Source organism: Paroedura picta, chromosome 8, assembly GCF_049243985.1.
Source record: "Paroedura picta isolate Pp20150507F chromosome 8, Ppicta_v3.0, whole genome shotgun sequence".
NCBI lineage: Eukaryota > Metazoa > Chordata > Lepidosauria > Squamata > Gekkonidae > Paroedura > Paroedura picta.
The window spans coordinates 59,965,410-60,083,553 of NC_135376.1; the positions used below are offsets into that span (position 1 = coordinate 59,965,410).

The window sequence follows — 118,144 nt, forward strand, 5'->3', positions numbered from 1 at the left end:
TTAGCAGCACCCTGGCTGGCCACCCTGATAAAAGCTTCAACTGTGCAGTTCCAAACTATTACATTGCTGCTCTTTTTGAATTGAGAGCAATAGGTGCCCTAGGTGTTTGAAATGGCACAAAACTGGCTTTTAAACTGGCCTTCAAACAACGTGGGTGAACCACCACAAGCCCATTCTCAGGGAGGGGCAGTTTAGAAAAGTAATTAATAAATAACAATAAGGGATGCCAATCACATTCTTTGCAAAAATCTCCACATCTCTGATTGAGACAAAAGCAAACAAAAAACATTTACTTCATGTTGGGAGAGGGTACCTATGGCCTATATCACCACTTTGTTATTTTCAACATGGTTCTTCATTATTAGCATCTGATTTCAAAGCATCTTGAAGTGTACTTGTATACATACATACACACAGCAATATATATGGATGGATGGATGTGATGGGAACGCATGGATCACACACTGTTTTTAGAGTGAAGCACTCATTTAGACTGTGTATCTTCCCACAGTGAATTATGAACTGGAGCACCAGCCATTTAAACAAGAGCCTCATTTTCTCATCTGAATTTGCTGAGATTCTGTGAGATTCACCTCATTTGCCTGGATGCATACAGGCAGTGGATCAAATCTCTCAGTTTACCTGATAGACTGATTTATCTTTAAATCCAGCAGCCAGTCATGAGAATGAAATGGGAAGTTTGTATTTTACTTAGCACCTAAAATGGGAAAAGAAACTAGATTTCCATCTGCAGTTGTTGTGTCTTTGTAAAAATATTACAAAACAGAACAAATCTGCAAATGAAAAGAGGATGGTAAATAACTAGTTTAAAGGTAAAGGTATCCCCTGTGCAAGCACCGAGTCATATCTGACCCTTGGGGTGACGCCCTGTAGCATTTTCAGGGCAGACTCAATACTGGGTGGTTTGCCAGTGCCTTCCCCAGTCATTACCGTTTACACCCCCCCCCCCAGCAGGCTGGGTACTCATTTTACTGACCTCGGAAGGATGGAAGGCTGAGTCAACCTTGAGCCGGCTGCTGGGATTGAACTCCCAGCCTCATGGGCAGAGCTTCAGACTGCATGTCTGCTGCCTTACCACTCTGTGCCACAAGAGGCTCTTTAAATAACTAGTTTAGGATGACACATAACCAGTTCTACTATATCATTTCTCCCATTAGACTATAATAATAATTAAGATTATTTTGGTGTGATGGACAGCCAGAACTGTAGGATTATCCTCTTGTATTCTAAGTGTGATGGGTCTCTGGTTTCACCCTAATGCTGGCAAGATGGTTTTAGACCCATCTTGTATAGTTTCCTTTATTAATTTAAAAGAAATTTATAATCTTCAGGGGCATGAAATGATCTAGAAACAGCAACCCAAAATTAGATGATTAATTTTGTGATAAGTATTGCAAGTCTAAAACCTCAATCATTTTAATCTGTACATATACTGTTTAAATGGTAATGACTGGGGAAAGCACTGGCAAACCACCCCATATTGAGTCTTCCATGAAAACGCTGGAGGGCGTCATCCCAAGGGTCAGACATGACTTGGTGCTTGCACAGGGGATACCTTTACCTTTACCTTTATACTGTTTAAATAGTAGGGATCTGCAGTCCAATGTTAACCACAAAACTCAAGCAGAAAATGGTCCATTCTCTTATAAGGTTGTATTGCACAAATCTCTCCCCCCCACACCCCGCAAAAAAACAATCATAAGCAAGGAAGGCTTTTACTCCTTGGTTTTAGGGTCCTTTAGTTTGAGAAAGACATTGGGAATCAAGAGACTGAGTCAGCCGGGAGGAGTTTTGGATCCCATCTTTATTGCTGCCAAACACTTTTGGGGGGAGGGGAGAAGGTCATGTAAAAGTTCTGCCTCTGCACTGTCATCTTTCCCACTTCTCTTCAGTCTCCCAAGCATTAGCTCTGTAACACTACCTGATGTTTGGAGATGGAAATGCCCATGTGTTTAGGTCTGTGAGCAGCAGTGTTGATTGTCTATAAAACTGGGAACATTCGCTCTTATCTATCAGAAATTTGGCAGATATGATTCCTCCCCCCCCAATGAGGGTTACACTCTCCCAAGAATTTTATACCAAATGGATGGGGGGAGGGGGGGAGCGATAGCCAAAATATGTTTTCTATTGAAACCAGTAAATGAGCACAGGTAGCATAATCAAGAAAGTCAATTACAGAAGAGGTACTCTGACTCTGAAGAAAGTAAACTTAAAATGAATATGAATAACAATTTGGTGCATGTCTACTCTAAATAGGTATAGGAGACTGGAGCAATGAAATCAAGTTACCAGTGATGCAGCCATCTGCTTTTCCAACCGGATTAATCTGGCTACCTCATTACAAAACTGGTAATGGGATATCCATTATTTACCAAAACTGGTAAAGGGATATCCATTATTTCAGGTACTTGCTCTACAGAAACTATAGAACTATGAGAAGCACCATGGGTGCAATCCCTGTAATGACTTCAGGATGCTTTGGGCTGATCCTGCATTGAGCAGGGGGTTGGACTAGGTAGCCTGTATAGCCTCTTCCAACTCTATGATTCTGTGATTCTGTGATTCTGTGATTCTGTGACCAGCACTTGCTTGTGATCATGTTGTTAGGTGGCAAAGAATAGGATCTTTAAGAAGGCAGTAACTAAAGCCTCTCAGGCTCTTCAGTTCAATGTCTTTTAAGCCCAGACAAAGTGTTGTTAACACCGATGTTCCACAATAATCCCCAAGTCTGACTTGTTACTGACTTTTTGTTATCGGGAGGTGTTTTGCTCATTAGGCATCCATCATCATGAAGGCTGTTTCCAAGACCACATTATTATCAGGGCCTTATCTGTGAACTCTGAAATGGCCTAACAGGTTTAGTCTCCAGACCTTTGAAAGACAGAACCAAGTGCAAATAAATAAGAATTCAACAGAGGAAATAATTTCTTTCCACAACAATGCGGTGCATGCCTGTAGTAAATTAAGAATTTTGTTACTTGAGCACATTGTAAACACTACATATTAGCTGAGAAACTTCTTAAGGCCCCATGACAGGCTAGCTGGTCAAGGTTAACTTTGTTGCTTATATGCTTGGAAGAAAAACTGCCAATATGGGCTATGGCCCGTAAAACCTCTTGCCACATTAAACCAGTTTGTCACATAGTCACAGGAATTACAGAACTGTAAAAGCTTGAATTTACAACGCTGATGTTTGTTTTGGAATTGGGATTATTATTTTAAAATTTACCACTGCATTTGAAATTTCAGAGTGAATGCTGAAGAGTTATTAATTTATTTTTTAACCTATTGTGCACACACAGTTTATTGCATGTTTTCTGAGCAGTAAGCCTTTAATCATGGCTTCAGATTCTGTGCTTGCCTTATGCACCATTCTTTTTCATGCAGTGCATTTATACTGCATCTACAAGCATAACCCCACACACTTTTCTAAATCTATGCGGGAAAATCACTTATGACATGTGGGGGTTGGCATCAAATGTTGCTGTTCTTTAATTTACACAATTGCCCTATCACTGCTGTGCAGTAGTGTACAGAATAAGGTGACCACATTTTAACATTGGTAAAGCGGGACACCATTGACCGGGGGGGGTCTTGATTTAAAATTTGGTCTATATGGAGCAACAAATATTTTCATAGAACGCAAAAATAGTATTGTAATATATTTTTTTTATTTCAGAATAAGTACAATTTGCCAGGTGCCCCCAGATGTCCTTCCAAAAGTCGGACAATCTGGTCACCTTAGTCCAGCAAGCACTTTCCATTTAAATCCTGTGGTTCAGTTTTTGTGAATGCATTTTAGTGTCACTTCATTGAATGAAAGAGAACACAAAGGAACCAGGCAAAGGGAAAAGACCCAGCGTTGAAACTGACAAGACTATGCTAAGCTTCTAGAGACTGCCAAAATAGTACACCCCCCCCCCCAATTTGTTCACTAAAACATTGAAGATAAAAACGTTTTTAAAGCTTTAGGCCTCCTATCCCAGTCTCTCCCTCTCCCTTTTTATATCTCATGTCAGTTTAATTCCATACTGACAACTCCCCCTCCCTTTATTTTGTTTGCATATATCATCGCCCTTTAGCTGAATATTCGAAGAAGCAGAGATCTTTCCGTGTTGATGAGAAAAACTGGATTAAAATTATACTAAGTGAGACGAACTCAGCAATAAATGTGAAAGTAGCTAAGTGGGCAATTTTAAATGAAAATCTTTCTGTTATGGAATCTGTAATGAAAACTTTAGTTTTATGCTTTGCCATTTGTATGTCGATAAATGTATAATATGTATAATAGGCCTGGAATTTCAGGTTATTACCCAGGTAACAGAGATCAGTCCCCCTTGGACAAAAGGGCTACTTGGGAGGGGGGGACTCTCTGCCTTTGGATCCCATGGAGGTGCAGGGATGCCAGGTTGCAGGTGCAAAACAAAGAGAAATGCTGTGTGGTAGTAATTGCTGATAACAATAAACATCCAGTAATTCATAAACTTGTCACAATTTCTTCCTTCAATGATAATATCTAATTGAAAGCAAAATTTGCTTGAAGAACTGAAAACCTTTCAGTTTGTACGTTCTTCAGTTCAGTTCAAAATCAATCAAAAACAGTAGTATGTTACAATCAAACATGAAGACATTGGCTGGCAAAGAACTTACAGGGGGTTTCTCAATTACGGCCTCTATGTCAGCTTTTCTCAACTTTTTACCCTTTGAGAAACCCCTGAAACATTATTCAGACTTGGAGAAACCCCAGAAGTGGTATTTCCAGGTCCCAGCTGGAGCCTGGCATCCCTGACACTATTCAGGGATGCCAGCCTCCAGGTGGGATCAGGAAAATCCCCAGGATGAGAGCTCCCCTCCAGACCGTAGAGAGAGTTAACACACTCGTTTTAATTGTTTTACTTTTGTTGATATGGTTCTTATGTTTGCAACAATAAACTTATTTACTTACTAACAGATTTTGTGCACTGTATTGGATTATAAACATGGTCCTTGAATTTGTTTGTGGAAAATCTACTTACGTAAAAATTATTTGTGAAAAAAGTCTGAGATAGGCTTTACAGGCACCTACTTGGGCCCTAGTACCTGGCTAGTAGGAAGAAGACATGTTGTACGGGCCAGAAAAAATACAATACATTCACACTCACATTATAAAAAAATACATTTCTCTCACTAGACAGGAATTTGAGGAAGAGCCAAGATAATTTTATTATTCTTGGCTCTTGTGATAGTCTATTGCTGGCTGTTTTTAGATGGCAAGTTAGCTGAACATCAAACTTCAGGAAAGAGCAGTTTTATACATCATACTATTGCTATGCTGTTCAAATAACAATCTGAATATACCCTTCATGTGGTGCCGTACATAATTCTGCCAGGATTTTTTTAAATTCAAGGCCCACCATGTGAACAACATTATTGCCTTAAGCCATCAAAGATATTTTCCCACACATGAATTGCACAGTGCTTATTTTCAAATGGTTTTCATTATTACAGCAATCATTTGCCTCTAGAGAAGATGTTTGTAGAAGACACTGCAGATTTGCTATGGAACAATTCTGCATAACAATCCTAAAAACAAAACAAAAAAACTAAATTCAAGTTTCTGTTCTGTGGACTTAGTCAAGTGCTCCCTGATCACTGTTGTGAGGATCTAACTAGATGTCTAGATATGTAGTTATATGTAAGTTGGCTTGTCAGGTTCTCCTAGGAACCAGTGGGAAACCAATCGTTCCAGAGACATGTTGCCAGCAATGTGCTGATGTAGCTGGCGATGTGCTGAAGTCACTCCCTGTGTGCCTGGAGGTGGTGTCGGTGCATTGTTGGGGGACACTGGGGATGAACTGGCATTTAGGTAAAATTCTATGATTTAGTTTTCCCAGAGTGTCTCCAGCATCCCCTAGAAACATGCTGGCACCATCTCTAGGCACACAGGGTGTGACATCACCACATCACCAGGGTTGTCAGACTAAGCACATCGCTGCCATCATCAGCACATCACTGGCATCAGAATATTGAGATACTACTGACATTCCTGCCCCTAGTTTCCAGTCATTTTCCCTAAGCTAGCTAGCAGGAGTGGTTTAAGGATTTGCGGGACCCATAACACCAATGCCAGTTTAAGGATTCATTGGGCCCTAGTAGAGTACAAATTTGGTGGTGGCAGCCAGACTGGGGGGAAGAGGGACCCCCCTCAGTAGAAGGGGGTATCACCCCAGGTGTCCGTAAAGAGGGGAAAGGGGGGAGGAGAGAAGCTGCTCCATGGGGGGAGGCTTAGTGTCGGGCCCTTGGAAGCATGGGGCCTGTGGCACATGCTAACAGTGATAAACCAGCCCTGCTAGCTAGCTGAATGATGATGACAAGTGATACAGGATGACCACCACCAGCCTCGGTTTAGCAAGCCTACCAGGAAGAAGAAGAGTTGGTTTTTATACACTGCTTTTCACTATGCAAAGGTGTCCCAAAGCCACTTACGATCAACTATCCTTCCTTTCCCCAGAACAAACCACTCAGGTTGGGCTGAGAGAGATCTGACAGAATTGCTCTGCAATTATAACTCTAACAGAACTGTGACTAAGGTCACTCAGCTGACTGCATGTGAAGGACTGGGGAATCAAACTCGGCTCCAGCTTAGAGGCGTTGCTCATAACCACTGACTGCACCAAGCTGGTTCAAATAGCAGATTAACTGCTGCAGATGTCTGATTAGCTCCTTATTCTCTTGTTATTCTTCAAAGAAAGCAGTTCTCAAGAACAGTATTCCCCAGATCCTCTGGTGACTTAATCACCAGTTGTCAGGCCCAGGCAGGCAACAGTAACCCTTCTCTGATCTCTCACTGTTTGCTCTCACTCCCAGGACACTACAGATCAAGAATGCATCCGTGGATGTTGATGAAATAGGAAAGGATGCTGAGGGAGCTTCAGCCAATCAGAAGTGTCATGACACTCACTGTGGTATTCTCAGTCGGCATCAGCACGGATGCTACCAGTCGCCATTTGTTCTAGGAAGAGGCAAACCAAGCTGGTGTACTGAAGTTTAGTGTAGGAGGGGGTCAAGGGAGACTGGCTACTGTGTGCAAAAGTTGCTGTCTTGGAAGGGGAACACAAGGAAGATAGTTAAGAAGATAAAAAGTCCACAGGATTACCTGATTTTACTCTGGTCTCCAAATCTCAGGAAAGAATTAGCCCCATATTATAAAAGAAAACACAGGGAAGAGGAACTGGTGGGGAAAAGAGAGGAAGAAGAGGAACTGGTATTCCTAAGAGGGAAAGGATATAACCTCCCAGTAGCTCGTACTTCTGGCCAGTCTTCTTCTCTTTGTTTCTGCAGTTTTATTTTTTTATTATTATTATTTTTTAGTTCTGCACCAGTGCCCAGAAACCAAGTAAAGTCAGTAAGCATTTTTTGGTACAGGAAGAATTTGATCATAGTGGCAGAATGGCTACTGTTTCCTGGACCAGCTGTAAGCAACCATGCTTAATGTGCCTCCTAGTAGTCTACTCTGAAGGTCAAATAACATGTGACAAGCAGTGCATATCCATTGGATTCCAGTGGCCCTTTTGCCAAAGTAAGATTCAACTAAAAGTAAGGTTGGACTCACAAAAGTACATCTTGGAAAATGTTTTTGGTCTTTAGGGGACCACTGGATTCAAATTTTATCCTAAGCAGAGTTATTCCACCTTGGCAAATCAGTTCAATGAATTGAGAGAAGTGTAACTGTACCCTGCAAGTGGCTTATAAAAGGAGAGCGGCGTGCTTCTTTCCTCATACATCCTTTCACGCAAATTGCCCTCTTATACAAGCATTTACAATTGTTTTATGAAACCATGTTTAAAATATTTGTGAATGTACCCTGCCCTCTTGTGGCATGATATCTGGAAAATATCATTATGCACTCAGCTTTAAAACAAATGGCATTAGGGAATGAATTCTTCTTGTGCATGCAGGAGGCAGCCAGCAGATACATCCAACTTCCATTCCTTCCTTCTAATGAAACATATCTTCTCAATCTTGGGAGAATCAATTATTGGTTTTCATCACTGGTTATAGCAAAAAGAGATAAAGGTAGTACCACAGTTAAGGATAGGGATGCCAGTCCCCAGGTGGGATCTGAAGCTGCCCTAAAATTATAGCTCATCCCCAAGCAACAGAGATCAGTTCCCCTAGAGAAAATAGCTGCTTTGGAGGATGGACTTTCTAGCATTATACCTTGCTGTAGTCCCTCCCTGCCCCAATCCACCCACTCCCACCTCCTCCCCCCAAATCTCCTGGTATTTCCCAACCCAAAGCTGGCGACTCTGTTTAGGGGCCCAAACTCACAGCAATTCCCAGAATGCAGTTTGCTGATCAGTGTTCGACACTCCCTCTCCTGAGATTTTCTGTTGCTCTGCAACAGGTGGGAGGATGACAGAAGGTCTGTGTAAGTGTTTCTTCCTCATGATGAGAGCCAAAGGAAGGCAGCTTCCTTCTGTAACTCATCCCATAAGGAAGAAGAATCTCTTCCACCATGGCGGTGTGACGGGATAAGAAGCAATGACACGACCGCCGGAGTCCCCATGCAGCCTTTCAGTTGGACAGTGATCAGACAAGCAGCAGCGGCAGCATTCTTTCCTCTCCACATGCCTTGTTGGCTTTCTTTTTCTTTCCCACCTTGCGCCAAACTGATTGTGATCTTCAGTGGCCTCGCGAAGTGATAGCATCATCCTTACTCTGAAACCTGCATGCCTGAACTTACTAGTTCCCTTCCTGATCATGGTGCGCACTGCAGAGCATTCATTTTAATAGGAAGGCTCAGTAATAAGCACTGTGGGCGCTGTTTTATCGGTGACGATTACAGAAATCTCTATAATTAATCAAACAATGAAACACCACTTGTATATCCTAATTAGTAACTGCCACAACCTCTGGTTCACCGTTTAGAAACAATTTCTTGGTACCCCCAGCTGCTTCTATTCAGGCACAAACTAGGCATTCAGCCTTGGATTCTACACAATCTATTTTAGTTATTTGTTTACTTCATTGTCCCTTGCCTTTCCCCACAACTGAGACCAAAGTGACTTACATCATTCTCCTTTCCTCCTCTGTGTTCTCACAACAAACCTTGGAGGCAGATTGGACAAAGAGGACATGACTGTCCCAAAGTCACCCAGCAAGCTTCCATGGTAGGGATTTAAACCTGGGTCTCTGAGATCCCAGTCTCTGATCACTCACTATACCATAACATACTACCTCCCATGGCAAACTACTCATGTTACAAAGGATGCTTTGAAGACTATGAAAGGGAAAGCAGTTCCTTTTTTCGTTGTTTTCCACTGTTCTAGCATCAGTTCTTGGGATTCCTGTGGAATCAAGGGCAAAAAGTGCATAAGAAGATCCCTGGTGAATAGACTGCAAAGGTCCATCTAATCTAGCATTCTGTTTCCAAGTGGGCAGCTAGATTTTCTAGGACATGCTCAAAGAAATACCCCACTGTTTGATACTGAAGGAGTCTCAAAGCAGCTGACAGCCACCTTCCTTTCCTCTCCCCACAACAGAACCCTGTGAGGTAGGTGAGAGTGCTCTGAGAGAAATATGACTGGGCCAAGGTCACCCAACTGGCTGCATGTGGAAGAGTGGGGAACCAAATCCAATTCTCCAAATTAGAGTCGACCATTCTTAACCACTACACCAAGCTGGCAACACTGTTGCCCTTGAACTAAAATTCAGAAGTCAAACTGCCTATTCCATTTAGCCAAAAAGCTTATTTTTGATTTATACTTATATTTGAATTTGGAGGATACCTAAAGAAACAATACCATTTGATGACTTTATGTTGAGAACAATCGTAGGAGGTACTAGCTTCAAAGCCCGTTCATAAGAACGGGCTGTGAAAGGTCCTCCCTGCGAGCTTCCCGGTGGCTTTCCAGGCCGCCAGGAAGCGCTGAGGGCTAGGGGGGTGGGAGTGGGGGAGAGGAAGCACTTCCGGGGGCCTGGCAAGGACACCTGGTGCGTCTGCAAGGCCCTGGGTATACTTGGCAGGCCCCCAGGAAGCGCCCCCTCTCCCCCACACCCCCCTGTGGCCGGATGACTTTTGGAGGGCCTGGCAAGAATCTGTGAGGCCCCGGGCGTGGTTACCAGGCCTTTGAAAAGCACTCCCTGGCCCCCACCCCCATGGCTGGATGGCTTCCTGGAGCCCTGGAAAGCACTCCTGGGGGCTATGTGTGGCCCTGGGTGTGCTTTCCAGGCCTGGAAATTGGGGCTTCCCGGGGGCCTGGATGGGCCCTATTCCAACTCGGGCAGGGAGGGCAGGAGCTGTAGGGGCAGGGCCAATCAGTGTGCAGCTGGCTGCACCCTGACTGGCCCTGGAGAGGCCAGACCGTTCGTCCCGCAAGGCTGTTTCACAATTATTAAGAGGCACCAAATGGATAAGATGTAATGTTTGAAATTGGAATAACTACTTTGTTAAGATAAATATGTTCTCTTCTGTACTTAGGAAATTGTTGACAAGCATGTACTAATTGTATGCTTTTATATTTAGGAAAAACAACCACTGATGAAAATGCCACTTTGAAAATGGTTCAAATCTGGAAGCCATTTTGGTTGTTTTATGACGATTAAAAGAAGAGATACGACATTTCTATTTTTATTTATTGTTAAATTGTTTAATTGTTAATTATAGCCCAGGGAAGGTTCTTTCTTCTGCTACCATTTAGCCATCAAGCTTAATAACCACTGATAGCCCTAGCTTCCATTAATATTCTAGTCCTGCTTTGAATCAGTTAATGCTAGCTGTTGGCATCACATATTCTGAAAACAGTTCTGTAATGTTATTTGCCATGAACATACAATGCACTGATTTTACACAGTGACTCCTAGTTCTACTATCCATACGGAAACTTAGTGTTGTATATAGTCCAGTGAAGTATATAGTCCAGAGATATCTGAGTTCAGATCCATCACTACTCACTGGATGTCTTCTTTTCTACAGAGGAAAAATCTGTTTTTCATTTCACATACTATCATGAGACTAACCTGGATTTGTCCCTGAGTCTAGGGTACCAAATCAGGCTCCCAAACGTTCTTGTGACTCATACATTTGCAAACACATCTGCTGCAACCAAACTTCCTATTTTAATAGATTCCAATGGGTAGCCGTGTTGGTCTGAAGTAGCATAATAAAATCAGAATCCAGTAGCACCTTTAAGACCAACAAAGATTTATTCAAGGCGTGAGCTTTCAAGTGCTTGCTTTTATTTTCCTATTTTAAGGAAGGCATTTGAAATATCTTTGATGACACTCAAATGTAATGTGTAGTGATCTTCCATTTTACAGTTTTCAAAAAGCAATCCTAATTTTAAAACTCACGTCACATCCACGGCATATTCTATTTAAAGGGATGAAGTGTGATCAGAGAGCAGATGTTCCCATGGTTCTTCTGAGAAAAGTGCAGACGCACAGGGAGAACTTGTCTTGACTTGGCTGGGGAAATTGTTCTGTATGATGGAGCTTTGTGATGTCTCCAGTAGTATGTGCTTCACAGTTTACCATGGCAACTGCTACTTTGGTAACAAGATGCAAGCTGCGTATTTATTGTGCATAAGCTTTCATCCATTTCTTTATGCCTGCAATAGCTAACCAACAGGTAACTAACATAGGCAAAGTAGAAAAATCAGTGAAGGAGCCTTAGGAAACAACAAAATATGCTTGTGTGGTCTCTGTTTTGTTTGCCAAGTGTAGACACTTGGTGGGAGCTATCATAAAGGGATCCAGTTTTCCTACCAAAAAGATGGAACTCGAAAACCAAATTGAATTGGAAATGCATTTTAAATTAGAGAAATGGCATTTATTATTTAGCCATGGCCAATGAATTCCCTTTCAAAGCTGTTCTATCAAGGCATCCCATTAAAGCACAAGTGAGTTCCCTCTACTCTTGTTTAATTAGGTTCATTTCCTGTCCCTTTGCTTGCACATCTAACCAGCAACTACCACTATCGGGTGCAAAGATTACTCAATAATTACAAGGCATCTACAACTGTTATGCCACAGCATTAAGATATCTGGAAACAAATGCTAAAGAAAAGCAAATATTTAACATTGTTCATCCCAAGTGTGTTCATGTTTGCTAAATTGAGGAATACATTTCTGTAGACACGAACAGATCTGTAGGTTTTTAAAATAATACACAATCATTCGGAGGGAGGAGATTCTTTTTTTAAAGGGCTGCCTACCTACCATTGCAAAAGACCATTGTCTGAGAGGGAGGGGAAGGGACCAGGAAGGAGGTTGGGGAAGCACAAGGTAAGGGAGGAGAGGCCAGGGAAGGGTGGAGGGAAGGAGTCTGTGTCTGCACGTGTGTGCGTGTATCTGTGTCTATGACACAGGACCAAGGAGTCCCAGAGTAGGTATGTGTTCCACATACCCTATGATAGTCAGAATCTCACTAGTTTTATTGTTCTATAGAGAAAACAATGTACATTTTCCAAACAGACATTACTAGTGGTGTGGTGGTTGTTTAAAGCAGTGGTCCCCAATCTTTTTATCACCGGGGACCGTCAACGCTTGACAATTTTACTGAGGCCCGGGGGGGGGTAGTCTTTTGCTGAGGGATGTCATCGCCGCCTCCTGACTCCTGAGCTCTGCTTGCTTTCCCGCCGGTGCCCCTGACTTCCTGCTGCCCGCTGGGGGATGCTGCCAGCAGCAGCTGCGCAGTGCCATGCCAAGGGGGAGCCCCAGCCATGGCAGCCACTGGAGAGCACCAAAGGTGAGCCGCTGGCAGAGTGGCAGGGCAGCCCACGAGGCAGCAGCTGGGGAGGAGGACGAGGAGGACCACTGGTTTAAAGGACAAAGCAGGGAGTGAATTAAAATCTCCTCTTTCTTAATTCAGATCAGACATCCTTCTGCAGCTGTTATTTATAGATTTTTAAAACACTAGAGAACTGATCACTGATCTCTGATCTCTGATGCCCTGCTTTATTTGCCTCTAACTTTACAAATCCTAGGTGCCAGGATGCCGGGGCACATACATATCTCCCTGTGACTTTCAGCATTTTCATCCATCATTTATTGTCAGTTCCTCTTGGTAACACTCAGTAGAAGTACAAAGTTTATTTAGGTGATGGATAGAGATTAACTTTTTGTTGTGAAGACAATAGAATTACCCCATAATTTATCCACTACAGCAGGGGTAGTCAACCTGTGGTCCTCCAGATGTTCATGGGGATTGGGGCTCATGGGGATTGTAGTCCATGAACATCTGGAGGACCACAGGTTGACTACCCCTGCACTACAGCACTAAGGTTGCCAGTTCTATTTTGGGAAATACCTGGAGACTTTGAGGGTGGAGACGGAAGTGGGCAGGGCCTCAGTGGAGTATAATGCTATGGAGTCCACCACCCAAACAGCCATTTTCTCCAGGAGTGCTGATCTCTTTAGACTGGAGATGAGCTGTAAAACTGGAGGATGCTTTCTGGGGACACAGCACTTTTGTTAAGTGTTTGAATAAGAACAAATTTTGCAGATGTTAGCAGTAGGTGTTGCAGTAGCAATACTGAAAAAGTATGGTTATTAAAATATAAAACCCAGAAGGCCAGAAAATAGTGGCTCCTGAAGGCAAAGGAAATTTGTCAACGAAGTTTCTAGGCAGTGCTTTAAACTCTGGTTAGAAGGGTTTTATTTTAGATAGAGGGAAAAGTGGGCAATGCTGCCCTCAAGTGGCTCGCAGAGGAGGTAAGTAAGTTATCCGATAATGTTAGACTCAAGTGGATGGTCGTGTTGGTCTGAAGCGGCACGACCAACATAGAGTCGTTCAACTCTTTTAGCCACATTCCTTACAATTCTTTTTTCTTTTTAATCCATTTTATTTGGGACAACGTGACTGTAATGTGATGTTAGGAATATGAAATGTAATTTTGAATTTAACTTTCTGGTATCAGGACAAGATGTTGTTGTTGTTGTTAGATGTGAAGTCGTGTCCGACCCATGGACAAAGATCCTCCAGGCCTTCCTGTCCTCTACCATTCCCCGGAGTCCATTTAAGTTTGCACCTACTGCTCAAGTGACTCCATCTAGCCACCTCATTCTCTGTCGTCCCCTTCTTCTTTTGCCCTCGATCGCTCCCAGCATTAGGCTCTTCTCCAAGGAGTCCTTCCTTCTCATGAGGTGGCCAAAGTATTTGAGTTTCATCTTCAGGATCTGGTCTTCTAAGGAGCACTCAGGGCTGATCTCCTCTAGGACTGACCGGTTTGTTCGCCTTGCAGTCCAAGGGACTCGCAAGAGTCTTCTCCAGCACCAGAGTTCAAAAGCCTCAATTCTTTGACGCTCGGCCTTCCTTATGGTCCCACTTTCACAGCCATACATTGCAACTGGGAATACCATAGCCTTGACTAAATGCATTTCGGTTGACAGGGGGATGTGTCTGCTTTTTAGGATGCTGTCTAGATTTGCCATAGCTTTCATCCCCAGGAGCAAGCGTCTTTTAATTTCTTTGCTGCAGTCCCCATCTGCAGTGATCTTGGAGCCCAGGAAAATAAAATCTGTCACTGTCTCCATTTCTTCACCGTCTATTTGCCAGGAATTGAGAGGGCCAGATGCCATGATCTTCGTTTTCTTGATGTTGAGTTTCAAGCCAACTTCTGCACTCTCCTCCTTCACCCGCATCAACAGGCTCTTTAGTTCCTCTTCACTTTCTGCCATTAGAGTGGTATCATCTGCATATCTGAGGTTGTTGATATTTCTCCCTGCAATCTTGATCCCAATTTGTGACTCATCTAACCCCGCCTTTCTCATGCAATGCTCTGCATACAAGTTAAATAGGCAAAGTGACAGTATACATCATTGCCGAACTTCTTTCTCAATTTTGAACCAATCAGTGATTCCATGCCCGGTTCTCACTGTTGCTTCTTAAGCTGCTTATAGGTTTCTCAAGAGACAAATAAGATGCTCTGGTATTCCCAGCTCTTTAAGAACTTGCCACAATTTGTTGTGCTCCACACAATCAAAGGCCTTAGCATAGTCAATGAAGCAGAAGCAGATGTTCTTCTGGAACTCTCTAGCTTTCTCCATGATCCAGCATATGTTGGCCATTTGATCGCTAGTTCCTCTGCCTCTTTGAAATCCTGCCTGTATTTTTTACAGAATGTTACTTCCATAAGGAGTACTATTCACAATGTATGATTGTTTCACTAAGACCATATATGAGGGTTCAGACTCAACCATCTCTTCTGTCAGAGACTGGGGTTTGAATTAAGCCCACAAGGAGCCTGAATTGCATTTGAGAGCTGAGGCAGCTGTGGTTTCACCGTCTTCATGAGAAATGTGACCGTGTTTGGACCAGAGAATCTCATATTTTTCCTTTCCCACCAGACCTCCTAAACTCTCTCTCAATACCTCCCCTCCTCTTTTTCTCTCTTCCTTCTTAACTCCCCCAACTGTTCTTGGAATTCTCTCCCTTGCTGTATTTTTAATACATTACAATTCACTTTGGCTCCACTGCACAAATTTATTCATTTAAAATTATATCACATGGAGCAAATTGGCTTACAAGTCATAGTTAAAACTTTACCAGTTAAAACCATAGAATAAAATGGCAGATACTCCCCTTAACATCTAAAAAATCCTATAAAGTGGGGCCTACAGTGGAAAAGACAAGGGCGCTGGTTAATGCCAGATGGGCCACCTTAAGTAAATTGGGAAGCAGCCAGTAGGTGGTAGCCTGAGGTCTGTAGGGACATATGCAAGAAGATAATTCTTTACATTTGGCTGGGTCCTGGGCTGTGAAGCTTCTAACCAAGAACTTGAATGGGACTCAGAGACAAGTAGCTACCAGTGTACTTTGTTAAGAAAATGCTACAAAACATTCTTTATATGATTGTATAAGAATGTTTTTATCATGGTTCTTTGTGTGGCGGCTGGAGTGACTGATGCAAACACATGCTGCATTGTGTACAGCAAAAAGAATCTTTTAGAGCTGTGAATACAATTGCATCAAGTTTTGAGAACAAATCATCCATGTGTCCTAGCACACATGCACTCTGAACTCTGCAGGAATATAAACTTTATGAAATCTTATTTACCATTCCAGTAAGACTTCAGTGCTTGAATAAGTCCAATACATTTGCAGCACTTTATCCATTTGCCCCCAAGATATTGTGATTGGTGGGAGAGGTGAAGGGATGGATGGAACAGGCATTTGCCTCATGCTCTGTACAAACATCAGTGAAGAAACAGAGGAGCCTTAACGTACTCGTTCCATACTGGAAGCAAGACTACATAATTCAGAATTACAAAAAAAATAAAAATTTAATAAAGAGAATGTGAATGATAGGCAATCCAATTACTTTGGGGGGGGGACTGTCTGAAGGAAATTTGCTCAGGTCTATTTCTACTGTTCAGGTTCATCTATTTTCATCTGTGTCTTTTTTCTAGGCAATAGTTTATTACTTCTTAATATTAGGATCTACCATTGTGGCTTTCTCTTGCAGTTTCTTCTTATCGTATCCACAGAGAACAACAAGGGCCCTTATATTTTCACAAAACAATCCAGCACCACATAGAAGCTCCTTGTTTTTCAAGTTCAGATCTTGCACACTGCAGGTGCCCACTGATTTCTGGCAGCTTCAACTCAGCAGTCTATTAAACCCCAACCAAGATAACTGGAGGATGAGTCATTCCAAGCACTGTTGTGTTGATACAGCACAGAGACAAGACTGCTGGGAGGGTGCAATGATTCCATGGAAAATTAATGTCTGAAAAGCAGGCATAGAAGGGGCAATAGGACCTAGACACCATTAAAATTAGCAGTCGCCATCAGCCCAAGGAAGGGAAAGTTTGTCCCTGGAGCCATATTGTTCTGCACTGACTGCAAACCCCGTTGTGCATGTATATATCTCCATACTACTTTGCTAGAGTTGTCTCTCTCTGCCTTCTTTGCCTGCTTCATTCTGTATGATGTGGAACAAATCTGGTTTGCAGAAACTGAAATGAAATTAGGTGCCCTGGTGGGTGACAAGCACCAGGAGATGGACAGGGGCAGTGTGATCTGATTAATTCTCCTAGCCATCTGGCTAGTTTTCAAAAATCTACCAACAAGGATTCTTGCCCCTTATGTAGAACATCTACATAAGGGGCAAGAATCCTTGTCCCCTGCCACTCCCCCCTCTCAGAAGCACACACACAAACTCCACCCCCCCCCCCCACACACACACACACACACTCACTCACCACTCCATTTCCCTCCTTACTTTTGGAGGTTCTGGGAGCTACATATGGGACAACCTCCACAGGCAGCACCTCCATGGCTGGCCCAGCCTCTGTGGGTGCCGCCTCTGCAGCTTGGCTGGCCTGTGCCACTGCAGCTGGCCTCTGTGTCTGGGGCCTGCACTTAGGCCTGCTTGCCACTGCCACTTCCGCCAGTCTTCCGAGGCTACTCTCCGGAGTGTGGGAGTGGCCTCGGAAGACCAGCTGCAGTGGTCGCGGTGCCAGAGCAACAAACGGGCCTCGTTTCCATTATAGGGGCCACGCCAGTAGATGTTCCACATCAATAATATCAATCATGATATCCTTCCAGATCACCTTTTAGAACTGGGAAATCCTGCCTCACTGATTTAAATGACACTAGAGCAAACAAAATTCAAGCAAGCCAGTAAATTATGAATCCTTACCAGCTGCCTTGGTGAATGCTGCTTCCTCCACATATTTTAAAAAACTCAAATTACTGTGTCAATGCTTGATTCAGGAATAACAGTGTAGGCAAAAAGCAAAGCCATCACAAATTTGATGGTTTGATCACTGATGTCCTTTTTCTGTTTCTGTGCAATGCTCAGGATCAGACCCTAGATCAACGGTTTCTTAGCTGGAGCAATCTCAAGCAGAGGCAAACTGGAATAGAAAAATGACCCTAGAAAATGGTGTGTGTGGAAGAAAGGGACAACCTGCTTGCCTCATCCTGTGGCCCTGCCCACTCTAAGGGGAAGGAAGAAGCGATCAACGTGCCCAAGACTGCCTCACTCTCACAGTAGTAGGGGAGGAGCCTGTGGTTGAACATTCTCATATTCCATCATGGTCCACCAGGAAGTCACTCAGAGAAGAAAAGAGAGATCAAATGTAAGGCTGCTCAGTATGGGCTTCTTTAAAAGGATCTAACAAATCAACTTCCCCCCCCCCCCAATCCAAATATATTTGTGTGTATACAGAAACAAATGCCACCACTGGGCACTTCATGTACCGGTTGCAGTAGACTCTTGACTGTGGAAACTCATGCAACAGGGAATGTAATCCACAACATCTTGGGAAACTGATGTTTTCTGGCCTCTGTTTACAATAACACCTTTCCTCCTTCCCCACCCCCATTGCTGACCTTCTGCTGTTTTTACCTTTGGGTAGAAATCTTCTGGCTGCTGACTCTGATACTTCATGTGTTTGGTAATGACTCCGGTTCAAAAAAGCTTATACTACAATAAACATGCAAGTCTTCAAGGCATCAGAAGAGCCTTTGTCATTTTGACTGCCAGAATCTAACAAGGCAGACTAATCCCCCAGATTTGTCTTCCTCTTTAAAGTGCAACAAGAATTCACTCAGATGGATTAATGCAGGGACTCATTTGCAGATTGACACTATTTCCTTCTAAATAATAAATACGGGCTTATTCTTTGTCCGCATACTTCAGCAGTTTACACAAGAGAACTGTTAGACAGCAGCAGCAGCAGCAGCAGCCTCGAGGTTTGGAAACTTAGGGCCATTCCGCACTCGTCCAAAATAGCACAATGGTTACAAATTGAAATCGCTACTGTTTTGCTGTTATGCACAACGTCGTTGACAATCTGCAAGACCCCTGAAACCGATCCGCAAAAAGCGCTTTGTTGTAGAACTTTCAGGGAAATCACAAAAAGTGGATTCAACCTCCGGAAAGCGCTACACTCTTGCAACCAATCTGCAACACTAGCGGGAAAGTTCTGTGGGTAAACCCCCTTCATTCATTATGAATTCTAGCGCCTTGCTTCTTTTTGCAAATTTAAACTTTGCCAACCATGTTGTCCTAACAAGGCTTGAAAATCTCTCTAGTTTAGGCTTAAGTCTACCTCTAGATAATCACATTGTTTCTGGATGCTGTTTGGTAGATACAGTGATTTTTTTTCCCTTTTAGAATTGTTTTGTTGTAGTTGATATCTCAAAAGCATTCATATAGGGAGATGCCTCTCTCTTTCTCTAGGCTGGACCTGCATTGTATGTGATCTTCTGGGTAATATGAGACAGACCAGACACAAGCTACAAGTCATTGCACTGTCAATCAATGTCTGGCCCAGACAGCACAGCATACAGTAAATACGCCCAGGTAACAAGCGTTCTGTAAGCTTTCTCTAAGCCAAGTATTTGGCTTGACTTATGGGATTTGGCTTTTAGGCTGCTTGATGCTTCCCTAGCTCTCTCAGCCCAATCCTTCCTGTTTTTAAGCATCTAACTAGAACTACAGTGCTCAGGACTGAACTCTAGTTAGACTTTCTGAAGTTCCCACCCACACCAGCATATTGCCAACTGTTTCTCAATCCCTAGAGTTCAACATTTATGATCCCAAAATACAATTTCTTCCACAAAGTTCCTGTGGCTTCAAACACAGAACCGAATAAACCATTCTGAAAATTTCTATTTATTGGCACAAGCTGGTGAGAGTAGCTCATATAGTAAAACCTCCATACCACTTTACAGGTCCAAAGCTGGTAGAAGTTATTCTCCTGTAAAGGAGAGGAAAGGCGCTACTAATTCAATTTTACAATTCTTTTTACTGAAGAACATTCTCCATGATGTACACTAGGTGGCAGCACAACATAAGCTGCTCCCCTATCAAGTGTTTTTAAAGGATTAGAGAAAAGTCCTCCCTCTAAAGAATGCCACAGTGACATTACACACATCGCCTACCCAATCCGCATGAGGTATCCAAATTGCTTTCCAGTGAACACTATAACATCTCCTTATATACAGCAGTGCCTCTGGCTTAGTTTGGAAACTCGACTGATTCTTGGCAGGATCACAAATCCAAAGCTGAAGCAACTTCTTTGTTAATGCTGAAGTTATTAAATTTAATAACAGTAGGCCTCAACACTGGGGTCAACAAGCAGCAATGTCTTTTTTCCTAAATAAATATAAAAGTTTGTTTGCCTTGATGAAAAACTTATTTTGTTTGCTTGCGTTAAGTAGTTTCATCTCCCAAACATCTAAGAGTCATGTGTTTCAAGCAGAGAGTTTTCCAGAAAACACATTCCCCGTTCATTTCTGAAAAAAACAACAGAGGCTAAAGGATGTTTTGAAATCCACCCTTTCCTTAGTAACATTGGCTTTTTCTTGCTGTAACCGACCAAAGATCAGTGGAACTAAAAGATAAGGCATTATTATTTTGCATTTTTTGAAGCTTGAGCTGTACTCTGGCAACAACTCAAACTCTTGATGCAAAACGTTTTCATATCTTAAACCAAAGTGCTCTGCCAAGATAGCCACAGGCAGTTTGGATGATAATGCTTCAAAAAGTATCTTGTATTTACTTTACTAGGTTCTATCCAAACCAGATTATTACTGTCTATAGATTACTTCTGTCTCATTGCACTTGATAGCATTAGGGTGAAAGAACAAAGGGATGTGGGAACAAGATGATCTTTGACTACAAGTCTAGTCCTCGGCCATTATCACAGGCAATGCAAGGATGTCTTTGCAAGGCCTTGCTGGTAGGACAAACCCATACACCAATTTTGCTTTGTTAAGAAGCAAAATCTTGTAAGGCTTGGGCACAGCTTTCTCGTTAGAAGTACCTGCTGCCCAAGAATTCCAAAATTCAGGAAGTTCTGACCCCCTGAATACAGTAAAAATGTGGCTAAGGAAATAAAGGTTCAGAATTTCTATATGAGATGAACAATTTCCAGCTGCAAAAGGACTATATACTGAGAAGACAAATAGTGTTTGAAGTCAGAGATAAATAACAGTCTCGGGCTCTATCAATAGAGACATCACATTAAAATTGCAAAGATTTCATAGTCTCACTGTATACCACATTGGTCTGACCACACCTAGAGCACTGTGTGCAGTTCTGGAGGCCTCACTTCAAAAAAGGATGTGGGCATAATTGAGAGGGTGCAGAGGAGAGCAATGAGGTTGATCTGGAGGCTGAGGATCAAGCCCTATGAGGAAAGGCTTAGGGACTTGAGAATGTTCCAACCAGGGAAGAGGAGATTGAGAGGGGACATGATTGCTGTTTTTAAGTATTTGAAAGGTTGTTACTTGGAGGAGGCCAAGTATTGATTCCTGTTGACAGCAGAGGATAGACCCTGCAATCATTTTTTTAAACTACATGTAGAACTGTACTGGCTAGTTCAGCAGTGGAATCGGCTGCATAAGGAGGTGGTGAGATCCCCCTCACTAGCGGTCTTTAAGCTACAGCTGGACAGATACCTACCCTGGATCCTGCATTGCAGCTCTATGATTCTATTGAATTATATTTATTCTATTCTAAACCTTTTCTACCCAGAGTTTTAAAACTGTTGGGATTCTCTCTCCACGAACCATATGGACATTTAAGGGAACCTTCTTTTAATAGGTTGATCAGTTCAAGTAACTAACTGCTGGCTAAGCAACATATAAGGAACAGGAGATGGACTATCAAGTCACACTAGAGAAAGTTAGGATTGTGGGATCTTGCTTAAGCTGTGTTCATGTGTTCCTGTCAAAAAGATCCTGTCTCAAGTAGATGGCTAATTTAGCCCATCTTTCCAATTAAATTAAACACCAAAAATATCACACATGTAAAACTTTCTAGTAATATTGTCAATCAGTAAAACAGCAGCAAGTAGCAGCCTTTTGCCAAGTCAGTCAAACAACAGTACTGAGAAGGCTGAACAGTTCTTGTTGGAAAGTTCTTCTCAGTCAAAGCTCCACCTATTTCTAGTTACCACATAAAAGATACTCTCACAAGGAGGTGGAGCTAATGACTTCAGTAGCACTCACAGGGGCACTCATGAAGAATTGTTCAGATGTTAACATTCAAGGAAACTCAAACAGATACCTTCCCAGAAGTAATCAAGTACTATCCATGGACATTTGTTTCTACACTGTCTAATGCCTCAGGAACAAAGCTAGACATGTCTCTGGGTGCCTGCTTTCTTCATACCTTCCTCTGTTCTCTGCTATTGAAATAACATTTGGTCACATATGGGGCTATCAGTGATCTATGAGGGTTATGCAAGTATTTATAAACACTTTGCTAGGATGTTGTGCTTTAAAAGTTTTGTTTTTAAGTCTAACTTATGTGTGCGTGTTTTGTCTGAGATTCCAGAAAAAACAAACCCTGCAGGCCTGTGAACTTCTCAGCAAAGGAGTAAGGTACAGTGTGTAACAGAAGTAGCCATCTGAATTTTTAAAAATTGACACTGTGAGAGAGAGCACATCAGGATTTCTGAGATTTGTCCACTGCGGGGGGAAATAAACAGCAGCGGATCCTCATTTTCTTCCTAGTCATCTCTCTAAGCACTAAAATGATACAAGTAGAGAACATTTAGAAGGACTTCCTCTCACTAGAACATCGAAATAGGCCTCCTTATCCTCATCTTCTCCCTGCCCGTGTCTGGTCACCTATCCAAACAGTACAGCTCTTACTCGACTCCCACTTGACAGACCAGGCCTGCCTCTTGCACTTCTCTCCTTCAGGCAGTGTGAATGGCAGCAGTCACTCAGTAGAAGATTCTAGATTACTGGACTGTTTCTTCCCTCATAGGGAAAGGTAGATTGAGACACAGGCATGCTTTAAGTAGGAGGTAGATTCCAACATTTAGAATAAGCATAGTTTTCAGTAATCTACCATGGCCTTGCAAAAGTGGCACTGGTGAAGAAAACGAATGGTCCTTAATATTTATTTTCCCTATTCTATGCATTTATTTGCATAAGAAAATCTTATGCTGCATACTTTAAGGGGGTTTCCCTCATGAGAATGAAGGCAGGGAATATGGATGAGGGACATAAACATTTAGATGGGGTCCCTTCCTTAGGGGGGCCTAATATCCTCTAGTACTGAGGATGCCACTCGGGGGGGCTTTGATAGTGGGGTTTCGATTATTAGGACTATACAGAGAGGAGTCTGTTAACAGGCGTTTTGACTGCACACTGCTGGCTTACAGGAGAGGCAAGATTTGAAATAAATACAGTCAACTTATAGTGACATCCAAAGCAGTGCCACACCCTTCTCATTCCATTAATGTCAGCGAACTTAGAAGGGGATCTAAGAAATTCTGCTTGGCAGGGCACTCTTAAACGGGTACCTTAAGTTTCAAAAATAGGACAAACGTTACCCACAACATTACCCATGGCCACCTGATTGCAGCAGCAGAGGTGCTGAGGCCACAGAAGACAGTGGAAGGCCAATAGAAGAAGGTGCACAGGGCATGCTGGGACTGCTAAGGGGAACTACATGTCTGGCGTGACTGTGTAACCCTGGGAGGGGAGGAGTCAGGGAAGCCATGGCCTGCGTGCCCTTGTAGGGATCACATGCTTGGCACCCAGTCTCTTTTCTCGGGAACAGGCTCAGGAAGCTTCCCACCCACCCTTTATTGGGTTGTTAGGATTTTGTTATGTTCCTATGTATTTAGCATGATGGATTGTTATTGCAGTTGTTATATGTATTGGTTTTGCTGGTTTTCTTTGTCACCGCTGGTGGTTTTGCAAATGGGGAGGGTCCTTTTGGGGGCAGTCCAAGTTTTTGTACCAGACTTGCTATCATGGGGGCTTCCATAAGAGGCTATGTGAATTTGACCTTTTCTCTGAACGTGTCCTGGAAGAAAGTACAATGGCTACCTGGGCTATGTGTTGAAAGCATCCAATGAAGAATCTTTTTACCATTTCTGCATTACCACTCTCCATTACCTACTTTGATTTCTACCCTACTGCATGATTGAAACTCCCCTATATTACTGTACAGAGAACATGAGGGCATGAAAACTATATTGATTGGTGATAACTATCTAGTCACACCATGTTACCACAGAGGCACCAAATATTTCTAAAGTGGGAGTTAGAACTAAGCCCTGATCTACTATTCATATATTTAAAGTGGGCTTGATCTTGGCTTCACATGTGGAAGCTGCAGCCACAGTGTCCTTACATGGGAATCTGTTTCCTAAACAACTGATACTGCTGGTTGAAAGTGATGGGACTACTCTATAAGTGACAAGAGCATCAGACCAGTTTGTTGCAATGGGGCAAAGTATCCATCACCTGCTGACAATGATGCCAAAGATAAAGGAGAGCTACAAATATATGAGGGAGCCTCTTGTGGCGCAGAGTGGTAAGGCAGCAGACATGCAGTCTGAAAGTTCTGCCCATGAGGCTGGGGGTTCAATCCCAGCAGCCAGCTCAAGGTTGACTCAGCCTTCCATCCTTCCGAGGTCGGTAAAATGAGTACCCAGTTTGCTGGGGGGTAAATGGTAATGACTGGGGAAGGCACTGGCAAACCACCCCGTATTGAGTCTGCCATGAAAACGCTAGAGGGCATCACCCGAAAGGTCAGACATGACTAGGTGCTTGCACAGGGGATACCTTTACCTTTACCTTACAAATACATGACCAGTTTTGGCCCAGGTCCTATGTTTCCATATTGCAGAGCAAGCAATTCAAGGCAAGCAATCGGTACTTCTACAGGAGTGGAAGATTGTCTCCTAATCTGAAGAAACAAGACACAACTTTGTGGAAGTGTTATCAAAAGGATATAGTGCTTTCCTTGAGTAAATCCATTTTGCGATATAATTCCATACCCTTCATACCCTTGTCCTATCTGACTTGACCTGCACATCTGTACACACATTTTCTGAGCAAGAAAAAGCATCATTTTATTGTTAATGTGCACTGTGACGGAGCCCCCTAAAGCCACACAAGGCTAGAGTGCTACTAAATCCCTTTGCACTGGAAGAACAGAGATGCACTGGAATAGCAGATTTACACAGGCATGTTTCAATACCAGAATATACCAGTGCTGGAGAGCTGACATTGCAGCAGTAGGTAAAACACTCCTACTGGATGGTCAGTGCTAGATCTTTCCTCTCCTCATGTAACATTAGGGCACATGATTCTAACCAGCCTTGCAGCCAGTCACAGCAGACAACAGCTCGATTAAGATTCACACATATTGTATGCATGTGTAGCTGGAATTACATCACTCTTGTATTCATGGCCTGCGCTTAGAGAACACAAGTTATAGTTTTGGCAATGGGAACTCGGACAGAAGGCATATGGCACAAAAAAGCAGCTCTTCACATTTTAAAAAATAGCCAGAGAAGACAACAAAACAGATTCATAGCAAAAAAAAAATCATTTCAGAACACATACAGGTGCCCCAACACAAACATACACACCCCAACTTCATTGGCGCAACTGGGCTTGCAAGGACTAGGCTCTTGTGAAAGGATCCTATACAAGAAGAGGTCATGTTCAAAGTTCCCCCCAAACAGTGGTGAAGGGAGAACAGTCCCCTTCCTTGGTGGCATGTTTCCTTTCCCAGTGCAAAGTCAAGTTATCCAGTTGGATGAGGCCTTTCTGCCTCTCATCCATCACAAGCCTTTTCTCATTTTTATTCATTCACTAACCTACAATAAACTAGTCACAGGGATTACTGATGGACCTGCACACACACACACACCTACTCTGAGGTAAATTTTCCCTTCAAAATAATAAAGTTGTTCCCTCACAGATTGAGCATGATTTCTTTATTATAAAACAGTGGCTGTCCCACCCTGTTATTGACAGAACTTTTGACTTTACTCAGCCATGGAACTCTCTGAAGTGTAAAAAGCCCTCTTTACTTCAACCTTTGTCAGAATGACACTGAGACATTGTTAAAAATAACAAATATAAGTTTTTATTTTACATAGAAGGAAAGGGTTGTTGGAATGAAGAATCAACGTTTGACATACAAATCAGTTATAATATTGTGAGAACTTCTTTGTTGCAGGCTATTGAAAGGTTTTTTTTCTTAGATGTTGAGATTTCTTTACAACTGAGAAGGTTTTGGCTTCTGTTTTTTCAAAACACATCTGTTTTACTTTCGTCTTTGAGTTTCCTGAACTCTCCTAGCTTCTACAAGGCAGGTACCCTTCTGCTATTATCCCCAATGTCCTCTTCCTAGAAGTATCAATAGCCCTCTGACTTCTGAGAACTCTGAAACAAGGTTTCTCTTCTCACACAAGATAAGGAAATCCTCACACCAGATTTACCCCCTTTCAACTAGGCAAGAATCCACCTTCTTCCCCTCTACTTTGGCCTAAATTGGGAATATCACCTCACCAAATACTCTCTTCCAAATATCTGTCCCAGTCCTCCAGCCACTGTGTATATCTGCTTTCAGTGTTAGTAAATAAATCTTCTTAACAAGATTTCTCCTCACAGCAGATAGGTCTTCCTTAGATGCCAGGGTAGCCAATGCCCCTGGAAGCATGTTCCAAATAAATAACTTATGTTTGCAAGAGCGGGAATGTAATATTGTTTAATCTATTTTGTTTTCCTGGATTGCATTTGTGTATGCCAATAAAGGTTTTCTGAGTATGAGTCATGTTCTCCAGCATGCAGCTACTATATCTTCCCTCTCAGCTGTTGCTGGCCAATGAGAGTACTTGGAGCTTCCTGTTGCTCATACCATCTCTCTTAGACCCATTATGCATGGCAGCAGCCATGTGTTCTTGTGGGGGAGGAATCCCCCAGAGTATGTGGGCTGTCCTGGCATAGCGCAGGCATGCACACAACGCCAGGGCTGGAAAGCCCGACATGCTGCCTGGAGGGGGGGAGGGGGAGAATGGGGGGAGTGGGGGGAATAGGGCCCCCACCACACAATGGTGGGGAGCAGCATGCCACTCTCCCACCAAGGTGGGGTGTGAGAGGACTCCCTGGTCAGCTCCACAGCTCCGTGGAGCCAATAGGGGCATTCAGTGTCCCTCCAACACTGTAGGTTGAGGGAAGGGCCGGGCTGAAAGGCCCGGCTCTTCTGCTTATGCATGGGGCTAGCTTGACCCAGCCCCCTCTGGCACCTGTTCCCTTGTTGCAGGTCGTCCAGGGTGCTGTGCCAGGCCAGGGCTGGAATGCTGGCAGTGGGGTGCATAATCAGGCTGCCCTGCTTCCACCATCCCGGATTTCCGGCCCCATGCATAATGGGTCTTAGTGAGGCATTTTAACCCTTCACTTACTTGTTGCAGTTACTTCAGCACTTGTAACCTTACTGTTTTAGTGCTGCCCACATAGCAATTGTTACCTATTTAACATCCTTGTGCTTCTCTTGTCTCCCCACAGTCATTCAGGCAGACAAAGATATTTCCCATCCATGGTGTCATGCAGCTCATAAGATCAGAGAGGTTATTTGAACTCTGGATATAATTTCTGGATGTATTGCTGGTTGAGATGTTGCAGATTCATCACAGTCTCTTGTACTGTGTGTACACAAGGGGATATAAAGGGGTTCATGCCATGTAATCCTGAGATTTCTTCCATCACCACATGCTGTGTGATACTTTCTACACTTGGCACATAAGGTGATATCAACTTGAGAGTTGCTTAAGGGTGGGTGGCAACAGGGTTCTGGTGTTGCTATGTCAGTTCTCTTTTTCTGCTACTATTATGCTTTTGATTCTGCTAGGAATGGCATACGCTCTGCCAGAATGACTGCAATCTCAACAGGACTACAGGATGTTGTGACAGACAGGTGGCTGTCCTGCCTCTGAGAGTTAAAACAGCCATTAAGCTGTTTTGACACGAGCCTATGGGAATGCTGCTCAGCATCCCAACTCCTTCCAGAAAATGAAGACTGAAAGGGGGAATTGTTTTAGCAAGGGAGCAGATAATTTTGTCTGTAGATCTGCCTGGTTGTGTGGCAAAGTGGTTTAACTACCTCTGGGAGGGGACAGAGTTGTGAGGCCTTCCTCTGGTGATGAGTAGACATGTTAACTACACATAACCCCTACATAAACTTTCTTTGCTGCTTTATTAAGTCTTCTGTTTCAGTGATCTCTTTACTCTTCATGCTCAGTACAAAACTTACCTCACAGCAACAACCCAAAGCCTTCATGCTTCCTACCAGAAAAACAACATGTAACAAGGAAAAGATTTATAAACAAATCAAGCAGGTAGGGAACCTCCTCAGAGAGCCAGGACTAGTCTCCTCAGTTTCAAAGAAGGGCTTGTATGTGATATCCCTTTCAGTTATTTTTTAAATGTTCAGATATATTGTCCATTATAGCAATAAACCAATCAGGAATGTGTAGCTATTTCTACATGAAATATTATGTACTCTAAGTCAGCGGTCTCCAACCCCTGGGCTGGGGACTAGTACCGGTCCATAGATCAGTCGATACCGGGCCATGGCTCCTCCTCGTCCTCCTTCCCGGTTGCTGCCTCGGGGGCTGCCCTGCCACTCTGCCGCCATCTCACCTTGGGTGCTCTCCAGCGGCCGCCATGGCTGGGGCTCCCCCTCGGCATGACACCGCGCAGCTGCTGCTGGCAGTGCCCCCCCAGCGGGCGGCAGGAAGTCAGGGGCGCCGGCAGGAAAGCAAGTGGAGCAGGGGCTCAGGCAGTGGTGGCAATGTCCCTCGGCAAAAGACTACACCCCCTGGGCCTCAGTAAGATTGTCAAGCATTGAACGGTCCCCGGTGATGAAAAGGTTGGGGACCACTGCTCTAAGTGTTTTTGTAGCCTTGCAATCCTGTGAAAGATATTGATAAAAGCTGCAATTAAATAAACTGAAACCAAAATCAGGATTTTTCTGTCTTCATCTATGTTATCCTACATTTATCCTGATCTTCCTTGTGTTAGTCTGATAACCTTGCACTACATCTCTGCCCTGTCTTCCACTTAATATTTAAGTATGTCATTCCTAGTACTTGGGGTCTACTGAAGCACAGCAACCCACTAAACAAGTCATATCAGTTTCCTTTTACTGTACTGAGTTACATAGTCAAGGCAAAATTATGAAGGAAGAAATTCTGTATCAAAAGATGCTGAATTAAAACAAGCAAAAAACACCCAGACTTCTGGATTTAAATCAATTAATTTTAATGATTAAAAAGCTATTTTGAATAGTTTCAAAAGAATGCAATGCATATCTTAAAAATGAGAATGAATGTGCATTTAGATGGCTAGAGCTGACTGCTGTGTTGAAGTTGCTTAAGAGATTATACTTCATAATCATAACCAGAGAATGTAAGTCTGCTTCATACCATTTGTACACTGTTCTTTTGTGGTGAGGGAAAAAATTGCAACTGAGTTTCATAACTCTGGAGCTTTGTGTTGTTTCTGTGGGAAGTAAGGAAAGCATCGGACATTCTTGACCACCGAGTGAGTAAAATGTAATTACTTGCACCGGAAAACATAATTTTTAAAGGGTTCCCACCCTGTCTAAGCACTGTACTTGTGTGGTGGCACTGAAGAGATCAAGGCTTCTTCCATAAAAAGGCTTCATCACAAAGAACTTGAGCAAGTTTTGCATTGAATGGCCGATAAAAATCTTTCAGGATTTCTTTTGTAAGAGGTAACATAGGGCCTAGATTGCGATCCTCGGGCCTTCTTGTGTTTGATGCAGGACTCTTGGTAATTAGAGCTTCTTGTTTTTCACTTAGGGTACCTGTAGTAAACAACCCCAAAATATGCATGTATGATTTTCTTTACGCATTTTCTTAAACATTTCCCAGTTAAAGAACAAAAAATGCCCTAGACTGCTTGTGCTTTCTACAGTGCATTTGAGCAATGCGTGTTTTCTTATTTCTTTAGGATATCTGAAGCCGATGCCTTGTCTTGGGCGACTTCTCTGTTTCACTGAACAGGCAAGATGTAGTGTAAGAGCACTACTTTAAATGGAAGGTAGGAAGAGTGGAGTTTATATTACAAGTTGTAGTGTCCAAAGAGACCTTAAAAGAAAGTGCATGCATCAAGAAAATCTCATGCAACTGTTCTGCCCAAGGTTATCTTCCTCACTATTTAAATGACTTTCAGGTACTTAAAAATTAATTGCATTTAAAGACACACAAAGACAAGCAGCTTCTTGTGTATCAATTAGTGGGGGCAAGCAGCATCAATCTTCAGGACTTGACTGTTCTCGGAAAATAAACTCAGCAGCATAGACTAATGCTGAAATACATTCTTAATGCAACTTCCTTATACTTGCATTTTTTGGTAGGCTTGCAGTAGGATCACCTGATTTCACTTAGCAAGCACAGAGGACAGAGGCATGCGAACTGACACCAATCTATTTTTGGTGGAAAACCTCAAGAACATTATACTTTTTGGGGTGACCTTCCTCAAGACTGAAACATTCACCTTTATTGGAGCAGCTCAATTTGTTCTGTGCTTGCTAGCCAATTCACAGAAAGCTGCTCTCTATACAGACATTACTAAATCATATAGTAAATATTATGTACACGGTAGCTAGTGACAATCACATGGTGTAATGTAATGTAATTAAACAGACATCTCTGTCACTCCTTACAGCACGTGTACATTTTTATTACACATGCCTCCAAGTCATATTTTATTTACTTATTTAAAACATTCATTAGCTGTCCTTCTGCTTTGCAGAACTCAAGACAGCTTACTGTATAAATAAAAAATATATTAAAAGCACAATAAAAATTTCTGCAGGAAACTCATATGTGAAGTCTTCCTATGCTAGTGTGAAGAGGTGAATTAAAATAAAATCCAAAAAGAATATTCCTTTGATTAAAGGAGGATATCAATCTAGATTTAAATAGTATATAGTGCAATCGAGTTTCAAAATTCTAAATTAGTGGGCTTAGTTTCCAGTTAAATAAAAGCTCAGCAAATAATAGAGCTAGCCAGTAGACATGATATCCCAGAAAACTAGCTCATATCTCATTTACAAAGCCCACCAATTCATATATATTTTTAAACTTGACCAGTACATAGGTACTAAAAATGACATGCTAATGTTCAGAGGCAGAATAATATGACTTCCACTTCTCCCCAAAAGCACTTGAGGGATTACTCCTTTATTACTGCTGTCTGCCTCCATGCAGATAAGCTAAGGCCTGGAATTGCCAACATCTCCAAAGGAAAAGGGGGAGTTTTATAAAATATATAACAATTTTCATGCAATTGGCAATAATATTCTCAACCTTGAATGATCAGAAAAAGTGCTCACCTAGATCCAAAAACCGGAACACCATGTGCATAGTATACTTCACGTTGGATGCATGGTCTTCCAAACGGAGAACTAGCATTTGATCTTTATTAAAAACAGTGAGCCAGTCCAGGAGAAAAACAACATACAGACCAACCTGAAGTCGTACCTACAAGAATAAAAGCAAAATGGAATCACATTTTAAAAAAATAAATGTATTCCAGCTCTTACAATCTCAGAGGTTCTTAAAACTGTGGGGCAAGTCCAAAAGGGGGTCATGTTTCTCTCACAGGTGGATCATGAGAACAGTATGGAATTACACTGCGATTTAAAATGAGTGCAAGTGAGCCTGAGAGAAGAGTCTCTTCCACAGCAGATATAAGGATAATAATGTAAGGAACAGCACAACTGAATACCTATTTGTTATACTTAACACAAGATGCCAATTGTGAATTCCCCATGAGAAGTATATTCAGAACCACTTCAGAAGCCTAATGGATTAGACCCGTAGGGGGATTTAGAGGATCCTATCTTTTCTCTGTGCTGCTTTTCCAACCCAAAATGGCCTAGAGGTATAAGCAGTCACTGTACATGTCTTCCAAGGGGGCAACATCCCCATGGGCCATTTCTGGTTGGGAAAATGCCACGGGGGAAGATAAGGAGTCCCTTCTCTTTCCCACACAGCAGTCTCATTCCAAACTAAATCCATTCAGTGCTTCTGAATTGTGGAGAATTTGCAGCTGCAAGATGGCTGCAAGATCCCATACCAATCATGCAGTGGACAGTGAAGTCAAATTTGGTGCTTAGTATGCTCATAGACAAAACCTTAGATAAAATGGCCCTTTTGAGGTATGAACTTCTTATTTCAGTGACCATAGCAACAATACTGGCTATTACGTGAGTTCAGCCCAGTTAGTTTAATTACTTTTTGTTCTGACCTGCATGGCTGACCATTTCATTTATTAAATGGTAGAAGAACCTACAGGAGCTTCTTCAGATATGTGAGGAGCAAAAGGTAATGAGGCAACAGGCCTGCTGTTGGGTGAAAATAGAGAGACTCTGACAGAGCACAGAGAGAAAACAGAAAGGTCCAGTACATATCTTGCCTCTATTCTTCCCCAGAAGTATATGGACATGTCTAGGGATGGTAATAGGCAAAGTATAGTGTCTAGGTGGTGGATTTAAAGAGACAGAGAGGTTGTTGAAAGGCATCTGTCTGCACTGGATGAGTGTGCCTCTGAGAGGGCTCAAAGAACTTTCTGGAAAACATGTAGAACCTTTGTCTAGCATCTTTAGGACTTCTTGAAGAACTGGAGATATGCCAGAAAACTGGAGGAGACTGAATGTTATCCCAATCTTCAAAAAAGAGATGAGCCAGGAAACTACGGGCCATTGAGTCTGACCTCAGTTGCAGGGAAGATAATGGAGCAGATTTTAAAGGAGGTAATTTGCAATCATCTGAAAGACAATTTGTTGATCCAGGGAAGTCAGCACAAATTTGTCTCCAACAGGTCCTGCCAGGTCAACCTGGTTTCCTTCTTTGACCAAGTGACAGAAACTCAGCTGGTTACCTTAACTTCAGTAACGCTTCTGACAAAGTTCCCCATGATTAGCATCATGGGGAACTTTGTCAGAAGCATTACTGAAATTAAGGTAACCAACTGATGGGTAAACTGGAGGTCTGTAGACTGGATTTTCAGATGACTAGGTGGCTAGGAAATTGATTAGAAAACCACAACCAAAGAGCAGATTTCAATGGTATTTCATCAGAGGGAGGTGAGAAGTGGAATACCACAAGGCTTGGTACTGGGTATGGTACTTTTCAACATTTTTATCAATGACCAGGAGAAGGGGGTGGAGGGACCTCATTAAATTTGCAGATGACACCAGATTGGGAGGATAGTGAACACCCAGAAGATAGAGAGGGGGTTCAATGAAATCTGAACTTGCTGGAAAAGTGGACAAATGAGAACAAGATGCAAATCAATAAGAAGTGCAGAGTTCTACATCTGGGCCACAGAAATGAGAAGCATGCATACTGGATGGGAGATACACTTCTGTGTGTGAATGAGATCTTGGCGTACTTGTGGACTGTAAGCTAAATATGAGCAGACAGTGTGAAGCAGTGGTAAAGAAGGCAAATCCAGTTTTGGGTTGTATCAACAGAAGCATCACATCAAAATCACAAGAGACATCACAGCAAGGGGCAGTATATAAGTTGTATGAATGAATGAATGAATGAATGAATGAATGAATGAATGAATGAATGAATGAATGAATGAATGAATGAATGAATGAATGAATGAATGAATATCACAGTCCAACTGTATATCGCACTGGTCAGACTGCACCTGGAATACTGTGTGCAGTTCTGAAAGCCTCCATTCAAAAACCATGTGGACAAAATTGGGAGAGTTCAGAGGAGAATGAAAAGATGACCTGAGGCTTGTAGACCAGGCCCTATTAGGAAATGCTGAGGGACTTGGGAATGTCCAGCCTGGAGAAGAGGAGGTTGAGAGGGGATATGATTGTTGTCCAAGTATTTGACAGGTTGTTAGAGGAGGCCAGGAGAAAGGTTCCTGTTTGCAGCAGACGAATGGGTTTAAACTACACGTAGAATGGTACTGGCTAGATATCAGGGGGAAAATTTCAGTCAGAGTAGTTCATCAGTTGAATCAGCTGCCTAAGAAGCTGGTGGGGTGGTCTTGAAGCAGTGGCTGGACACTTACTATGGATGCTTCAGATTGATCCAGGAGGTTGGACTAGATTGAACAGGAGGTTGGACTAGATGCCTGTATGGCCCCTTCCAACTCTCTGGTTCTATGATTCTATAGCCCTGTTGTCACTGAGGTAGCAAAGCTCACTCCTAATCCTCACCACTTCACTTGGACGGATACTACTTTATACAAAAACAAAGAACCTTGCAAACAGCAGCTGCATTTGGGGGACAAGGCTTATCCTTCTACCTCACATGCAAGTGTTTTTACATGCAGAGATTTCTGAATGGCATTTAATCATATGATGCCCATCCATGTGCAGTCTGGAGTGCTATGACCCAGGAAAATCTCAGTGATGAGGTTCATGTTTGCTTTTATAAGCTTCCTGGATGTTTCCGCACACTGGGAAAAACTGGCCTATGCATCAGGCTGAATCTAAACCACAGCATACTCACAGGCATGGCATTGTTGAGGGTGTTGTTGTACACACAAGCTCTCAGGGAATAATCCACCAGGCAATTTTCAAACAGCTGTAGTGACTCAGCCACTTTTTCATGGAAGTCCTCTACAGATTTGTTAGCACTTGCAAAGTAGAGATAATCCGAATACAGTCTGTAAAATGAATAGCACAGGACCAAGTGAACTGTGATTTCAATCAAGCCATGTGTCACCATAAAAAAACATAATATAAAGATAATAAACTGACAGATACTTTTCTGGGAAATAAACAAAATGTATAGAAGAGGCCCATTTACAAAAACAAACAAACCTTTATGTCATCAGTTTTTGCTTTGCTGTTCTCTAGCAGAATCTCTGGTAAAAGAGATGATCTAGAGACTATCAGACAAGTGGGGGATGAAAGGCAGCTCAAGCAGAACTCCGTGCAGAGAAGTGAAGAGCAACTGTTAAGCTGGTCCACGCTGCCTTCCTAGCAAAGAAGCCACAACAGACTTTCACTAGAGGACTCAATTTTCAAATATCTCCTTCCTCCTTTCTCATTGCTACCAGAGTTTATTTGAATAGACTGATTTTTGTCCCTGAAATTGCCATAGGATTCTAGTGTGATACTGCACAGCTGAAATAACCATTGCAAAATCCTCCTCTTGTGGTATATCTTTACAACTCCTTATACTGTTTAAATGAGGTGGAAAAATAACAATGGATGGACAATTAGTAGGTGGGGGGAAGGAGCACTCTTCCTTCATCTAGCCAACTTCTACTACATAGAACATATATGACGAATCAGCACAATGCCACGTTATCAATGTGCACACAATGCGATTGACTGATTGATTGATGTTGAACACATCTTCTGGCATGCCTGAGAAAATGGAAATTGTTATCTATGTGATGTCCGTCCACCCTGCACCCTCCGAGCCCGCCAGAAGAGACAGGAAGGCAGCTAATAGTGGAGGTGGTGGCGGGAGCATGGGAGGCCACAGTAGCAGAGGCCAAAGCTGTGCCACTGGTGGTAGGGGCCCAAAAGAGACAGCTGTGGGGTGGGCAGCTGAGGTGGCAGAGGACCACAGAAGATGGCAGGTGGTAGCAGCAGTGCAAGCAGCACTCTGTACCATGCAGTGCCGGCCCATTCCCTCTCACAGCCCTCCTGGCACAAGAGGGAAGGAGCGGAAAGGGAGGGGAAGTGGGGGGAGGAAGGAGTCTGCATGGGTGTCTGGTTGTCTGAGAGACAGCGAGGAGGAAGCAGGGAAGAGGTGAGGGAAGCCTTCAAGATAGGGTGAAGAAGCAGACGCAAGGAACAGGAGCCCTGGAGCAGGTATATATTTCCACATAACCTGTGAGAATCTGATTGTTACTAATTTTTTCTATCTATCTATCTATCTATCTATCTGTCTGTCTGTCTGTCTAAATTATAACTGTCCTATCTTGTGAGACTGGACATTTTAAACACCACTGTCCTCTTGTGCCCTTAAAATTAACCATCATAGTTTCCCCCTTCTATTCACCCTCTAGTGCTCCATTTGTCTGTCACATTTGCATTTTGCTCATCTTCCAAAGAGCTGAGGACAACATACATGGTTCTCCTTCCATTTTACTCTTACAGCACTGAGGTGAGATAGGCTCGGGTACGACATTGATTGGCCAAGGTCACCCAGTAAGCTCCATCAATCAGTGAGCATTTAAACCTGTGACCCAGGCAAAAACAGATCCATAAAATGCAAGCTCATGCAGCCTTGATTTATTTCAGAGCCATGTAGAGAAAGGACTTGATTTTGCTAATTGAAAGTGGGTTCCCTGCTTTGTTATTAGTTATTAATCATTTTAAAGGGAAAAAATGTGTATTTTTAAAGTACACATATTTTTGCTATTTAAAAAGCTAATAGAGTAGGGAACCAATACTGATTATTAAAACTGAGCCAAGTTCGAAGGGTTAAACCTCTTATTTGTTCCCAACACAGGGCGAATACAAATTGAGGTTGCCTGAGCCTGTAATTTCATTTTATAGACATGATGTCTGTCACATCTTTTTGTATCTGTAACCTGACATTACATTATACTAACTCTGTGTCAACATACTGTTTTCTCCTGCAAATTCTCCTTCCATCTCAATTTAACATGTCCTGCTCAATGAAAAATTACCATTCTATCCACATTGGTCTTTCTATTGCATTTGACATAATCAGCTGCCTCTCTTTGATCTCCTCAGTTTCTTAATATTTCATAATTCATTCTGCAGCGAAACTGTATGGTCAAGGGTTATATGCACAGAGACCTATTTTATTGTAAAAAGATGTGTGTGTTAATGCACATGTCAGAAAATGGAGGAAAAGTGTTTGCCAGCAGATATAGTCAATGAATTTGCAATGAATGGCTCTATTCAGCTCACATCCATGCACTCATTTTATGATCATGTTTCAGAGTTCCTGAAATTGTCCATTCTACTCCAACAAAACAGCTCTTGCCAAAGCTGAGAAGAAATTTCACCTGGTCAAATGCAATCCTTTCTTTTGATTCTCAGTTTCTTCATCAATTAATTTACAGACACTGCCGAAGCTTGGTTCTTTCGTTCTGTGTCCTGCTCTTTCTCCTTCGTCTTTTTGGTAACTCATCATTCTTGTTTTTGTTCCCTTTAATCAATTAATTAAAAATATTTCCTCTACCTTACCCTGAAGACTCAAGGCAGCTAACAAACAACAAAAGCTGCAAGGACACGTAAACATCATAAGCATCCAACAACAAACTAAAAGTCAATTGATACACATTGTTAAAGTCAGCACACACAGCTAAAATACAGCCAAGCCTGGGGAAAAAATATTTCACCATCCACTCAAATGCCCTCTGGAATCGTCCTTCCACAGAGAATGTCTCTATCCTCACTGTTATCAACAGACTATCCTAGATAAGGATACCCAAGGAGAAGGCTGTCTGAGAAATCTAACTGGAACACAAGAGAATACAGGAGGTGCAGTTTGAGATGAAATTTTCCACTGCCTTATTAAAAGGCTCAGTGTTTGGTCTCATACTTCATTTCTTCCATATTGTCCTTTTCAGCACATTCACATAGCTTCTGTTACATGGATACCCTGATCTCAAACCCATCCTATTTTTCAAGCTATGTACCCATTGAACTTTCAAAGAAAACCATTTTTGTTATCTCTCCCAGCTTCTCTTTACTTGCTGCCTGGTAACCCTCTATCCCACTCCTACTACATATTTGAGTGTTCATTATCTCCCCCTCCCTCCATGCTTGTCTTATTTGTGTCGTGCAAACTGTAAGATCTGTCAGCCTAAGGCCTAACAAATTATTAATGACACTAAATAAATGTTAACAAGGAGCTGTGCCAATTGTATTTGCCAATCTGTAGGAATGTTGCATGTTTGCACCCTATTGTAGCAACCCTTGATTCAAGAACAAGACCCTCACAGAGAAATTGTGAACATTAACCTTTGCATAAATTGCACATGAAGACGATCAAAAACATTATATGTTAATAGAATCCTGCGGCCAAAAGGAATATGCGTATTCAGCTCCCATGCACTTCATGCTCCACTTTCTTGGTGGCCTCACAAAGCTCCACTGATAAATTACTACTTCTGATTCTCCTGTTCTCCTGATTTCCCTATTTTGTGCCCATTAAAAGTGAAAAAGCCCTGTACCTGTGCTCCTTGGGTCACATCAGAATCACTCTTTCATGTCTCCTTTCTCTGTCTTTTTTTCTTCCTAATAAAATCAGAGTTCAGTAGCACCTTTAAGACCAACAAAGATTTATTCAGGGCATGAGCTTTCGAATGCAAGTACTCTTCGTCAAATGAAAAATTCGAAAGCTCACACCCTGAATAAATCTTTGTTGGTCTGGACTCTGATTTTATTGGGCTACTTCAGACCAAAATGGCTACCCATTTGAATCTATTCTTTTCTTCCTATGCATTAGCTTATCTCTTCCTTCAGTTCCTGATCTCTACCTGTTTCAAAGCCTGCTTTCCATCTCTTTCCCCTTCCCTTTAGCATCCACTTCCTCAGTCCAAATGTTTACACTTCAGGTCTTCCTGTCTCCCACCCTCTTACCCTTAGATTTCTAGTCCCCCTGCTCTCCTTACCCTTCCTCCTAGGCCTGATCTTGCTGCAAAATCATATATCTCTCTAGGGTCTGTAAAGCTCTAGCTTTGTATACATAGCATGGATGAATGCTTAGAACACATAACCATAGCTATTTAATTTAGCTTCCTAATGCTTTCTTTTAAGGAAAAAATCATAAACAAAGTTATAAATCATATGATTATGGAAGTTTTATGCTCTTTCATCCAGTGGAACACCAACTGTTATTTCGAGGGGTATACCAAACACAAGAACAAATTAAAGGAGAAGAGAATGTAACAGTGTCTTCTTTTCAGTCTTAAAAAAATTTTTTTTTAATTTAACAAAATTATTTTTGTTATATATAAAGCATTTACAAAAAAGAAGAAATGAAAAACCAGCTAGCAAAGCAACTATTGTTACATAATAGAAACATAATGTAGTACTATCTTAAGAAACAGTATGGTCAATCCCCATCACATTATCAATTATACTTGGTCCTAACCTAAAAATTAATACTAGCTATCTTTCTTAAGGAAGCCCAAGTAATAACACCATTGTTCATCGTACTCTTCAAGTGGTTTCTTATTAATCATGTTAGTAAGTCTTGCCATTTTTGCTAGGTCTGCTAATGTGTCTAGCCATAGAGAAGTAGTTGGAGTTTCCAGCTCTTTCCAGTGTTTTGCCCACACCAACCGCGCAGTCGTAGTTGCATGAAAGAAGATGATTCTGGAAGAACTCGGTAAAATGCTTGGATGAAAGCTTAACAACATAGATTCAGGATTAAGTGGGAACCGCATTTTCAATATTTCTTGTAACACCATATGTATTTTGGCCCAGTAAGTTTTCGCTTTTTCACAATCCCATCATATATGATAAAAAGAACCAGTTTCTTTATTACATTTCCAGCATTTATTATCAAACCCTGCTAAAATTTTTGCAATAACCTTTGGGGTGATATACCACCTATAGAACATCTTGTACCAATTTTCCCTTAAAATCTGACTGTTAGTTTGTTTAGGAATTTTGGACCATACTCATTCCCATTCTTCCATGGCAATAGTAAAGTCTAGGGTGTAAACTGCACAGAGCTTTTATTCCAACCCCAGATCGATTTAGTCCCTGCCCTCTACACAGAATGCGATTTCCGTTTGGATTTTGGGCAATTTAAAATTTCCTTCTGCAGCAAGAAGGATTGATCCGGTGTGACCCTACCTTTATTGTGTGATATCTCAGACTGCTTTTAATCCTCAATATCCATTGGGAAAGAAAGCTCTGTGGTAGAGAACCTCTGGTAGGCTACACCAGGTCATGTGACACACTTGCCTTAAAGGAGAAGCCCCTAATTTCTCTCAATTTCTGTCGGTCCTGGATTTTTCCTCCCTCCTCTGCCTTTTTCAATCTTCTCCCCCACCCCCTCCAAGAAAAGAAAGAGTCTCCCTGCTTGGCTCCTCTCCCCCCCCCCCCTTCAAGAAAAGAAAGAAAGAGGTTTGGCTTCCTCCCCCCTTCTGAATTACCCTAACCACGTGCAGAAGACTTTCCTGTTTCAATGGAGAGGGGGGGTCGGAGAGGAAGAATCGAATTCAAAGCGATCTGAATTCAACAGGATTGACAATGGAATAAAGAAAGTAAGTGCAGACTCTGCCTAGGTTTTACATCCATTTGATCATGCAGTTTTTGACTTGTTCTGACTCAGTTTCATATTTCAGAAGTAGTTTGTAGATCTGGCCTTGCAGGTGTGGTTTGTTAAGCAGTAAAATTATTCTCGAAGTCGCTTAAAGATGTGTTCATGTCCACTTGTTCATCAAAGTCTGTTTTTAATCTGGATTAATCTTTTCAGTCTTAAGTTTTTCTCTTTCCACATGCCACATTTTCATAGCAGCATAGATGTGAGACCAACCAAAGATCTGAGACAAATGCTTCTTACTTACCACAGTAGCTTACTTATCACTGGCAGTCTTCAAGCAAAGGTTGGATACACACTTTTCTTGGATGCTTTAGGATGCTTTGGGCTGATCCTGCGTTGAGCAGGGGGTTGGACTAGATGGCCTGTATGGCCCCTTCCAACTCTATGATTCTATGATTCTAGCTCTGTAAGGCATGGCAGAAGAATGCAGCACATAAACAGCTGGATATCTAATGTGGGTAAACAAGGAAATTTGCCACTCCCAGCTTATATTTCACTGATAATAAACAGGCACTGAATATTTGGCAGCACTTAATGTTACTGCCTTAGGCAGTTGCCTGTTTTACTGTGTATGAAATACTTGACAGTGAAACTGGAAGATATGAGAAAACAGGAAGGCTAAAGCCAGCCATTACACTAAATCCAGTACTTTGCAACACTCCTACACGAACATATTTATTTACATGCAACTCACTAAGTCTTGGAAAGCATCAAGGAAGATAAAGTGAGCTGGGTAAGAGAAGTGTATCTTGACAGTTCAACAGTGTGGGCAGAAGGAGGCTGGGAAACTGAGCAAGGATGTTTATTTCATCTGTATGCTTCTCCAATTTAACCATGCTTTCCTAATTATAGGCAGCTTAAGGCTTCCCCCTATGCAAAGAACCTTTTAAAAATATATAACTCTTTATCAAAATATATTCTACAAAACAGAAGGGCAAAGAAAAATAAAATGCATAAGAGCCCATTCTGATCTGGTTCATGCAAACAATGAGCGCCACAGACTTACCCGTGCCGCTTTTTGGCGGTGTGGGGGGTAGGAGTGGGAAGCAGCATCGGAGATGGCTGCAGTGCGGGGGGGGGGGGCCTGGCAGTGCCACAGCTCCCATGGTGCGTCAGAAGAGGCGGGGCTGGAAAGTCCATTTAGGATGCCTGCCTGGTCCCTTCCCGCCTCTTCCCCGAAACATGGGCAAGCAACCCACCCGCCCCCCCTGTTTTTTATTTGGGTTTTGGTTAATGTTATATTTTGTCACAGCAGAATGTGCACAAGAGTATGAGCCTATCTTGATGGAAGCTGGTATGCGATCGGCATCCCAGCGGGGAGTGGGGCCTCCGTAAAGGGGGGGGGGTGGTAACAAGATGCATGCAGACTCAATGGGTAAGGCCTGTGAGCTCGTTTCATGACCAGATGGCTCTGGAGGTAACCGAAGATGTTTGCGCCCTTTGGCCCTCCACAGGGGTCATCTCCCTAGCTTTAGGTTTACCCAAGGAGGAGACCTATAGCCCAGCGAGGTATTTGATGGGCTCTTTCTTTGGGTGATGCGAGTCACGCAGTCAGCAGACTGCTAGTTTTAGGCTCATACCCTTGCTGCCCCAACCCTATGCGTTTGGTTGTGTGTTAATAAAGCTGTGGCCATTTATGCCAATGAATTGTGTCGTGTCTTCCTTTTTCAAACTAACCCCCTACCTCCCAATGTTTGCAGGCCCTAAGTTTTTCGGTACTGGACGAGCTAATACCAGCATTCTGTGATGTAGCTAGAGACTAATGGAGAACTAATGTAAGGCAAACCCAGTACCTATTCCAATCAGGAAGAATTGCTGGGTTCTGTTTGTTTACAAGGCATTTTTTTCTTTCCTGTTTTAAATGCCCAGTTTTAAGTACAACTGATTTCATTAATTCTTGTGAGGGCATGCAGTCATAACATGAATACAGCTAATCAGAGATATCTGTGGCTGTGGGCATGTTCAGAGTTTCCACATGCTAGAACTTTCACACTCCCCAGAATCAAGAGCATTTCAGACACTGCATGTCTTTGGGCATCCATACTGAAGACAGTTGGAAGGTCCACTGGAATGGGAACACAGTGGAATGCTTCAGAAGTCCTACATCAAGGGATTCTTAAAAGACAAATGCCTAATGAAAAATCCTCCTAATTGGCTCTCTTTCTGGGAAGTCTACATAATTAGTATAGTATTTTATCATCTTTTTGTGTTTGCTTTGAGGGACATCTGTACAAAATCTATGCTGATGAGTATTTCAGCTGCTATTGCTACTTATTACTAACTTTATACTATTATACCTTACCATAATCCATTTGAATTAACTACGATGCACCTGACTACATGTTCACCAAAGAGAATACAGACGAAACAGAATCCTGGCATAAAATAGAGGAATTGCTTTTATTTGACATACTTTTTTGCCCCAGTTGTGCTGGCTTAAAGTCTTGATACTTTATATTAACCCTAAATTAGCAATATCTGAATAGAATGCCTTTCAGTAGGACCATTAATTATTAAGTTCAGTGCATTAATGTTAAGGAAATGATGGTACCTGATAATCTTATTACCTCTGCTCTTCTTGTCATGGTACAGAACTGCATTTTCCACAGAGAAGAAGCAGACAGCTCTAGGCTATGGCATATAGCCTTCAAAAAACAAAGGGTTGTATGCATGGTGGAAAGAGAATGGTCCCTTTCACAAAGGTTGTTTGCCCTGGCTTGCATTCTACTGGGAAGTAGTTTTATTTCTAGTATCCCCGTGTTGTGTTTTTGTGTACCTCTTAGGTTTCCCCCATCTTTTCTGTGCTCTTCCCCAAGCCTACTGTTCTGTAAAAGACTGCTACGAAACTGAATAGCTGCCATATGGGATGGAATGTTTGGACTTTCCCGTTTCTGAAATATGAGCACCATTTTCCCTACCACCCTCCTCAGCAGCAACTTTGCCCTACCAACTTTGCCCTTCCTTTTAAAAATAAGCAATTGACTTACCATTATAATATTCTAATTATCTACCAGTTTCTCTAAACTTCCAGCTTTCTTTGTTTTAAAAAAGGCCTGTGAAGGGGCTACTCATTCATTTAAAAAAAAAGAGTTGGGGATTCAAAAAGTGTCACCATAAGTTGAATTTGATTTGACAGCATGTAACACACACTAGATAGATCATTATTATATTACAACACTAACAATATTTCAAATGCCAATGTAAAAACTCTGGAAAACCTCTCACACCATGATGATAAGGAGATGAATCTATAGGGGTTTTGGGGAAACCTACCATGTTGGGAAATCTAAGGGGAACCAATCCAGGTAGAACTTGCCATGTGGAAGCCTAATTTCTACTATACTACATCAGCCATGGCAGCAGGAACAAGGAAGCTATACAAGAACATGAATGAATATACATACAGTCATTGCAGCATAACAAGCTCCTATTGTGATAGGATGCCTGTCTTCATGTGTAGAGATCCACATGTGGATATTCCTGAGCCAAAGAATTATCATTTTCTGGAGATATTTGTATCTCTAAGGTACGTCCAGGATGTTTCATGATACCCAAATTGGGCCTTGAGAAATCCTGGAAATATTCAGGATTAACCGGGAATATCAGGAATGAGCATTTGCAGTCTCTCAGGACTGTGTCCCCCACCCCTTTTATTTCATTTCCCCTCAGTGTACTCACATCTCCTGGGACTAATGTTAGCTTTCCTGGCTTCTTTATGTATGATTCTGTGAGTTTCAAGTGCTTTTATTGTTGTTGGGTTTTTTTTAAGTTTGTTCTTTGCTGTACTTTGTTTGTGTCAGGTTCTCAGAGTTATTTTCTGTGGCCATCTGAATTTTACATGGGGATTCTTGTGGTTGACGAAGATTCAAATTCTCAGGTTTTACACTGATTAGACTCGTCAATGGGGGGTTTCCCATGGTTTACATTTTTTAGGGGGGGTTCCTCTCCACAGGAAACATTGGATGATGACTAGGGGGAATTTGTTCAGGGTCCCATGGAACTGGACGCCCTGGCCTGATTGATTTCCAGATCATTTTTAGAAGGAAGCCACTTAATCTAGCTGTCTTGTATACAATTACCATCCGTCAACATTTGGAGACCACAAAATGTATTTATCAAGTCAGCAGTGCATTGCCTGATACATAGGATAGCAAGAGGTGACTGGGATAGATTGGGAGCTCAATTGTTGACATGCACTCCATAACAGAACAAAATTCTAAAAAGAAAAACATTCACACCAAGGACGTATGTTTATCTCTTTCTCCCACAAGGTGGTGTTTTTAAAAATAAAACAACCTATTAAGAAGTCTTGACTTCTATATATGGAGAGGAAAATGCAGGAATTTGACAAGGAAATTATGAAAATTCTACAACACAATATGTAGTTGAAAAAAATACTGTTAAATAAGTGGAGAATCTGCAAGGTCTTACCAGGAGGATGTCCTTTCATTTCCCATGTATTTCGTTCTTCACAATATTCCCTCTGTTGATATCATCTCTCATTTCCTAGATTCCTTCTCTCCTTCCTACTCACCAGCCATCTTTTCTGTTATCTGCTCCCCAGTCTTTCTTATTCACTTAATTTATACTCTCCCTTTCCCCACAAAGGGGACCTAAAGCTGGTTCTCATTCTCCTCTTCTCCATCTTATCCTCATAACAACCCGACATAGGCTGGGACAGAATGAATGACCCAGTGTCACCCAGCGTGCTCTATTGACAGAGTGGAGATCTCAGTCTCCCAGAAACCAGACACTCTAAACACGACATCACATTGGTTCCCATCTTTCCCTCCTTCCCTCTCCCTGGGAAAAAAATCTGGACAAACTACAGAATTTGTGTAACAGTAACTTACTCAAGTGAGGTAGGTGGTGGCTATAGCTGGGCTTGGTTAAGTCATACAAGTTGTACAGAGTTTGTCACTGGCCACAAGCAAGGGGTGTAGTATCAGCTTACAGCCACTATCACACCTGGTGAGTTATGCTAATTGCATTGCATACAGGGCAGGGGTGAGGGGAAAGAGGGCTGTACAAATGAAATTGTAGGGCTGATGAGCACTTTTGAAAAGTAAACCATGCTGACAAATGTCATGACATGTGTCTTTGACTGTCCAGAAATAGTTTTGCTAACCTTTCTACAGGATCCCGAAGCATCACTATCAGCTTTGCATTTGGCTGGAAGGCATGAATAAAGTCCTGTATTAAAAATGGAGGCTCTCCATCTGTACTGTTGTCATAGAAGAAAATCCAAGCATTGTTGTCCCACATTGTTGAAGCACTGGCCTCTCCTAGAATGACAAAAGCCACACGTTATCCTTTGTTCCAGAAGGCTGGATCTGTGAATTCTTATAAAGACTACAGAACCAGAATATTATATGCCATATGCTATATGACTTCATGATAGTTTGGGACTTTTTGTGTATGTGCTACCACTAAACTGCAACTGACACTGTTTATCTTAATGTGTTTTATACAAGGACACTGCAGTCTTAATTCTGTGAATGTAAAACACACCGTTCTCATTCCATTGGTTTTAGATTCCTGCCCCCCCCCCCTCCTTGAATTTCTGTAAAGAATTTCTACATTTTTAAATACTGTAACGGCACCAAATTGCAATCATTTTTATTATTATCTATTTTGTACATGAAATGTTGGAAGAGTCACTCACTACCTTACTATCTCTTTACCGCTTATGGAATTTATATTTAATAGTCTATAAAAAGAGGAAAGGTTAATGGTGGATTAATACTATCAACTTCTCCAATTCTCTACCCAGTCAAATCACTTGTAGAGGATAAATGCTGTTTATACTGTTGTGCAGCTAATCTACTTGTGTGTCCAGGTGGGAAATCAGATTCCAAGATACACAGATGAGCAGAGGGTACATTCATGCACTATGTTCCCTTCATTAGCTTATTAGAGGTGTGACTGTCCACTATTTATTTTGCCATAGCTTTTGTTTGGCAGTCAGGTCTTTTCAAGTAAGATTAATTTTGCTCCTTGCTAGCTCCCCCATGATGGAAATACTTTAGCTATGGCAGTACTTTTCTGACTAGTTGTAGCATCTTCCTTTTGACATCAAAATTTTCATTTGATCTTTGACAGGATGAAGCTGCATTCAACCCATAATAAATTAACCACTGTTACATGTAGATCAAGTTACAACAGCACAGTCCAACATACAGCAATTTTTCATATAAGCTAAAAGCACATAACATATGATTAAACTGTCTACTTTCATTAGTAGATGGATGTATAATGTCCTTATCCCAAGATTAATGGAATAAAATCATGTTGTGCTTTCATAAAACATTCTGTGGAATTTATCATAATAATGATCATAAAATAAATAAACCCTGTTTGGAGTGCCTGGAGCCATAAACATACTGTCTTTGGTAGAGCTTCTGAAAGCATCCGTTGCTCCCCCTCACAAAACATAATTATAACCCAATAAAGATTTGATTCAGAGATGTTTTTGATTGGAAAATTACATTGCCTGATACAGTTACAGGAATGTTTATAGTTTTAATTATATCTTCCCTTTTTAATCATCTGAAGTTTAATAACATGACTCCCTTAGAGAATCTCAGATTTTCATATATCCTAAAGATGCTCTCTTGACTAAACTGACTTTTTCACAAGGTAATAAAAAAGTTTTCTATAATGAGCATATTAATCCAGATTTTTTTTCTCCTGGAAACCTGATGAAAAGGAGCTAATGTAAATATTTCCAATCGGAAAAGTCTGCGTCCCTGAAAAACTATGACAGGAGGCATCTAGTGAAAAAAAGCATATCACCAATTAAAAATAGTGCTTTCCCTGAAGAAGTCACATCAACTATAAAACATACCATACCTGTACTTTCAAGTGTCCTTGTTACTAAAAACTCAGATATATATTTGCTCAAATTATTAGCTGCCTCTCCATATATCTGCTTGAAATGATCCACAATAGAAATCACAACAACAGTAAAATCAAGCAAGCAATACTGAAAACATCTATAAAACACCTTAACACCAAAGCACAGCACTGGAGACTGTCTTCTCTATTTATCAATATAAAGAGAGCATAGCAAGAAGCATGAAAGATCATAAATTGGGACCCACTAAACTAAAGTGCCTGTGCACACAAAGGAAGGCTGGGTCACCATAAAACCTAAGGTGCTGGTTGAACATATGTTTGGACAGCATTTTACGAATGAGGTGCCACTAGTGGAAAATTCCTATCCCACTTCCCAAAGATAAACAGCTCAGGGACTGAAGTGACAGTCTTAATTGTTGGGTATATTTATATGGGAGAAGACAGTTCTTCAAGTTCCCTGGCCCCTTAGCGCTTCAAAACTCAGTACTCTTAATTGGAACTGAACAGGAGTGATACATACCGGTGTTGAGTGGTATTAAGTGGTGTTCAACAGTGGCTGCTTATGTGCATCTGTGCCCCCTCTTCTCACTTCCTCCATTAGATATTACCAGGGGGGAGGGATAGGAGGTTGAGTTACACTGCTGTGTCTTTGGGATTGTTGTTTTGTTGTATGTCTTTTAATGTCCGGATCAGTTTTATTGGGGAATTTATTGTGGATAATTGTACCCCACCATGAGCCAGTTTGGGAGTGGCAGGAAATAATAATAGTAATAGTAATAGTAATAGTAATCTGAAACCAACACCCATAAATAATCTGGCAGCTGTATTTTGTACTTGCTGAAGCTTTCAAGGCAGACAGATGTACGGTAATTGAACACAGATGTGATCAGAACATGGATTGTTTATTATTTGGAGGATAGAGTATTGGCCCTCATTCAGTCTATTTCCACCTTAAAGTCATTTTGTTCAGGAACTCCACCAACCAAACTGATTCATCTGTTACAGAGAAACAGAACTGAGTGCTTCATCAGCACATACCCTGTTGCTCTCCTGGAAAAGGGGGTCTTTTTAATGCCAAATTAGGATGCAATCCAGAGGGAAATCAATCTAGATAATCCATTTTATCTAAGACCCATCAGCAGCTGAATAGCTACACTAGCACTTTACACAAAACCTATTGGCCTGCTGACCCTCAAGTTGCAACTAACCTGGGATAGTCCCAGACCCTAAAGACTGTTGCTGAATAAATCTTGATCAACACAACAGAATCAAGGCTCTGAATGTCTTTCAAAGCAACTTCATGTATATGAACTTCAGCCAGTCATTAAGATCATCAAGAAAAAAACTTGCTCAGTATTCTTTCATTTATTGTGATGGCACGAAAGATGACATGGAGTAGGCCTTTGCTGTTATGGTGTCCATATTCAGGAACACTTTTCCTTAGGAGATCAGTGAGGAACAAATGTCACATTCCTGATCCAGGGTACTAGTATGCATGACTATATCCATTTCAAATCCTTGCTCTGCCATGAGATTTATGAGTGTTTGACTTTGGGCTAGATACTGTTTGAAAGCATCAGGGCTAGTATGGGACAAAAACAGGCAGAGAAGAGCAACATAAGTTATCTTGACATGCTTGAAGTATGAGACACCAGCATATGAAGCCATTTTTATTCTTGAAAGCTACTGTCAGATTGAATGCATAGAACATTCACTTGTCAGTCTTGTCATATTTACCTCAAATTGTTTCGTATAATGGTTGTTAGATTATCATATTGAATGCTCATTATTTGAAAAATGACTAATACATTGGGTTATTTTAATAGGATCTATTTACACAGAAAAAAATAAGGAAGTGCAAAACTGAAGGGCACTTAAACTCTTTTTCCCAGCATACATTATTTAATTTTCATTACTGACTGGAGAAAAACTTTTATGAGGTTGAAAAGCTTGCTTTCCATTTTACCAGCAGAAATTGTTCCAGTAAATGCTATAATCTTATCCATATTTTGGTTATCGGAGCTTGCACAGCATAGTGGATATCTGTGACTTCTTATCTTGATGCAAATGACAAATGTCATTATAGCAAATGTAGTAACATCAAAATGTACCCCAAAGTAAAAAGTTTCTTTACCAATAATGATGTTGTTCCTTTTGTTACTATAGCCTTTTGCAGCATCACCGTGTAGCAAACTCTGAATTTGATGGGCAGCCAAGTCAAACAGATCGAGGTAGTCTTCCACTGGATAGCGATCATGAAATCCATCTCTCAGACGAATTATTCCTGAAAATAAGAATGAAACGGAAAATGAGTAGTAGGTAACATGTGTTATGTATGCGGGGATTAACACTTGCTTGGGTGAAGTGCAAATGAAGGATTGTTAAGCAGCCAATCACTAACAATTTAGACACCCCGGAAATGGACCAAGTGTTGGGCTCCATTAAAGGGCCAATCAGGTTACTTGGCAAGCTGCCTGAACTGTATATAAGTTCAATAGGTTCTGTTGTTTTCTATTTGGTATTGCTTGTTGGAGATGGTGTTTAATAAAGAGCTGTTGTTTTCAAAGAAGTCTACCAAACCCACAGATTTAACAACATGAAAATGATCAGATGTTGTTTTGGCGAAATACAAATTTGAAATGAAAGATGTTATCTAAATAGTTTTCACACAGGCTGAATAATGCACTTTTAGTACATTTCAGCAATTGCTTGCAAGTGGATTTTGCCAGTTCATACTGTAAAATCCAGTTGCACAGTACACTGAAAGGAGATTGAAAGTAAATTATTCAGATATGTTCAATTTACCATTCTAAACTGGATATTATTCATTGTTGGCCCAATTTCGAGCAAAATAATACAGGGATATGGATTTCATACAGTGAATTTACTTATATTAATGAGCCATCTCTAAAGTACTACAGTCATTTCAAACAATGCTGCTTTTTCCCATGCTTTTTCACTGTGACCCTTTCCATACTGAGAACTTCACTGCACTGGCTCCCATGTGGGAGCACAAATCCAAGGCAGACGAAGGGCATCAGGCCAAATAGTCCCCCGTGCAGGAGCAGGAAGAAGTGGAGCAACCTGCCCTGACTCAAACTCCAGCCTGCAGCCCAGCACAGAGCCTCCAGTGCAGAAAGGGTTTGTGTGAACTTCCCTGGAGGTTTTTTAATATTCTGAGTTGAGTGCTATAGAGCTAAAGCAACATAACACTTCAATGCTACAGCAGCACCACATTAATAAAAGTTTGCAGAAGATCACATGGCATAAAAGGGCAAGGGAGAATGGCATTTAAGGAAGCACTATGGGCATTTTAAACAGTACACCACAGTGATTCAAATGTGCAACAAAGGGGTAGAAAATGGAATAAAGCTGTTTCTTTCAAAAAACAGTTCAACCAGATTTGCTAGCCCAATGCAAGTGGGTTTGTATGAACAGTTAAATAAATTTTGTTAGTAGCTGAAATTCTGTCTATCCGAAATTACAGAAAAATCCATTAGCAACCAGTTACTAAAATGGGATACAAAGGCAGTTTGAAAATGGTCTGTGTGCAAAACTGCATCAGAGTCACTAACATAGAGCCTAAATTACATCTGCATTATAAAATTCTATACTACCATTTCTATGTAGAAAACTGGACATATGCTCAATGTTTACATAACCATGTGTTAATATGCAGATGGGGATGAAGTAATGATACAGTTAGCTGTCCCTATTACGTATGATCATGTGACAAAAAAGGAGACCCTGTCCGAACTATGCATGCATACATGAAGGAAGGTATTATTTAATCATTAAGAAGCTCTGTATCTCACTTCTATATACCTGTCTGAGATGGTGCACAATAATATATATAAACTCAACACAGTGAAAACTATAACAACAAACACCACTATAAGGTATCAATAAAATAATCTGAGTCACTAAAAAAGCCATGCCAGTAAAAACAATCTATGCCATAACAGCACAAGAAATTGAACTGTTCAAAATTATATTGTTAAAACAGTTCTCAGACTAGTATTAATCCCATTTATTTATTTATTTGTTTAGTTATCTATCTATCTATCTATCTATCTATCTATCTATCTATCTATCTATTTATTTATTTATATACCGCCCTCCCCAAAGGCTCAGGTCGGTTTACATAAGAACGAAGAACAATACATAAAGCAATCTATAAACATGTGAATAACCTTACAATAATAATAACTAATAGTTGTAACCATATATAACAATATAACAGTATAAACAATATAGACAATACAACAGTGCAACAGGTCCAGAGCATACTGGAGGAATTCTGAGGGGGGGCAGGGGAGGAGCAGGGGCCCTTCAATCGCTGTTGATTATGTCTGGTTTCAACCAAATGCCTGGTGGAAGAGCTTCTTTTTGCAGGCCCTGTGGAACTGTTTAAGCTCCGTCAGGGCCCTGATCTCCTCCGGGAGCTTGTTCCACAAGGTGGGGGCCAGAACAGAGAATGCTCTGGCCCTGGTCTAGACCAGGTGTACTTCTTTAGGGCCAGGGATCCTTAGCTGGTTGGTAGCGGTGGAGCACAGAGAACTTTGGGGGGCATACACTGGGCCCTGACCGCATATGGCCTTGAAGGTAATTACCAGAACCTTTAGTCTGATCCGGAATTCAACTGGCAACCATTGCAGTTGGTGGAGAATGGGCCGGATGTGGGACTTCCACGGTGTTGCAGTAAGGATCCTGGCCGCTGCATTTTGAACCAGCTGTAGTTTCCGGGTCAAGGCTAAGGGCAAGCCTGCATAGAGCGATTTACAAAAGTCCAGTCTAGAGGTGACCGTCGCATGGATCACTGTGGCTAGGTGTTTCGGGGCCAGGTAGGGCGCTAGTAGCTTGGCTTGGTGGAGATGGTAGAATGCCAGCCGCGCTACCTTTGTGATCTGGGCTTCCATTGTGAGGGAAGCGTCCAGAATCACGCCTAGATTCCTGGTGGAGTGAGCTGTAGAGAGCTGCACACCATCCAGGGCAGGCAGACGCGCTTCCTCACATGAGCCTTTCCTACCCAGCTACAGGACCTCCGTCTTTGAAGGATTGAGTTTCAGATGACTCTGCTTGAGCCATCTCATCACTGCTTCCAGGCAGCTGACTCTCTGGGGGAGAGTCAGGGCGACCATCCATCAGGAGGAAGTGCTGGGTGTCATCTACATATTGACGGCAACCCAGCCCAAACTTCCGTACCAGTTGTGCAAGAGGGCGCATGAAGATGTTGAATATGATAGGAGAGAGGACCGCTCCCTGTGGGACTCCACAAGTAAGTTGCCAGCGGTCTGATGTTTTCTCTCCTATTGCAACCCTCTGTCCACAATCCCGGAGGAAAGAGATCAGCCATTGAAGGGCTGTCCCTCGTATTCTGGCATCGATGAGGTGGTGGGCTAGTAGCTCATGATCGACTGTGTCAAACGCTGCTGAGAGGTTTAGTAATATAAGCAGTGCCGACATGACTCGGTCCAAGGGCCACGGAGGTCATCCATCTGGGCGACTAGCACTGTCACTACCCCATGGCCAGGCCGGAAACCTGACTGGGATGGGTCTAGGACTGAAACTTCTTCCAGGTATTCCATCAGTTGGACAGGTTATAGCCTCCATCTTTGAACAAAATGGATTTCAGCCCCTGACTGTCTGCACTTTGGCATTAGAAAAAGTGTGTTTTGACTGCCACAATACAACATTGGGTGATTGTTTTACATTTCATGAGGAACATCTAACTACAAGTAATAATAAATGCCAGAAAAGTACTAATAAATGCCAGAAAATGAAGAAAAATTTCATTCGGGTGGGGGCAGTTTTCCCAAATGGATTTTTACAGCAGAAAATCTCTTCCAGGAGACCATCATATCTATGTTCAACAGTACAAGTTGTAATGGAATGAAAAGAAACATGCACTATTGGATTTATGATATTCTTTGTGATTGGCCCAGATTCAGCTGAAGGAGCCCAGAAAGTACATTGACTGGAATATGGTGTGTTGTCAGATTTATTTATTTATTTATTTACTGACTGGCTGGCTGGCTGACTGACTGACTTACTTATTTTATATACCACCCTCCCTGAAGCCTCAGGGTGGTTTACATGAAATGGGAACAATACAATTGATTCAGTTTATAGTAATGTGGTAACAACAGTAATAATAACAATATAATGATAACAAACATTGTAGAATATTAGAAACATTGATTAACTGAGGCCCAGTGGTTTGGACGCATCTGTAATTATTGTTATCGGAGGGAAACTTCGGGGTCAGTGGGAAGCAATGGCTCAGATCGACCTCAACCAAATGCCTGGTGGAGGAGCTCCCTTTTGTAGGCCACGCAGAACTGTTCAAGTTCCGTGAGGGCCCTGATTTCCTCTGGGAGCTCATTCCACCAAGTGGGGGCCAGGCTGGAGAAAGCTCTGGTTGAGTTCAAGCGGGCTTCCTTGGGGCCAGGGACCACCAGGAGATTGGAGATGGTAGAGGACAAGGCTCTTTGAGGGGTGTAGGCAGAGAGGTGATCCTTTAGGTATACTGAGCCTAGATTGCGTGTGGCCTTTATGATGATAACCAAAACCTTAAGCTTGATCTGGAATTCAGCCAGAAGCCAGTGCAGCTGATGGAGGATGGGCTGGATGTGGGACCTCTTAGTGTTGCTATGAGGACCCTTGCAGCTGCGTTCTCAACCAGGTGTAATTTACAGATCAAGGATAAAGGCAGGTCAGCATAGAGCAAGTCCAGTCTGGTGCTGAGTTAAGATATTCAGCTGCTGAGATGCTATGAAAACCAAATTGCACAGGACTGAATTCGCACAAAAGTTAGGGTGGGGGTGAGGGTGAGGGAACCCACTATTTGTACGAACAACTGTCCTATACAGGAGTGCTTTTCCTTGAACTCCAGCCAGAAACTCCTCAGTCCCCAGAATGCAATGGTAAGTCCTGGTGACATCATGGAATGCCCACATTACCCCAATCCTTCAGCAGTTGCACTGGCTACCAATCAGGTTTAAGATGCTGGTATTCACTTTCAAGGCCATACATGGTTGAGGTCCCGTGTACCTCAAGGACTATCCGCTTGCCTATACTCCCCAAAGAGTAACTTGCTCCATCCAATCTGGTGATCCCTGGCCCCAAAGAAGTCTGCCTGGCCTCGTCAAGAACCAAGGCCTTTTCACCAGAGCTCCATCTGGTGGAACAAGCTCCCCAACAAGATCAAGGCTCCTTCAGAGCTTAAACAGTTCCAGAACTATTCTGCCAGGCTTTTAGCTGAAGACCAGAAACAGGAGACCTTCCTGCAGCCTGGACTCATCCCTATTAGGCAGCTGTACTGTTCCATTGTTCCCAAGCTCCTGATCTCTCCTCTCTTAACTGCAGCACTTAACTATACAATGCTCTCAAGTCTGCCTGATGTTGACTGTTATGACTGTTGTGATTTGTTCTCACAATTAAAAACAGTTCAATGTATGTTTTTGTCCTTACTGGTTCTATGTACACCACCCTGAGACATCACAGCAAGGGGCGGTATATAAATTAAATGAATAAAATAAATAAGTAAATAGAAACCCATAAGAACAGGGGGCTCCTGCTTCAGGGGATCAAATTGACAGCTAGGAACACAAGATCAGACACTTAACAATATGGAACCCCTTAGTAAAAAGAGTAAAGGTGTGCAATTTTTTTAACTGATATTTTTCAGTTTGGATGCATTGTAAACCACCCCCCCCAAAAAAAAACAACTACAAAATAACTGGATCAAAATACTATAACAGAAGGCTGCATAGAGCTGTGCCAGTAGGGAGCTATCAGTTCCCCATAGACACAGGGAAACAGGCTTGGCTGCCCTCTCCAGTCAGCAGAAGGCAATCAGGGCTGTACCTGCAGGGAGCTCTCAGCTCCCCGCTACCCTGGCTGATACTTGTGCTGATTTCTGCAGTCCCTTTAAAGTTTAAAGCATAAGCCTGCCCGACAAACAGCTTAGCGATAGAAGCAACACATTCAGATTGTTTCAGATTTACCCAAAATTCCTGATTATATCCAGGATTTTCTTGGGATTTTCTTCAGTTTTCCTGAGAAAACCCAGATATATTTGGTTCTGAAATATACCCGAAAAATATCAGTAAGGGTTGTTGGGGGCATATTTCCGGTTCTAGTAGATACAAATGTTTTAAATTTTTAAATGTAGATAAAGAAAAATGCTTTGGTCTGTCAATTAAAGGGGAGTGGATTAGATGACCCTGGAGGTCCCTTCCAACTCTGTGCTCCAATAGCATCCTGAGATTTAACCGAATTGGTACTCAAGTTACAGCAAATGAACAAACCAGTCACATGTAATAGATTCCCCCTTGATATTGGCAGAATAAAGCTCTTATTAATGTATCCAAATAGTATAATCTCTCAACAAGTGGGCTGTAGCAAGGTAAGCTAAATATAGGACAGCTAGTTAGCACTGAGTTTACTTTATAAAAGCCAATATAAAAGCCACTAGCATACAGGCATCAATAATGAAAATATTTTAATGTTCCAATAAACAAACAGACTTTCTTCTTGAAAGGATGTGTCTTTCATTAGGCATAAAAAATGCAATTAAAAAAGAAACCTGAGCCAAAGAAAATTGCCTAGCATCCCCTATAATAATGACTGCCTAATTCTGCAGAAATGAGCAAGGGAATATTAACAGAATGCAGAGACCTATGAAAATATCCAAGGGAAGAGATCCAGGGAATCCATCCAAGAGAATTCTGCAGACATTTTCAGAGAAAACCCAGTGGATAATTTGCTGAAAGAGCGCCAGGGGAATCCCAGAGTTTGTTGCAAAAAAAGGAGTTTTGTGAGACTTTAAAGACTAGGAAGTTTATATTCTAACATAAGATTTCATGGACTACCTGCATTGGATGAAGTGGGCTGTAGTCCACAAAAACTTATGGTTGAATAAATAAACGTTTTTAAGGTGCCACAAGACTCCAGTTTACTTTTACTGAAACAGGACATTTATAATGATTGACTACAATTTGTCAACAGCTCCAGCATGCTGCTGGATTTGGCTCTAGGGTTATCCAAGTAGAGGCAAAGATTAACCACACCTGATGTAAGCAAAGCAGGCTACAACCTGTACAGCAGGAGTCTTTGTGATCTGAGAGCTTGCTTCGAGGTATTGGCACACAATGCCATCATCAAAACTCAAAAGGCTACAACTCTGGGCAAGTCTAGTGGAATATGGCATAATGAAGTACACTGTTCTGCTTAGACAGAGCATGCCTTGAAAGTCAGTGAGGAATGCAAAAATTCCATAGTCCATTCTCTCCTATTGGTACTCAAAATCACAACCAAATTCTGGATATCTACAAAATCTGAAGGCAACTTTATTTACTATGTAATTTCAACTCTAGAGAACAAGCCTGTGAAGGAAATTGGAACAATTTTTTTTAAGTTAGAAGAAGAAGAAGAAGAAAAAGAAGAAGAAGAGTTGGTTCTTATATGCCGCTTTTCTCTACCCAAAGGAGGCTCAGAGTGGCTTACAGTCACCTTCCTTTTCCTTTCCCACAACAGACACCCTGTGCAATTCCAGTATAACTCCAAGTTCCTTCTCAAAGTAGGTAACCCTGCTGCTCAGTTCAAGAAGCCAGTATAGAGCCTGACTTGGCTAGCCCAGGCTAGCCCAATTTCAAGAAGAAGAGTTCTTATATGCCGCTTTTCTCTACCCGAAGGAGGCTCAAAGCGGCTTACATTCGCCTTCCCTTTCCTCTCCCCACCCTGTGAGGTGGGTGAGGCTGAGAGAGCCCTGATATCACTGCTCAGTCAGAACAGTTTTATCAGTGCCATGGCGAGCCCAAGGTCACCCAGCTGGCTGCATGTGGGAGAGTGCAGAATCGAACCTGACATGCTAGATTAGAAGTCCGCACTCCTAACCACTACACCAAATTGGGAGTTAATACTATTCTGAAGCATATCTGACAGCTGTCATAGGCTAATATTTAGAGATGCCAGATACTACTCTGCATTTATAAGCCTATTAACACAGAAACAAAGGCCAATTGCAGAACTACTGAATAAGCTTATTCTGATATGTGTTTCATATATCAAGTAGTTTTATAGTGTGCTAGCTCTGTGGGTGAACTGAACCCTAAAGCAAAGCACTTAGCTGAAACATTTCAACTATGCTCCACTCCAATGAACATCCTTATGCTTCCTATCAGAAGATAATGGCTTCATTGATTTGACAGAATTCTTAAACATCGCCTACATATCCTTCATATTCAGGAGATTGCTTGGATAAAGCTAGTTTCTTGGAGATTCTTCTTGCATATGTTTTGTTTTTGTCTGTATGTCACTCTTTCCTCAGAGCAGCATACTTAGGGACCCAGAAAATTTCCCATTCAGGTTGAAAGATGGAAACGCACCCTAGGCTTCCAGATCCTTCTTTGGCTTTAGCCTCAAGACAGAGTGGTAAAAATTTAAAAACAAACAAACCACTTTTTAATTAACATATATTTATAAGTTCAGAAATAGTTTTCTGGTTAAACTGTGGAACCCCAATGTATATGAGGGACACTCAGAGTATTGATGAACTCAGAGATGCTTGGAAGAACACCATATGCCAATTAAAATCCTTCTGAATTTAGTTCAACACGTTTTAAATAAGTTTGCTACCTCAGTTGCCCCCAAAAAGGAATCAAGATGTTCTAATTTAAATTTGCCACAGTTCATTAGTGGTTGAACAGCAATACTAAAGATGAACTGAATCTGCAAAAATCAGTATTTCAAGCCAACTGTCTATTCAGCTCCTGCTCAATGAACAAGGACAGATTTGCTTTGATTTTTGTATTAAGGACAAATAAGTATGCACAATGGAAATCTATACTTATTCCTGTTAGTGTAACCATAGCCATTTATTTATTTGTTTGTTTGTTTATTTATTTATTTTTTATTTGTTTATTTATTTATTTATTTGTCATACTTCTGTACCGCCCTCCCCGGAGGCTCAGGGCGGTTTACATTATAACAGAGAACCATACATAAAACAGTCTGTAGAACATGTACATCGATAACCAACAATTGCAACCAAACACAACACAGTATAACAGTAAACAATTGTAATACAAACAGGTCCAGGGCTTGTTGATGGGATTCTGAGGGGGGTGGCCTATTGATTGAATTCTGAGGGGGGGTGGGGGGGAGCAGGGGCCCTTGGTCGCTGTAGATTACGTCTGGTCTCGGCCAAATGCCTGGTGGAGGAGCTCCTTTTCGCAGGCCCTGCGGAACTGTTTAAGCTCCGTCAGGGCCCTGATCTCCTCTGGGAGCTCGTTCCACCAGGTAGGGGCCAGAACAGAGAATGCTCTGGCCCTGGTCGAGACCAGACGGACTTCTTTAGGGCCAGGGATCCTTAGCTGATTGGAGGCAGTAGAGCGTAGAGCTCTTTTGGGGGCATAGGCAAGGAGGCGGTCCCTCAGGTACACTGGGCCCTGACCGCATATGGCCTTGAAGGTAATTACCAGAACCTTTAGTCTGATCCGGAATTCAACTGGTAACCATTACAGCTGATGGAGAATAGGCGGGATATCGGACCTCCACGGTGTTGCCGTAAGGATCCTGGCTGCTGCATTTTGAACTAGTTGTAGTTTCCGGGTCAGGGCTAAGGGCAGGCCTGCGTAGAGCGAGTTACAAAAGTCCAGTCTAGAGGTGACCGTCGCATGAATCACTGTGGCTACGTGTTCCGGGGCCAGGTAGGGCGCTAGTAGTTTGGCTTGGTGGAGATGGTAGAATGCCAGCCACGCTACCTTTGTGATCTGGGCCTCCATTGTGAGGGAGGCGTCCAGAATCACGCCTAGGTTCCTGGCGGAGTGAGCCGTAGAGAGCTGCACGCCATCCAGGGTAGGCAGGTGCGCTTCCTCGCATGGGCCCTTCCTACCTAGCCACAGGACCTCCGTCCTTGAAGGATTGAGCTTCAGACGACTCTGCTTGAGCCATCTCGTCACTGCTTCCAGGCAGCTGGCTAATGCTTCTGGGGGAGAGTCAGGGTGGCCATTCATCAAGAGGAAGAGCTGGGTGTCATCTGCAAATTGATGGCAACCCAGCCCAAACTTCCATACAAGCTGTGCGAGAGGGTGCATGAAGATGTTGAATAGGATAGCTCACCTACAACTTTAACAATAACCAAAAACACTTGGCATTCAAACCCACAGGGGTTCTATTGATCCATTATGTCCTGGGACATATGGGCCCATTATGCACGGGCCATAATGCCCGTGCTGGTGGCAGCAGTGCTTCGGTTAAAATCACCGATAACACTCGCTGCCGCGGCCAGCGCGGGCACCTCTCAGCCCAGGGCTACAGAAGGCCCATGTTAAGTGACCACAGGATCTTCCGTAGCTTCCTGGGTAAGCTGGAGCTGCGGCGGGCTGGCGCTGTGCGTAATCGGCAGCACCAGCCTTGTCAACCCGTCCAGCTCCAACCCTACGGTGTCCCTGTAGGGACACCGCATGCCCCTGTGGGCTCCTCAGAACCTTGGAGCTGGCTGGGGCAACCCCCTTCCCCCCACCTGGGCTTGTGGAGGGGGCCTGGGCCCCTCCACTCCCTCCCCGGGCTGTCCAAACCTCCCCCCCTGCTTACCTTCTGGTCCCAGTGTTCAGCGCATGCGCGCTACACCGGAGCAGCCCAGCATGCCCCATCCCCGTGCATACATCCCCGTGCAACATCACGGCGGAAGCACGCAGTAGCTGCCACTATGCATAAGAGGCCATGGAAAAGAATCAGAAGAATCAGCAAACACAGCATGGAATAGGGGAGGGAGTTCTCTATTCAATATCAAGCAAAATAAGCAATGAAAATTTATTCTCAGCTGCTTTTAAATTGGCTTCATTCAAGATTTTAATCCTTGCAATTTTTTATTTTACAAAAAGATTGTCCACTTTCCAATCTTCAAGTCCACTACCAAACTAGGGTACTTTTGCACAACTCATTTCACTGGAAGTGAAATAGAAATTGGGATTCCATTCAACATTTAATACAGTGCTGTTTTCTGCATAGAAACCTTCCAATGCCTGCCCTGTGGGCAAGATACTGCCATATGTTATTAAAAAGCAAGCCCTATTCAGCAAAAGTCCTGTTTTTATTTGCAAATTTTCTTTTATTTCTTTGTTTTACAGCTTAATCAATGACCTATCCAGCCAACAATAGCATTTTTAAATCCACTGTTAAGTACTCATTCATACTGGGATGGGGAGATAAGTATTTCACTTTGAAGATAAAGCCACTGTTTATTTATTTTTTATGGATAAAGTTTTGTAATCATGCTATATCAATAATGAAAAATATCAAAAGGTGCAAAGAGTTAAAAGAACCAATGGGGTGAGTTCATGAATGCCATGTTTGGAGGAAGAAATCCTAAAGTAATTAAAGTAAAAGTAATTAAATATGAAGGGAAGAAAACTTAATAAGACGCCAGCCTAGGGAAACCTCAATCATGCTTTATCTAGACAACCTTAGTTTTATGTTAAACTAAGGTGAGAAAAACAGAATGGCTTGTCAAATAATACTAGATACTCTGTTAACATTTAGTGAACTAATCATGGCCATTCCAAACTGAATAGCTAGTGCTGAAGCAACCTAAAAATGCTTGGACCATGTAAGAATGACACAACTACCACTCCCATCATGGGAGGTATGGATTCAAAGTGCTGCAGTGGACGTTGAAAAGTTCACTGTTCTGTTTAGGAATTAACTACGTGTTTCACATAACTGTTTAGAGCAACAGTAAATGTGCTTAAACCCCAGTTGGAAGTGGGCTTTAAGTGTCCAAAAAATCACTTACAATCACGGACACTCATTATTATTGAAAACCAGGATACAATAATATACAGTAACGTGTGCCCTACCAATCAACTCAGCAAAGTTTGAAGCCTTCCTCCAACTAACCACCCTTCTTCAAACGTAAGTGGCTCTGCCTCCAAAGGAAAATCCATACTGCTTTTGCTATAGAGCTGGGGACTGCATGTTTGTCCCTTTTCCTACATTTTGAGGAGGGGGAAGTACACATTAAAAATGTTTAATGTTGGCCTACTTAGTGATGGTAAGACTGCTGCTTATATGAGTACCTACCGGATGGGGCAAAATGAGTTCCCAGTTCTCACTAGTGTCCTTTGTCTAATCTAGTTGTTTATATAGAGCCTTAAACATTTATATATGGAACCTAACATTTACAATCTGTAATATTTACTATCCAACTCTGTGGATGATAACATGCAGTATATGTTTGTTTGTTTTAGTGATGCTGGGGTGATTTTTACCTGGACTACAGGTAATACACTATACAGAAGTCTCCCCTCAAAGTCAACTTGGAGATTCCAATTGTTGCAGAATGCTGCAGCTCAATTATTATCAAGAACTAGATAACCCACACATATTATTCCCTTTGACAGCCCATCAGTTACCAGGCTCAAATCAAGATATTGGCTATCACACATAAAACCCATTGTGGCCTTCTACATATCATGTAGAACTGCCTCTCTTCCACCATAACAGCTTTTCTCATCTGAAAAGAGCCCCTGCAAATGCCTCCATGCAAATAGACAGCATCAACAACAGCCTGTACATGTGAATTATCTGTTGCTGCCCCCCCCCCTATGGAATGGCCTGCCCAATTAAGTTAAGGCTTCCACTCATTTAGCAATCTGTGAACAATGCAAAACTGAATTACTCAGAAGGGCACTTTTATAAAGGTTACATTGTCACAGAATAGTTTGGAAAAATGCTTTAATAAAGGAAAATCAAGAGACTGTGGACAATCTCTATATATAGTAATATATACTTACACTATATAGTAAGTACTATCAGTTGGTGTGATATCCTACAATGTAATTTCTGCATTCTTTAAAACAGGTTTTTACAACCTTTAAACCATGAAGGAACGCCTGAAATATTCTCCAGGTTTTGAGTAATCCCAGAATATGCCAGCTGCCACTCCTCTCTGCCATGCCCCCAGAAGTCACAGGTTTACAGTGTACATGCTTGTTAAATAAAAAGTTTGTTGCATTGTTGTGTCTAAACAAAATAAAGGAAGCATTCATCTTAATTGTCATAAAGCCCATCATACAAAACAGCAATTCTCCTCAGGGAAATGATCTGTGTGATTTGGAGATCACTTATATTGCCAGCCTCCAATGGGGACCTGGAGATCCCCTGGAATTACAGCTCATATCCAGACTACAGAGATAATTTCCCTTGAAAAAATGGCTGCATTGACGGATACACTCTGTGGCATTGGCCACAGTCCTCTCCTTGAATATTTGAATCCCTTTGTTTACAACAGCCTTTCTCCAGCCATTTCTAAGAATTCTGAGAGGGGGAAGGAGAGGAGCTAATAGGGGAATGCAGGAGATTCAGCTCTTCCCTCCCATTTTGTTTCCATTGTGTGTAGATTCAACAAGGCTACCACAGATCAGAGAGATGATCAGAAACATATACTTTAAAAGTATTCAATCCCATCCCCCAACTGGGGCAACCTCTCTGGGGCTCTGAGATTCAAGGCAGGACATCCAATAAGGAGTATAATGGGATTAGGATTGGGGAAAATGTAAAACCAGGGAACAATCTAAAACAAAGCTGAAACAAAGAAGAAGAATTAACAGTACATGTTTAAGTCCAGTGGCACCTTTGAAACCAACAAAGTTTTATTCAAGGTATGAGTTTTTGTGTGTGTGCACACGAAAGTTCACACTTGGAATAAAACTTTATTGGTCTTAAAGGTGCTACTGGTCTCAAAATTTGTCCTGCTGCTTCCGGCCAACACGGCTACCCACCTGAATCCAGCACATGTTAAAACAGTCGTTTTTCTACAGTTCCTACTGACAGGTTCTCTGTATCAGATTTCTGGTTTGGAATCTGTTAAGAGATTTAAAAATGGAACCAAAACAAAGCCAGACAATGACATCCAATCTCTTGATTCCTTAAATTAGTTGTACTGTTGTCTGGAGAACTGAAAACTTCAAAACTGGTACTGTTTTCTAGAGAGTTGACCATTCAGTTTATGAAACACAACACCAAAACATCAGACCTTATGTTTACTCACCAAACCGTTTTCTTGTCCACCAGTGAGGCTCTTTAATTGCTGAGAATCTCACATCAGGATGTAACCTTAGCCGGTCATAAAGGTCTGTTGTTCCACACTTTGGCTGGCCTATGATGTAGAAATGTGGAAGACAGCGCAGCCGATAGTGCTTGTCCTTGTAATGATACAAATGGTTCCAAAATACCTTTCTAAGGTAATCAAATATTGTCCGAAAACGTTTGGAATACAATGCATAGGAGTTTGTAGCATAGGGATCTGTTGTCATGTTCCCACTGTATTCTTCATACCAACAAGGACTCTTGCTGTTTGGAAGAAACTTGTTAGGAATTATTGAGAACATCTGCAATAAAGAGAATAAACACTTTAGTTAAGAGCAACACACACAAAAAACATATTTGCATTTCGAGTCACAATAATCCCAGTGTTTGCACACTCTAGACATTTTAATGCTTAACTGCTATACAGACACAAGAACAGAAGAATGTGCAGAGCTCAGAGCTCTAGCTTTTAAAATCAAACCGGGTTTCTTAGCATTAATCCTTCATTCAATGGAGAATTATCAAGCTCTAACAGAAAGAATAAAGGTAAAGGTAAAGGTAAAGGTAAAGGTATCCCCTGTGCAAGCACCAAGTCATGTCTGACCCTTGGGGTGACGCCCTCTAGCGTTTTCATGGCAGACTCAATACGGGGTGGTTTGCCAGTGCCTTCCCCAGTCATTACCGTTTACCCCCCAGCAAGCTGGGTACTCATTTTACCGACCTTGGAAGGATGGAAGACTGAATCAACCTTGAGCTGGCTGCTGGGATCGAATTCCCAACCTCATGGACAGACAGCTTCAGACAGCATGTCGCTGACTTACCACTCTGCGTCACAAGAGGCTCTAACAGAAAGAATACTGACTGCCAATTCTAACATATCACATGAGAGGACAATCAAAATGCTTCTATGTGGACACCACTTCATATCAGGGACTATAACACTGGAATTTAAACTGTTACATTAAAAATAAAAAATATTTACCGCCTTGCAAGGGTCTTATTACTTCCATGACTATGTGACATCTTCATGTCAGGAACCAAAGAAAATGGAGTGGAAAAGTCATGGCAGAGATAAAGAGTGGGAAATCCAATATGAGGATTATTCGCAGTGCAGTCCTGTTTAGTCAACACAAATTCTGCTTTCTAGCTTGCTTCTGATGTGCCACGTCTATAACTAGTTTACACTGGAGATTAGCTGTTCTGGAAGCAGCATATAATGTTTTACAAACATTTTAGAGTGGCCTTAGAGGACACTTTATGATTTTTTTTATGCACAGGGTAGGTAGGCATCTCCTGCAGATCCAGTATCTGGCATTATTATCAGAATTGAGAACTCATATGAATGGTTCTATTAATCTTAAAACATTATGTCTAATGAAATTTTTTTTTAAAGATGTGAATGACGAAACAGTAATGAAAAGCTATGGCTGTCACTGAGAGCCAGTATGATGAAGCGATTAGTATGCTGAAATAGTATTCAGGAGATACAAGTTTGAATCCCAACTCTACTGTGAAAGTTTGCTGAATGACTTTGAGCCAGGCACATTCTCAACCTGACATACATCACATGGTTGTTATGAAGATAAAATGCAGCAGAGGAAATGGCGTAAGCTGCTCTGGGTCCCCACTTGGAGGGGGGGACAATGTATAAATTAATTAAATAATGAATACTTAAATTGCTCACCAATTCATATATAAAGGTTAAGGTTAAAGGTATCCCCTGTGCAAACACCAGGTCATGTCTGACCCTTGGGGTGACGCCCTCTAGCGTTTTCATGGCAGACTCAATACGGGGTGGTTTGCCAGTGCCTTCCCCAGTCATTACCGTTTACCCCCCAGCAAGCTGGGTACTCATTTTACCGACCTCGGAAGGATGGAAGGCTGAGTCAACCTTGAGCCGGCTGCTGGGATTGAACTCCCAGCCTCATGGGCAGACAGCTTCTGACAGCAGGACTGCTGCCTTACCACTCTGCGCCACAAGAGGCTCTTCTGCGCCACAAGAGGCTCTAATTCATATATAAGACTTACCAATTCATATATACAGTGTCAGCGCCAACACCGTAAATAAAGAAAAAAACCTTTTCTCCTTATACTCACATGCAACTCTTGTTTCTTCAGATCTTCTAAGTGCGGATAATGTCTGGGTATGAATTCAATATTTGAAGTAATAGTGTCAATAATTACTTTAATTTGTGGATAGTCCTTGGCATATGAAATATTCATTTTAGATGTCTGGAAATGATCTTTCACATCACAGAAAGTCCCACTGTCCATTAAGTTTGAACTGCTAGAAAAAGCTCCATAATGGAATGTGGGCAGTATCAGCAGGAGGCCATGTTTGGCGCCAGTCAGTATATAAGATGCCATCACTAGCATCATTATTAATAATCCAAACATTAAGCTGCACAGCTTTCCTTTCTTCAGGCAAAACAGTCCTGTCCAGCTGTCACTGTGATCAGTCCTTACTTCCAGAACTGCAAGCAAGTTCATCTGTTTGCTATCCAAGTGCAACAGAACTTTATTTTCTCTTTTGCAAAGATGACAATTTTTGTTATTGTGCCTCGGCCCTCAGCACCTGGGACAATGTTTGTGCAAGTCATTTGGTAACAGTGCTATGCGACAATGAATACAATGCTTCAGACCATTAGAATACTGGTGAGATGTGCTGCTGACAGTCATCAGGCAAGAAGTTCAGGTGGATGAATGTAATTTCCATGTACACCTTGTGCAGCCAGATAAAGATGCTCCCATGTAAAAAGATCAATGATAGCTAAAACAGATTCAATAAATATAGATTCAATATATATATTTCTTAGGTGTAAATATACTGTAGCCTGGACATATTTTTAAGAATTTGGCTTGATGGGATAAAGTTAAAAAGACAAATAAGAATCCTGTTCAGGTTTTTCCCATTGAACAAAATGTAGTGAATGGGATTTCATTCTTCAGAGTAAAGAGACATACAAAACAAAATGAATGCATTGTCCTTGGATCCTTCCAAAGGTAAATAAAATTTTAAAAGGTTTTTGAGGTTTAGCTATGTTCCTTTAATGTGCGTTTTCCAAGACAGAAAAATTCTTCAGAGACCTTCATCTTCATCATGCCAATTTAAAAAGTTTTGTTGATCAAGCTGAAAAAGAAAAGCAAAAAACAAAATAAATATGGGTGCACAAAATTTCTATCAAAACTCTGAATTGTTTTTTAAGACAAACAACTAAATAGTGGAAATGTTAGCTTTGGTTGAAATTCCTTTGCTAAAATGAAACAGGAAATGGATGCTTGGTGGAAGTAAGATGTTTGGGAAAGTGTGGGAAGACAAAGCTATAGCAGAAAGATAAAATTATCTAGCAAAAAACTGTGCAGTGAGTGAAAATGATGGAGGAAAGTAATTAATGGCAGCATTTGAGGATGAACCGTCTTAAGGGAAGCTGTCCTGGAGGAGAAAGCAGAGGGCTAAGTGAACAAGAATACATTTGTAACAGTATGATGAATCTCTCAAAAGTGTGGTGGTAAGGTAGTTTAGGATTACTAATAAATAAAACTCATTCCTCATTCTAGTTCCTGCATGTGCACACTAATTCCTTATAGAAAGTTCATTAGCAAATGCTCTACAAAGCAGAAACACCTCTGGAAATGAGTTGCTCCTTTTTTTGAGATCAATAAAATATATGGTCTTACCCTAAGAAGCACATTAAAGGTAAAGGTAAAGGTATCCCCTGTGCAAGCACCGAGTCATGTCTGACCCTTGGGGTGACGCCCTCCAGCATTTTCATGGCAGACTCAATACGGGGTGCCTTCCCTAGTCATTACCGTTTACCCCCCCCCCCAGCAAGCTGGGTACTCATTTTACCGACCTCGGGAGGATGGAAGGCTGAGTCAACCTTGAGCCAGCTGCTGGGATTGAACTCCCAGCCTCATGGACAGACAGCTTCAGACAGCATTTCTGCTGCCTTACCACTCTGTGCCACAAGAGGCTCATTAAGAAGCACATTAAATGACTGCAAAGAAATGACAAGATGACAAAAATAGTATATTTCAAGAGTTAAAGAGAAAAGTAATGTTATAGGATCATATTAACTTGTTTCTAGCACGCAATAAAGGAAAGAACTCTTTGAGCTTTGTATGTGCAGCACTGACACGTCTGGGGTGAATCAAACCATCCTCCAGGTAGCCTTTCACCAATGGATAAGCCACTTAATTTGAAGAAGGATCCCTGGGCTAAAAAACTACAAATGCCAGCAAAAGGGGGCAGTGTGCAAACATTTTAATTAATTAATTATTAGATCAATAAACTTTGCTTGGTGGAGTGGTAGGACAGACCGTGATTCAACACTCCCCCCCCCCCCAGATAAAGCCATAATGGTTTCACTCCAAAACCCAACAATAAATATAAAACTTTCTTCTTTGTCCTTTGGAATGGAGTCTAAATTATATGAATGACTTAAATTATATGATTCTGCATTCCTTAAATTACATAAATATATTTAACATAATTAGTATTCAATGAGACTTAGATGGATTTTTTAAAATAAAAATAAAGCCAATCACAATGCTTTCAAAGTATCTTTGAAACGGATTTCTTTTTGCTCACTTAAATTTACCAAAACAAGCCTAAAAGAGAACAAACTAAGCAATCCTTGCAATTATAGCAATATTTCACACACCTTGTAATAAAATACTGATCCCTTGTCAGAAAGCTAAATGAGAAATGCACTTCAAAAAATTCATGTGCTCACAGGTCTCCTATCACAGAACTGCAGGCATCCTAGGAAAATTGAATTTTTTAGGGTCTTTAGAACACAGCAATAATCAAGGCTCTAGAAACAGAGGAATGGACATAAGATTTTCTTCCTGGCTCCACTGCAAAAACCATTTAAGGATCAAGAGGCAGGAGCCTTCAATAAAATGTTTATTTTATTTTCAATCCCTTCAACCCTATGTTAGTGAAATTGTGGATAAAATGAAAACAGAACCAATCAATAAAACAATAAATCCTAACATCATGTAAAAATGTATGAAAGAAATCTAGCACAAGCTTTCAGCCAGCCCAGATCATTTGAATAATATAATTACAAGAGCACTGAACGTCAGAGTTGACAGAGTTTGGGATTTTTTTTAGCAACCAAATAATTAGCAACTGTAACGAAAGCTGTAGGAATAACCTAGACCAATCATGTGATAAAACTGTTTCTGTTATAGTATAATGGGTTATCTGAATAAAAACTAAATAGGTTAACATCTAACAAAAATCCCAGTTCATACAATCTGTCAAAGAAAGCATTTGTACTCGATGATAAAAATAAGTATTTCCTCATTAGATGTATTAGTTGACCTAGAGGTTATACTAAGGGCCTTTTCGCACAGGGATCTTTGTTGCAAATTGTTTGCGGAATGAAAAATCGCCATTTAAAATAGTGGAATTCGTCGTTATGCATACCTGCCTTTGTAGTGGAATCAGTTGCGTTTTTTAGCGTTTCCCACAGGCTTCCGGTCTCGGCAGAAATCGCTAGAAAGGAAGCGCTATTGCCAAGCTCGTCCCGCCCCTGGCCGTCAAGCAGCCAATGGGCAGCCGTTAGCATGCTCCCAAACAGCCCCTTTCCCTTTAAGAAAGGTTTTTTAAAAAAAAAAAACGACCCATAGCAATGAATCTAGGTAGATTCGTTGCTACGGAGAGACCCATCCAGCTGCCTAATGTGAGCTGTCGTTTGATTGTATGATCATTTGCACGCTGCCTCGAGTGATAAAAAAAAAAATCCCCCCCCCCTCTCACGGGCACGATTTTCGGCTGAATTTATTTGTAAAAAATAAAGGGACTTTATTTCAGCAAACGGGCTTTTCAGTGGTTTGTGCTTAGTGACTAAAGGTGAAGGACTGAAGCCAGGGAAGCCTCTAAACAGAAAGAGGCTCGCCGGTGCGTTTATCCCCGCTCGCTCGGAGAAAAAAAAATGGCGATCGCTTCGCCGGAAGTTTGGAGGAGAGAGCCAGGGGGAGGGACTTTGAAGAACCAGCAACAATGGTAACGCACAGATCTTTAGCGCTACTGTTGCAGATTGGTTGCAGGAGTGTATCGCTATCCGGAGGGTGAATCCACTTTTCTGGATTCCCCTGAAAGCGCCACAACGAAGCGCTTTTTGCTGATTGGTTTCAGGATTGTTGCAGATTGTCTACGACGTCGTGGGTTATGTCAAATTAGTAGCGTTTCCAAATAGCAACCATTCTGCTACTTTGAAGCCGTGCGAAATGGCCCTAAGAATATTTTAATCATATCTCAATGGCATATTTCCATGTGACTGATTGTAAGATGCACAGTTCAATTTCTAATCTAATTACTGAGTAGGAGTCACAATTGGGAATTCTCAAAATGGTTTTGAAGAAGCTCTTTTGCAGCCTCTCAGGTATTTTTCAGGTATGAATACTGAATACTGGTATGGTATTCAGATTCAGTAAATATCCGGGATGCTGAATTTGTTTGGCTCCATTTGCTGACAAATAGCAAGTTTCTAGCTGAATAAATAACCACAATATACTGATCACGTATTTTTCCAGGAGGTATTCTGCACGGAGCCAAATAAAACAGTTTAAAAAAAACAACCAGTTTAGACCGCTTTATTATATTACAATCGTTGTTCTGCATTGAATATAGTCTGTTGAAAAACTACGTTGCAATGCTCTCTGCATGAAACAATTCATAGCCCTACCCCCTGTAGTTTTGCCAACTCCGCTTTGTTCTCTAATGCAGTCACTAATCTGCATAACTAAAGGAGCTTCTCTGCATTACTAATAGAACGTCTCAGGCAGGCAGGAGAGAAATGAATCGGCAGGAGAGAAATGAATCAGTGAAAAGCATCTTTCAGAAACAACACTTAAAAGACGCTTAAAGCAGCGAAGAGGCAGTTCACCATGCAGAGCAAAATCAGATTTGGGGAGTAAATTCACTCTTCTGTGCAGAGATCAGAAAAACAATGATGTATTTAGTGAGTTTTCATCAGCTTATCCATCATACAGAAGAGGCCCAGGTGTTTTTTTTTTTTTTTTTGGCATGTATTAGCCAAATGCACACCTCTATTACAGACAAAAGGCAACTATATGTTATCCAACACCTAATAATTATACCAGCAAATAGTAGTGCCTGAAGGATATCATTATGTTTTTCAATAGTGTAGAATTCAACATACCCAGAAGAGACCTTCAGAAATGTATATCATTTCAAATTTTGAAAGGAGACTCTTTAGATAAAGCTATAAGCAGTATTAATTAGAAGTTTGTGTACATACGGTATATGTATAAATAAGTACCCTCACATAAAAATGCTAGGGATCATTTCTAAAGGATAATTCATAGAAAAAGGATAGATCACTGGATTTTAATGGCTCTAACTGGATTTTAATTAAGACAATAATGGGAAAGGAAGTGACAAAAATGAAAGCATTTACTAATGAGCAAATCGGCTAAATCTGAAGAAACAAATCTGGTGAGAAGAGTTATGAACGGGCAATACAGATTTTTCTATGAACCTCAAAATCACCTTAGCTTTGCAGAAAAACATGGGATCTACAAAGAATAAGGGGGGGGGAAGGGTTTAAAACACCCAAATGATAAAGAACAGCCTATAGCTTTAAACAATAGATGCTCTCAATGAATGTTACTAGGCAACAGCAGAATTCCAAGGCTTCCTTCTGTCAATGAAATGCAAAAGGAGGGGGCAGGGCCCTTTCCAGGTCTGTTTTGGCCTTTAAAGGAAGACTCATTGGGGCCAGATCTGGCTAGGATTAGCAGGCTAGAAAATTCCTGAAGATTTTGCAATGGAATCTGATGAGGGCAAGGCTTGGGGAGGAGAGAGACCTCAGCTAGGTATTATGCCATAAAGTCCACCCTCCAAAGTAGCCATTTACTTCAGGGGGTACAGACCTGGGTCATCTGGAAGCAACCTTTGGGTGACTTGAAGCCACCCAACTTGCATGACTCATCTAGGCCTGGCTGCTTGCTATTTTTCAACAATGGACACTCTATGTAAGCCAACAAAGTATAGCAGTTAGAGTTTCAGAGTTAGGTTTGGAAGACCTGCGTTCAAATCCTCATCTTACTATGCAAGGTCACTGGATGATTATGGACCAGTCACATACTTTCAGGCTAATCTATCTCACAAGGTTGTTGTAAGGATAAAAAGAAGGCAAGGATAATAATGTTAGCTGCTCTGGTTTCCACTGTGGAGAAAGGTTGGATATAGGCTTGTGCGCTTCAGCTGCCAAAGTGGCCGTTCAGTCCTCAAGTGGCCAGCCCTGTGGCCCAAGGGGGAAGGGCGGCGCCAGCACACCAGTCAGCGCATGCATACTTGCGCAGAGCTCTGAGCCTGCAGGCAGACGCTGGGTTGCATGCCGCCACCAGTGCGCCCCTCCCCCCCCGGTGGTACTGGCCACTTTGGGCTTGAACAGCCTCTTCGGCGGCCAAAGCACACAAGCCTAGTATAAATGAAATAAATAATAAGTATAGCTGAAGATGGGAGGCACATAAAGGGTATTTTGTTGAATGGCTGAGAAGAAGAAAATGAGCAAGGGAAAGAGGAGAGTATATGGGGGTTGTCAAAGGGAAAGAAAGAGGAAATAGTTTGGGGAAGGGTTATAAGGAAATTGAGGCGCCACCCCCACAAGGCCTTGACGGTTCCTAAAATGCAAGTGAGCATGGTTCAGTGACTGGCGCTACACAGTAGCAGTAGTAATTTGTAGTCATTATTTGTATATGACTATAGGCCTTTACAAAATGACAATACACATTTACAAGATATATTTGATAAGATAAAAGCAAGTCCTTGTGGGCCACTTCTGTGGGAAGTTATAACATTGTTGGGAGAAGTTCAGAAAATTGAGAGAAGTCACCCAAAATAATAGAGTAAGATTACTACAATGATAATTTACAAGGGTTTATTTTACTGTTGCATAAAAGTACATTCACTCTCTAAGCAAACCTAGGAAATATTATGGTATTCTTAATTAGCATGGAGAAAGAAAACTTGAATAGTCCTTAAAAATACCAAAACTAGATCCAAACTTGATAGGAACAGCCAGCAGCCTGTTCTAAAGAACATATCCCTTTGTGGAGGTCAGCTGACCAGATACCTTATATTCTAAAAGTCAAAACACATGTTGAACTTGGACTCAGTGGACTTTAAATAGCAACTCCTGATGAAACTTAAAAAGCTCGCAAGAACATCTACTCAGTGGTTGTGGTGTGAGCCTCTTGGGGAATGTCTACCATGAAAGACTAACCATAAATAGCATTGTGCATGTAAAAAAATGCCTTTACAAGTTTGTGAAAAATTTCACTCTTGAACACAGCCTTTCCTTGACTCAAAATTGGGTTGCATACATCATGAAGTACTGTAGACTTGTCACTTTTTCTCCTAGCACTGTTCAGAAATCACTATCACCATGTCCTTTTAGTTAATTATATTGAAAATTTTTATTTTGTATATTGTCTAAAAGTTTTAAACATTTATCTGCATTTTGGTCTGTGACCATATAAGTAGACTTGACTTGGGTTGGCTTTTCCCATCACTTAATTTTATGTTATAAGTAAATTTAATCTTTTTTTAAAAAAATGGCTGCTATTAATACAGATTGAGGCCCAAAAGAAAGGCAACAATCTTACTGTGTAGCTGTGAACATCGGTTGTACATTTAGAGATATTTGGAATTTAAAATATGATTGTGCGATTAGTCAGCCGAAGCAGCCATTTCCACCCATAGCAGCCAGCGCCCCGCCATGGGGGAGGGAGCTCTGCGCCTGCCTGTGTGCATCGACCGGCGCTCCAGCGACCGTGCCTCCCCCCACAGTGCGGCACTGACTGCTACAGGCAGGAATAGCGACTTCAGCTACCGAATCACACAACCCTAATGTTAAAGTAAAGGTATCCCCTGTGCAAGCACTGAGACATTTCTGACCCTTGAGGTGACGCCCTCCAGCGTTTTCATGGCAGACTCCGCGCCTGCGTGGTTGCGCCCGCTGTCACGCCGCTGCCGGCACCGCCCTCCCCCCCCCGCAGCGCGGCGCTGGCTGCGCCCGGACGGAACGGCCGCTTCGGTGGCCGAATCGCACAACCCTAGACTCAATACGGGATGGTTTGCCAGTGCCTTCCCCAGTCATTACCGTTTACCCTCCAGAAAGCTGGGTACTCATTTTACCAACCTCGGAAGAATGGAAGGCTGAGTCAACCTTGAGCCGGCTGCTGGGATTGAACTCCCAGCCTCATGCATGTCTGCTGCCTTACCATCTGCACCACAAGAGGCACACAACCCTAAAAGGCATTACTTAGAGATGGATGAGCAGAATTTTTTTTCCAGTGCTTTATTTTGACAATAACTTTATATTTGTTAAATCTGTTGTAATATAAAATTAACAGCAATGGCTATGCATGTCAAATTTTAAAAAAACCCAAAGAAAGCATTCTTATTTGTGCCTCCTTGGTGGAAGGGATATTTTACTCACAGAAGTACTCTGCAAGTGACAAATGATACACATGATTCTCTGGAAAGTCTCAATAAAACTGATGTGCCCCAATGAGGTCCATAAAGAGTTAAATTCGGTTTAAATGGATGAGCACACATCCATAGTACATATCATGCTACAGTTATTCAGATGTGCTAAAATTAGTGTGCTGACAGTTTTCAGTGCCTTCTTGTCTTCTTTACATTTAAACAATGCAAGCATGCTATATTGTCTTTAAAGTTTTACATATATTATTTCGGTAAAAATAATTTCCTCACCAAGTGAAGCTTTGTATTTGTTTGAACAGTTAAACCATATGCCCCACTAATCAAATATTTAGGTTCACATATTTGTTGCTATTGGGACACAAAATTAACAAAAGATACTTTCAAAATTCTGTTTGCTAAATAGAAGTCAAAACAGACACACTAAATCAGATCATACTCTATTTAGGACATCTGACAATATTCCAGTTCAGTTTCCCCCAGAAAAGCCTTAGCAGTGGACGTAACAGCTTAATTTGGAGTTGACTTCTGTACTGTTTGCTCAGTGATTTTATCCTTAACTCCTTGGCTGAGATTTCACAGTGTGACTTCATTGTATTATCTACTCTTCACTTACACAGAAAAGCAAGCTACTATTTTATAGCTCTCAACAGCTGCAGATGTATGTGTGTGTAAATGATGGTCAGATTAGAGGGAAGTCTAGAAGAGGACCCTTTAGCAGCTAATTTGTTCTTAAAATATCTTTATATATTTCTATATATTTTGCTTCCTGGAAAGTGAGACTACTTTGTCAACATGTCATGAGTCAACGATATTAGGATGTCACATAGGGTTCCACACTCCAGCGAGCTTCATCGAGCAACGAACCCTGAAGTGGCCAGCTCCATGGAGGGGAAAGGTGGTGGCGGCGGCATGCCAGCCGGCACCCACATGTAGGCACAGAGTGGCTTGGACGCCACTGCCGCCCCTCCCCTCCACACCACGGCACTGGTCATCCCAGGCTTCGGTGCTTGCCGAAGCAATCAAAGCGTGCCAGAGCACGCAACCCATTCTCATCCAACTATTTCTCTTTCACTTTCCCTGATGTATCCCTCTTCTTTCTTCTTTCCCCTTCAGGATGCTGAAACGTTCATTCCCCAACCAGAAAAAAATGGGATTAGATTTAACAACAAACTCTTCACTCTCCCCATAAACTGGACCTGTAGTTGGTGCTTAAGGATTGGCAGCTCTGTCTTTTAAATTTCTCTTTAATATTTCTTAGTGCCATACAACTATAAGATTTATGGCCATTTCTACAGTAGGCAAATTTATGTTCCCAAGGTATCTGATTAATGGATGTTCCAGTGCATTGAATTATCTCATCTTGGCTTTGGAATTCTAAATGGCAGTGTAAGTGACTTTGCCCTCAATAATACAAGACTGAAGTTGATTCTTAATGTTCTCTCTGTCAGTGCTGATGATCACAGTAGAAATACCTAATAAAGGATATCTGAACCAGTGAAGCCCTCCCTTTCCTCCCCCCTCTTACCTTGGACTATTACAGGCTAGCAGTAGCAGCCAGACAAGCAGCTTGTTCCTCTTCACCTCCTTTCTCCAGATGTTCAGAAGCTGTTTCAACAGCATTTGAGGGCACACAGGGAATTGTAATGGTGTCAGATATCTTCATGTCATTCTGAGGGGGTACCTCATTGGTTCTAGAACTGCTGATACAGCATCTAAGGTACAAGGGCAGAAAGGACAGGGAGGGAGGGAGCCTCTATCCTGTGCCTCTATCCAACCCTACACTGGCCATCATCTACATCAGATTACTATAGTAATAAAAACAGCAAATGGTTGGGGATTCACTGTAAGGACATGGCAATTCAGAGACTGATGGAACCATATGTATGTGTGTATATGGCATTTCTGATTCATGCCTTATGAGTTCTTCCATATGCTTATATCAGATATACAATAAACTGCTTCCGGAAATCCATCCATTCAAACCAGCATCATCATCTCCCATTGTCTCCTACTGGATAGATACTGTAAGAATGCAATTAATGCAGTATATATCTAAACCATATGATTTGTTTCACCCAACAAAATGGTCATCAGATCAATTCCCTTCCCCTTCCTGGATGACAATTTTGGTTGATCAGCCATCTTTGCCTGCACATGAACAAACTTCAGCCAGCTCAAATGCTAACCTATTAGTGCCTCCAATCATTTTCCTGTGATGATCTACCACTAGTATAACTCTGTAAAATTCTGATTGTGGATACCTCATGTTTCCTACTACCACATAAACATTTCTCACACCAGCCCAGAATGCTATCAGAATGTGCAGTATTGGCAAGGAAATTATATGATAAGGAATCCTATGGTAATCAGAGCTAGATGTTAAAAGTGCAAGCTTTATTTAAATTTAGTATTGTTTTATGGAATGATTTACAAATGACACTGATTTCCTTCTCCAAATGGTTTCCGTTTCTTCCCACCCATAAATAATGCCTTTTTAAAAAATTCTAGATACTTTCATGGGCCCCCTTCAACCCAGTGCTTCAGGGGGGTTGAGCAGAGGAGGGGCCCTATAGATCTTTTCTTCCCTGGCCTCAACCAGATCTCAGAAACCAAACTCGATCAATTGGGTTTAAAAGTGTTGTATCACGCCCTACATTCTACACAGTTACAGGGAACAGTTTTCATAAAGGCAAGTTGGGTATGGAGAATCTCTCTCATTATTACAGTTTCCAAACAGACATTCCAAGGCAACCCCAGAATATATCTTTATAAGACATTTAACTAATGTATGGAACTGGCCACCACAAGATGCAACAATAGTCAAATGCTTAGATGCACTATATAAAGAAACTAGACAAATTCATACAGGCTAGGTTTATTAATTATTCTACATGATGATGATGCCTCTTTGCAAGAGAAGTAATATTCCTCTAACACCTTTAAGGAATGGCTGTCACCTTTATGTCCTAATTAAGAAAAGAATATGTTATTAACTGCTAAGTGTAATGCCAGAGTAGACAGACCTTGGTCTGATCTTGCAAGACAGTTTTCATTATACATAGTAGCATACAAATTCCTCAGGGGCTACTGGAAAATGCTGATATTCCATAGGCCCACATAATACTTCTCAAACTTCTCATCCCTACAGCTCCATGTCATTGCTGTGGCTTTGGGAGATCATAAATTTCTGTATCTCTTCAAAAGTTTTAGAGAAACACAACTGATGCCTTTCTCTATATTTCAATATGATGTTTGTCAACACTTTCCTAACTGACTTAAGCAAGGAATACAAATTTCCTTCATGCCTTACTGCTTGGCATGTCAAATGAAAAAGACGTGTGCTGTTAAGGTTCTAGTCTGTTGTGTTATTGCTAAAGATTTGCCGTAGAAAGGTCCCTTAAGTAATGCAGCAGACACCAATTGCTCGGTTAGAGTTGCAAATGGACCTCTATTTATTAATATTTTACCCTCAAGAGCTACTGTAGATTCAGTGTGATCATGAATTTTTTTAAAAAGATGCGAATAAGTGAAAAACATTTCCCACAGCTATATTAAGAATATCTTATCTTATCTAAATTATCTTAAAAGTTCAAATTGTGTGATCAGAATACATTATGTCAATTAGGTATAATTAGATTAATCAAACACATTTATGTAATTTAAATAGGCATAGTTTGTTCTGATTTCTAAAACTCCCTCAAGACAGAAGATTTTTTTTTTCAAAGGTTTAGTCCATGAGATAGACGGGAGGCAGGAAAAAGGGTGGCCTGGTGGAGAAAGGGTAACTGTGAGGACTGTAAGGTATATAATGACATGGAAGGATATAGTCCCAATGCAGTTGTGGAAGCTATGGATCTAAGCTGAGCAGGGTTGCCTGGTCTGTGGGACGAGCCAGAGGAGGATGGGAGCAATTTACTGGGAGAGAGGAGGGAAAACCAGGAAATGAACACAATATCCATGTGTCACCCAGAAGTGACATAGCATGCTACAGATATTGGAAGTCATACTCTATAGTAGAAATAACTTTTTACCAGAGTTTTGCCCAAAAACCAGAGTGCCCTCCTTAACATCAATGATGTTCTAATGTTACTTCCATGTGATGCAGGGTCATTGCATTTACTTTCTGGATATTCCCTCCCCGTGCCTGGTAAATTCCTCCGTTTTCTGAGAGCCCTAAAATGGGGGGACAGGTTCCAAACCCTGGGATCCCCAGGCCCCCAACTGTGGTTTGGCAACCCTAGACTTGAGGCCCTTCCCTTCCATCTATTTTTCCTAGTAAAACTCCCCTTTCCCCATTTGCTTTCTCATCTACAGGAATAATGAGGTCTTATCTTTTTCCCATTCAGGAGAGAAAGCCGTATAAATCAATTTTAAAAGTTGTAGAAAATGCAGAAACAAATAAAACAATACATTACAAATATTAAAATTCACAGGAAGTATCGGGAGTAAATAAGAACACTCCCAGATTGTAACTTCAGTAGCCAATCATCCACTGAAATTTCTGCTCCATCATCATAAATGTCCTTAAAAAGAAGAAAAATTTTAATTCCTGGCAAGATTACATGATGTATTCAAGAAAATCTTTTTTGCTATTGTTTTCGCCACAGGGTGGGTGCAACAAAGGAAAAACAACTCTGTTCCTTGTTCTCACAGATGTTACTTGGCAGAACACGGAATACAAAGTAGCACTTTCTCCTCAGATCTCAAAAAACAAGGAAGGAACTACAGTACACAGTACCTAGGTGTAAACTGCACAGAGCTTTTATTCCAACCCCAGATCAATTCAGTCCCTGCCCTCTACACAGAATGCGATTTCCGTTTGGATTTTGGGCGATTTAAATTTTCCTTCTGCAGCAAGGATTGATCTGGAGTGACCCTACCTTTATTGTGCGATATCTCCGAGTGATGTTAATCCTCAATATCCAGATTGGGAAAGAAAGCTCCGTGGTAAAGAACCTCTGATAGGCTACACCTGGTCATGTGACATGCTTGCCTTAAAGGAGAAGCCCCTAATTTCTCTCAACTTCTGTCGGTCCTGGATTTTTCCTCCCTCCTCTGCCTTTTTAGATCCTCTCCCCCTCCCCTCCAAGAAAAGAAAGAGGCTCCCTGCCTGGCTCCTCTCCCCTCCCCCTTCAAGAAAAGAAAGAAAGAGGTTTGGCTCCCCCCACCTTCTGAGCCTCCCTAACCACGTGCAGAAGACTTTCCTGTTTCAATGGGGAGAAGGGGGGGAGAGGAAGACCCGAGTTCAAAGAGATCTGAATTCAACAGGATTGACAATGAAATAAACAAAGTAAGTGCAGACTCTGCCCTAGATGCCTTTAAATTTTTCATTTGCATTCAGATTGCCACGAATGGGAAAAGTTCACAGAAGCACATCTTTTCTACCTTTCTCTTATCCCATCATCTCCCCACACCCTTTGAAAAACCACTGGCAAGGATAACGGATCTTCCTGGGCCAAACACAGCATATAGCATGAGAAAGGAAGAACTTGGAGCAATGAGGAGGGACTGGGTCAAATTTTTCTCATCCTACACTTTCAGGTGGGAGACTGGTAAAATAATCTGTTCCACATAATATATAAGCATTGTTGCAGTTAACTAAATGGATGTGTGTGGCTGTGTGAAGTGCCATCAAGTTGCAGCCAGCTTATGGTGACTCGAAATCATTTTCAAGCCAAGAAACGAAGAAAGGTAGTTTGCTATAACCACCTTCTGTGGAACAACCCTAGAATTTGTTGGTGATCTCCCATCCAAATACTATTCAGGGCTGACCCTGCCTAACTTCCAAATATATTCAAAATGTGTCTCCAAAGTGTTAACTGTAGGGAACTCATATAGCAGGCAGAAAGTGGGGTCTCCCAAACAGAATCAAAAGCTGATATTTTGAGTTTTTGTAAGAGTTTTGTATTTTCCTTTCTTAGAAGCACTGCATGTTTGTTCACCACTTTGGACATATTACTGAAGTCCCTGGTCAACTTCTATTATATAAGCAAAAGAGACAAAGAAAGAAAAAAATGGCATTTTATATGATTACAACAAAAATCTGAGCATGGGCTAGATTCAAGCATGTTCTTCCATTGGTGTAATTAAACATATGCTAGCAGAACAGCATGTGCTTCATGCAAATCCAGTGGGCAAATAGATCCCTCCTAGAGCTGGCCTTGGAAAAATGGCAAAGGGGTGAAAGACAGAGACACCCCTTTTCCGTTTCTAGTCCCTATCCAAATTGGCCCCTTGGGCTTCCCTACAGCTGGTATATTAAAAATCTCATAGCTAATTTGACCCAAAAACAAAGCTACCTGTAATGCATCCAGTACACTTCCTCCCAATATCCATGAATGTTGTTCTGCCACTTGCATTTTAAACAAAGTCGTACTCCATGCACAGCAGCTTAGGGATAGGTCCAGACTGTCTCTCATTTAGTGGGATTGCATAATAAAATGTACTTTTCCTACTAATATTTCTGATAGACAAATGTGGCAACCAGAGTCTGAACCTGCAAATGAATTACATGAGCAGCAAATGTAACAACAAAAAAATAGTTATCATGTTGGAGATGGAATGGATTGTGTTCTCTTTTGGCTAAATTCTGAACGCACTAAAATTCTCTGATTATCATTTGTTAATAAACTTTGCATGAACTTGTGGCTGTTTACTTCTGAGCACTCAACTGTCTGCCAAAAAATAAAATCAATTATATGAGAAATTGCTACTCTCTGTGACCTCAGTGCAAAAAGACATGAGTAATGGTTTTGAAAGCTCATATGGTATGTTAGGCAAGTCAGTGACCTTCTCCAACTAGGGTACTCACTCACTCTGCCTGACATTTAAAAAAATCACAAAACTCAATGTATGGGGAAATAAATTTATAAGTCTCAGTAAAACAGACTTATTAATGGCAAAACTTTACAACATGTCAACCATCAGAAGATATATACAAAAGCTACAGAAACGGTGCTCATACGTAAACATGCCAATATTAATTTCTAAGACCCAAACTCCTCTACAAAAGTCAACCAATATGTTTAAGTAATGTACATTAAAAGAGTCCCAAGCTCCATCCTAAGCACTGTTGGAACTTGCTATCAGCATGTGTCCTTCAATGAGCTTCGGCACACCAGGGCCCATTCTGCACCCAACAGTTAATGCACCTTCAATGCACCTTAGAAGTGGATTTTCCTGTTCTGCACAGGAAAATCCAGCTGCAAAAGCACACTGAAAGTACATTATCTTCCATGTGCAGAATTAGCCCAGGCAAACAACCCCATTTTAACAGGACTGTGACTAGCCCTAGGTCACCCAGCTTGCTGCATGTGGAGGAGCAGGGAATCAAGCCCCCAAGCATACTGAAGCAACATACAGCTAAGGTAACACCAGGCACTGAAAAGCTTGGCATTAAAAAGAAAATCTTAATACTGAACACAAGAATACACATATGATCTCTTACAGAAACGACTTGAGCTTCCATGAAAGAAAGAAAGCAGGTGGCACATAGAAAAGCTATCTGTCAATGTTTGAAGAAAGGAAGAAAAGTCCCGAAGCACTTGAAAGACTAACAAGATTTATGGTAGGGAATGAGCTTCAGAAAAAAATAGTTTTGTTATTCTCATAACAATCTTCAGAAACATCCCACATTATCCTAGCCTTTGTCCATTAAAATGACAGAGAGAGAGAGAGAGAGGGGGGGGGGAGAGAGAGAGATGGGTTAAGCATATATTTTATCTGCATTTTCATCAAGGCAGCTTGGAACTACTGCTCCAGTCTCACATTTCCACAACAAAGTATACATTTTTAGAGCATAAACTGTATGTCTGTGAAAGCTTCTGGTATTTCAGTTCCTTGTCAAGGTGGAATGAATATGCCACAAGCTTAAATGTTATAATGCGTGGCTTATGGTAATTAATTTGGCACTCCCACTTATTGAAGTATTCGGTTGAATCAGAATGACAGCTAGAAAATGCACAGGGGCCAACTGGAAACAAATTATGATACACATAATACCAAAGGAATTTGCACATTTATGGGTTTATTACGACTGAGTATTTTTCCAAGCAAAGCAATCATATTTTCTTTTGTAATGTAACAGAATGATGGCAAGATTTTTCAAGACTCCAATTAAGCTGGAAGGACAGAAAAGATATGAACAACAAAAGATAATGAAGCATCAGTGTAAAACTGCTGTACTTTCCAAATGGTTACTCAAATTCTCTCCCCCATATGGGATAGTATTTTAATTTATCTTGTTTATTAAAATATTTATATCCCACTTTTTCTCATAGCTTAAGATGGCTTGCAAAGCACAATTTAAAACAACACAAATTAAAACAAAAAAAACACACAAATGACCCACTCCCTTAAAATTATTTTGCAGCATATTATTATGGAGTAAGAGTGTGATAAGCTCTACTAGTGCACCCTTTAAAAGAACATGGCTGTTATGCTTAATGCCTTTGCTTGTGTTATAAACCTGATTTAAATCCCATTTTTCTCACAACAAGTTTGAAGTTAAATACATGAGACTATATCACAACCACCATGCAAGGGTCTGAGCTTGTATAGTGATTACAGTGTAGGCCTAGGATCTGGGACACCCTGGTTTGCATCCCCACCTTTCCATGGAAGCTTGGTGGATGAACTTGGGTGAGTCACACACTCTCAACCTAGCCTACCTCACAGAGTTGTTGTAAGGAGAAAAGAATATTCTAATTCACTTTTGATGCTACTGGGAAGGAAAGCAAGGCACAAATGATGCCAATAAATGTGAGGTAGGCTAAGCTAAGTGACAGCAACTGACTCAATTCCATTAAAAAAGCAAAAGGTTTCTGTTCTGCTTTATGCAGATGACATGGTCCTGGTTTCCCTTACAAGAGTTGGTCTGAAAAACCTACTTAACAAATTGGGTACTTATTGTAAGGAAGAGTCCCTCTCCATCAACTATGCAAAAACAAAAGTTATGGTTTTTAGGAAAAGACCAAAAAAACTTCTTTGGAGCATACACAATATTCCTATAGAACAGTGCAGTACATTTAAATATCTTAGAATCACTTACAGCGAGACCCTAAACTGGAATGCTCACTTTGCAACTATAAAGGCCTCTGGTCTAAAAATCATTGGAGCCATTCTGAGATTTTACTACACCAGGGGAGGGTTTCTAGTTGACCCAGCTCTAAAGCTCTTTGCAGCCAAGGTCATTCCTCACCTACAATACGGCATCGACATCTGGGGCTGGAAAGAACAAATAACCAACAGCTTGGAGCCCATTCAGTACTTTTTTTTTCAGACGTATCCTGGCTCTTCCAAAAGGGTCTCCTGCAGCCCTGATGAGGGCAGAGCTTGGTTTCCCCTCACTCAAAGCCTGTGCCCACTTAGCTATTCTGAAATCTTGGAAGAAAGACACAACAACCAAATCAGATTCTTTAAGCCATCAAAGTTTTAAGTTCTTATTGAGCAAAGACAGGACTCGGTCTGACTTCTTTAGCTCCATTCTTTTACGCTATTCCATATCAGACGACCAACTACATAAATCAGCCAATATCTCTGATGTACGTGATTGGGTGTTCAAAACTGATTCATTGATTGATCATTCTTAAATTCTGCTATCACAATCAGCCCCATGGTATAAAACAATTTAAAAAGACCACTCTAGAGCATCATATTTAGTAAACATAACAACACGCAATCTTAGAATGGCCCTAACATCTTTGCGGTTTGAAATGATGCCATCAGCCATGCTCTTTGGATGATATTTCCAAATACTCACAGCCCAACGCCTGTGTAGATGTGGAAAGCCATCTGTGGAGGACCTGCCCCGCGATGTTTTGGCTTGTCCCCTGTACTCTGAACCCAGGGGCAAATTCCTTGCCAAGTTACTACCAAATTCACACCCCACTTCTGATTTTGATAAAGTCGCCTATATGTTATCAGATGTCGCCTCCTATATTTCATATAGGGTGGCACTTTTCACTCTGGCCACCAGGAAGATCTGAGCCAAAGCTGTTTTACAGGTGTCCCCACCTTGATACACCGTGTTACTTTTAAATTGTAACTCAGTAGCCCTCGTCTACAATTTTATGTACGCAATATTGGAGAAATATTGTTTTATCCATATTTGTACCATATTGTTTTTAATTATGTTTTGTAATGGCCTTTGGCTAAACACAATAAATGTTATCGTATCGTATCACAAAAAAAGCATCAGCATTGATGAGGGCTTCAAATCCAGGTTCTCATATCTGAATCACTACACCTCTCTGGTTAGCTCAGTTCTCTCTATTTTCTTATATAGAAACAGAGCACAAGTCCCACTGAATTCCATGGAGTTCTCTTCTAAATACACAAGTGTAGCATTTAATTTAACAGGTAACATTAATATTCTTGCATCAGGTATCAGATATCGTTAGGCAACACAGTTTGCTCAGTCCGAGAATGTTGTAGAAAACTTCATCTTCATAGACAGCTGTTGCTAAGGCTAAGCCAAAAGTCTGATAGCAAATAATTTAGCTGGGAAGGGGAACTATTGAAGGAGTAAAGATTCACAAAATTCCTCTAGCTCAAACTTTTCACTACAACTGCAAGATTTCTTTCCCTCTTAGCCAGTTTAGACTTCAGTATATATTTAAAATTAGGATTTTTTGTTGCACATTATCTTGTCTAACTTGATGCCTGCATATCTGTTGGGAAGCCATTGATACTTCTATGATTTTCTATACCAAAATATTTGTCCTAAATTTCTTGCCCACTTTTGCTTATTTCTTTGTTTGCATACATGTTGCTGGACCTAGGCATATTATTTTTCTGATTTTTCTAATCTGCTGAATCACTTGACCTTATTCCACTCTAGCCTTGAGAGCATTCCAAAGTCTCTCTCCCAAATACTGTGCACAGTTTGGGTTGCCGTATCTCAAGAAAGATAATGTGAGAAGCAACAAGTATACCAAAGGGTAACCACAATGATTCATAGGTTGGAGGAAAGGCTGGAAACTCTGGGCCAAGGGGAGTTATGACAAAGGTTTATAAAATTATGCATGGCATGGAAAAAGTGGGTATAGAGTGCCTTTTCTCCATGTCTCATAATGCCAGAATTTAGGTGCACACAACAACAATTGGTGTGAAATAGGTTCAAAACAGACAAAAATAAATATCATCCAATAATTAATTGTACAGAGTAATTAATTTAATGAAACTCAAATACTTTGGCCACCTCATGAGAAGGAAGGTCTCCCTGGAGAAGAGCCTAATGCTGGGAGCGATCGAGGGCAAAAGAAGAAGGGGACGACAGAGAATGAGGTGGCTGGATGGAGTGACTGAAGCAGTAGGTGCAAACTTAAATGGACTCCGGGGAATGGTAGAGGACAGGAAGGCCTGGAGGATCATTGTCCATGGGGTCCTGATGGGTCGGACACAACTTCGCATCTAACAACAACAACAACAATTAATTAAACTGGAGAATTCACTGCCAGGGAAGGTAGTGATGGCCATAAGCAAAGACAGCTTTTAAAGGAAATTAGTTATTTATGGAGGACAGGTCCATCAATGGCTACTAGCCATGGGGACTGAAGGAAGCCTCCATTTACAGAGGCAGCAATCTACTGAATAGCAGCACTGGAAGAAAGCAACACAGAAGGGCCTCAGACGACATGCTTTGTTTCTTTGGTGCTCCAGGGCAACTGGTTGACGACTGTGTAAGACAAGACTAGATGGACCACTGTTCTGATCCAGCAAACTCTTCTGATGTTCTAACCTGTGCACTTGTTCCATTGTTGCCATGCATTTAGGTTTAAATTTCTATACTGAATCTTCCTTTCATGTTTTTGTAGAAGCAGTTAAAACTATGATGGAATCTCCTTCACTTGCTTTTGGGTCTCCTTCCTTGTTATGCAAGGCTAGAATATCCAAATTATGAGAGTTCTTATCTTCATTAGACACCAAAAGAAAATGAGCAAGGGGGAGGGATGACTTTAACTGTGAACTTTAAAATGTGATCCTGAAGAGACATCATTATCCTGCTTTAGCCCCAAAATAACCTCTTCAGTTGTGAGAACAAAAATGTGCATAAGGTAATTTAGGGTTTTTAGAGCTAGAATGAATGCTTATGAAAAAGGCTTATGTTACATTACTAATGAGCTGAATATATAACCCCTCAAGAGATGGGAAGCAAAGATAACATTTGATCTCCAGCTTATGCATTTTACATAGATTTCAGCAGTGTAGAAATCATAGCTGTCACCAGCTCTTGAAGTGCCTGAACAATTTTGAGCTGTACGGAGTAAAATCCTATGCAGATATGATAGGCTTCTTATCACTTTTGTTCCTCGCACAATCTAAACATGTTGGCCTTGATTTGTCAATACAAATAAAATAGTAAAAGTATGAAAAACCCAAACATCTTTACTAATCATTACTAAGTATCATTACTAAGACTGGTAAAAAGAAAAATCACATAACACTTTTCAATAGAAACAAAAGATATTAAGTGATTTTGGTTTTGGAATTTGCCTTGGGCCACTGTTGTTACCTGCAACCTCTCTCTGTTTTGCTAAGATTATTATTGTTTACTTCTTTCTATGATCTGATACTATTTTGCTTTCTTCTCAATAGACTTTGTATATACAAATAACCTGATTACAGAAGTATATAGTTCAGTGCTCAGCATACTTCATGGATCTCAATAGAACACTCTCATATCATAGGGAAGTGATTACAGTGATCACCAGTGCTGTGAACCACAGATTCCCAGGCCAAAACTAGATGATACCACAAACCAGAGTCCGCCGCAAGGTCACTTTAAAGCATTTTTTAACCTTAAAAAAATACTATATGGGCCCAAGTTTGGTGAGGACCATGGCTTGCTGAATGAGGGGCTCCTATCTCCCGTATACACTGCTTTCAGAGCAGATTTCAACAGCTGAAAATGGCATGGAGGGGAGATAAAAGCTTCTCATCCCAGTTTACCATGGTACCAAAAAGAATGGAGCCCTAAAACATGTTCAGATGTTTTTTAAAGTATCTGAAATGCTGCCATGTCCCCATGCTGGACTCTGGTATGTGGTAACATCTAATTGGGCCCTTAAAATGATCCAGAAAAAAATAGCTATTTATGTTCCATTTTATCAGATTGCCTAGAAAGAAAATGTCATACAAATTAAAATATGCACATTCAACCAATGGAGCAGCCTGATGCTACACCATCCCCCAAAAGTATTTGAGTAAATCTCATCAATCCATGTATAACTAACCATGAATGTGTGAGCCAGCAGTGCATTACATTTAACTGCTGCAAGCATTCCAGGATTAAATTTTCAAATTGTTAGTACCTGCACGACAAATTCAAGCATCGTCTATGTTCAAGCATCGGTGACTATGTTAAACTAAACAATGTGTGTATAGTAACATGTTTTTACCAAGACTTTAAGGTGAATGGAAAGGAAGTGAGAGGACCCTGTTAGCTGGCTAGCAGCTGCTGAAAAAGACCTGGCTGAGTCTGTTTCTCCTTCACTACAGGTAGTTAAGGCCTGGGCTTGCCCAGAGACATGACTCAAGGGGCTCAGCCTAGATCAATCAATTGCTTTGAAGAAGAAATGGCTAGGGAGGGGGAGGCTTTTCAACAACATAGCAGGTCTTCCTCAAATTTGTTTCCCTATTGTATTCCTTTCATGGACAGTTAGTTTGGAGACAACATTTTCTGCTAATGGAAAGGGAGGTGCAATTCCCACCTATTCTCCCTTCTATACACCTCTTCATGTCATTATTGATTGTAACCCAGGAACAGCATTTTAGAGAGATCAATGGGATGGGAGCAAGTATTTTATGATGGCATCCACACATTGTTCTCCTGAGATCTGACCACAGACTCAACAGTACTAGGGACCTTTGTCTTATAGCATCTGGCCTAAGCTAGTAAAGTACTTTAAGTAAAGTACTGTAAGCCTTTAAGGATCTTATTAGCTGCATGATAGTAAAATTTATACTTTCATTTATCCAAATATGATGTCATAATATACCACAATTCATGTTATATACTGCAGTTTCTTTTAGTAGATATAGTTTGGAATGAACCTGTTGTATACCAGAACATTTACATGTCACCACATTTTAAGTACTTTAAAAGTGTTTCAAAATGTTAAAATTGACACTTAAGCACTGAGGGAACTAGGGCTCTAGATTGACATGAACACAGCAAATGTAATGGCACATTAAGCAGGAGAGACAAACTAGAGATGTGAAATCTGAGATACTCTAGGCACATACACACACTGGGTGTCATGCTCCCACCGATACCTCCTTGGCTCTCTAAGGCATTGCCACAGCAACCAGAGCCACCTGTTACACATCCATCAGTCAGGCAGTCAGTGTCGGCTGGAGATTCCTTCAAATGCAATGACAATCGAGCAGAGAGTGAAAGGAAGGAGCTGGTCATGTGCCCAGACTCAGCTCCATCACAGCCAGTGTCAGTCAACAGCCCAGAGGAGTTTGCTGAGCGTTTGAGATGGAGGAGGCAAGTAATTGTCATGGAGTGCAGGAGAAGCACAGGGCTGCTGGCTTGCTGTCAACACAGACCAGACACAGCTGATGCAGCTGGGGGGGGGGGGGGTGATTGATGTCCCAGCTGGAATCACTCAACTCATTAGCAGGGCTGCTTTTAGGCAAGGCTGCAGCAGCGTTTCAGCATGGGTGCAATCTGTGCAGTAATCCTCCAATCCGGCCTGGATTCCCTTTGTTCTTCAAAACTCCTGCGTGGTTTCCTATCAGCTTTCCCTGACCTTGGCGTATGGCTCTCGACTTCACTCCCGGTAACCAGACTGGCTTTGACAACTAACTCTGCTTATCTGGATCCTGTCCTCGGCTGGCCCTTGACCACTCTTCACCTCACCCTCAACTCTGCTTGCTTCAGTACGTGTAACGAGCCGGACCGGACACTGATCTTGCTCTTGCTTGGTGATTCAGGCTTGGCTCCGCAGCCAAGGCACCTCCTGCCCAGCTGCCACTGGGTGTGGCCAGATAGGGCAGCACACCGGGAGTCCCCCCTCCCCTCTTTTTTTCTGAGGATTTTTCTGATTCACAAAATTTCCATTGTTTTCAGAGAGTGAAAAAAACCACTGCCATCCAGGATTCAGAATTTACAGACATTTTCTAATATGGGGTCCCCAATCTTTTTGTGCCTGCAGGCATCACTGGAATTCTGATGCAGTATGGAGGACATAGCCAAAAAATGGCTGCCACAGCTTATCTTCAGTCACCCAGTGTCAGAGAATTTGGGCCTCCCTGGATAATTGCTTCTGGTCCCTGTTTGGACCCTTGAATAATTACCCTCAGGGTTGGATGTACATAAGAAAACCAGACCTTGTAGAAATGTATAAAGGTTTATTAAATTATTAAAATAATTGTTTGACTATGCAGCACAATCTCTATAGTTTAGCAACCAGGAAACTAACCTTTCTACTACACTGAATATTTTGATATTAGATGGCAAATCTCTTGCATCATAAAATCCAAGCAGTAGCATAAAAATATTCTATACATTGCAATCCATCATGTTATACTTCAACAAAGCTTACTAGCATGGCATTTGCAGAACGCTCTCTAGCCCATATTGTTATAGCTTTCTACCTTGTAACATCAAGTGGTCTCTCAAGTCCAATCAAAACTCTTCCCTCTTGGGAACTCTGCAGAGCCCTCTGCAGAGGGCTCGTAATTCCCTCCCTCCCATACAACTGAACACATATTAGGCCCAATTACTAGAATCCTGTGTCAGCCTTTGAAAGATAACCAAGTTGCAGGAACTCTGAAATCATTAACACCTGTGAGCAAAACTAGGTCTTTGAATATTCACATTAACCCTGGAACAAAATTGGGATGCTTTACTTTGCATACAGTGAAGTTCCTTGTGCTGTGGTGATAGCAGCTGCCAAAGCAACATTCTTAAAAATCGGCAAAGCCTTTCCAATTTCCAATGACTAGTCAGAAGCCTTGATGGGAAAATCCCCATCTGGCTCCAACCACTTTTTAAAAGTATTTGGCGGGCACCCAGAAAGATGTTTGCAGGCAACTTGATGTCCACAAGGCAATATATTGGGATCCCCTGCTTAATTCACACCTTTTTGAGCGTGATATTTGTAAGTGAATGGGGAGACAGACTGCAGATCTCATGCACTAAAGTGAAAAGGAATCTCAACTCAGAAAAAAGTTATTAGTTTCTATTTATTCCACAAATTTATGCAAGAATGTTACACTGGCATGGTTCTGACAACACCTTATTGAAAAACTGGGCAAAACAACTATGATGAAACACAGCCTTTTTACCAGCAACTTGCAGAAATGAGGGAATACACTGTGTTTATTTCTCAAAGATCTGTCTGAGTTATGAACAGAGTACAGAGACACACCCAGTAAGAAGCCAGGTTAAACATAGCTTTAAACCACTTGGGTTAGACTCTGAAGGGAATATGACCTCAGTTATGCCTGCCATAGAATCAAGGTGAAAATTAAATCAATTATACAATTATAATAAGTTTGGATCAGCACATGAGAAGCCAGAATAAATCATTTTAAAAATCCTCTAAGTGTTGAAAGGCACTCTGTCACGTCTTACTTGAAAATGTAGGTTTGCTATGACCTCATGCAAAGTTTAGAAACTGTTCTTTTGAAACACTGAAGATGGTTATAAAGAGAAGGCCCAACCAAAAATTGCCATTGATTTTGAGATCTATGTTAAAGAGTAAGCAGCTAACCCTTTCTAGTCCATATGTCCAAAAACAGCTGGGCCTCAATACTTGTTTTAAAAATGTGTATTGAATTCTTAAGGGTAGAAGCACAAAGAAGAACAGTTAGTTTTTATGCCCCGCTTTTCTCTACCAGGAGTTTCAAAGCGCCTGACAATCACCTTCCCTTCCTCTCTCCACAACAAACACCCTGTGAGGTAGGTGGGACTGAGAGAGCCTTGATATTACTGCTCTGTGATAACAGCACTATCAGGGCTGTGATGGGTCCAAGGTCATCCAGCAGGCTTCATGAGGAGGAGCAGGGAATCAAACCTGGCTCACCAGATTAGAAGTCACCACTCTGAACCAGCCCACCATGCTTTCTCTCACCAAGCAACAGACCTGAGTTCTTATTTCTGAGGCTGTCAGACATGCATTTTAATAAAAATTCAGCAAAAAGTGAAAAACTATATAGGATTGAAATCAAATGTAAAAACTCAGGAAAATATAAACCTTCACATGGATCTTATATCCTTTAAAAATACTCAAACCTTAAGGTTACCAACATCAAGTGTGGCCTGGAGATGTCTCAGAATTATAATCAATCTTCAGACTACAGAGACCAGTTCTCTTGGGAAGAAAGGGCAGCTTCAGAGAGCTAACTATGCTATCACATCCTAGGGGAACTCAATCACCTCAGCAAATTCTGCCCTCTTCAAGCACTGATTTCAAATCTGCAGGAATTTCCCAAGTCAAATTTGGGAACCCTCGCAACCCTGTATCTATAATACTACTTCATTTAACAGAGCTTTGATACAGTGTTTTTTTCTGTCTTGGGTTGAAGGTGGGGCCAGGGACCTCATTTCATACATGAATTATAGCTGGAGTTTATACCCATCCTCAAGAATGCCAAGAAAGATGTAATACAGAATGCAGAGTGAAACTCCAGTATAAGATTGGGACATCAGAACGGAAACTGGTATACAAATACAGGGTATCATGCTGAATTTTAAATATGAATCCAAGTTATCACCTTCCCCCACACAGCCACCCCACACACACTGTTTAGAACATGATAGTAAAACAGAGGCATCCCTACAAAACTCAGTATATGTATTTAGAACAACAATCATAATTTCTGGGATCAACCACAGCTAAAGTGAAATGGGCAAAACATAAAGGCAATATACTCAAGACAATAATATGACCAAAGACTGAAAGATTACAATAAAATATGGGATTGGATCCCACCTAGCAATTCCACTGATGGAAAGGTAGGGGAGAATCATAGCTAATTTTCCTTTTCTTATGCTTGTTGCACTGGTATGTTTTATTATTTGCCGATTCTTCAGATCTCATCTTATCTTACACGGAAATAAAGTTTCAATTGAATCTCCTTTTCTACTCTCCACTTTTGATTCCCCTCTTATTATGTCCCTGCAGCCCCCTGTCTCCCAGGAGCAGCATTTCTGGGGGCATTTGGGACAAGAGGAAATACTGGGCCCAATCTGTGGTGGGATCCAAGACATAGTACATAAATTCATTATGCAATTCTCAACTTCAAATATTTGGTGTTCTCTTGTGCTCCGTGCAGGGCAATGGCTAGCTTTTATTATCGGCTAGCTATTAGCTGCTCTTTCAGACTTTCTGGCTTAGATTTGGTTTGTGCCTTGTTTTGTTTCAAGACACCTGTTTTGGCAGGCTCAAGCTTTTTTTCTCAGGATGTTTCCATTGACAAAATGCTGAGTGTAGACTAATTAACTTGAAGTGTGATGGGGAACAGCTGGTATACAGACAGACCTGGGGAACATATTTTATTAAACTCCTATTAGTTATATTTAGCATTTTATTGTTCCTTGTAGTTTGAAGGTGTGTTTAGGCTCTGTGTATGTGTTTCTTGTTCTGTTTTGTTTTTAAGCTAAAGGGTGGCTGACCTTGGCTTGTCTCACTATTTCATTTTTCTTTCTCCACTGAAGACAGTCAAGTTTGGACAGTTTATTACCCCGGGACATACACCTGGCCTTAACCAGGGCCAGGGCTTTTTCAGCCCTGGTCCCAACCTGGTGGAACAAGCTCCTGGAAGAGCTGTGGGCCCTGTGGGATTTGCCAGCTTTCCGCAGGGCCTGCAAGACAGAGCTCTTCCACCAGGTATATGGTTGAGGCCAGGGCGACACCCGGCGCTGTCAGCTGTGGATTTCTAGGTGAAACCAACAAAGTCCCTCGCTCCCAGATAGAGAGTTATAGACCTTGCTGGACAGGGGAAGGGGAGTGAAAAAATTCAGGGCCCTGTTTATAGAGAAAGCCACTGATACCAATCCAAGCATGGAAACCCATAGGAAAATTTTTTTTAGAATATTTAAGAATTCTAAATGTTAGAGTTCTATTTGATCACAATATTGTCTCCTTAGACAGAGCTACTAAAGCAGGACTCAAAAATCAAGCTAAATTCAAACTAAAGATGTGTTCATGGAATATTGTAGGGGGGATAATAAGATCAATTCCTTTGAGGTTAGAAAACATCTAGGTTAATTCAATAATATACTCTTACAAGAAACACGAGCTATCAAGGATATTTTTCTCTCAGGTTATACTTCCTTTTGCTCACAGGCAAAAATTAATGGTTGAAAAGGGAGAGCTAGTGTTGGCTTGGCATGTCTTGTTTCCTCTTCCATAACAGTAAATGTGTCAGAGCTGAAACCGTGTTCATCTTTAGCTATGGCAGTGAAAATCTGGACAGAATAATCACAGTGTGACTGCTCACTGTCACCCCTGCCCACTTTCCAAGTCTGGTTTTGAGTCAAGCATTTATTTCTATTATTTTTAATTAAGCACTTGTATTATTGGAGTCAGAATCCGTCTGTTCAGAATGGTTCCAAGTGAGTATGTTTGTGTTGCTGTAGAATACCTGGTAGAGATATCACTTATCCCCACTGCTTTTCCTGAGATTATGTTACAGATTATTGTGTGCCTGGATCCATGAGTTCATCAAACTAAACTAATCTTCAGATTGTAGATATCAGCTGTCCTGCTGAAAATTACAGCTTCAGAGATGGACTCTTGCTCTGCCCCCAATTATCCAGAAATTTTCTGACATGAGATCGCCAACAGTACCCCTGACTTAGAAACTGGATCTCACTTCCACAGACTTAAATAAATAGCTTCTTTGCCTCCCCTTCTTGATGGGAACATATTTCCTAACACTTGAAAAATATTTTGCTCTTAACATGACCTGTAGGTATCATATTGACAGAATGATAATATTCTGAAAGGGTAAGTTTGCTGGTACCCCCGACCCAGCTGTTTGTATTACTTCTCTTGCTTCTAATTTCACTCCCCATCCAGATTTCAATTTACCTTCCAAGCATGTAGAGGCACGTCACCACTTTGTCAAATAACCTTTATCACCGGTTGTATGGACCACACTAGAGGCTTTCCTCTAAGAACTTAAACCAGAAGTTTATATTTAACATAAAAGTGAGAGGTAGTGGATGGAGGGTTTTTCCCCCTTACACGAAGGCCCTTTTAATGTGGATTTGGGCCAAACAGAAAAAAGAGATTCACATGATGTAGCTCTAGGGCAGTGGTCCCCAACCTTTTTATCACCGGGGACCGGTCAACGCTTAATAATTTTACTGAGGCCAGGGGCGGGGTAGTCTTTTGCCGAGGGACGCCACCGCCACCTGAGCCCCAGCTCCACTTGCTTTCCTGCTGGCGCCCCTGACTTCCTGACACCTGCTGGGAGGCACTGCCAGCAGCAGCTGTGCAGTGCCACACCGCGGGGGAGCCTCAGCCATGGTGGCCACTGGAGAGCACCAAAGGTGAGCCGGCGGCAGAATGGCAGGGCAGCCCCCGAGGCAGCAGCCGGGGAGGAGGACGAGGAGGAGCCACGGCCCAGCACCGACTGATCCACGGACCGGTACTGGTCCCCAGACCAGGGATTGGGGACCACTGCTCTAGTGTATATATCTATTCCCAATCACACATGACATAAGCATCATTCTAGTGGGAATAGCATTGAAACCGGGATTACAACCAATTTGTACATTTTATTATTCCCAAGCAGTTTTCAAGAGAAACCAAACAAGAGTGTGATTTGTGTACAATGTTTTCAGAAATGGCTGTGTAAATATTAAAGGGAACATGCTGGAGAGGATAGCACAGCTTATTTAGAGCAGTCATTTATTTTGAGTATTGAAACTGACACTCCAGTTAACCACAACTTTGCTGTTTCACGGTACAGGCTTGTTCACGTGCAAATCTGTCACTATCCCCATGCTATTCCACCCAAGCACCTCCAGCTGAAAGGATCATTACCCATCATTATCACAGAAGTTGCACAGGCATGGTTCACTAACAGTTCATACATTACTTTTGTCAGTTTAGGATAATATTAAAAGATTGCACAAGTGAATTGGTTCTTTGTTACCATAAGATACAAGGCAAGTGAAATATGTTCTTCAGACTTCGATGAAACACATTACTTTTCATCCCCAGCCAGGGTTCACCGTTGTATACTTTCCTGAAGGATGTAAAATACGTAAACTAATAGTGCCAACAAAGCCATTCTGCCTGTTATTTAGACATCCGCTTCAGCAGAGCCACTTTCAAAACTAATACTTGTTATAGAAGTTGTGCCTCCATTAAGTTGCTTTATATTAACTGACACCTCTATCCCTTGAGAGATTTTTTCTAAGCGTCCTCACACACAATTTTTCATTTTCCTTTTAAAAATAATGTGTCTAAGCACACTTTGGAGTGCTTTAGTTTTGAAAGAGAATGCATTAAGAAGTGTCTGTTTAACAGAACCTTATGGTCTGTTAGCACAGCTGTGCCCACAATTCCCATTCTGCACTAGCTACAAATGTTTTTAACCTGGATATGCAAAGTGGTGGTTGTCAGCCCATCTATTTTCTCTCAAGAGTTTACAAGACAATTTAAATGCATGAACTGAAATTCATCAATGTTCTGCATCTGGTTAAGTACACTGTGATAAAACCCGCTTATTGTTAAATGCAAGACCAACCAACAACATGAAGAACAATACATGGGATAGGGCTTGAAATAGACAATGAGACCCACCCACCCCCCATGCACTCACCAGTTTTTCTCCTTTAAGTCTTTATGTTTTCCATCCTAGATGTTTTTCTCAAGCCAAGATCATCCCCATTTAAACACACAGATCTGCTCCAGTCATGTAGTTCAGCCTCCAGTGTCACTTTGCAGAACTCTGAAGTGTATGACAAGGTATACTGAAGAAAGAAAGACAAACTTTAGGGAATGCCTTTAGGGAATGTAAAGATGACCCCTGCTGCTAACAGATTTAGGTGGAAACTAGGGGCAAACCCCTTTGTATCCAGGAAAGAACGGGTGCTAGAGTGGTGGGGGAAGTAAGGGGAAAGGTGTCCAGCCTGGAAGGGCATGTGGCTGAAGGAGTGTTTGGTGCGAGTCTTGGTGGCTTGGGTATAAATGAGGGTATGTGACTGGAGAGAGACATGTCAAGGATGTGTATTTAAGATGCTTAGTACAGTTGTGGAGAGGACTGACCTTAGGGAAGCATGGCACATCTATTGTGTACATAGCTGAGAGGAAGATCTCATGGTAGACCACATTTCTCATCACAATGCGGTCTGACTGTGCCCTGCTCAGGTCCAGGGGTAACATGAACCCTGAGGTCTTGGAACCATCTGACTCATGACATGGCAGCATATAGTTGGCCATGACTGAACTCAGGCTCCTCGAGATGGAGGCCAACTTTCTCCAGGGTCTGGCCCTGCACTTTGTTGATGGTCATGGCAAATGTCAGCTTGAGAGGGAACTGGCGGTGACGAAGGGTGAAAGGGATCATTTGGGGCCAACTCTATTCAAGGAATGAAGAGAGTCTCATCAGAGGCAGAGGCGGTCACCACATGCACAATAATCAAGTTTGGCTTGAGCTGTATCAGTTGTGTCCCATTGCAGAGCCCTTTCTTGGTGTTCAAGTTTCTCAAAAAGAGGACAATAGCACTGACCTTCAGTGTCAGGTGATGCAATGGCATTCCAGGGAGAGGGGCTGGGGCAGTATGGAAGTAGGCTAACTGGGAGTCTGAGAGTAAGAGAATGGGCAGGCTGGTATCTGGCAGCTGACAGCAGCTTAACACAGAAGAATGTGTGGGGGAGTGGTGGTGCTATGGGTGGTTGAGAAGGGGAGTCAGGCTGGAGGAGGACACAGCCAGGAGCCATACAGGCAACCTGATTGGCCAGTAAACAGTGAGGCCCAACTCCTCCTAGGACCCCTTACCGCATTTATTATAATGCTAATGGCTATAGATGAGGCTAGCCCATTTAATAGAACAATGAGCAGGACTAGTCATCTTCCTTTCACTGAAACTTGACATATATCATGTGTCTCCAACTTGGCAACTAGAGACACCATGGCACCTGAAACACTTTTTCTGGCATCCACCAACTGTTTTTAAAGAGTGGCCAGGGCTTTTGCCCAGTAAGCCATCTGATTAGCTGCGCAGATTTTTAAAAATTGTTTCTGCAGCAGCTGCCAACACAGCACAAGGATCTTCACTATGTGACTGAAAGATGCTGAGTGCAAACAAGAAAAAACTTTTTAAATAATATGTTCACTTATAAAGGTATCCTGGTAAGCCTTACAAGTTAATTAGAGATATGCATAACTTAAATCCCTGATATTTTGTGGTTGGCTCCACCCCCTGCAGCAGCCTTTTTGTGGTTGGCTCTACCTGCTGTAGCAGCTGTTTTGTGGTTGTGCCCATCATCCTATGTCAGAGTTTCAGAGGTATCATCAGAACCCAAGAAGTCTGGGGACCCCAATCTACATTAATCAGCAGGTTAAGCTTTTCATGACAAGGAATGGGCTGAGACAATAGCTTAATTGCTGTACCAGAGAGAGGGAGAGAGAATGGTATAATAGTTAATCTAGGATCCAAGACACCTGGGTTCAAATCCCCACTATTTCACAAGGAACTGTTATGCACCAGTGTCTCCCTTCACTTTTACCTGTGCATTCCTGACAGGTATATTTTTCTCTTCTGCATGCCTACTTGCTTTCACTTCACTGGTGGATTCGGCTTTTGTTTCCCTTCTTCATGGATTTAGCTCCCTTCAGGGCTCAGTTCATTTTCCATTCAGTGTATGTCTGTTTTATTGTGGAAGTCCTATTGCCCTAGTTTTTCCCCTTTCTTGAATCCCAATACAAAGGAAATTCACAAGAAAAATGACTCCATCATATTCCCCCCCTTTTTTCCTTACCATGGAATGTTACACCTCCACCATTGACATTGTGCTATAGTCTCTGCTCACTGATCAGTTTCAGGCAGGGTTTTTTTTTTTTTTTGAAATTGTAAGGAGACATTCTTAAAGCTGCTTTCACTTTCAGGTACCCATTTCAGTAGAAAAAATTAAATGCTTAAGCAGTACTGGAGCATAGACAATATGAAGGTGATGAGACAATCTTCTATTAAGACGGATACTCGGAGGTGAAAACAGATTTAAAAATCTCTCCTTACAATTTCAAAAGGCATACCCAGCTGAAACTGATCAATGAGTAGAGCCAGCCATAAACACAAAAGAAAAAAACCTTGACAATTGTTTTTTTATTACTATGCAGAGTAATAATCTGCTGGGAGAATAAAGAAAAGTGCAGAATGCAGGAAAAGAAAGGGAAACTGGCTTCAATTCTGTGATAATTAGAATTAAGCTTTGTATGCAGAAAGGACCAAGGTTATTTTTGTGAGAATAAAATGCGTAAGGGGAGAATGAAGTAACAAGCAAATCATTTTGGCTTCCAACTAGGAAAAAGATGGACATAAAAATCTAACTTGTGTGCACGTATGAATAAACCATTACACAAAAATATCCTGCAAATCACTGCTGCCATCAAAATGGGGAGGGGAGGCTCCAATAGAGTAAAATCTCCTGAATATAGCCAATATTTTTGCATCTGCACTCCAACCTTAAATTCTCTACAAAATGATAGTTTTGTAGTACATCAGCAGTTTCTCCCATCTTGCTGTCCTGCATCTTCTCAAGCAACATAACATAACAAAGGTCTCAGAGGGTTGCCATGTTTGCCTGCAGCAAAACAGCTACATTCAAGCCCGGTAACACCTTGGAGACCAACTAGCTTTGGGGGGTATGTGCTTTCAAGAGTCAACGCTCCCTTTGTCAGATACATATCTGACAAAGCAAGTTGATTCTCCAAAGTTTATATCCAGAAAACCATGTTGGTATCTAAGGTAGAACTGGACTTCAATCTAGCTATTCTAAAATAACAATAACAGGTAGCGGCACAGTAACCGGCACAAAAGTCTGTTCCAGAACCACTACCCTGCATGAGATGTGAAAGTCTCTTGTACAGCTTGTCCCAAAGTTTGTCATTTCCCACCCTTTCACATCTCTTACCAGCTTCCCCAAAGATTCTTAACTTCTCTAGTAATCTAGATATCATTGCCTTGATATATTAACACTAAAACCCAGAAATGTAACTTAGTGTCTGAACCCTTTATTTCCTAGTGTACTAAGGGAATTCTCAGACAACAACCCTCAGACAACAACCAAAATGCAGCTAATTTAGTCTGGCACTCTGAAATCCCTCTTCTCTTATCAAGAACATCATCTTAAGTAACATTCCCCAGCTGTATTCCCAAGTTCCTTTCAAATACCATTCTAAAAAATAAACTAAACAGTTCAAATCCAATCAGGAGCACGTTGTCAGAATACAACTTACCTTTGCACGCCAAAAACATTAAAGTAATCAGGATGCACAGGGGAAATCTGGAGGCCATATTTTATGCTGCCCTTCAACAAAAGAGCTATAACTCCTGAAACCCACATCATCGTTACAGCCAATTTTAAAAGTGTGCACTTAATAGAACACATACTGTAGCTGGAAGATCCAAGTTTGAATCCCCACTCTGCTGGAATCCTTGCTAGAAAATCTTGGGTAAGTCACACAATCTCAGTCTTCACCTATTTAAAAGGGTTGTTAGAATATAATTGAAGAGAGAAGATCTGTGTAAGCCACTTTGGATTGCTGTTTGGCAGAATGGTGGAGTGTAAATGAAGTAAACAAATAAGATAGAATCATAGAATAGAGTTGGAAGGGACCGCATGGGTCATCTAGTCCAAACCCTTGCACTATGCAGGACACTCACATCCCTATTGCTCATCTACTGTAACTTGCCACCGCCTTGAGCCTTCACAGAATCAGCCTCTCCGTCAGAAGCCGTCCAAAAATGGAGAACCCACTACCTCCCAAGGAAGCCTGTATCAATAGATTCATTAACAGATGCTTCCTTCATTCTGCACAAATGCTATCCCAGAGGCAAAATCTGTACATCTGGCATTGACAGTGCTCAGACCAAGACCCTAGCCAGCTTGCTAAGAGTGGTGACCTGTAATCTGGAAAATGTTACAATGGGGCCAATTCTGCACCAGTGACGCCACTCGAGGCCGCTGCTGGTTCATTGTGTAGGAGCAGTATGCCCTGCCACTTCCTGTGTCCCCATGGGAGGCTGTTTTCAGCAGGGGGCACTGTCTGCCACAGATTCCTGCATCACCTACCTCAAAAGGTGCCTGATGTGGAGAGAGGAAGGGTAGGCAACTATAACTTGCACTGAGACTCCTTCAGATAGTGAAAAGCAGGGTAAAAAAACAGCTCTTTCTTCTTATATTCTAAGTATGCACAAACAGTTGGGAGGGAGGCAGTTAGGGTTCTTCTATGTTAATATTGTGTTAGCTTTACATTTGTTTTAAGCATCAAGTATTATATGTATTTTAATTAGCCACCTGGGTTAATTAAAATAAGTAAAGGCAGAAAGACAGGATTTAAATTTTGTAAAATAAAGAAAGAAAATTTTGTTGACCCTCTAGTTTAAATTGTATTCTTTTTAAAAATTGTTTATGAATATTAAGTATTTTAAAATAATTTCTATATCCCTGACCTGTGAATGGGCTGGCATTAATCAGTATTGTTTTTGCTTCCTTCCATATGCAAAACATGAGAGAATGGTAATCTCTCCTGTGAAAATCAATGCAAGGATTCTTCCTTTCTCTACTCTAGGTGTCTATGGATATTATTGCAAATTAGTGTTCTCTCTCTCTCTCTCTCTCTCTCTCTCTCTCAGCCACTTCACATTTTAAGCACCAAATGTGAGTTTTTGGTGCCCTTTCATTGTACACAGGAATGCACACCGCCCTACCTTCAGCAGGAACAAGTTAGTATACTTCACAGAACCATCACTCTGAGCACATGGCATCCACTGAAAAAATGTCAGGCAATCATTCTGAGACAGTAATGCCTTTGCATGGTCAGTCAACATTGGTAGCAATACTACTGTAATCATCCCAGAACCATTGTTATTAGGACTAATTTAGATGTGACAGCATCCACAGGTCTGACCAGTGGACACCATTCCATTTTAAGTGATTTGAAACTGCTGGAAGGGCCCATTCTCCTCACACTCACACAAACCTTTTCCAGTGCCAAAGCAGTGGGGGGGGGGGGGGAAGGCACAGCCACTTTAAAATGGCAGTGGTGTCACATCTAGTTTGGCAATTTCTCTGAGACCTTATCTGTACCAGAAATCCAGTGCTTGTCTGGTTGCGGGGCAAATTTCCACTTCCAGATGACAATATATCTGCATTCCCTTGCCTCAAGGCAAATAAGGGCCTACATCACACCAGGCCTGGGGTCGCCTCAGACCGGCACTGATGTCATCTGGAAGCGGAAATTATCCCCGCAACCAAACAAGTACAGTGCCAGGCCAAATTCCTGGTGCAGAAAAGGTCTGAGAGAACATACCCAATAGAGAACCATAATGCTATCCCAAATCATATAAGAAACAAATAGAAATGGAATGGAATGATAAACAGACATCAAAAAAGAGAAAATGGACTATTCCAAAACCAGTTTACACTCAAGCTTCACCATTAAACAAGTTCAGTTCTGCCTGTTCTCTGTATTGTAGTACTAATGAAATTTTAAACAACAAATTTCAAGTCAGATGAAACTGAGCATTTATTTTGCATCTCTACATTATTTATCTTTTTCTTGTCCACATTGGGATCCAAAGCACAAAAATAAACTAATTATTGTAAATTATAAACTCACCACACAACTTAGTATAAACTGTTCAGTTTCTTACAGCTACTGCATAGTTCTGAATTGATGACTTTTCTTGACTTTTTCTCCCACTAACTGCTCCTTTTTGTTTCTGTTAGTCTGCCATCCCTAGGAAAAGATCAATTAGAGTAATTCCTCACTACACTCTGCACATTTGTGTTTCTTGAGTCTGCAAAAGGGATGCAGCCCCTCTAATACATTATACTCCCAGCACATTTGCTTTGGGAATTCATTTCCTGCCACTGGTTTTAATTAGCTGTCCTTCACTTTTCAAAATCTGGCCAAAATCAATCCTCTTCGGGGATTTGACTTCTTGCTCCTTCCTATTCCATTGCAAGGCAGCTCCAAGGAGACTCTTATCCAAAAGATTTCATTTTGTTTCATTGTATCCAAACCTAGTAGGCCTATAAGATATACATTACATATGTACCAACAAGCCAGAAGATAACTCAAAAATAAAACCAATGTTTTTAAATTATTGCTAAAAGTTCCTAAATACTGAGGCAATTCCCAGTTTCACCGACAGTTCAGTTATCACAAAGAACCACCACCAGACACTTGTAGTATGATAGCAGGTGAGTGGACAGATGTACTGTACTAATAAATAAATAAATATTCTCTGTAGGACCGTAACTAATTGAGAGAGTAAAGCTTGATGAATGCTTCCAACATTAACGTTGAAGTCTCCTTTTTCTGAAGTCCCAGGTGTAAATTGTTTCAGTCAAGCATTTTATACCCACAATACTCTCAAGCCTGCTTCTTCTCTTGTAACACAGTCCTGAACTTGTGTTTATTGTTTTATAATAGTAATTTGAAAATTATTTGTATGAGACTGTTTTGTTGAGTTTCTCTGTACTGTTACCCAGCCTGAGAATACCAAAGAGCAACCTAGAGTGTGCGGAATTTCAAACAGCCAATCAGTGTGCGGAATTTCAAACAGCCAATTCATTCAAAAGTGAAGGCTGAGTCAAGCTCAGGTGTCCTATTCCTACAGTCCTCTTCTCTATGCTGACAATATCTAATCCATTAAGGGATCCACCAAGAATCTCACTAAAAACATGGATTGCCCACTAGAGACCAATTACAACAGATTTGTAAAGAGACCCTTGCCTGGTCATGCTGTGAAAGGCACATCCAGGAAACCAAGCTGGGAAACGGCTGCAAACCGAACAACAAAAATAATTTTGTGTTTCTTTCAAGCCAGCAATGTGCCACAAGTGACTGTATGGAAATGATACAGGCTAGTGAGAACAGATGGTCTTATGAACACTTTATGGGCTAGTAATATCTATAGACTTATTTGGAAAGTTTAATCAACATTTAACTCATTAATGTTTCAAGTAAACAGATTAATTTAAATTGAAATAAAATGTATACATCAGAGAATTAGTGGAGGCGCTAAGAGATATACTTTCAATATACTGTGCTAAGTGTAAGTCATGCTGTCCCAATTAAAGTCCACTGAAGTTATCAACTAAAATACTAATTAGAATATTACGAGGTTTTGGATGGCAATAATATTAATGGTTTCTTAATACTGTCTTCCCTGAGAAGCCTCCTACATAAACCTTTGTGGGGAGAAAACATGAACATTTTGAGAAGGTGTACAATTTTGCTATTATTTTTAGTTGTCTGTTCCTATCAGGTGTTCCCCAGTATGAAATTTGAACTTATATACCAAAGCCAAGTTTTTTTCTTTCAGAGTTCTGATTATTATAGCAATAAAGCAACAGAGCTGACTTAAAATTTAAAGAGTTAAGGCATAATATAAATAAGTTTTATAAATACCATTTGTGTGGAAAGAGATGATAAATATTGATTTGCCTCAGAAAGAGTGTTTGCAGATATTAGTTTTAAAATATAACTGCAAAAATGCAGAAAAATCGGAACAAAAAATAAAACTTGATTTAAAAAATAACTCAATTATAGTAATGGTTTTAAAATCCAAGTCAAGGTACTCCAATGACTGATTCAACTATTTTATATTTTTGGCTCAGAATAATGATTTGAAACAATATGTTCCAATCTATTACTTAGCAGCTTTAATATTCATGAAAATATTATGTAAATTGTGTAAAATCACATGCAACTAAATATATGCAAATTAATAGCATTTGTTATGAAGTATGACTGATTCAGATCCTATTGTTGAATAAGTTGCAGAGATAACTCTTTCAAAAGCAAACTTGAAAATAAAGCTCTCTCCTTTGTTCAGTACAGAGGTTAACAGAACTATCCAGGGTTGACAATATCCAGGTAGCTCCTGGGGATCTCCTGCTGTTATACCTGATCTCCAGACAGACAAGATCAGTCCCCCTAGAGAAAATGGCTGCTTTGCAGGGTAGACTCTATGGCATTATATTCTGCTAATATCCCTTCCTGCCCACTTTCATCACTGAAGTTTCCAAGTACTTCCTATTTCAGAGCTGGCAACCCTAGAACAACAAGCAATATAAACAAGCTGACGGTGGAAATGGATTAGATATGTGTTCTTCACCAAGCAGTCAAAATGAGCCCCAGGAACATGATAAAAGTGTACTTTGTATAATATGGATACAGAGAACACATAAAATCTATATGTAGTGTACACTTTCCAATGTTGCTGCAACTGCCTGACCTTGTTATTGTGTTCATGGTGGGCACAGGGAAGGATCCTCCAGCCTGACATCAACATGGTTTCCTTGTCATCCCCCAGAGGTTAGGGCAGGGAGGCTTTGTTAACCCCAGGAAATCTTTATTCTCTGCAGATATAAGATTACAGCAAATACAATTCTTGATGATCTCAGAGGACACAATACAGCTCTAATCTTGAGAAACAAAGCAATTTCATTTTATCATTTCATGGTTTGTCAGTAGTTTTAAAGAATGGGAAAAACACAAGGTGTATTTCAGTTTTTCCCCAAGTTGTAGCTTCTCAACTTTTTCAGCTGCTTACTGTGAACATATACAAACCCTTGTGTGTTGAGATTTTCAAGTCATGCATCTCACCAGTATTTTATTTTTATTTTTTCCTATAACTACTAGCTGCCACCCAGGGGAAGATCAGCTGTCATCCAGGGCTGAGCAGGATCCAGATGCTCATCCCCTCTCCGTTGCCAACCTGTCTCTTCTCTGTGAAGACACCAAGCTGTGCAATCTACTCCTGTATTATAATTTTAAATTGGTTTGTTAGACGCTTTAAGAAGGACTTTAACACTGGGAAGCAGGTTACTTATAACGCCTCTAAATAAATAAATAAACTGAATGATTTAAACAAAGGAAGTAAAATTTAAGCAGCAAGATCTCGTCAAGTGAGAGCATAGAAATTGAATGTAAAGTGTTTGAAACATAACTGGATATATACATGGTATTTTTACAGCTCATTCTCAAATGCTTTTGTCATTAATAACACAGTCCTGGAGAATAAAAGCCTGAAAGGCTGAGGAAATTATTATGCCCACTTAAAGGCTACCATTAAATAACTATTAAATCTTAGCAGAAGCTTTTTATACATTTCATTGTACGGTGCCAGACTGAGATATCTCAAAATTGTAGCTTATGCCATCCAAAATTATACATTATTTAGTGAGAACACTTGGATGTGCTAAAACTGTGTTGAGTAATTGTTAGTGAACTGCTGTGGGAGAGATGTTCAAGCAAAATGTTTCAATCATAAAATTACTTAAATTCGATTTAACAAAATTGAATTGCAGTGACATTAAGCTAAAAGCTACTCCATAAAACAGAATCCTAAAATGACTAGTCAGATACCACAGACTGTTCTTAGGTTCTCACTACCTCGCTGATAGAGATGCTACTCATACAATGGTGGCCAGTAAGCTGAGCAGAGACCAAGAGAGGGAGCTGATTCCATTGGAGGCAGCTAAAAAAGTACCATGCAGGAGTATTTCTGTATGAATATGGTTAGCACTTACAAGTGTCAGAGAATGAAAAGACCACCCACGTGGCACTACATGAATGTACGTCTTGCCAGTTCCCCAAAAGACTTTTCACAGAAACCATATAGGATAACCCTGTCTCTTCCAGTAGCCCTACCTTACTAGCTGCCAATAGAGGTATGCCATTTCCGAGACAACAATTGGATAGTCCCTTAAGTTTATACATCCATGGAACAGAAGCATACAGATATTGCAGACATATCACTGTGGTTATTTAAGAGATCCTGAGACCAGAAGCTTGCTATTGAGCAGATGAGGGATTCTTGCAAGTTATAAGAAAATCCTTGGCAAATAAGTTTTCATGTACCAAGCTTACAAACTAAATGGTATCTAGGAAAGAACCAATAAAGGACAACATTTTAAGGGTAGGCTGACCAGTTAGCATAGGGGGAGTTGTGGAGTAGTAGTTCTAAGCTTCCTTCCCCCAGTCACTGCTGGCCTGCTGATCAGGGAACTTGAATTGGAGAAACACTTTCCACTCAGTCTCAGACCCCCTGTTCAACTAGCCAGTTTTGGCAAGAAGGGAAGACCTCAGAACAAAAAGTGTGCAGGATACACAATAGCAGAAACCACAGGAAGTGCCTTCCCCCATGATCCCCCCCCCACACACACACACACACTTGATAGCATATATTGCAGGTAGGGTTTTTGCATTTCGTTTTATTTTTTATGATCATTGAACAGCATCAGAAAATTAAATAAAACACAGAAACATTATTAAAACATTTTAACTTCCAAATCACTCAATATCAACCATGGATTTCTCCCCTCTACTGGCAATATAATAGAATTTGCCACTATATAAGAAATAGAATTTCATGCCAGAGAGGGATTTCAGCTTAGATTTCCAGTCAACTACTACACCACAGGTTCCCCAACCTTTTTGACCTTGCAGGCTCCTCCTGCTACAGGATGGTGGGCACAGCCACAGAATGGTTGCCACAGGAGGTAGAGACAACCAATCAGGAAGCGAGATTATACATCACTGGAATAGTAACTCTTCTACATCGAAGCAGAATCTCTTTGTAGCAGGGTCTTTTAGAATGAACAGACTGTTTAAAAATATTTGGTTCACTTATTGAATAACCTTTTGCTATGGTGGCAGTTGGTGTCAAAGCAATTCTTTAAAAAAAATGACTGATCAGAAATCAATATAGGCAAAACCCACACTTTGCCTTGCCCACTTTTTAAAACACCTGGTGGGCTTCAGGGAAAGTGTCAGCAGGCATTTGCAGGCACTGTGTCACTCCACTACACTCTCAAGAGACTAAAATCCCATTGATTGGAACCCAATTAACCAGGGTGAATTCAGTTGTGTATACTGACCTTTTCTCACACACTCAGAACCAGTGCTAAACAGCATAATGTAACAATCTTTTGAAATTAATTCATTTTAATAATTATTTTACTTCATTACTTATCTATTTTTCTTCATTTATACTCAGTTTTTCTCTCCAATTGGGGACTAAAGCAACTCACGTCATTCATCTCTCCAACTCTGTAATGTAGGTTAGACTGAGGTTGATCCAAGGTCTTCCAGATCACAGTCTGTCGCTCTAACCACTATACCCTTCTGGCTCTCATTCTGCCTTCTTGACCTTACTATAGACAAATATAGCTAATATTCTAGTTTTATAGTTGCATTACTGACAGTTTAAACATGTCCTGTAAATATAAAATATCCATTGAAATTTTCTATCTATGCTCATATTCTGCAGTTTTTATTAACATGTAGAGCTTTTCCACAGTCAGTGTCTATATTTAAAATAGGCTAAAAGAATGCATGGTCACTTTTACCTTTTTCATAAAACTGAGTCACCTGAAGCTTATGTTCCTCCTTTCAGTGTTACATCTCACATCTAGTCATTCCACTGAAATGGCTTGACAACCCATGTAAATACTTTTGCAAAGAAATGCAAGAGTAAATATCAAATGGGACAGCAGTTCCTTTAATCTAAACCAGCCTTTTTCAACCTTTGGAATGTGCATGAGACCCCAAAATAAATTTTCAGGCTTAGAAGACCACCAGAAGTGATGTCAGTGAGCACTCCTCCCTGCCATGCCCCCTGGATATGACAAGTCACCAGACTTGACACCACCTCTCACACCATTCGCCCTTCTTTCGCTTCCTCCCCCTCAGAACTCCAGTACTACTACAGCAGCTCTGCCTCATGTTGGCTTGAATGAATGGCAAGAACTGAGAAGACAGCCCAGACAATCCAGCTCGCAACCCACCTGACTCCATCCCCCTTTGATTTTTACAGCCACAGTCTAACCACCAAGCCTTCTAGGCAGAGGCAACCAGTTGCCTCACTTGTGGTCAAGTACATTAATGAAGGAGGGGAAAGGACACAGACCCCCAGGGATCCATGGAGTACGGGTAGGGAATCCCTGATCTAAACCTTTTTATTATTAGTGTGATGTGATTTATCCTCACTCCTTTCTTCAAAAGTCATTCTTAACTATTTTCACAGCTTTCTGAATTATGACATTTTTTTAGCTAAACTAAGTATGCAAATATTCCACTGAACCATTTAAGATCTAGGTCCTGAATGCTCGTAAGTTTAAAAGTTTCACAAGCATAGAGGAAAAAGACTTGTGTTTAACAGACATGGTTGCACTTGCTAAGACTTTTGTTTAGATTGATCACAGATCAACTACAGGGGATATTTATAATATAACTTGATAATTTCACAGTATAAACGTTCAAGTTTGCAACATATAAGAACTACATTATAACAATTAAACAATTAAAATAGTTAAAAACAATTAAAATTATAAAGTGCCTAGGATTCCACAACCACTGATATAAACTGATTTGTAGATGTTGGAAAGAAAATAGGAAAATCCCCAAAAGCAGGTTGGTTGCTGCAGCTACTTGGTCTGCTCCAAGGGTTAACAAGGAAAGTGGAAGAGGGCTGAATAAAAGGTGGAGTACATATTTATCCGAGAAGGGGGTTTGACTGTCAGGATCCTTTCATTATAGCTTTTATCATTTCCATCTTGAACTGTTTAGAAATCTGGAATCTACAACAGCCCTCCAATCTCTATTTCGCTTGGGGACCATTAAAAAAACCTGGGGAAAATTCAGAGAATCTTCATAATGATGGAGATGGTTTATGGGATAACATGCACAGTAGCATTTGGTCATCAATGTTGGATAGCAGAAGCTTGTTGATTTTAGAGGACAAAAACTTCATAGCATAGTGTCTTGGGGTGGTGTCTGTAACATACTTGTCAGGAAATAGAAATCTCTAGGGGCTGAGGTATAGCTTCCAAACTTTCAGGGTTGGAAAGTATCCGCGTTCCCTTACTGTGGCCTATCCGAGGCTCTGATTCGGGCCAGGACTGGATGGTGGTTGGGATGGTGGTGATCACGCATAATCAGAGATTGGCCTCGCTGCCCTGTCACCACCAGCCTGGACTCCCCCCCCCCCCCCCGTGCTTAATCGGTCTTAGAGACTCTTTCGAGCAGTGAAAAGCAGGGTATAAAAACAACTTTTCTTCAACAATGTTTCTCACTGGCCACTGAAGATTTAATTGGCTGCACAGATTTTTTTTTTAAGCATTGCTTTGGCAAACGCTGTTACCACAGCATAAAAATCTTCACTATGTGAATGAAGGCATTTCTTTGTAGCTGGCTCCACTTCCAGTGGCAGCCATTATGTGGCTGTGCCCACTACACTGTGCCAGAATTCCAAAGGCTGAAAAAGGTTGGGGACCCCTGCGCTGATTTAATTATGTCCATTCACTGAGAGTCAGAGATGACAAGTCATAGGTTAACAGCCAAAGGCATCTCTGGTTTTCTCCAGGACAAATACATATAAGAGAGGAGGGAAAGAAGCTCATTCAATATCTCCTTCAGCTGCCAAAAAGTTATTCCCACCTTTCTTTCCTGATGTAAGTGCTTTCAGCTATGCTGAGGCCAAAGAGGAAAAGGAGGAAAGAGGTGGAAAAGTCTCACTCTCATCCGAATGGGGAAGCCACACCCAACACACTAAATTTGTTGGCCCAAAAGACTGACTTGAATTGTTCTTTTCACAATGATGCAGCATTAATGTCATTTCATTTCAAACTCAAGAACATTTATAAAAATCCATCATTAACACAGTCAAATGAGGAAAATTGCAGAAGTGACACTCATTGAGTAAATGAACTTCATCCTTATCCATCCATGGTTCCTCTATATATTTGTGAAACAACCTGGGGGATGGAACATGTCTGGCTGTCCGAGTTGGAATAGGGCCAATCAGGGTGCAGCTAGCAACCCTACAGCTCCTGCCCTCACTCCCTGGACGCTAGCCATGTTCTTCTCAGACAGAAAGACACACAGAGCCCTGCCAGACTGAACACGAACCCTCATTACCTCCTATCACTCCTGCTGTGAGGGAGGCAGGAAGAGAGCTGCCCCAAGCTGCTGACTGAGATACAGAGAGAACTGCCCCTGCTGCAATGGAAGGAGAGGGAGAGAAAGAGACACACACAGAGAGCTCTGCACCTCCTGGTGTCCCCTGGGTCCTAGCACCCATTGCATTCCTGTTTGCAATGGGCTTTCTTGCTAGTCCTACCAATAAAAGCACAATGATATTTACTATCATATGGTTTTTAAAAAGTATTTTGAGTCATAATGCTCTTGAGCATTCCAATTTCATAACTTCCTTAGAACACTAAAAAAATGAAACAACATAGTTTGCTTTCATCTAATAACAGGTGCACTTCTGAGCCCTGGTTCCTTATAGCTGGGTACAGGTAACAAAAGCTATTACAGACTGTCTCGTTGTAACTTTAAATATTTAATAATGAAAATTCAAGAGTTTATCCATAATCATCTCTCATTAAGAACACAAGAAGCCATGTTGAATCAGGCCAATGGCTCATCCAGTCCAACATTCAGTATCAGACAGTGGCCAAACCCAGGTGCCATCAGAAGGTTCCATCAGCAGGGTCAGAACTCCAGGATCCCTCCCACAGATGCTCCCCAAGCAACAGATCATCACTATCCCAGATACTGGGTTCCATCTACACCTTGTGGCTAATAGCCGCTGATAGAAGTCTGTTCCATATGTTTATCCAAGCCCCTCTTGAAGTTGTCAATGCTTGTAGCCCCCAACACTTCTTGCGGCAGTGAATTCCACTTGTTAATTACTCTTTGGGTGAAGTAGTAGTTCCTTTTATCATTCTAAGCTTACTGCTAGTTAATTTAATTGAGTACCCACAAGTTCTTCTACTGTGAGAAATGGAGAAAAGTACTTCTTTCTCTGACTTCTCTATCCCATGCATAATTTTGTAAATCTCTATCATGTTACCCTTCAATAGCTGTTTCTCGAAGCTAAAGAAACCTAACCTCTTGAATCCTTCTTCATAGGGAAAGTGTTTAATCCTCTTAATAATTTGTTATCCTTTTCTGCACCTTTTCAAATGCTATCTTTTTTGAGATGCAGTGACTGTAGTGGACACAGTATTCCAAATGAGGATGCACCATAGATTTATACAAGGACATTATATTGGCTAATTTGTTGCAATCCCCTTCCTAATTATTTATTTACTAGGCTGAAAGCCCGTTGTGCCTAGGGATGCAATGGTGCTAGCAGCAGGAGTCCACAATGGCCACGCCATCACCCCACCTGGCTACAGTGCTGGCAGCATGGGCGAGGTTCCTGGCAGTCCGCCAAGCTGGCGGGCAGCTGGAGCAGCGGTCTGGGTGCCGCAGGACCACTCTCCTCCATGGCTGGGCAGGGTGCCATGGGACCGCTGTCCTCCACAGCCTACCAGGCTGCAGCGTGGGCAACATTTCCAGCAGCCAGCCAGGCTGGCATACGGCTGGAATGGCAGGCTGGGCAGAGCACCACAGGATTGCTCTCCTCCATGGCCAGGGAGCATCTGGCCATGAACGCATCTCGCAACCGGCTTCTGGGGGTAGGCACTCTAAGGGCCGCCCCAATCTGGATGCACCCAGCTTTGCACCTCGCGGCCAACTTCTGGGGGAGGGCGCTCTAGGGGCTGGCCCAACCCATTGCGCTCACCTTTGCTGGGCACGCCCGGATTGGCCCATGCAGCTGGAAGCGGTGTCCAGACACCTAGACGTGTCCCAGACACCGCTTCTCCCATAGCGGTTCTGCCAAAATATTAGAGCCACTAATGGTTAAAGATTGTATGGCATGTCTGTAGTATAGCCAGGATATCCTATGATAGTATGGTTTGTTTGTTTGTATATATCACCCTCAGTTTCAGCTCAGGGTGGCTTACATTGTAAATAGGAAAATAGAAAAAAATCTCAGTATAATAAAAAATTAAAAAGTAACATATATATATATAATTTGCAACTTACAACTGTTTCGACATAAAAGGCATAACTTTAAAGATTCTGCATCTGCATAATGATCAAACTGCGGTAACTGAAGCTTACCAGACTTTGGGAGTGTTTATCTGGCAGCCAGGCAAAAGATGTTCACAGGTTGTCTACCATTGTCTGCCTCCACTTCATGACCATAGTTTTTTTTGGAGGTTTTCCCATCCAAATACTAACCAACACCAACTCTGCTTAGCTTCTGAGATCTGACAAGATCCGGCATCCTGGGCTATTCTGGTCAGGGTTCCCTTTCTAATAATCCCCAGCATAGTGTTTGCCTTTATAAGATTTCAGTCACACAGGTTCAACATTTTAATGAGTTACCTATGATGACTGGGGAAGGCACTGGCAAACCACCCCGTATTGAGTCTGCCATGAAAACGCTGGAGGGCGTCACCCCAAGGGTCAGACATGACTTGGTGCTTGCACAGGGGATACCTTTACCTTTACCTTTTATGATGACTCCAAGATCTCTTTCCTGGTCAGTCACTACTAGTTTGGACACCCACACACACCGCATCAGCATATATTCATAGTTAGGATTTTTGGCTCTACTGGGCAATCCTCTGTACTTGCTCACATTGAAACTCATTTGCCACACTGATATCCCCTAGCCCTGTCCCTCTGGAGTGCCTCATACTCCTCCCTGAACCACTTAGTGTCACCTGCAAACTTAGCCACTTCGGTACTTACTCCTATCTCCAAATCATTAATGAGCAAGTTAAATCACCACACCTAATACAATGTGGGACCCCACTGCTAACCACCTTCCATTGAGAAAATTGCCCATTTAGACTCACTCTTTATTTTCGGTAAATTAACCAGTTTTTATTCCACATGAGGACTTGTCCTCTTATCCCATGACTGATGAGTTTACTTAGGAGCTTCTGATGAGGAGCTATCAATAGCTTTCTGGAAGTTTATCTAGGCATCTACTGGGTCATCCTTATCCACATTTGTTCATCCCCTCAAAGAACTCTAAAAGGTTAATGATACAAGATCTCCTCTTACAGAATCTATGCTGATTAATCAATGTGCCTACTATTTCTATCTTTAACAACAGATTCTATCAATTTACCCAATACCGATGTTAGATTGCCTGGCCTGTAATTTCCCAGATCTCTAGAACCTTTTTTTGAAGATGTGGTTACACTGACTACGTTCCAGTCTTTGGCTACATTCCATTCTTCTATATTAAATAAAAGCTCAATTTCTTACCATTTCTAAGTGGTAAAATGTAGCTTCAGAAAGCATGTCTGAAATCCATGTTGCCTATATCTATAAACACAGTATGCTTTTTTCCTAGAACCACTTGGGGTAAACGCTCATTAAAATATTGTTGTGTGAGGTGACCTTTATAGAAGTAAAGCTTTCTCTTCAGCATACAAATTAATTTTTTCCCTTGGCGTGTAATGAGCCAAATGACTATTTTGACTCAATGCCCAATAGTAGGAAATGGCCCCAGTGACAAAAAAACAACAACCAAAAACATAGATGGAGCTTTTAGCATATCAGATGAGGAAAAATTTGGTTCAGTACTGTGATTGTGGACATATCCCCACTACATACAATAAGCAGTAGAAATTTAGAAGTATTTTTCAGGAATTACCCTCCCAAATTAAGGAAAGCCAAGGACTAAGGCAATACTGTTTAACAGGACAATTGTTTACATTAATGAATTAGAGTTTGTCATGCTTCCAATATATTCGTTCTTCATGCAATTAATCTACATTTCTAACTGTTGCATCTACAGGTATCTCCGATTAACTGAGTTTTACAAGTTGCTTATGGCTTTTCACATCAGAAAAGCCAAGAATTATGGCACAGATAAAAAGCTATTACTTGTTTGCTAAACAAATCCAGAGTGGGAAGTAAAAGATATAAAACTGACACAGATAGGAAAAGTCTTGATGTCATGGTTTGCAAACTAAAAAAATATCAGACAGATTTCAGAAATCAACTGCAGAAATATAAAGGTAAAGGTAATGTCCCTGTGCAAGCATCGGGTCATGCCTGACCCTTGGGGTGACACCCTCTAACGTTTTAATGGCAGACTCAATACGGGGTGGTTTGCCAGTGCCTTCCCCAGTCATTACCGTTTACTCCCCAGCAAGCTGGGTACTCATTTTACCGACCTCAGAAGGATGGAAGGCTGAGTCAACCTTGAGCCGGCTGCTGGGATTGAACTCCCAGCCTCATGGGCAGAGTTTTCAGACTGCATGTCTGCTGCCTTACCACTCTGCACCAGAAATATATACAGTTGTCCTTTAAACATAAAATATTATGGTCTAAAATATTATGATCTAAAATATTATGATCTCTGCTGTCTGCAGAGCAAAGTACTATCATGGAGTTGTAAAGGAGGAAAAGAAAGATCACATATGGTCCTGCCATAGTTCACTGAGTGATGAGCAGCTTGCTTAAAGGATTTGTGCCTTACAATATCATTACAGGACCCCAAGAGCACATAAAACGATAACTCAGTAGGGTTATGCCTTTCCCCAGACATCATTCATTATTATCTAATTGCCCAGTAGTCAGGTCCATAGACAGTTTCAGTTAGCAAACATATATCCTGCCCAAATTAAATGAAAAAAGCAAGCTCTGCCTTGGATGCAAGCTATTTAACAAATGTCTTCCCTGACAAATCACCATAAAAACACTGTAATTAGCCAATCAGCAAATTCTCCATAAGATAGGTCTCAGCCCAACAGGCAACCCAGAAAGATGACAGCAAAATTACATTATCTTACTTATTATGCAGCCTTCTCCGAGGCCTCACTGCAGAGTGCTTACACTCTAAAAGGACGCTTAAAAAAATGTCAAGGGCCTAGATCTGTTTACAGAGTGCAAACTGGAATAGTTCAATGCCTGCACTGAATTCATGGATGGGTATAACTGAGAAACAGACACAACAAAATGCATGCCTCATTGTTATCAATGTTATGAAGCAGCGAGGAGGGTCGTTTTAAAACCTCAACAGGACTTAAAAATTCAAGCCAGCTGTAAAACATTGCTGCTGTCCTGCCTTTTCCTAGGAAGTTGCTGATATGCTTTAATTTGAAGGACAAGATGGCTAAAGAGGAAAGTTAGAACATTTCAAGTTTAGCAAGTTACCACTGAACAGTGAAACAGTACACATTAGCGAGTGACAGGGTCTCTCTGCCACCGCTGTTCTGCAAATTACCCTCCCTGAAAATTCTGTGACCAGTGCTGCTGTGTAAAGATCACTAAAACAAAGTCTTTCTGGCAAGGTCTGATCAAGACACTAAGCCCTATGCCAGGGGTAGTCAAACTGCGGCCCTCCAGATGTCCACGGACTACAATTCCCATGAGCCCCTGCCAGTGAACACCATGGACATCTGGAGGGCCGCAGTTTGATTACCCCTGCCCTATGCTAAGCCTTCTACACCAAGCGTAAACTCTCGAGTTTACACCATTTAGGACCATGGTATTGGTTCTCAGTTTGGAACAGCTGAGTTGGATTTGGAAAATAGTTGTTGAGTTCATACTGCCCTCTTGATAATTGATATTGATATTGTGGATAATGTTATTTTTAATGCTTTAATGGGAGTTTTATGGGGTACTCTGTTTTATCTTGTAAGCCTTCACGAGACGACATTTGTTGAGAAAGGTGGGGTATAAATTTAAATATAAATAAATAATCATCATGAAAACATAGTTTTCCACATATTTCAGACTTTGCTAATGATGACAGACCTTTTGAATAAACATACAAACACCTATGCATATATATACAGATCCACTCTATACAGGTGCTTCTGTATTAAGATCTAGTAGATCAGAATGATCTAGTAGAAACTTGCTATAGGAATATGCATACATCCTTGGGGTGAGTATTTTGGGGTCTCTAAAAAAGCAACACTGATTAGCAGTGTAATGCATTTCCCCCAAGCTAAACTGTACAGAAATTGAATGCAATCAATAGACTCTCAAATACGTATTTGCATCTCAACAGGTACCTAAATAATCATGCTGGCATATCCACCATTGTGTTGATACAGCACTGACTTCACATACTTGCTATGTTACACAGGTACAGTGACCACACCCACACTCTTTTGGCTATAATCTCTACAGGCGTCAATTCTGCTGCATGTCAGCTCAACATTTCGGAGTGTCTGTGCAAATAACCCAAGCAAGGAGAAGGCTTTGGGTGGCTTGGCACAAGATCATATTATGTCTCTGATCCCAACCCTTCTTATCCTGATGTACACTATAAGCTTAGAGACTGCATCAACACACTTTCCTAAGCAGCACCTGGAGACATAGGTGATGTCAAACTGCTGTCAAAGTACAACGGCAGAGGGCAGGAAAAGGCAGGTACAAGGTACCAGAGGCCTAATTTTTCGGAATTCTCAAAAGCACCTTTCACTTTTACCTCTGGGAACCATCTTGCCATGTTGACGAACAGTTCCCGTACCGGATGAATGGAACGGTGAGCTGAATGAGTTTTGCGTTTCTGCATAACAATAACCACTCTAGACATCCTATACCGGCAGGGGTTTTGCTTTTGGACAATCAGCGTAGTGTTAACTCTTGGAAACACTCTGCCTCACGCTCAGAGTCCCTTCAGAAAAGTCACGGTCGGCCAAGGGCTGGGGGGGGGGGGGGCGAGCTCTCTGAAGGAAGGAGGCGGGGCAAGATTTTTTCTCCCCAGGTGTTGTCTTCCTACACCTGTGCGTGCTCCCGGCCAGGATGGGAGGAGCGGCAGTGAGGATGCCCGCGTCTGCGTGCCTCTTTCCTCAACAACTCTCTGCCACGCGCCACTTACCGCCCTCCCTGAGGAGCTTTGTAGGTGGGCATCCCGTTTGGCACGACGCCTCAGTGGCGCTCCATAAGGGACAGCGCCCGCGCGACGACCCCTCCCTCCCTCAGATACGCTTCAGCAGCGTGCGCGCCGGAGACGCTCGCCGCCCCTTCTCCCTCTCCGTCCCCGACTCCGCGCAACTTCTCCTAAAGTGAGCCGAGAGAGAGCCGAGGCAGCGCCCGCTCTCTCTGGCAACTCTGACCTTGGTCCGCCCGCCGGCTGCCCAATGCGGGTCCGAAACAATCGAGGGGCACGTGCGGCGGCAGTGCGGCGGTCTCCTCCCTCCCTCCCTGGGCAGCTGCAGCTTCGCTTCACCCGTCCGCTCGTGCGCTGCCTGCCTGGCCGCCTGGTCCCCCTCGGTCCCCCTCGCCTCTGGCCCCGACAGCGCCTGCCTCGCTCAGCGCCCCTCCGCTCACCTCGCCCTCCGACGTCTCTCCTCGCAGCCGGCGGCTCCAGCCCGCCTCGCCCGGCGCAGCCGAGCCTCCGCTCCCCCTGGCTCGCGGTGATGCTGGCCCTCCAGCGGCTGCCTCGCTAGCTCGCTTCCCCAGCCGTGCGCGCCGCACCACGCCAGGCAGCGAGCGGGGAAAGGCGAGGCGGGGCGGAGCGGAGCGGAGCAGAGCGAGCGGGGGGAGGGGGGGCAGGGAGGCGTGGTGCCTCCGCCAGCTGTCGAGTCGAACTGTCTGGCGGCGGCGGCTGCTCGCGTTCTCGGCCGGGGCCACGAGGCGGAGGCGGTTTCCAGCCAGTCCCCAGCAGCGGCCAGCGCCACGGAGCCCTGCCCAGCCCAAAGCTGCGGCCTGAGACTTTCCGAGCACGCGGTGGCTCTCGTGGCTCCCCAGAGGGCCGGGAAGGAGCACCGCAAGGCTAAAAATACAGGAGTTGCCTTCAAGTTCCTGGGGACTCGCCAGGGCACGGGGAGGGGCTGCCAAGTCCGGGGGAGGAGGGACACGCGCGCCACCAACGCCACGAGTGACCCTTATCTTGTCGGCCCACCGCGGAGAGCCGCCTTTGCCAGATCGGGCTCTGCCCGCTCGGACTACTTCACACAAGCTTAAGACGTTCAGTCAGATAACAGGGCATGCAGCAAAAAGACGGGCATGCTGTCGCCTCATGCAATAGTGTTCACGCTGCTTTTCATACAAAAATTGCTTATTGGTCGCTTCAGTGGTATGTGGGCAGAGCAAGCACAATGTTCACAGCTGAATCTCAGCCCAGAAATACCTGGAAAAGTATAACTGGAATGGATAACGATCGCTTGGGTACCAAGAAAGTATCATACTGCTGTTATGGACTATCAAAAGATATCTTAAATGCTACTTTATGGCTCTTGGGCAAGTTATTTGGTAATAAATGGGGTGAGGGACATGTCTACACCTAGTGTTATTGATGGAAATCAGGGGAATACCATTTAATCTTATTCTGCACTAGACCTAGATGTGCTAGCTCAGTGATGGATGCTTCTGTAACTTCTAGACTAGATTACTATCAAACAGCCTGCATGGGGCTGCCCTTGAAGACAATCAGAAGCTTCTTTTGGTATGGAATGTAGTGCATCTGTTGACTGGACCTAGGTGTTACGTTCATATATGTCAATATTAGAACAGCTGTACAGGCTTCCAGTTTGAAGTCAGGGACTGGTATTTAAAATCCTGCAGAGCCCGGGATCTGCATGCCTGGAGAACTGACCTTATATG

General features: G+C 41.7%; 1 protein-coding gene across 1 annotated transcript; it reads right to left on the reverse strand.

Moving 5' to 3' along the window:
- Positions 1–29,027: 29,027 nt before the first annotated feature.
- On the reverse strand, positions 29,028–117,264 carry CHST15 (carbohydrate sulfotransferase 15). Its single transcript, XM_077350024.1, has 8 exons — positions 116,870–117,264; positions 65,113–66,145; positions 62,978–63,317; positions 49,055–49,204; positions 45,191–45,347; positions 34,297–34,453; positions 31,146–31,293; positions 29,028–29,612 (listed from the first exon to the last, which is right to left on the reverse strand). Exons 2-8 carry the CDS (start codon positions 65,503–65,505, stop codon positions 29,422–29,424), a joined length of 1,536 nt encoding a protein of 511 aa, XP_077206139.1. The 5' UTR covers positions 65,506–66,145; positions 116,870–117,264; the 3' UTR covers positions 29,028–29,421.
- Between the last annotated feature and the right edge of the window lie 880 nt (positions 117,265–118,144).

Bases quoted from the DNA above. Each gene is read 5' to 3' on its own strand.
- CHST15 (XM_077350024.1), bottom strand. From the start codon at position 65,505: ATGAACTTGCTTGCAGTTCTGGAAGTAAGGACTGATCACAGTGACAGC. The intron at 45,348-49,054 runs GTAAAGAAACTT...TTGTCATTCTAG, and splicing joins AAGGAACAACATCATTATTG to GAGAGGCCAGTGCTTCAACA. The intron at 31,294-34,296 runs GTGAGTATGCTG...TTATTCTTGTAG, and splicing joins CCCTCAACAATGCCATGCCT to GTACGACTTCAGGTTGGTCT.